The sequence below is a fragment of the Drosophila santomea genome, chromosome X (assembly GCF_016746245.2).
Source record: "Drosophila santomea strain STO CAGO 1482 chromosome X, Prin_Dsan_1.1, whole genome shotgun sequence".
Lineage (NCBI taxonomy): Eukaryota > Metazoa > Arthropoda > Insecta > Diptera > Drosophilidae > Drosophila > Drosophila santomea.
In genome coordinates this window covers 5,285,083-5,429,261 of record NC_053021.2, presented here as the reverse complement: position 1 = coordinate 5,429,261, position 144,179 = coordinate 5,285,083, and the positions used below count along the sequence as shown (strand labels likewise).

The following is a 144,179-nucleotide window of genomic DNA, read 5'->3' as shown; positions in this document are numbered from 1 at the left end:
TGTTGCCAACTTTGCCCTAATGAAGCGTATTAGAGAACAAATTAAGCAATAAAATATTCATGATGGACGAGCTATGCATAATTCAGCCAATGCAAATTCACAACTGCAATTTGGAAACGCAACGAAACTTTCCAATTGTTTTGTTTGCCTTTTTTCGCGTAAACTGTCAAAAGCACAGCGGCACTTAAATAAATGGTATATATTTATGATTTAAAATGCAGAGTCTGTCAGTTTTGGTCAGCGCAGAAATTCTACAGTAGGTGCCGTTCTTCCATAGACTGGAAGCCATAATTAAAAACTACATATATTAAAATTATGAAATTGATTAAAAAGAATCAAGCGTCTTTTGTGAGAACTTTTTGCCACTCACCATTTTATTTTTGGCAAGCCACTTTTGTTTTTATAGCCGATCTAAAACTCGCAGACGCCCCATTAAATTTTGCTGGCCAATACCAGGAAAAACACTTTTCCTTCGTCACCTGCCAGAGCATAAAAGTCAAAGAAAACATAAATCAAAAGCGCTGACCGCGCAAGAAAAAGACATAAGCGAAAATTACAGCGACCGAACGAATAATTCGAATCGGAAAACATTAATTAAGCAACACAATAAAAGCACAAAGGCATCGACGAGATTAATATGCGTAATTTGCCAAACTGAAAATTGCACAAAGACACAAAAATAAACATTTGGAAATAATTCGCGAAATTTTTTCATCATTCATTTCTTTGCGGGCTTTAGTTGACTCTTGTTAACCAAACCAATTTTGTTTACGAAAATATTTATTAGTCATTTCAACGGTCTGTTAATTAAATGTTCAGCAAAAATTATTACTTTCGGTGCCAGGGACAAAAATAAACATTAAAAGGAGCACCACCAGCTCTATAATTGTCGGCAATTTGTGCCAGAATAAAAACGAATAGAGAAATCATTGGGAATTATTGCTCTATTAATATTTTGACGGACGCAAATTGTCTGCTTTTTCGATGTGTGCTCTTGAAAATTCATCAAGATTTTTTATTTTTGAAGCCAGCAAAACTTAATTGAAATATTTGCTTTGACGTTGTCAGGCTGAAAAATACGCGTTAAAGAATGTTTATGACGAGTTCAATGAAATAAACATTTTACAGTCACAGTGTACACCTAATATTGTTGTCACTGGTGATTCTGCATTCCAAGACTATGTAGCTAATTTGAGGAATAATATATTGATACTAGCCATTCTTAAACGAATGCTAATTCTCTTTCGAAACGCAGAATCTTAAAGATTTGTGGATATCCCAGCATAAACCACAACAGACCAAACTTCTGAGTTGACGAGAAGTCGGCGCTTGGGAGACCACAAATGCTTCAAAGCTAGATTTTTGGAAAACAAGTTTGCGATGAATTTGAGCAGATTACAGTGGTCGGCGGATCAGAGGGCAAAGGATAGGATATTTACCCGGGCACCCAACGACCATCTGACCCTCTAACCCACCTGCTTTCATTTCATTTAAGCCATCAAATAGTTTGCCTTTTCGGCCAAAGGCCTTTCAATTTGTTGCCGTTGTTAACTGCTCGAGGCCAATGTTTGTGCCCCACAGAAAAGGAAGGGAAAAGTCGTGGATGATGGCGGGGGAAAATGCTTATACGAGTATATGTACATGCATGTGTATTTTCTATTGCAGACAAACTCTTAAACAAAAAATAAGCAAAAAGAAGCAAAATGTAAACAAAAACGTGTGTTTAAAATCAGACAAATCTTAAGTAAAATAAAAACCTGCTCCATGCCGTTGATGTAGTATATCAAAGGAGCTGCTTAATATATATATAAATATTTACCGACAAAAAAAAATAAAAGAACGAACCAGCAACGATGGAAACTTTATTAATTGCCAGCAAGTTTCCAACTCTTCTCTGGAATTTTTGGTTTGTTTAGGTAATTTAAATTATGACCGTGCGTTCTTTACTTTTGATTAACACAGTTTTATGATGTTTTGTTTTTATTTAAGTTAGTTTTGCTTCGCTAGAGCAATTAAAGCAGTTTTATGTAATCCCCATCCCAATTTAGCATGGCAACTTCGCGGCCGAAGGCCAAATTCATTCCCTATTCTATTTTTATTTCGTCTGTCAGAATCGACTTACATAAGAAGGAACTCGGACCCAAAGCAGGGCATCTGGCCAACAGAAAAGCAAAGCAAAGCTATTGCCATAGCCATAGCATTTGGCCACTCGAGCAGCTGAGCAGCCCAGCATATGTGACTGTGTCCTGGATTGACACAATTGTCGACCAATGTCAATGCCTTCGAGCTTGTTCACAGTGGTTCAAGGTTCGTAAAAAGCCAAGCTTATTTTCCCAACCAACACACGGTGTACACAATCTTACAATTGACTTCGTTGACTTTTTTTTTTTACCTTTTTATCGTTTTATTTCAGCCATGTTTTGTATTTGAGTTGCCTTTATCGGCGTTTACTACAGGACCATTTTACATTAAAAAATATTCTTTATTGGTCATTAAGAATGATTTATTTTGTGGAAAGCTTACAACTTGAAGTCAGTGTGCCTCTTTTGTAATCCTGCCGCTTGGATTGTCCTGCCGGCCCGACCCATTCTCTCTGCCACCGCCCACTGCGCAGGCGTTTCGCCCTCTCTTTCTCTCCGGCGCTTTCTTTGTATTTGTATGTGAGTTCCGCTCAAATGAACTCACTCAACTTTTCTCAGCCCGCTCTGGTCCTTCACCGTTATTTGCATCGTTCGTTGCCCTTGTAACGGCGGACTTCTCATCTCCAGCTGCCTTTGCACTGAGAAAAATAATACTCATATTAAGCAGGCAAGCAAACCTGTATTTTTCTCATCTGTATGACATTCTTCGATTGGCCAACACAAATACATATTTTGGTCCAAGCTCGGAAAATCATGGCTAGCAAATCTCTTACTTAAATTACCCATTGATTTCTATTTTTCAAAAAAGAAACGTGAAAATTAAGAAAAATGATGCAAAAACTAGTAGCAAAATGTGTTGATTCAACTTTGCTGTCCTTCTGTGTCCTTTTCTCGGTGTTCTTTTGTTGTGTTGCTTTGATGTAATTACATACAGAAGAGAGCAATTTTCCGTCCATTTTTGTTTTTTACTTTTGCCATTTTGACCCCATTCGACTGCCGCTTACCTTTTCGTAACTCATACATTCTTGTTGTTGCCCCACCGGCAAACTTGAAGCATCCATAAATTGTAATTAAAGCAAAATAGAGTCCTGGAAAGGGCTGATAAAAATGGGGTTGGCGCCAAAATTCGCTAGGCGTGACGTCATTAAAAAACAAGTTGCAACAAACTTTTAATTAGATTACTCAACGCCAACGTCAGCTGTTGCATGTGTTTATACTTTTTTCCTATACTATTTTCTTGTTTGTTTATTGTTTTTCTTTTTTTTTGTGGGGAGGGTGGTGGCAGCTCCGAAAAGGGGAATGGCTCCATATTCTGTGCATCTCACACACATTCCTTGGAAAACTTTTACTTCGACTTGCACTTGTCTAGCTTGCGAAAGTTTTCGAGCTCTGTTTTCCAAACTTTAAAATTGCTGTCATCACAGCAGGATATTGGGCAGCGTACCGAAATCTGACGGCTGCGACACTCGATAGCGGGAAAATCAAGGAAAATTAAGTATTAAGGCTTTAAAATTGTAATTAAAACTTGCGGATAAACTTTTTATTGAGTTTGCACAATATGTGATAACCAAATCATATAATGCACAGTTTGGCAAAGACTTAAACAATTAAAACTGAAAACAATTGAATTGAAACAACATTAAATTGTTTTGCTGAACGTTGATATGCTACACTAACTAAGTATGGTTTCGAATGCATTCGAAATGAAGATATAAAGTTGAGCGAAATATTGCGTAACCTTTGATGATAAGCCCTAACGATTGAAGTGGATGCGAATTGTGGGTTGCCTGGCGTCAGTGCGAAGGAATTTGGCATAAATTCACTCTATTCGCCCGTCTATTTCGCTATTTTCCCTCTGCTGTCAACCAGCCAGCGCTGCTTTGGGGCAATGGCATTGGGGAAGGTAGAAAAAGTGGTGAAAGTGGTTGGGAAAAGCGGAGTGGAAGCGGGTGAGAAAGCGGACATTGAAAGCTACATCGAAAGCGGATGCCACTTTTATTATTATTTTTTTCTTTTTGCTGGCCCCTTGGGCGGGAATCAACAGTTTGATTGCTACACTCGCATTCTATCACTCACACAGATACTCACACACACACACTCGCATAACCGTCCTCCAAGGAACTCACGAACATACATACATTCCTTTCGCTTAGAGCTACATTTCAGTTCGTTAGCATTGAAGTTTAATGGGCGACACTTCGGCCACAAATTAAATCAATTCATTTTGCCATTCAATAACTGGAGCAACGAATCCATTCACATGGATGCCTGAAGTGCGATTGTTGACTTGCTCAGCAACAAAACAAAAAATATGGTTGAGGTAATAGCAATCAACCAGACTCGGAGTGAATCGATTGTAGTGATTCGTAATGGATCAATTTAATCAGTTAAGTGAGGAATTTCTAATAATATCTAACTAAAATGTCGTTTTTTGCTCTTCCAATTAAATAATGTGTTTTAATGTCTACCTTAGCTGCCAGCTACGGTTGAGAAAATCACAAATATTTATAAGCTCGCTTAAAACGAGGGGAGTACGAAAAAAATTTAAATAAAATTCACTCTCAGCTAACTTGGGCTGAAATAAACCCGCATTTCATTCAATTATCTGTGATCAAGCGAATTTGCCAGCTAAAGGTATATCAAATTTCCTTAGCTGCCTCATATTTCCTTACTTGGGTGGCAAAAAGGTCAACTTTGCTGTAGCTAACATTTTGCGTTGAGTCGCGTATACATATGTAGAATAATAATTCGCATTTCTTCCGAGAAACTCTTTAAAAATTGAACACGAAAATGGGCCAGGACCCTTTTTCGTTTTTCATACATATGTATATGTATATATTTTAGTATTTTTTCTCATGGCAACCCGTACAAGCAGGCTGACAGTCAGACTGGCATATTTATATCTGTTAGTCATGCAAGGCGTTCGCCGCTATGGGCGTGGCAGAGTCAGGGGGCGGAGCCCAGACAACAGCCCATAAAGGCAACAAAAAGAAAATCTGGCGAAATAAAGGAAAGCAATGTAGCAAAGGCGGAATGCTAAAAAGTAAAGTGCAATCGAACATTTTGTTAATATACTTTATGAGTTTTTGGCCCTGACGACGACGTGTTGCTGCCAAACAAGAAAAGTTCGAAAAGGGAATGACTAAAATATGGCAAAACCTTATTTTCTATATAACCAAAGCGCAACTTTAATGCTCTCTACTAACTTATTATGTCTTGCAATTGTATAGAAAATATAACGTACCAATAACATTGACTTTGAACAAATATTTAAAATAATATTTGATTCGTTCGTTTAACTGCTTTAAAACATTTTCTTGTGTGTATGGTCATTATTGCACCGAAAAGAGCATGCACAAGTCACTCTCCCGTTTGGCAAACTCGATTTCTGACTGACAGCCGTCCATACGGACGTGGGCCTGCCACGTAAGCCCCATATCATCCCTTCTATGCTCTTCCATTTTTTATACTTTTTTATTCCATTCACCTGAAGCCACTGGGACGTTTTGCCCCCAAAGAGATTTGCGTTGGTCTGGGAAAATAAAGGAAAAACGGAGGAAGAAGGAACGTCGAGGAAGGCCGAGGAAAAATAGCAACAAGCTTTTTCAAGACATTTTCTCCCATCCACGATCCGTTGATATTATTTTTTATTTATTTATTTCGGCCCACCATGTGCAGAGTCCTTCGATTCCATTTCCCACTTTATGTTAATGGCAAGGCGAACCGCAAAGGGCTTTCCTTTTTTCTTTTTCGGTATGTTTGTGTGCGGAAAAATAGGAAAATTCCGCTTTGTTATTTGGGGAATTGAAAGTAAATAACGGATGACGAGCCGAAAAACCCTTTTCACGTGTCGAATCTTGTTGGGTCTTCGAGAAAAAAAGGACTTCTTTTGCTAATTGATCATACGATATGACCCTTAGGTGAGCGCAGGCCTGGGAGGCGGTCGTGGTGAAAGCATGGGGGCGTGGCATCCATTTCCTTGGAATATGCATAATTTGCTGAAATGCCTTTGGGCCTTTCGGGTTCTGCGACTTGCAATTTCGTGTCAATGGATTTTCCTCCTTTTAACCCATTTTCATGCTGCACAAATCAACGGATATTGTGCACTGACAATTTCCGCCCTTTTCTCTGTGCTGTCGGGGAAAATTTCAAAAACACGCCAGCAAAACTTTTCATACAAAGTGACAGCACTTCCGACTTCTTCTGCTCATTTTCCATCTTGCTACACTGGCGCGAAATTGTCGAAGCTTAAAAATATATTTCTTTGAGCACAATTTTATCCTGGAGTTCTTAGAAACGTTTATTGTGGATAAATTAATAATGATCTTCTTTTTCTAATTAAAAACACTTGTAGAATTTACAATTTGCACATGCCGTAGCATTTCTCGCAGTGTATGCATACAATCCAGAGCACTCACAGGATCAGAATCCACTGGGAATGGGCGTTGAATGTCAAGCGTGAGTTGTGGCCGAGGCCGTGTCATGGGCACGTCTATCTGTTAGCCCCAAGAAAAGTGGGCCACCATCAACTTGCGCATAATGAAGAATGAAGCTGCTAGTTGCCGCCTGGTAAAACATCGCTAATTGCAATGAAAACACTTGTTGGTAGCGGTGAATTCCACACGGCAAATAGTGGTTTCAAGACATAGCCCTCACAATTTTATTCTAACGCTGAAAACAATTGAAATTTCCCACACTTGCTGTTACTTACCATGATATTGTATTTTTCAAGAACATTTGCTGTTGAAAACTTTTCCCAAACAAAATGTAATTAAGTATGGGAGCTTCACAGCAGATGATACCTTTCCTTAAAATAAGATTGACTCGTTTAAAGTTGATAGGTTGGTAAAGATATAATGAAAATAATGTAATTTTTGCATTGTTTATATTTTGTTGCATAGAACAACTTGTTGGACAACAGAAATCCTTGTTCAGTCCGATTATCTCTGCTTAAATGCAGTTCTCTTCCAAATCCGATTTGCATTGTCAGCTAGATGTTACCCCGCACCCTTAATTCACTGTAGCCCTTAATTCCCTGGCTTCTCCGATTTCATTTGCGAAAGCATTTTACTCACTCAAAGCACTGTGACTGTGCATTTCATTGCTGTATCAATAGAATCGATTTACAGCTGCGGACACAGATGTGTTCTAATCTCAATTAAATCAATTGCGTTCACATGTGTATATATGTGTACATTGTTCTAGTCTAGTAATTTTTTTTTTAGAAGCAACTCATTACACGGCAACTGAACTGATGAATCCAAAAGCCGTCATTGGGGTAAAATTTACCCAAAAATCCCCAAAGCTTGCAAAATAAAAAAGTAGAAGGGAATCGAACATGAAAATACACATGGCTACATATGTCTAACGGTTAACCAACATCTCCCATCAGACATATCAATAGACCAGCTGGAGAAAATACACTTTCGCTGTGGTATAGCCTCACTTTTGTGAAGCAAGGCCAACGGCGAAAAGCTCTAAGAGTATTATCAGCTTCGTCGTGGACAGAAGATGGGAAGATGCCCTTTCGTTTGACGACTTAACAGCTCCCCGGTTGGCAATAAACGAAATTTTAATGCCAGCAAAGTAGCCAATGTAGGCAAAGTAACTAAAGTGGCCGACAGTTCCAGTTCTCGTTCCCTTTCCCGTTCCCGTTCGAAATTAGACTTTCAGATACAATATGATAAGCCTTTTCTCGGCGGCAGCAGCAGCAGAGGCAGAAGATTATTTGTTTTGGTCTTGGGACAGGCTCAAAGGGAATTTTCTATCAGTTGGGCTGCCATTGTTCCTGCAATCGATACGTGTATATATCCGCATATATTCGAGGCATTAAAAAAGCCCAATAACAGCCATAAAGTAGCTCTGAATGGAGGCAATGGAGTGGGCGATAAATACAATGGAGAATGGTCAAAGAGTTTTGTTTGAGTCTTGTCTGCAAATATTTAAAGAATGCTTCAAAGAGCCAGCTTGTCGTATACGTATTTAAATGTGTATACGCACAGTTGCCGGGCGAAAAAAGTAGTGGGCCAAATTAAGGGTTATTCCATTGTAAATAATAAGACACGGAATAGTTTGGAGTATATAATGTCAACGAAATATATGAGAATTCGTGGATATTAAAATGAAAATAAATGATTAATCCTAAATATCTGAAACTTTGTCAGCTGGTCTAAAATAAATGTGAAATTTATGATGCGCACACTGTCTGGAATCATCTGCTGCCAAAACACATTTTATGTATATGCTCGTTTCGCTTGAAACGATAAACACTTTTTGAAAAATTTTCCATTAATACTCTTTTTGACGTTTTTCCACACCTCTCCTCATTTTTCCCGGCCATTCCTCAAAAGCATAAAGTACTAAATTTAGTTTCGCCTCTGGATATTTCTTCAAGTTGGTTGTTTGGCTTTTGACATGGCCAGATGGTTCCATCGAGCAGTGGGCCAAGGTCAGTGGAAATTGTTCCAGTGAAATTGTTCAACGCAATTGCAAATAGTCTCTTATCAGAATAAAAAATCAGCATTGTAATGCGCATTTATCTCCATATGGATCTATAGTGCTGCCATCATCATGACTTTAAGCACTGTTCTACAGCTCTTTTTGCAGTAATTACAATACAATTAAACGGGAATTATTTTGGCGCTGTTTAAAAGGTCGGCATTTGATAGAAATCCCAATGTTATTGGGTTTTATATAAAAAGTACTAAATAAAGTACTCTAAAAGCATTTTGCTTCGAATAGTTACGAGTACTATTTACTTTGCCTAGATACAAAATTATTACTTTGATCGTAGTTGTATATCTGTGCTAGTTTCTTTCATTACGTTAATTCGTTTGTAAATATTTTCCTTAACTTTTTGCCGGGCTCTTGTCCTCTTGTTTATTTACCGATTTTCCATGTTTAACCCCCTCCCTCTCCACCCCGCAAAACGGCGAATTTTCCGGGTGAAATTGGAAAGCGTGAGCGGGCGGGGCGGGCATGCCCCAAACAAGCCACTGAACGCTCAATTTCATTTATTTTGTTTGTCATTCATGGCACAGTGGGATACCTTGGCAATGAAATCTGTACGGGGAGGAGGACGTACTGAAGGGTGTACTGTATATATCCATTGAGAAAATGATATAATTGTCTCAGCGGGGAAACAAAAGCATCGCCCACTGTTACCAATCAAAGAACGTAAGTGATTTTGCATCTGACTATGGAGATTTGATCTTTGAACCATTTATATTGTGTTTGGCTGACATAAGCTATTTTTAACAATTCACCTGAAGTTGTATAATTTCTGCACTACTTATGCTTGCTTGTATCATTTATTGCCATTATGATAAATATATATATATATGTATTTATTGTAACTTTCTCCTCGAGTCCCACTGTCTTTTTTTAGTAGTTTCGTTTTTGTTTTCCCTATGCTTTAAACGTATTTACATGCCACATCGAACTCTGACCCTATCAGTCGTCGTATTTCCTGGACATCGGTATTTGCATTGACCCGCTGGCAAATTGCAATTCTTGAATAAACGGCCAAAGTTTTTTTTTTCTTTTTTATTAAGTTTTTATTGAAGCAACGAATCCGTACATGCAGTACTAGTACTATAACATTGCAATTAAACATATAAATAATATGACCATACCTCTCACTTATCGCGGGAGGACTTACAACAAAATGAAAACAAGAGAGAACGCTATAGTCGAGTTCCCCGACTATCTGATACCCGTTACTCAGCTAGTGGAAGGGAGAAGGAGAGTCTTAAACACAGTTTTTGGCGGTTTGTAGGCGTTATAGTGGGCGTGGCAGAAAGTTTTTTGGCAAATCGGTAGAAATTTACAAGACTAATACAAAAATGAAAAAATATCAAAACATTTTTCAAAAGTGTGGGCGTAGCAGCTTTGGGCGGTTTGTGGGCGTTATAGTGGGCGTGGCAGAAAGTTTTTTGGCAAATCGATAGAAATTTAGAAGACTAATACAAAAATGAAAAAATATCAAAACATTTTTCAAAAGTGTGGGCGTGGCAGTTTTGGGCGGTTTGTGGGCGTTAGAGTGGGCGTGGCAAAATTTTTTTTGACAAATCGATAGAAATTTACAACACCAATACAAAAATGAAAAAATATCAAAACATTTTTCAAAAGTGTGGGCGTGGCAGTTTTGGGCGGTTTGTGGGCGTTAGAGTGGGCGTGGCAGCATGATTCGACAAACTTGCGCTGCGTCTATGTCCCTGGAGTCTGTATGCTTAATCTCAACTTTCTAGCTTTTGTAGTTCCTGAGATCTCGACGTTCATACGGACAGACAGACGGACAGACGGACGGACAGACGGACAGACGGACAGACGGACAGACGGACAGACGGACGGACAGACGGACATGGCCAAATCGACTCGGCTATTGATCCTGATCAAGAATATATATACTTTATATGGTCGGAAACGCTTCCTTCTGCCTGTTACATACTTTTCAACGAATCTAGTATACCCTTTTACTCTACGAGTAACGGGTATAAAAAGAATGGCCCACGCCAAGCCCGCAAATAAGGTAGTGTGGCAACCCTGGCCCGTTGTAACCCCCCCTGTTATCTGCACACACACATGTACCCCCTTCATTTCGGGCTTGGGTTTGGGTTTGGGCTTGAGGTTGAGGTTGAGGTTGAGTTTGAGTTTGGGTTCGGGTTCGGCGTCCATAATAATTAGTTATAATCGGATTTAGTTAGACGCAAGCGACCGAAGGTGTCGCCAGTTGAAGTTTTCGTTGTTATCGTTGTAACTGTTGTTGTTGTTGCACCACCACTTGTACTTCTTAACTGAAATAGTATATGTGATTTTATATATAGAGTTAGATATATAGATATACCGCCCACACACCCACTCGTGTAACGGTCGACCACAAGGCAATCGACAAACTTGCGCTGCGTCTATGTCTCTGGAGTCTGTATGCTTAATCCTAACTTTCTAGCTTTTGTAGTTCCTGAGATCACAGCGTTCATACGGACGGACAGACAGACGGACAGACGGACATGGTCATATCGACTCGGCTATTGGTCCTGATCAAGAATATATATACTTTATATGGTCGGAAACCCTTCCTTCTGCCTGTTACATACTTTTCAACGAATCTAGTATACCCTTTTACTCTACGAGTAACGGGTATAAAAAGAAAAAATATTTTTAGCAAAAGTGCAATATTTACGATTGATATTTTTGGTATAAATTGGCTAAAAATGGTCAGAAAGTTAAAAGAATTACATTTTTTTTACTCCTAATACTCCCAATACTAACCATCCAAATCACTTTTTGACCGACTCTGTTAAAATAATTTTTGGACAAATTTTCGCATTTTTTGTAAGGGGTAACATCATCAAAAATTGCAAAAAATGTGAAAAAAAAGAAATTTTTTTTGAAAACACAGTTTCATAGGAAATTTTATTACGAATTCAACGAGGTATAACATTCCATATTTGGACCAATATTTTGAATGTTCTGATCAAAAAACTGATATTTATAGTCGCAAAAACCAGAAAAACGATTATCGGCCAATATTCAAAAATCATCATTAAAAATTATAAAAAATATGAAAAAAAATTTAATTCTTTTTTTAAAAAAAAACACAGTTCGATTGGAAGTTTAATTACGAACTCAAAGAGGTATGGCAAAGTGAAATTAAATTAACTCGCATTAAGTGCAGGCTAGGGCGTTTCCATTATGGGCAGTGGAAGAAGTGGCGAGTGTCTGATTTATGTAAATTGGCCAAGACGCTCGGCAGCAGCAGGTCTTCTGCACATTTTTACCGTAACTTTTCCCTTTGCCAATGACGTCATAGCAGATGAGAGAGCACAAACAATAACGACGACGAATTTATTGCATTTAATTTGCATGTAAATTTGTGCAGGGAACTGCGCTTTTGCCCAGATAAGTATGCAGCGGTTTATTTTTCTCTGTCTCAAAGTCGCGGTGAAGAATTGCCAGAAAAGGAAAATGTTTACTCTCAAGGTATGAAAATAAATACCCTACATGAGGATAACGCCAGACAGACGCAAATTTTCAAATGTGTTATACCAACTACACTAAAGTTTTTAATTAAACTTATAGAAGTTATTATATAAAAATATTTTATAACTGGCATACTTTACAATAGCGAAAGATTCGTAGGGGGATCATTATAAATGACAAACTAACCAGTCGCATTTATTAGGCAATTCCTCAAGGAAGTCTGGACTCTCAGGCTTGCCTTCAGCTTTTCCGACTTGTTTTTCACAGCTTTTCCCGGACTATTCGGTAGTGGGCGTGCAAAGGGGGTAGAAGAGCGGGGGAGCGGCTATTTATTTGCTACTTCATTATAGCGCAAGGTGGCCGAAGGACGACTAACTTCAAGTTGGTAACTGGCAGCTGTAACATTAATTTGAAATGCTGTGGACGGGCAGTGAAGTGTTTTCTTTTGGCAAGCGGGTATTTTGCAATAAGAATTTAAAAGAAAATTTTTAAGCAGATAACGATTGTTGCGGTCCCAGCTGGAAAACCAAATGGAAAATATGGCGAAAGCAGAGGATGAGAGATCTTTAAAATGCAGAAAGCGGCTTTAGACTCGATAAATATTCAAGTGCTGAATAATACAGAAATTGTTAACCAAATAAATATGTAAATTGCAAGCTAAAAAATTCAGTGGCATCTACCGAAAGTACTCATAGCCAACAGGAAAGATCGATTGTCCCTAAATACTTGATTTTTATTGTTTAAATGCTAGCGTTTATAAATTTATAGGTATTTTAAAATATTTGTTCGAAACAATCCTCTTTTTTTCCAAAAAACTGGCCTCGGACAGTAAATTTTCCTATAATTGTTTGTGGGAAAATGATGCGTTTCCTTTTTTAATTAAGGCAGTGAAAGTGTAAAAAGAAGAAATCTAATTAGCAGGTAGGCAGGATAACGTTTTAAACACGAGGCCTTTTGCTTTCGTATACTTAATAAGTTGAGCATACGCCACGTGGGCTGAAAAGGAAAAATATTAATAAATTAATTGTTGGCAGCTGAGCGAGGAAAAGCAGCACACACCCATACACATAATCCTGGGCATCCTTTCGGAATCCTGTTTAACCGGTCTTGTCGCCTTTGTTCCAAGCCCAACACAAACCTGCCCATCACACTAAAAATAACAATTTCCGCTCTAATAAACATTTCCGCTTCGTGAAATTTAACATTTTACAATAAATTAAGTGAGAAGGAATAAACATAATAATATATATGTATATATATATATATATATACCCATGCCCCTCTAACCACATGCACACATATCTGTGTGCCTTTTGGGTAACTTTCTTATCGATAAAATTACGCTTCTTTGCCTTTTGGGGAATTAAAAAATGATTTCGGTTTCCCAGGGTCTTAAAAATAAAGCTCAGCTTATTGTTCGCTAATTCTAAACTAAAAATGTATATTTTCGTAAGAAGAATAAATTATCTTTTACTTTGTAACTTAAAATGTGAGCAATGAAAGAAGCAGATAGTAGTAAGGTGAGATATTAACTTTTTAAACTTGTTAATGCATTAGTTTTAAAAAATTTGCTTATTATTGTTAAGTAAGGCAACCAGATGAGCAATTAATAAATTTAGCTTCGGCATTAAAATGAAAAAGTCGTGGAAACCGAGCTCCCCGTTATTCAATTGGTTGGAAAAATCAATGGAAATTGCCATTCCACCGCCCTTTAAGGCACAGAGAAAATTAACATTCAACGTTAAGCATTTTGTTTCCATTTCATTTGCTCGTGCTTCGTTGCTCCTTTTGCGATTTGAGATTTGAGATTTTCCGCAAATTTGTCACTTAATATGCCCACGTGACTTTCGACTAAGGTGCGAAAGGGAGATCCGGTCGAGACTCCAAACTGTCACGTACTTGCTAAATTAAAAACGATTACCTATTCGAAATCAAAAAGTGGAGAACAAACTCGAGGCCCTGTGCACTTAATTTAAATCGTTATTGTTATTATTTCTATATAAAGTCGCTCCGCGGTTTCGCTCTCAGCCGCGGGCTTTTACAGGGTTTTCAATTAAAAGGATATGCGCCCAGGATTTCTGTCGGGAACACAAGAACGCGGGGACTCACTTGAGTGCCGCTGACAGAAAAATGAAATTCAAAAATAATACAAAGCGACCGGGCCGAGAAAACCCAAGGCAAACTCCTTGTAACACAAATGGACAAAAATGGAAAATAAAATGCAAAACTTAGCAGGGAAAAACAAAGCGATTTCGGCATAATTCGGCGCAAAAGAAAATTAAGCCCCTGCCAAAAAGATGGCAACAAAGTCAAAGACAAAGGGAAATAACCGCAGTTTATAAATTGTGTTGGACCATGAAATTGCTTTTCTTTAATAATAATGTGACATTTAAAGGAATGTAACTGTAAAGCTAACTGAGTGAGCTAATCTTACACGCATTGATCTAAATAAATAGTAAGGCGTATTATGTTGAGTTACAAATTTACCAAAAATGAGGTGTTACAAGCATGCAAGAAAAACTTTCGTTTTCATTTATTACGTTACTATTATTACGCTCTCATTTTTTGCTCGTATTACATTTTATGGGTGGAAAGGGTAGGGTTCAACTGTGACGTCATTGCGAAGTAAATGGAAAGTTCTTTCGGCTGTATTACGTTTTTCCGCTTTTTCTGTAATAACAATTGTGGTTTGTCATGCGATTTGGGTCTCCGCATTAAATTCGCTGGGGAGCAAAGGAAAACCTGAAATAACCTTAACCCTTTTACCCACTTTCTTTACCATTTCCCCTAATAATCAGCTACATTACTGATTACAATCTTAATCAAAGGCGAGATTTTAAGTGAAAGTTTCGGTAGTTTCGAAAACTTTTCACCGACTCTTGGTTTCAAAGCAACTCTTTTAATTGTTAATTTAATTTGAGTGGAACTTTGCTTGGCAAGACTTTTAATTCGAAACAAGATTTCCTTTGCAAAATGTTTTTTGTTTTTGAAATAAATGGGGAAAAATAGATTTTCTTAAGCTATCCATCTTAAGATTTAATTTGGCATTTTCTAAAATATCAAAAATTGTATTTTTAATTCAATTTTCATATGAATGCCATTTGCTGTGCGGCAATGGCGAATTGTTAAAACGATATCACTTTAATCAGCGCATAGTACACGCGTTTTATTTATTTATTATCGGCGTTCATTGAGCGAAATGAGCTTTTGTCGCCCGATTGAATCGAATGTCAATTTTGCGGTCGGAAAACCTGTCATTAATTTTCAATTTCAACTTGTTACGTGGATGCAATTAAATGTTGACATTCGAGTGCATCATTTGTCAAGGCGCGGGGCTTTAACCCCTAATCACCCAGCCACGAATTTACGGTTAATCGGCCGCCGACACGTTCGAATTTCATTTAGTTAATTCCACAAAGGGTTAAAGTCCATCTCTGGGGGTTGTTTTCAGTCGATGCAAAAAAAAGGAAAGGGAAAGGTAAAAACGAAACGTGACTGAAAATGTGGAATGTGGGGCTATTTTCTCGGGGGCTGACTTTTCCAGACTGCCGTCGATTGTGAAGTCATCCCCAGGTAACAACACGCACAATGTCTGAATTCAAACTGAAAATTGTTTTTGAAAAAAAAAACCAAGTGGGCAGTATAAATAATTTAATATCTTTTCGCTCATGTTGACTTTAATGTAGCCATTTTCCACTCAGCGCCCAACTACTTTCGTATTCGTTTAATTTTCTCGATCTTTGGACAATTTAAAGATTTATGCCATTTTATCATCTGCTGAATTGTTGACATCCAGTTCTTCCTGGCCGCTCTTGTACTTTGTTGACTTCTGCGCTGAAGAATGCAAAGTGAAGCTGAATAATAATCCGGGGCAAATGGCATTGCCTGACGGGTAGATGGGAAACTTACGAAAAAGGAATATGAAAAAATTCTCGAATCGCTTTTGACAATTTAAACCCTCGGAGCTGCACCATATTGCGTATACGCAGCGTTTTCCCAAATAATAAATGCACAAAAAAGCAACAGGCCGGTGCTACCAATGTCCAGGCCCGGCAAACCGAAGGCCAAACCACAGGATATGGCCCCCGTTAGGCCCCTCTAAAACTTCAACCTATTCCCTTGGTTTTCAACCCCGTTTTTCACCCGGTTTTCCACCATTTCCTTGCATTTCAACCGGTTGCTCGTGGCTTTGTTTTGACCGCAACCTTCATTCAACTGCCGCTCCATGTATGCCACCGACAGTTAATAGCCCCCCTTATATAACAAGTCGAAAAATTATTATACATGAAATGGGATTGGCGTGCGGAAATTATAAAGCGAAATATAAAGTATCCCTGCCAATTAGCCGCATTAAAATGCGCCATTAGAAATTATTTAAGTGCCCATCATCAAGAGTTGAATTATGCATTTGCTCGTTTTCTGTAACTGATGTTTTTTCTTGTCTTTTCAGGTATGTTGGTCCCATTCAGTGGCGAATTTAAATTAATAATGGTATGATATACATTTTAAAAGTCTATTATCAAGTGGACATAATGTAAAATATTAGTAAAAAAAAACCCATTTTAGCAAGAAAAAATATGAAAGTCTGTAGGAAACAGGAAAACTTGGTAACTTACAATTTTCATATTACTTTTGAAAATTTTCAAAAATGTTTCGTTTAATTTTGAAGACTATCCAGGAGTTTTTCCCAGCAGGCAATCAATTAATGAGTATCCCTCGCGCTCCGCGAAATTAATTAATTTCCGTGGATGCTTCCACCGACTCCACAAACATTCATTTAATTTGCGTTTTTCTCCCTATTCTGTGGGCGAAATAGCAGGGAGGGGAAAAGACAATAAAATGGCCACAGAAAAGTGTAAATCATATAACATAAATTTTCATTAGATCTCTGGCAGGCGAATGGGCAGTTTTCGGGACTTTGGTGGCCATTTAGTTGATTTGACTACACCCAAAGGCATCGTCAATGTGAAAATACACTGAACTGCGGTGAAAACAAAAATATAATAAGTTTTGTAATTTGGTTTCTTTTTATCACGTGGTATAAAAATAAGTATAATTATTTTGCCTTCATTTCGTTATTTTATGCAAATCTGTGGTTTTGCGAAACGGGATACAATAATGTCAAATTCATTTCATATGCTCCTGCGAATATATAATAATTACAAGTCCCCATTTCGGTATTTTCCGCATTTCCGCAGCCATTAATTTTGATCACCCCCTAAACCACGACTCTGGGTTTTTTTCTTGGTTTGTATAAATTTTGTTTTGTCTTGGCTAAAAGGCACAACAAAATTAATTGCATACAAATAGGCGTCAGCAGTTGGGTTCTAGGTAAATAAATTAGTTTTGGGAGCTGTTGCGGAGATGTATAGCTTTTGAGGGGAGCGGGGCGGACTGCGACCGTCAGGTGGGGTGGTGGGTGTTGAGTGGATGGTTTTTCCGGCACATGCCGAAAAGCGACAGGCAAACAAAAAGTTAAAGCTTTAACGGATGCGACCGCATTGGGTGGAAAATGCGGGGCAAACCAGCTGGGAAATGGGTGGTGAATGTAAGTGAGTACGCACTTGGAAAATCTTCTCGGGCAGATGCGCCTCGAAAAATGTCATTAAGTGGTGAAGGGCCCCAGATAAGCTAACTGGCATATTGCCATGAGGTAAAAGCTAAAATAAAAAATGATATTGATAGGATGGACAGTGAAAAATCCGTACATCAGGTATATAGCTTTAAATGGAAAAAATTAGTCTTTTCTTAATTCAATCAAAAATATAACTCATATTTTATGAACATGTTTACATTGTAAGGGCTATTTTAGCCGCTCCATTTTCCTGGCTGGCCAGTTAGCAGGCACTCTACTTGCGCAGGTTTTATGCAATTTAGCTGTTTCAGGCAAGTGCAACAAAGTTTTTCCATCACGCTCTAGAGCATTTCGAGTTCGTTAAACTTTGTTTTGAAGTTTTGCGCCTGACTTTTGTGTCAATGTCGCCAATGCTGAGATTAAAGAGCAGCTGAACTGAAACATGAAAATGATACTGATACTGAAAGCTATGAAAGCTAAGAAAGGAAAGAAACGAAGATGAAAAAGCCGGAATGTCTCTGTCATCGCTCGCCCCACTTTCCTCATTTATTTCATTTCATTCCATTTCAATTTCGCGCTCATTTCATGCATATGATTTTAATTTTAGCTAAACAGATGTATGAGTGCAAGGACATTGGCAGGGTTTTCCGTGGCCCTGCCCAGATTTTCCCGCCCTTCCTTGGATTTTCTCGCACATTTTGCTTGGCTAGTAATTGAATTCGTTCTGTCGAGAAGTGAAAATGGAATTGCCAGCCCGGCAAAATGACTGTATCTGCTCATATATCAGCTAGCTTATACACTGAAAACAAGTATGAACAGGTTTTTAAAGTTACGAAATCAAAGTTTTTTTTTTTAATTATTAATTATTTAGGTATTATTTCCTTATTGTCCATGGAAAGTAAGAGCATTATTTTGTTTTCATTTGTATTAATGACATAGTTGACTAAAATTTATTAATTGGTTGGAAAACCTGGCTGGACTTTCTCGCGGTGCATCTCTATTTAACCGCCTGCGTGTGAGCGGACATATGGACTCCCCGTGACAGCTGTCAAGCGGCAGGTGGACTCGACCCGCTCCTCAACCCAACTCAACCAACGAAGTTGGAAGCCAACAAATCATAAATACCATTACAAGAAGGAACACAGACGGTGTGGTCAGAACGATGGGCGGTGAATTGGAGCGGGGAAGGTGGGGGAATGTAAGAAAAGTGGCGAAAGGAGCAGCAAGGACATCGTGTTGTTGTGGCAGACTGTTGCACAAAATACCATTGCACACTTTTGCGGACAGGTGTCCAGTTCCGGCGGAATGTCGGAATCCGGACAATTCGTAAGTCCACAAAAGCGGGGCAAAAATAATTACCTAAACAAAGTAGGAAAAGAGTTTGCGGATTTTCAAAATATTTTCATTTACAAATGCTATAAATGCGGTTGCTTATAGAAACAATCTGCTGCACACATTTTATATATATATGTATATCTATTTGCAAAAAAACAGTTTTAGCTTTATTTTATTCAGTTTAGTTCGGGGTTTTTACTTTTTCAGGTTTTGTTTTGCCAGTGTCTTTTTGTGATGAGAACAGGAAAACATCTTGAGAGCCGTTCCCCTAGTTAAGCAGCTAGCAGGATAATCAAGCTTAGCCAGGAGCGGGAAGAATTTACGACTGTTGACAATGTGTACGAAAGTTGCGTCACTTTTTACAGCTGCCCAGAAATGAAACGACGTGTGAAAGTTACTGACAGGGTACAGGGGAAGATGGGGATATACTCGTATGTTTACAAAGGGAGTGGGATACTGGGGAATTCAGAGCTCCGGATCCCCACTAAATTTATGCAGACTGCTTGGGAATTTACAACTATTTTTATGAAGCCAAGCGGGTGTCCTTGGACGAAACTTGAACAACTTTACGACAGCAACACGCCCGAATATCCTGAAAGGAAAACTACAGCAGGAGCACCCACGCATACAAATATAAAACTCGAAAAAACGGCGTACCAAGAAACGAGCTGGAACCATTGCTTTCGTCCTAAAAAGGATTAGGAAATTGATTTCGAAATCAATCAATGTGCATAAGCAGGAAATATTTCGCCAGCTGACAATTTTATTAAAGCTTTTATAGGTATGTCAGAGCTACAAATTCCTTTTGGTGCAAAGAAAAACGAACAGTCTAATAGCTTGGCAGTAAGTTCAAATGCAAAAAAATTCCCCAAAAAGTTATACACATAAGAGAGATGATTCTGACCCTTAAAAATAAAAGAGTTCAGGCAGCTTTTCAAATCGTATTCGTCACTTGTTTATTTAATTTGCAGAATTCATTTATTTAATTTGCAAGTGTCTGGACGCAATTTCTCGTCCTCTGTTATATTTCATCATATTATCTCCGATTTTTGCTTTCTACTCGGCATAAAAGCGATTGGATTGCCCATAAAAAAATACACCACATCGGCAAATAAAAACAAGTACCGGAATATGGTTTTCTGGTATAAATGGTGGTTTAAGAAGCTCTGGGCCACTCACATACTGCCCCTTGCCAATCCCCAATCCCCGAAAAAATTTGTACACATTTAGGCACGCATGCAAATGGCAAATTCGCCAGTTCGTCAAATTAAGCCATTTGTATGCCCGGCCAGGCTCTGACTCCGTTTCCATTTTCCCACCATTTCAACAGGCTTTCCAAAACACGAAAACCCTGCACTCGAAAAAACTCTCGATATGGCAAAAACATGTAGATGTTTTTTTTTCATCTGTAGGCTGTCTATCATTATTGTCGAATACAGCACTCCAGCAATATAATATTTTTTTTTTATATTTTTTACGAGTGTAATGATTGCCCCGCACTAGACGCGTTTTTGTTTCCATAACCTGTTCATTTGTGACAGCTTCTGGGAGACAAGATCCAGTGACATTATGATTAGGCCAAGTCAGAGTCGAAACATGTCACAATTTACCTCGTAAGGATGGGCAATCTGTGGGCCAAATCAGTTGGAACATAACTCGTTTTGATTATCTTGAAAAAAATGTTATAAGGTTTTTAATGGTCTAACCAGTTAGGCAGCCAGTGGAACTAAAAATATCATTTGGATGGGAACTGTGAAAATAAATTGCATTCTCAGAATGAAGAACTTTCTGCAGCAACGTTGGGAAATATTTTTTATCGAAGAGTGCACTTCAAGTGCTTCAACTTGAATAACGATGATGCCATCCACTCAAAATGGTAGCAATCCAGCAGTGGTAGTAGTCTCTGTTACTTAGGAAAATCCCTAAAATGCAGCCCAAAGCCGCTATAATTGTGTTTCATGGGCCATGAGGGTTGGGCTAAAGGCCATTAATTTCGACCCAAAAACATGGCCATAGAAACATGGCCAGAAGAGAGCAGTCGCATCAGCTCGATCTATTAATAGAGGGTGAGGCTTGGGCTATTGATTTTCAGTCAGCCACAAACAAATGTGGTTTACCTGGGTAAAAAACAAAAAAAAAACACAAAAAACAAAGGAAAGAGATGGAAATTGTTTGCCTCGTGTGTGGGTTTGAGCACTAAAATAGACCAACGGTCAGGGGAAAATGTGCGGGCGGGCAGGTGTTAATTTTAAATTATTGACCAAAATGCCGGGCTTAGCTTCTCAATTAAGAAATCGTTAAAAGGTAAATCCCTTTAGCAAACGCATGACATTGCATTTAATTGCGCATTAAGCGACATTAAATATTTAATTAAATAATTAAATCTAAATAATGCACGCGGCGCCGACTAAAGATATTCAAACAAGTTAATTATTCATTCAGGGTCGACTTGCCTACACAACGGTGGCCTTGGGGCTCGCTTAATAGATTAATTCAATAATAATTATCAATCATTAGCTGGCGTAGATTTCAATAGGAGAGGTGACCTCTTAGGCGCGATACTACATACTACTACATGCTGGCTATAAGTACAATATTATGCATTAATTAGCTAATTAATTGGTAAATTAATAAATATATGCCACAATTTAAAATAGATAATCCCCCATTTTAAAGATATAATTTTTCTTATTCGTTGCTGGCGAGCAGTCTAATTATACGTACACTTAAACATAGTCAACTACAATTGTTTAACGAAATGACTGGATTTTCAAGTTCCCATTTCGTATCTCCAAATTTAAATCAGAATGTGGTTTGGAAAAATGTCTGAGGAGCTGGGAAAGTGAGGAAATAAAAGGGAGGAGCTGCCAATTTCACCTACAACTGTTGCTATCTTCCACGCATTAATACGTAGTCTTGTCAGCGGAATTGCGTCCATTTAAAATGCTCCAAAAACTATACTACATTTTACTATAGAAGAATACAAAAGAACAAAGGAAACAACCTTGTTTGCGGTGCTTCATGCACCTTGCGGTGTTGTTGTTGTTCAAGGTCCAACTAACCCATGACCCCGTGACCCCGGCCACGCTTACCTGTCAAAGCATTAAGTGCTTGGCATACTGACCCATCGACGTGTAAGGAAAAAGTGCCGAAAAAGCGGGAGTAAAAAGGATTGACGGATTGGCACATAATGCTATTAAAATTAATTTTATTGCTATGAAAGGAGGCCTTTAAACGGGCAATATATAGAAATACACCTGGCTAAATAATTAAATATTCCATTTAAGCCTCCTGCTATCAGTTGTTAAAATATCCCACAAATTTCATAAGTACACCTGACTCATTCCACAAAATCCTTGCTAATTCCCCTTAATTCTCCTTATCCCCGGAATCGAATGCCATTAAATGTGGCAGAGATTAGCCGGGGCTAAATCCACTGATGATGAACAGTTGTAAATGTCGCAATCGCTGTCAAATTGCTGGGGAAACCGAAAGATTGATGATGTTGACTGAGAGAATGACGGTGATAAAGGGGGGAATTGGGGAATAATTAGCCCAGCTGAAAGTTATTCAACCTCTTTTTATCTTCCCCAGAATTCGGGACATGCCGTAGTCCTAATGAATTAAAGCCAAGTCAGTGTGGATAGCCCGGAAAATTGATCCTTATTGTATTGGGAGTCGGCTTATTGGATCTGCATTTGATTGATACATAGGCAAGGAGCTGTGCTAATTGATTGATTGATTGACATCGATTGAAATGCCACGATAATTGGAGTCACCTTACCCAGAATTTCGAAATTTGGCGACAAATAATCGGGGCGAGAATGAAAATCTCAGTGGGTGTCTCTGGCCAAAAGACGTAAGGTTGGTTATAGAGACACAAACACACACTGAGTGGCACAATTAGGACGCAATTCAAACAGCCGGCAGACATGTCAAAAGTTCCTTTATTGGTTTAGCACATTCAGGAAATGGCAAAGGCAATGCCAGCAAAATAACATAATAAAACAGGACTAGAAGAAAAAGAAGGAAATCCTGGCAAAAAATAACTAGCACTGAACTAAGTTAAGGGTGTATTCATAGGTTGGCCAAGTAGATATTTCAGAAATGGCATTTGGGCTTGGAAAAGTGTTAATAAATCTACTTGCAAGAACATACTATAATTTAATTTACAGATGCAGCTTTACATATAAATTACTAAATTTCTCAGAACTGAAAACATTATAAACATTCTATTCCAACCGTTGAAGGGTATTGAAAATTTCCGAAAACCAAAGGAGGTCAGAGGAAATTCTCTACCCATCTCCTATTCTCCACTTCCGTTCCCCCATTTCCCTATTTTACCCCTCCATATCCGACTGTCTGTCTATCTGTCTATTTGTCTGTCTGCGTGTCTTTTGCCTGTCTGTGTTGGCATGTACACAACATGCGGGCTCTGAGTCTGCACCGTGAGAAATTAATCGAGGTTGCAGTGATACTTTTCATCTTTGATTTATAACGTACACTTGACTGTCACCCAATAGACTAGTAACGCGCTTCGATATATCAAGAGAAATAGTTTTTTTCAACCAATATATGTACGGACATCTATTTGAGCGCTTGATTGTTAACTAATTTTCTCCGAGTGCAGAGATGCCGATGTCGTGTCCGCCTGTCTGTTTTCTGTCTTGGCCAGCACGCCGAGCCCTGACCACACCTACGACCTGACCACGCCCACCATAAATGCCCCCCTTTAGGTTGGCAAAAAGCAGAAGGACGAAGCCAGGAAAACCAAAAGAAAAACAACATTCTACCAACTGATTAAATTTATGCGCCCTTTGCATACGAATTCGGAAGGCAAGCCAGAGAAAAAACAAAATTAGCCAAAGCAATTTGGCCAGAAGTACAAGGGAAGTGGAACGAGCAAAACTAATTGTTTCTCGCAGGACCTTTTTTTAGACGACTTTAAGCAGCCTCAAGTGTAACTGAACTTGAGACAACAGTACTTCAGTAGGATTGCCAATAAAAATGGTCTTGAACTTTAGTTAATAAGCGAAATAAGGGCAGAACCATAATCTTTTTGTTTTGATTTTGAACCGCAATGTATATAAGCAATGTTTATAATATTTCAACATCTCCTGGAATTTCGACAAAGAAAGAACTGCTATGTATTCAGTTGACTTTCGCATTATCCGTCCCAGCCGCACACTTGTTGACTTAAGACCCCCCCTTTTCACTTATTTCCCCGCCACTAAGTCACTTATCTCTCGTCAGCTCTCAAATTTAAGCTTCACAGCTGGCAGCCATTGTGAGGACAACAAAAAAAAAAAATTTAATCTGGGGAGCTGAAGAACATAAAATTATCCACCATATCCACGGAGCTTATAGTGTGTTCAAATTCCGCGTAGGCACGCTGGTGGCCTCAAGTATTTGCAAAATAATAAGCAGTAAGCTGAATTTCAAAAGAATTGGGCGCTGATACAATAACAATAATAAGAGAGCAGAAAACCACGACAAAACCATAAAAAGTACAGAAAAACTGACATGAAATAACAAGAAGTAATTGTATGCCCGTCTCTTTCTCCGCCCACATAGCCGTCCCTCTCTCTGGTGGGTGGTTTATGGGCGAACACACATTTATTCGTATTATTCGTGTGCATGTGCGTACGTACGTACGTACAACATACATGAGTCACGTCGAGCATATCAACACCAATGGTCACAAAGCGCATCATATCAATATAGATAAGTACAGTTTGTCCTCGGGAAAATGGACAGGATGTCCGCAAAATGAAGCAACGCAATAAATAACTTTGGTTTAGCTATATTTGAGATAATGCTAGCAAAGTCAAGCCATTACCCTAAGCGCACTAATGTTTCGGACGACTCCAAAAAATGGAAAGTTTTTAATGTATCAAACAAGTTTTGTACACTGCAGTTGCCTTTTTGCAACCACTGTGTCTAGTCCCCATCTCGCTTGCACGCATGTGGGTTCTGCGACCCTTCTAGTTCTGTCTCGTTTTAATGCTCCTTTATTTGTCAGAAGACGAATGTCACTATCACAATTATTCCTCTTCATTCTTCTTTCTTTCACTGCCGCTTTTTGTGCCTCCCTTTTATTTCGATGAAGAACGCGGGGAGGGGGAAGAACAGCAGCAGCAGCAACAATGTCGCCCATACTCAGACACTTTCCATTTCCAAGGATATGTGTACATATGTGTGAGAATTTAAAAAAACTGAAAGACTTCAAAACAATATAGGTGGTGTCTAAAAGTATGCGCCACATAGTATCGCCGTATTGCTTTGCAAAACGATAAACTTCTAAAGTGTAGGGCACAATAAGGAGAGATCGCCATAGTCGAGTTGCTCGCCTATCGGGTACCTGTTACTCGAATGGTGGGAGTAACCACGCCTGGGTCATAACCATTTATATGCGCTCGAATTGCTGATGGGGTTTCGGTGGTCGAGGTCTCCGATTCGGATTGGCAATGGGAATGAGTAGTACTGCAAATGAAAAGGGACTTCCAAGGAAGCAGCTTGATGGCTTTTTCTTTTGCTTGCGCGGTCTTTCAACTTGTTGCTTTTTATTGCAGGCCATGCGGGGGTGGTTGGGTATGGAGTTGATTTCACGGCGTAACTTCACCCTTTTACCCTTGGAGCAGCAACAAAAGCAATCAAGAAAACCGATTCAGTATACTGGAATGGTGGCGTTAAATTAAAGCCTTCCTCCGAATTTCGTTGCTACCAAACACCAAATAAATATAAAGCACTTTTGAACATTTTTCATTCAATTGCTATAGCCGGGAATATATTAAATTGCCGATCCGAAGATCAACAGAAAGAGAGAGTTTTGGAAAAAAAAATTTTGGAAGTCCAGTCCATGCCGGAATGGATTCGAGCGGATTCTCCCCTTATCAGCTTCCAGTCTAACCCCGGTTACGGTTACGCCTGTTACGGTTACGCCTCCTTTTTTCCGCCCTTTTCTTGGAGGCCTTTCTCCTGGCCCTTCTCCTGGCGGCAGCCTTCTTCTTCTTAGAGGACGAGCTGCTGGAGCTGGACGATGAGCTAGAACTGGTGGCCGAATCGCTGCTGCTGCTGCTGGCCTCGGTGGTGTCCGAGGACGAGGACGAGGACGAGGAGGCGGTGGTGGTGCTGGTGCTGGTGCTGGAATCAGTTGTGGTGCTGGTGCTGGTGGTAGTGGTGCCCGAAGTGGTGTACAGGGCACAGATCAGTACGACTGCAAATAGCAGCCAGTGGAGCTTCATATTGAGTCAAAGCGATTCGTAAGACTGGATGATCTATTCCAGCCTACGCTTACCCTATTTATAGCTGCCAATGGAGCTCCTTGCGTCATTGAGGCCTAACAATGTTAACAAAACAACATACGTTAGAATAAAAACGGAGTTTTTGTTTTTTTTTATACCCGTTACTCGTAGAGTAAAAGGGTATACTAGATTCGTTGAAAAGTATGTAACAGGCAGAAGGAAGCGTTTCCGACCATATAAAGTATATATATTCTTGATCAGGATCAATAGCCGAGTCGATCTGGCCATGTCCGTCCGTCTGTCCGTCCGTCTGTCCGTCCGTCTGTCCGTCCGTCTGTCCGTCTGTCTGTTCGTATGAACGTCGAGATCTCAGGAACTACAAAAGCTAGAAAGTTGAGATTAAGCATACAGACTCCAGGGACATAGACGCAGCGCAAGTTTGTCGAATCAGGCTGCCACGCCCACTCTAACGCCCACAAACCGCACAAAACTGCCACGCCCACACTTTTGAAAAATGTTTAAATATTTTTTCATTTTTGTATTGGTCTTGTAAATTTCTATCGATTTGTTGAAAAACTTTTTGCCACGCCCACTCTAACGCCCACAAACCGCCCAAAGCTGCCACGCCCACACTTTTGAAAAATGTTTTGATATTTTTTCATTTTTGTATCAGTCTTGTAAATTTCTATCGACTTGCAAGAAAACTTTTTGCCACGCCCACTCTAACGCCCACAAACCGCCAAAAACTGTCAGTGTTGAAAAGTCTCCTTCGCACTTTCACTAGCTGAGTAACGGGTATCAGATAGTCGGGGAACTCGACTATAGCGTTCTCTCTCGTTTTTTAATTTTTTTATTATCATTTCGGTGACACTTGATCTGCAAAAGTTGTTTGCACACATGCCGACTATTTACGCATCCTAAAGTCGCAATTAAATTAGGCAATCGTGCGCCAACATATTTCGCGGTTTTGTTCACTAAATTTGTTTTACGGGGAATCTTCATTCATCGATTTCCCAGCCATGTTCATTGATCAAATTTCATTATGTGCAGGTGAACATCTGCCAAAGTTGGGCCTGACCAAAAATAAAAACAAAATAAAAGTAAGGAAGAAACAAGGCGTTATGAAAAAAGGCCAATTTACGCGGCATTGAATGTGAACTTTGTTTGGAAGCAAACAAAGTTATATTAGAAGAATGGAAGTGCCACATATGTTTTAAAGTTCTTCTGAATGTGTGCTTTATAAATATTGGTATATAAATATTTTAATCCACAAACATCCCAACCCCAATATAATCCAATAATCGTACTAGAAAAATCAACAGAACGCTAACAACATATTTCAGAAACTTTAAAGGTTACTTGCTCGCAATTCAATTAAGCTGATGAAAAATAAGACTCATTCAACTATAACTGAATAATTCAGCAAGCTCGCCATTTTTTCCCTGACTTACAAATTACTCCGAAGTAAGCAATTAAGTATTTAGCTGCAGCTTCGTTCGCTTTTTGTTTTCTGTGCACATTTATGCGTTTTAACTTCTTGTTTCTTGCAAAAATTGTGGATTCGGAAGTGAAAGCATGGGCAAAATTGGAAAATAGTATTATTTATTCCCTGTACTCAACTTAGCAATGCACTTTAACTTTATCGTGTGGCCAACAACTTTGAACGTCTCAATAACGAGCTCTGTTTGCTGGGGCTGCTGGCTTTCCATCAATTAGAATCAATCAATCAACGTGCATAATTAAACTGCTCATTAGGCCCAAAGTAACGCCGGCAATCCATAGGCGGTCTCAAATTCCACTGACGGCTCGAAAATCAAGTGAAATTGCCACATGGCACTGCCTGGATAAATCAAACTAACTGCCACTGCCACTGCCAAGCCGACACCATATGGGTCCACGTGTCGCATTTTCCTCCTCATGCAAGTTGGTTTTCATTCTCGTACTTGCGTATTTAATTGGCCCAAACAAACGCGCTCGTATTGGAGTACTTTACGAATTTGTTTGTTACTTGGAAAATGGCAAATTACTTTGGCAATCGTTTTTACAATATGAAAACGTAATTCTTAACCATTTATTTCTCATTACAATTTTAGTGAAACATGCCAATTGTAGGGTAATTTAATTTATTGGATTAAAGTCCCCGATTTCGCCTTGGATCCTTGTTCATTTGTGGGCATTGAATCATCCCCATATTGACCTTTATGTCACAGCAAGTCAGTGTTTTCATTGTGATCCATTGTGAGGGACTTGCCAGTAAAATTAATGGCATTCGCTTGTTTGTTGTTTACTTTTTATTGTTTTTTTTTTGGTTTTTGGGCAGAGAAACAGGAACTGGATTTGCTCGAATCAATCAATAACATAACTCGACACGAGTTTGCGGAGTAACTTTGCATGCAGCATAAATACACATAAAAAATCATAGATACATACCCACCATACACTTTTTTTGTATTGTATATTTTAATTATAAACAATATTTATCCCTACCTATATGTATCGTTGAATATATAAATTTGACCAATGAAACATATTCAATTCTTCAAATTACTTAACTACTACTAAATTAGGTCTATTGTAACGAATTTGTCTACCCGGCTCCTGGGTATTAGAAGTCGCCAAGCAAGACCCGAACACGAACACACACACACACACACACACACACACACATACACACATTCACGTACACATATCCGAGAAGGCAAAGGTCGGTGGGGAATTTCGAGGATGTAGCAAAAGGATACGCAGGATGTGGGCCATCGATGCCCCAATGCGTATGGCTGCATCCCCGGAGCAGATCTCGAATTATTTGCCATCAAAACGCTATTGATTTATTATTGCCGGTCATCATTCGACAAGTCGGGAAAGTTTCCCGAGTGGAAATACCCACCCGCATCATACACATTAATTTTTGCAAATGTCTCAATAAAAATCAATAACAAATATACGTACATTCTCTGCTTTATGGCTCAATCGGGCGGACTGTGTAACAAAAAAGCTCGTTTGCCAGCAAAAAATGATTGAGGACTTGTCTTTCGATTTGTTGAAATTGCGGGCTGAGTTTTTCTGATTTAAGATATCTTTTCATGATTGTGTTAATTTTCATATGTAATTTGATATTTTGAAGTTTGTCCATTTTTTTTTTTTTTGAGTTTTGGGGGACTACATTTTCTTAGTATTTTAGAATGGATGCAAAATTGATGTGAGTTTATTCTTGCATATCCAAAAGGCTTATTTTTCAGTTAGTCCGCAAACTATGCTTTAGTATCAAGACAATTATTAATTTCGGAATGGCAACTCTAAAGAGTTTAACTCGAGTGGAGTTTTATCTGCCTGTTTGCTCAGTGGTCTTCGTGCTCCAAATATTTTGGCCACCACCTGACGCCTCTTTCGTTATGAAATTCGTGGCTGTTGTTTTCGGTTTTTTCTCTTAATGTTTTTTCTCGCACATATGTACATATGTGTGTGATTGTGCGGTATCTATGGCAACAGCTTTTCGAATTTCCCCCTTCACTTTTTTGGGCTGAAAAGTTTTTGCTTACGAGTATTTTGCCGCTTGCAAAATGTTCCTTTTGGGGCTTTTGCGGGCTTCCCCGAGTTCGGTTTTTTGCTAATGGATTTCAATGGAAACTCAACTTTTGAGGCCCAGAGAAACCTTGGCGAATAAATGTTTAATGCTCGTCTGCATTTTAATCAACTTATTTAAAAGGACTTCAGATTTTGTACTGACATTTAGATGTTCATGTGGGTCCATTGATCGTAAATAAAATGCTTGGACCTCAAAATAATATCGAAATATTTTCACCAATATTATTAATAAATTGCTAAGTGAAATTGATGTTAAAAATAATAAAAAAGAAGAACTTACACATTGATGCACATCATATAGTTATTTATAAAGTAAAGGCATCTCGAATGTTTGAACAATTGTGCAAAAACAAATAGTTGCTAATTTTTGTTTAGCCAATAATGGCTTCCTTGTTTGCGCTGACACAATTTGACAGAAGAGCAAAAACCCAGGTGCGAAATTTTCCTATAAAAGCTGGCTTGCGATCTTCAAACTACCATCAGTTGCAAGGCATCCAGCATTTGCTCACCATGAAGATCACCCTAGTACTCGTAATCCTCGCCACCTTCCTCGGCTGTGCGATTATCCACCAGTCGGAGGCGGCCTCCTCCCCCACGACCACTTCTGCCACGGCCACCACCACTACTTCCGCCTCGGCCACCACCACTACATCCGCCGCGGCCACCACCACTACTTCCGCTTCGGCCACCACCACAACTGCAGCCTCATCCAGCAGTGAAAAAAAGAAGAAGACTGTCATTCACTCTAGGCGGAGGACCAAAAATTCCAAGAAAAAAAGGAAAGTCATGAGGAGAAGGGGTCGCAAGAGTCGCAGCAGTAGGAACCGCAGATCGGAAGAATAAGCGATCCAGGAACAATCCACGACAATCCCGATGCTGAACCCCATGACCGAAATGTTTTTTTAGTTTATAAGCTTAACAATACTTTTATATGTCATCTGCAAGTCAATTAAAAAATCATAAAAAAAATATTGTCTAGACATTGGGAAAGAAAATACAGGATACGATGGTGTTAGTAATCAAGACGAACCGGTTTTGGTTTATCAACGTTCTTCTAAATGTTTTTGTGACTCTTTTAAGTCTCTCGTTTCCCGTGACAGTGGTCAAAGATCACGAGCCTATTCAAGGGAAAGTTCGATACTTATCGATAAGATATGACTGTATTTGAACATGTTACACAATTTGGTAACATCTAGCGTACCTGAATCTACATAACATGGTGTTTGCAGTAAAAACGTATTTGAGTACATAGTTGCACACTCTAAATATAAATTTAATATTTACATATATAATTATAACCATTATTATTAGATTTTTAAGGATGTCTTGTTTTATATATACCGATCTACTAATAAAATACCTTAATGCATTATGGGTATAACGATTTCAATGAACGCTTAAATGGAATCACATTGAAAAAAAAAAAAATATATATTTTATTTGACTGTCTCCTTGCAACTTGGGTATAATTTCATTTTCGTTACTTATAACTCCATAACTAAACCATAATCAGTGTCATTTTCTTGAAAAAAAGTTAAATCTTTTTATATTATTTTTTATATTTGCTTTATTTATAAACAATACTTCTAATCTTATAAACTATGAAAACAATTGGATCGACGTCATTGGCTTGGATTTGAATTGGCGTGTGTTTCTTGTTGCTCCGGGATCGCTTATTCTTCCGATCTGCGGTTCCTACTGCTGCGACTCTTGCGACCCCTTCTCCTCATGACTTTCGTTATTTTCTTGGAATTTTTGGTCCTCCGCTTAGTGTGAATGACAGTCTTCTTCTTTTTTTCACTGCTGGATGAGGCTGCAGTTGTGGTGGTGGCCGAAGCGGAAGTAGTGGTGGTGGCCGCGGCGGATGTAGTGGTGGTGGCCGAGGCGGAAGTAGTGGTGGTGGCCGTGGCAGAAGTGGTCGTGGGGGAGGAGGCCGCCTCCGACTGGTGGATCATCGCACAGCCGAGGAAGGTGGCAAGGATTACGAGTACTAGGGTGATCTTCATGGTGAGCAAATGCTGGATGCCTTGCAACTGATGGTAGTTTGAAGATCGCAAGCCAGCTTTTATAGTCGACTTCTCCAACGGGCTTATTCTCTTCGGCCAAACTGGGTCAGCCAAAGCAAAGTACATATTATGGACAAACAAAACTTGCTATTTTTCGTATTGGCACAATTGCTTAAACAGATTAATTTGCACACGTAGAAGAGTCATGATAATCTACTTTTATATGAAGCTTGTTTTTTTTTCGAAAAATAAATTCGTCTATATTTTAATTAGTTATGCCACTAACGTCAACGTAATTCCAGGTTTGTCAATGATGATGATATATAATCGATTATATAATAGACGCATTGTAAAAGCTTCAGTAAAATTAAACTTCATATTCTGTCATTTAATTATTTACCCTAAGAAGTATACTATGACTTTCAAAACACGAAACAATCCAGCTTTAATCAAATTCACTTAAGCCAATAATAAAAAAAATGTCAACCAATTAAAATGATTTTGCCATAAATTTTTTTTTTAATAGTAATAATAGTTTTTATTTATTAAGGCATACGGGGAAACTTGGAGCCCCTTTGTGTCCTTCTTTATTTTGCCATAAATTGTTTGCCTTCTTTTGTAGCTCTTTATACGCACGAATTTAATATTTTGAACAAACACTGTATAAGTAGTTTAGTAAATCGTTTTTGTTAACTATATTGAATAATGTTAGGTGTATAAAACCATACTTAAAATTACAATACATAGTATTTATTTTAGGAGCATGCTATGTATGTTTTTTTAAGTCAAATATTAAATGGTTAAATAAGAAGTGGTAATGTACTTGATAATAACGACATAGCGACGCCTTTTCAAACGATTTCATCTCAATTACTTCTTTTTGCTTGTGCTTTGGGTGGTATTGAAAAGCAGAGTGAACTAATATCGATATTATTCAGTTTATTTGCCTTAAGTGTTTTGAACGGAAAAAACAAAAAAAAAATAATAAGTTTTCATAGTGGTCAGAATCAGATCAGTTGGCTTGGTTGCTCTATTTTTTCAATTCTACAGACGCCAGGCACGTCGGGATCTTCTGCGGCTGCTCCGACTGTTGACACTGCTTCGGCTTCTGCGGCTACTGGTGCTGCCACTGCTGCTGCTGCTGCTGCTGCTGCGGCGACGACGACGGTTGCGTGTGCTGGTGCGATCGTCGGAGCTATCTCCGTCGGAATGGTGCCTATGGATAATGCGTTTCTTATTTGCTCTACGTTCGATATGATTATAGCGTCTTATCCTCCTCTTTTTTTTTTTCTTTGTGGAGGAGGACGTGGTGGTTGTGGTCGCAGCTGTGGTAGTGGTTGTGGTGGCCGCGGTGGTAGTGGTGGCCGAGGCGGAAGTGGTGGTGGTAGCAGAAGCAGTGGTAGTGGTGGTGGTGGCGCTAATCTGTGGGATCAACAGACAACAGGCAACGGTGGCCAGAAGCAAAAGGACACAGGAGTACCGCATGATGGATGGCCAGTGACTGGACAACTGATGTCTGCAGACAGAGAGCCGTGGTCTTTTATACTAATTATCACAGCTATACAATTACGTAACAAAATTACTCAAATCTTGTACGTCAAAATATAATTTGGACATTCCATAAAAGTCATATTATATATTTGCACTTCTCAAACTTGGCTGTTTGAACAATTGGGCACAATGAACAATAGAAAATGATTCTTGGTTTTTGTCTTGCCTTAAACGTTCTCTTTGTTTTGGCCAAAACTGCTGACATAATTTGGCAAAAAAGTATTTGTGTATTTTTAGGAATTTTGCAATTGTATTATTTTTTATATAATTATAATTATATAATTTTCCATATAGAAAAATTTATGTATAAAGCATTTTAAACGTGAGGAACTTTGTTCATTTATAAAACGAAAGATCCAATAAACAATCTCCCCGCAAAAGTGTGCTATAAAAAGCTGCTGAAGGGCTCTGTATTATTGCTCCACATTGTTCTCTTGAATAAACCAAAATAAAGATCAACGCAGTACATATCTGGCATAATTTGTTTACCTTAGTTTGTTGTAATATTCGTGTTTGAACTAAGCAAATATCCCAATGCAACAATTTGGCAAGCTGTTGCTGGAGTATAAAGATTTCGTTTTCGAGGTCAACTGCTTTCGTTTACAAATGAATACTCCATTTGGAACATTGCAAATGGGTTTTTTGTCAATTGTTTAAATATTTGATTTTATTTTGCGCGATTTTATTTTAATGCAAAAATGAATGCGAACTTTCTAGTCACTTGTTCAAAGATGCTTTGGCATTATGGCGCAGTATAAATTTAGCTGGTCTGAAAAATTATTTACGTTAATAGACTAGTCAAAAACCACTTTAACCTTTTCCACAAGGCTGTTTAAATATTAATAGACTGATAATAAGATAATGGTTTTTTCTATACAATATATTCGTTAATATTTACCCTTTAAATATGTCATCAATTTGGTTGCTTAGCTTAAGATTTTTCCAGTTAATCGCACAGTTAAACGCAAACCAAACTTAAGCAAAATCATGTTTTTCATCATGACCTTCCAATTTTTTGCCTGATTTGATTATTACAGACTGAATTAATGAAAAATTCGCTGAAGAATTATTTAAAATACACAACGCTTTATTGAAGACTGTTTAACATACAAAAAAATAAACAAAAATGAAACACTAGCATATTTTCAATACTGAAAGTAGTCATGCTTCTGGAAGTCGGTAAAGGAGTCGATGTAGTCCTCCGGATGATAGTCGATGCTTTGGTAAACGACATCAGGCTCCGTAAAGTCCTCGACCTTATAAAAAACCTTGCAGACAAGCAGCCACGGCAGGACTATCAGCAGCAGTTTCCATTCCATTATCTCTCGCCCAAAATAACAGCGGTTTCTCCGATGACCGACGAGGTACTAATTAAGGGGAAACTAAATGGGATAAAGCTTTCATATAGCTATATAGCCATATATAGTAGTATAGTAATATAGCCACATAGCCAGGATGTGGGTCAGTTTGTGCAGCTGGCGTCTGTCCCTGTGCAAGCTCAAATATGTGACTAACCCACTTTCATCCGCATAGCCAGCCAGGTGGAATACTTTCAGGCGGGAGAACAAGTCGAAAATGGGGGAAAGTAAGTGGCCTTTTTGGGGGGGACCGTGTAGCTTATGGCCAAGTCGAAATGCGAATTCATACGCTAATTGACACAGAAGTGCGTCGGGGAATGTCAAACCTAAAGGAATGTTAATCAAAAATGCCATGTGGAAAATATTAGAGAGGTAATTGCAGTTAAACAAGTGGATACATGTACATATTTAGATGTACATTACTAAAGGCTTTGTTAAATATTGTCGCCAAATAAGTAAATACTTTCTGCTGAATATTATATAGGAATATGGTATTTATGCTTTATTGATTTTTTCTAATTCGCTGTTTTCTCATTTGTTTCCTTACAGAACTCGGCTTGATAAAAAATAATGTTTTCGCGATACAGATAGCTCCCAATCGAAGTGGGAATGATGCGATTGGCTCGTTTTACGCAGGGTTTCTCGCTTAACAAGAATGTGGCCAAGGTGGAGGGGAAATAGGATTAACAACAGCCGTTTATATGCTCTATTTTATTTTAAAAGTTTGGTTATCGCTACAAAATATACAAGAGAACACTTGTAAATTAAATCATTAAACAAGTTTCCATTTGATTTAATAATTGTATATTTTGTGACCAAACCACTCTTCAAAATGGTAAAAGCAAAACAAAGGTATTGATATTGGATTCGGTCTTATTGCACTTTTAGCATCGCGGCAGTGGCAGTAGCAACGGCACCGGAAACGGAAGCGGAAGCGGGACCGGAAACGGCCAGGAATTAGGTGGCAGCTGCAGTGCCAACGGCCTGGCAGCCAGTGGCGGCGTTGGAGGGGGCGGTGGGAGTGGCAGCGGCGGCGGTGGGTGTGGCAGCGGGAGTGGCAGTGGGAGTGGCAAGCGGAAATCAAAGGCAAGAACAAAGTGCTTCGGTGGCACAGTGTTTCGGTGTTGCCTCCCTTGTCGCGGGGGCGGCTCCGCAGCCCCCGCCACAAGTCCGCCCCAAACACCAGCCCAGACGCCGGACGAGCTCAAGGTCATTCCGGAGGATAGTAATCTGGATAAGGCCGCGGAGCAAAAGCGCGATTTGCAGGAGCGGAACAACAAGGAGGAGGACGATCTGCTGAACCGCACCGGATCTGGATCTGGATCTCAGCTGGATCTTTACGGCGGCATCGGCGGCGGAACGAAGAAGCATTCGCTGGCTGACACCATTGACACATCGGTGACCACCCCGATCTCCCTAAAGACCCTGATCAACGACGTCGACGAGGAGCTGGACCAGCAGCTGAGTGCGGCGGATATAGCAGCCGCCAGTTTGGCCAGCGGTCTGGTTGCCCGCCGAGCGGAACCAGAAACACTGAGCGACGCCAGTGTCTCACCCACAGCGGTGGTGCAGCAGCAGCTGCAGCAACCACTCTTGCAATCACAACCACATTTTGTGCCCAGTAGCGGCAACATCCTCAGCCAGGTCACTCTGTACAGCGGCAGCAATCCCTCTACGAATCCCTGCCCGAGTGTAGTGCAAAATCAAGGCCAAAACTCCAATCCCAATCCCAATCCCAATCAAAATCCGAACTCAAATCCTAACCAGAATCAGCAGCGTTGCAGTTGCCAACCGCAGACTTCACCGTTGCCGCATATCAAGGAGGAGGAGGAGTCCGATCAGGCCAACTTTAAACACCAGTCGAGCCTGAAGGACAATCAGCCTCTGCCGCCGCCAATCACCATAGCCAGTGGCTACTGTGGCAGCTGCGAAAGCGTCCATCACTCATCGGCCACTTCGTCATCGGCGGGTGCAGTGCCCACTGGGGGTCAGCAAGCTCAGGAATACATTGCAGGTAGGTCGGCGGTCAACAGAGGGTGCTAACTACACAGAAGAGAATTTAGTTGCCATACCACAATAAATGTCATTTATTAATGCCGTGGTTAATGTACATATTTCAATTGCCAATAGGTACCTCCTCGACGCCCTCGCCGCGCATCAAACTAAAGTTCCGCAAGCCGCACAAGTCCTGCTGGTCGCGAATCGTCCTTGCGCCCATTGGATCGGCGGGTGGCTCCTCATCGGCCACCACTGTCATCGGCAGCAACTCGAACGAGACCTTGGCCTCAAGCAGCACCACCGGCGGCACCGCGACCACCACCCAGAACAGCAGCAGCGCCAGCGTTGCCGCACACCACCGGCTGACCTCGTCGTCTGCCTCCGCCCTCGCCACCTCGCACCCCAGCAACTCGCAGCTACTGCCCACCAGCAAGATGCAGGCGGAGCAGGGGTCCATCGGCGACCTGCAGAAGTACCACAGTCGGTACCTCAAGAATCGTCGTCACACTCTGGCCAACGTTCGGTGAGTACTGATATATATTACCCCCAATTGGGCCCGTTTACATGCCTACAACAGGAAAAGAGTGATTTAATGATTAATGATAGTGTTAAAAGGATATTCAATAAATTTTGAAAACATCAGTATCTTCAGTGGAATATGATCTGCTTGTAGTGCTATAAATTTCACGTCTACATTATATATGGTATTATATACATGCTCGTGCTTGTCATTCAAAGCTTACTTCATTTTAAAAGTATTGAAGTAGAATTAAAAACTAGAAAGCCTTTCAACTACCACGCATTTAATACACTCTCAGCCCTTTGAAGCTCTTAATCAACGGAATTAAAATACAATAAAAACTTTTTGAATGGGGGAATAGAAAACAGTCGGCCTTCAAGTGGGTTGTCAGCAAAGTGAATTAGAGCGAAAGCCGCAACAAAAAATACATTTTGGCGAGCCTGGAGAGCGGAGCCCAACTAATTATTTCGCTGTTTCGCAATGTTTGTACAACTGTTTGGCCAAAATAACGTATCAAAACCCCGACGTGACCCATGCGTCATACAATACCGATTAGTGGCAACCAATTTTAAGCGGACCAACTTAAAAGTTAGGCCAATGAAGTCGGCCAATTAGCGACTTACAATGAAATCAATTTGCAGTTAGTCAACTTAATCGAATTAGAAAAGTTAGAGTGACAGAAACTTTGAGTCACCGCAGGAAGTTGGCCAACGGAGAAAAGCTGTTGATTTTCATTTTCCCAGGACCAAAGTGTGCGTGCGTATATGTGTGTTTGTGTGTGTGTGTGTTTGTGTCAGTTAAGCCTGAATAACTTATATAGCCTGGATAATTGAGTAGATTGTGGACGGTTTGAAGGCTCTAGCTTGAAAGCCAGCCATCGATAAGTCATCGACACCTGTTGAGATTTTGACAGGCATTTTCCTTCACACCACACCACGCCACACCACAACACACCACAACACACCACTACACACAACACATTGTTGTAAAAATATTGTTGCCTAGTTTGCGGCACATTCTATGTGCATTGTGTCCATAATATTTTGTGATTTCAAATTGAAGCTCGTCGATGGACACCTTTTGTTCTCGCTTAGAGTGCAACACATATTTGTTTTGGTTTTTATGTCTGCCTTTGTTGAAAAGTGCTTGTGTTGGCAGACGTAATATTTACAGAATATTTCGTTTAGGGCATTGCCTGAATTGTTACACTTTATATGTATCTCTTTAAAATGAAGGCATAGTCATAGTTTTTCCCACGAACTTTTTGTGTTTACCCACACGATTCGTTCAACCAGATTGCATTTGTTAATTTCAACCGAATGGGGTTTCCTAGCCTTTTTTCCCAACCGCTTTTTTAAGCATCTCCCAAAAAAATTCAGTGTTTTTTGTGTGTTTTTCGAATCAGACCAATGCACCAATCAATTATTGAATCATGAAAAAAAAATATTTATTATCCACATATTCCTCACGTTGTTGTTCCTTCAACCATTTTCGCTCTAACCGCGCCTCCTGGCGTTGTTGTTCCTGCGCCTGTTGTTGTTAGATGTTTTCTTTTTGTTGTTGCTGGATGCCCTCCTTTTGCGATTGTTGTTGCTGGCCTTCCTGTTGTTGCTGGCCTTCTTCTTGTTGTTGCTAGCACGTTTCTTGTTGTTGGCCTTCTTTTTATTGGCTTTCTTCTTTACCACTGGAGCTGTAGTAGCGGTGTCGTCATCCGTATCGGATCCGGAATCGGAATCGGAATCATCCGCGGAACCATCGTCCACATCGGAGCTACTGCCAGTATCATCATCCGATGCACTGGAACTCTCCGTGGCACTGGAATCCGCGGTTGAGGTTGCTGTGGATCCGGTTGTATCCTCATCGGAATCAGCGACCGAATCCAAGTCCGTATCGGCACTCACCGCCAGGGTTACGAAAAGCCCCAGGCACACGAAGAGCAGCATTAACTTTGTCAACTTCATTTCGACACTATCTCCTATCTAACTAAATGCCATGTCAATTTATAGTAGAAGCTCTAGACCACGTTTTATTTACCCAAGCGAAGGCCAAAATAAAGTCAAATATAAAATCGCTCGGAACAAAAAACGCTGAAAACAATAGAGCCGGTGATTGGTCTCTCTGCTGACGGCATTTGAATGCTAAAATATGAACTTAAATGCCAATTGGCTTATACTCTGGAAATCCAACTTAAAGTATGAGCAACAATCTTCTCCTATGCTAACCATCGCCACAAGTACCAAAATGTTTACCACAAAACGATTCGGGCAAAATTTGATTTTGCACACACAAATAGCACACGTTATTCGTTATTTTCCAAAAAAAATAAAAAAACAAAACTACGATCAATATGGAAGACTCGAACAGCTGCGGTTAAGCAAACTCAAGTTGGTGCTCATATTAAGTTGGTTTAAGACAACCCGACGGGCCAAAAATGGAAAACAGACCTTTCTATCCTGTAAATATTTGTGGAAGACAAGTTCGAGGCACCCGTACTGCCATACACTCCCCAAAATATTTATAATAATTATTGATTGGATATATTGGATTGAATTTATTTCAATTTGTTCATAAAACAAATGGGCTTTAATTACAATTTGCAAACAATTTTAACGAGTCTTTCCTTAGCTGAAGTATATTTGGACATAATTTTAGTTACCTCATATTAAACCAAAGTAATTGGTAATTTTGTTGAGTGCATCTTAAATTGTTGGATGCGTCGATGGCAAAATGCATTGGGTATATAAAGAGCATCAAGCGGCATTGGATGTCAAAATCAAGATGCGCTTTGTATTGTTGGTTGCGTTATTGGTCGGGTTGGCTGCACTTACCCCGCCATGTTCCACATGTACTTGCCATACCAATCCACCAACTTGCAAGACTGAGCCACCCGCTTGCAGGACTACGCCACCAACTTGCAGGACTGAGCCACCATGCACCACTGTGCCACCAACTTGCAAGACTGAGCCACCAACTTGCAAGACTAAGCCTCCATGCACCACTGTGCCACCAACTTGCAAGACTGAACCACCAACCTGCAAGACTAAGCCTCCATGCACCACTGTGGCACCAACTTGCAAGACTGAGCCACCATGCACCACTGTGGCACCAACTTGCAAGACTGAACCACCAACCTGCAAGACTAAGCCTCCATGCACCACTGTGCCACCAACTTGCAAGACTAAGCCTCCATGCACCACTGTGGCACCAACTTGCAAGACTGAGCCACCATGCACCACTGTGCCACCAACTTGCAAGACTGAGCCACCAACTTGCAAAACTGAGCCACCTCCATGCCCCACCACTGTGCCACCTCAGTGCACCCCCACTGTGCCAACCGCTGCACCATCTACGGTTCCCTGTGAAAAGACCACAAAGCGCACCAGGCAACCCCATGGTGGGAAGACAACCAAGTGTCGTTCGAGTAGGAAAACCAGCAGACGATCACCGTCCCGATGCACCAAAAAGATAGTTCATCGTCATCATCATCATCATCCGGCAACGAAATCGGGATCGGGATGTGGATCGAAAAATGAATCGGGTGGTGAAGGAATCGGGTGTATTTTGAAGGACCTGCTAACACCAAAGTGCCCCAACTCAGAACCGAAGCCTCAAGTGCCGTGCAAGTCTGCACCCAAATGTAACCCCAATCCAAAACCAATAGCCACATCTAAACCAAAGCCAAAGCCAAGCTCAAAGCCGTGTGAATCCTCCAAGAAGCCCGGAAAATCGCAGCCGAAACCATGTGCCACCACCAAGAAATAACGGAAGCCACAGCCACCGAAAAAAGGTTGCTAACAGCAAACCTTTTCCAAATGTTGTTGAATATGAATATAATTAAAAACCTTTTTTTTAATAGTATTAAAAAAACATCGTTTGTATGGGAATCGCGAGAAATGGAACCTGAAACTTTAAGCGAAACGCTAGGCCCTTAGTGGCTGCAATATAGGGTGGAGCCGTATATTGTCTGCTTTATTGTGCGAATCGCTCGCCATTTCTGCTTCGGATTCCAGAGTTTCACCTGAAATTCTTTTGTTCGGCCCACTTAACGGGGTGGTGATGGGGAGGGGGGCATGTAATTTATTTCCAGCCCACTAAACACAAATTACACATGCAATTGTCGCTGTCCAAACTCCCTGAATGCTGACAATCCCACAGATCCCGTGGAACCATGTCCACATCCACATCCCACATCGCGTGCGTTAATGTTGCCCATCAACGAGAGCACATATCTGCGTCTCTTTCTCGCCGGCGCCGGGTCTCTCTCTCTCTCTCTCTCTTGCACCCATTGTTTTTGCATTTTGCACGCCATTTTGTGTGGCCACAGCGGAAATGAACTTGCTGACAATGCAGTCAACGGGACACAAAGAAAATTTTTCAAAGAACTAAAAGATTTTGAAAGAACATCCTCAAAATATAAAAGGTGTTATACCTTTTATCTACAACCTTAAGCCTTAGCTTTTTTTTGAAAATCAATCGTTGTATTTGCAAGGCTCTGATCCTTTTCCTGCAGTGTACTAGGCCATCCATATGCACTTGTAGGCACTTTGTGTGTGTACGAGTGAGTGGAAAATGGTGTATTAATTTATCACAAGAGAACCCTTGAGGTGACTCGTACTCAATCATTCCATTCGAATTCAAAAGAACATATTTTTAATTTTATTAAAATTATGGCATTAAAAACAAACAACTATTAGGTTACCTGAGAGCTACATACCTCTTGGAAAATAAAAAAAAATACTATATATTTCAAAAAAATGTTATACAAAATACATATTTTAAACCAAACTTCCGGTAAAGTCTTTTTAATGTCTTTTTTCCATTTTACGCTAGTGCGTATTATGTCAATTAGGAAGCAATGATTCGAAAACACATAATGACTTGGCATTTTGCCAAGACCCCCAATTGCATACACGTGCATAAATTTTCCCCCATTTTAATTGCTTCCATTTGATGGCAAATTCTTCTACTACAATTTGATTTACATAATCTTCCCCGATGGCAATCAACTGTTGCGCGCACAACCCTATGACCCCAACCTCCAACCCCCAGGCATGCATTATCCAACTCTTTTGTGACATTATGGGTCTTGGGTTTGGGTTTTGAATTGGTAATGGGATTGAGGATTAGGATGGGGATGGGCTCTCTCACAATAATTCACGCCTGAGTGGAGCTGCGCTGTTGCTAGTCATTGAACTTCAGCGAAATGTGGGCAGTTGTGTGTTGGGTGAATATTATTTATAAATATGGGAGAGGCCTCGAGCCTGGCCATCTTAAAATAACTCGCAATTAATCAATACACAAGCAAATCTTGAGTGTTGGTCATTTTTCGGCAATTGAACATTGTATGCTATTAAAAGGGTAAATTTGGGTAAAGGGTAAATTACCAAATAATTAAAAAAATTAAATTTAAAACGTTTCTGTGCTGTTGCCTGTCATTACTTTAAGTGCATTAATAACTGTAAAAAGCGTTAATTACTTTGTATAAAACATATTGTATTTCAAATAAGTTAAGCTCATAAATATACAAATAACGTATACAATCCTGCCCGCAAAACGGAACATCACGTATACGCCATGTTGCATCTTTGAAATGTACAAAAAAAGCTTTAGTATAAAAGCAACGCCACGAACTTTTTAAAAGCTTGATAAAAGTTGCATTGGAATACTCACCATTATGAAAGCAAAACTTTGACTCAAAATAAGCTTTCACCATGACCAGACGCTTGTAGCAAGTAATTCAACCCATAATAAGCTTCTGGGCTTTGAAGCTGTTTTTTCAAATAGCCAACTATATCCTGTGATCCCCTGACGATTCCCGAGAATCGAAAGGAAGTTGCCCTTGACATTTGCCGTATACTTAAGCTCAGCGCAATCCCTGCACTTGACATCTCTGGCTGCAATATGACATATCTAAAGAGCTCGAGGTTCCTTTCTTAGCCGTCGACCACGAAGCCTGTCAGGAAAATAGAATCTTGCCTGGAAATGGTACACAGTTGTGTGCGAATAAATAGGAGTATAGAACTTTGGGAATACCACAAATAAATCTATAATTTTCGTGTCATCTTTAAGCTAAATCTAACAAAATGCTTGCTTGTGAGATGCTAAAAAATAGTTTTGTATTTCCTACAATTTCAGTCAATATGCACCACATCTGCACCACAATATCCACCACATTCTGTTTGTTAAATATAACGAACTTTTGATTCAAGAGTATGTTTTCAAAACATTCAATTTGATCCAAGTCTAATACTTTAGACACTGCTGTTCCCGTACCCAATGCCCACTCGGTCTCGACCAAAGGTTACTCACGGGTGGTTGCTCAAGTGTGGGATATTTTACTCCGTTTGTGCCCACTTTTTGAGTGGACAGTGAGCTCTGCGGTTGTCAGCTGCCAGGTAACTTGGCTAGTACAGGATATTGTGGTCGGTAGCACCACCTACCAACAATTATTTTACAAAATCAAGTTCAAGTCTAACTTAACAGTTGCCTTGCACTTTTAGTAAACGGAGAAAGTGTACTTGCATCAACAGCCGGAAATTGTTGCTGCTCATGTTTTATGTTAATCTGAAGAACAATTATACTTAAATCTTTTTGAAGTTGAAGCGTAGGGGTACGCAGTAAGCGTGCACTCTAAATATATAAGACAAGTTTACTTACAAAACGAATTTTGCGTTGCACTGATGAAAATAAAAATTTTGCAAATAAAATATGGGCGTTTTCAAGATTTGCAAAGTCATGACTTCTATGCAAATTTCTGTGAGTATGCGAATATATCATTCATGACTCAATTATCTACCATTTCTATTTGTTTATCATAACTTTACATACGTGATGAAGTCTGAAGGTGGAGAAAATATATTTTTCGTATTCCATATGAATTTCTTAAGAAATTCTTGAATGTACGTTACCTCGCCAACTGAATTAATAGCAATTATTTTCTTTCTTTTCTTTCAGGTGAGTTTTTCATGTTTTGACAACATTTTAATATCTATAATGCGCTGTATAAATCGTAAGTAAGCGAAATTACAAATAGTTGTCACATCTGCGTAAACAATTTATTGCAATTTTAAGAGCTAGCCCATGTTTTATTCATGTACTTTAAGAAACAACTTGACGTGGTTATGGTTATTATATGGGTTAGCTATTAACTATTCAACAATCAATGTTGTTGTTGTGTCCTTTATCAAGCACAAAGTACTAAGTGAAAATTTGTCATTTACCGTACAAAAAAGGAAAACGAGGGCATTTGCTGTGTTCATCAGGGACTCGATGACTCTGCTTTAAATTTTCCTAGCCCCTTTGCGTTTCTCCCGATTCCCACGTGAACATCGCTGAACTGTCAGTCCGTCAATAATTGAGGGCAGGCAGGGATAATGAATTAGGCGTGGATGGGGTTAAAGGTCCTTTCTCGACATGTTCAATCAATTTAACTGGCATTTTCTATCGCCCTCCTCCGCGTCTACTTATGAGTATGCAGTAGTGCATATAACCCATAAAAGAAAGCAATTATATCAAAAATGGTTCATTTTGCTGCGCCTGCAAAAACTAAATAATGCATGGGACGGTGAAACATTCATTTTTCCTTTGTTTAAAACATAACTAAGCCAATCAACAGAAGTGCAATTGCAATCAATGAAGATGAAGCGAATCAGACAAGTTATGCATATAAAACAGATCCATGCAAGGTTTCACTCAGCAGATACAACGAATTTTTTGGCATATTGGATTCTCAGGTTTTTGTTATTTTTTTATGACAACAAAGAATTTTTTTTTTTGGATGCTGGTAAATAGTTTTCTCAAATATTGGTGTTGCTCGATGTACATATGTATATACAAGTGCAATTTATCCAATTTTAAAACTTTCTTTCGCTGTCTTTCAAAACGAACTAGAATTATGGATTTCACACATTTAAAGAGCGTTGTGTCTATGCTTATGTTAAATATCACAATAGGCTTGCATAATCGCTCAAGCCAGCTTAAGTTCATTACGAAACTTAGCCCAACTGGCCAAGTTAATTGCCATTAAACAAAACGAAACACTTGCACAAACTCAATTGAAATGGAAATAAAAGAAATGTAAGGAACAAAGTAAGCCAACAAAGAAGGCAAACAATTTCGAGTGGTGAAACAAACTGCATAACTTTAACTCCATAATGGAAGGTGGAAAATTGAAGGCGGAAGTCGGCCAGAGGCTGTGACAAACACACTTTCAATTTTTGCGTGGCTTGCAAACTGTATTATTTGATTTTAGATTCCCTGCTGCGGCTGCTAAATGTTTGCTAAGTTCGTTAATCATACGCCGCGTTGCCCATCTTCACAAAGCGAAGCAAAACCAATGTTACGTCCATTGTTGTCTGTCGATGCCCGGGGGGAATCCTTTCCACGGCCAGGAATTAGGAGGCACTTCTCCATCATAACACGAATCCCATTACCATTTGCAGTTTCAACTGCAGTTTCGGCCGCATTTCTGGTCTCTGTTCCCCCATTTTTCCGAGTTTTCCGTGTGATTTGAAAGCCCAGCTGGCGAACATGTTAGCCTAGTTCATTGCCAACCAACCAGCCGACAACATGTTGGCTCGGTCCCGGGCTATTTAAATGGGCACAGTGCGCTAGGGCACAGGAAAATTAAAGAAAAAAATTGGAAAAAGATTGTGTACTCTTAGCGAAACCAGTAAAAATGTACTTTTAAAATATGAAAACAAAGTGATACAAAAAACCGGTAATTATCTAAATGGAAAAATGGGAATCTACATATATGGTTATTTACATGTAGTTTTTAGTTCTTGAAAAAATTAAAAGATTTTTACACTACGTGATTTAGTTTGGAGTTCTCAAAATATAATCGTTAGGTCCCACTACTGTGTTAGACTATCGCATCGCTTTGCTTTGGTTTATTTGTTTGATTGCCCTCACTCACACATTGCCTGCAATGGCCAATTTTTGGCCACCGGATCGGTAATGTTTCCCGCTCTTGTCCGCAACAAGTTTGAATCGAACCACCACCACGTTTGGTGGTGCGGTGGTTCGTGTCGCAGCCGATTGCCCGTCGGAAGCGGCTTATCGCGTCGCCAGTTGCCAGTTGCGAATCAGACGTCTGAGCAGCAACAACAGCACAGCGGCAAGAGCAAAACATCGCAACATCGCAGCAGCAGTGGCAGCAGCAGCAGCAACAGCAACATCACTGTGGCAACCGCAACAGCGCAGCAGCAACATCAGCAGCACGTGTGCCCTGTGCCCCAAAGTGCGTTTCCATTTGCAAAGAGCAAAGTTTTTCTTTTTTTTACAAGTGTTACTTTTTGTTAGTGTGTGCACCCAAAGTGCTCGAGAAAATGTAAGAATCGTAAGAATAAATACAAAATAATTGCGAAAATATTGCCGTACCACACGAAAAATAGTAAAAGCAAATCAAAGTGCACAACTGTTAAGTGAAGTGAAGTGATCGCCGTAGAAACACTTGAGACTTGAGACTCGGACTATAACTAAACCAGACTGCTTGCTGCAGGGCCCCATAAAACCTAAAAAGGTATCTCCGGAAAACAAATAATAAAAGTACGGGGGCGTCGAGTTTGTTAAAGCCAGATCAAGAATAGCCAAATGACAAAATGCCATAAATGGCCATCCTATGGAAATAAGAAATAAAATTAATCGCTTTTCGAGATAGTTATCATCGGTTTTCGTAAACGCGATTCGCTGATTATTCGGCTCCAAGTATTTGTTGTTAAAAACCAAAAGAAGTGTTCGGTGATTAACGATACTTGAAGGTAAAATCTCTAAATGCGGCTTTCCCCGAGGAAGGTTTGAAGATCAAAGGGTGAGGTAGATGGGGAAGGAATAGGAAATGCAGTGGAAGAAAAGCGATTTAGAGAGATTTCACAACACAGAAATACAAATCTGTGATGTACTTCTTAAACATTTCTATACATATCAAGATATTTACCTTGTGAATCATAATTCGCTTACGATAAAGACATTTCTATACACAAAACTGTATAGCTTATCTCTCTATAAAACCGAAATACCTTTTATAATTTAAAAAATTTAGTAACATAAGTTGCAAACTCAGCTCCAAGACTCCTTAGGCGAAATTAGAATATACATTGAATGCTTGCCACTTTCCAGCACTAAAGGAAAGTTCTTTGATCCCTTAAGCTTCGATCAAAAGTTTCGATGACTCAAAAACAAATCACAATTGCTAAAAAGCAAACAAAAGACAAGAAACTAGTCAAAGTTTTGATATCACTTGCTATCGTGCGGAAACAGCAACAACAATTAGCGTAATAAACGCATAAACTCTATAAAAAATGTGTCGAATTTATACCCGGATACCACAGAGGGTGAAATCTGAAGGGGGAAAACACATATTTTAACTGAGAAGTCCACTTCTGGCAGCTTCTGTGTGTCGTTTCTCTTTAATTTGTTTTAGTTGTTTTAGTTGTTTTATTCTTTGTCTTTTTCTCTTTATTATTATATTTCACTTACTTTGCCCTCACTTAGTCAGCCGAACGAAATGCGAAATGCGGTCGTCTGTCTAAGAATTTTTGGCAGCAATCAAAATTATTAGACGTCGTCCATATAGAAAGCCCCCGATGGCAACAACAGTGCCACACAATGGGCTATGAAAATTAACACATTTTGACGAACTTATGTGCGGCTGGCAAAACAATTTAAAAATGTGTCTTTTCTTTTCCTTCCCCGAGATCACGAAAACAAGAAAACTAAATGGGACACACCTGCAATTGAACGAATTTTGAGTGCCCTATCGGCCCTCCTAAAAGGAGCTTTCTCTAACATATTATATTCTCTAAGCTAAAAGACCCAACTAAATAAATATTAAATTGGTCTATAGGAAACAGAGAGATGCTGTCAAATTCCCCAAAAAATCACCCCAGAGAATTATGAAGAAGAAAGTTTTTTGCTAATCCAGTATAAAAGCCAAGATGCCTCAAGCAAAAAGGAAAAACCCAAAAAAAAAAAAAAAATAATAAAATAAATGAAAACAGACAGGGAGCCAGAGGAATTCGTCAAAATTGAAATGCTTGTGGGTTTGCTGTTTAAGTGCTCGTCTCGCATAATTAACGCATTCCCTGGTGCAATAAATGCTGTATGGCAATGAGGTATCTGGTATCTCGTATCTCGAAGATATATTCCTGAGGATGTGGATGTGAATGTGGATGAGGATAAGGATGGGGGTCACATAATCACCATGTTAGCTGGGCTTAAAATTCATTTCGCTGGCAACAAAATAGCGGCGAACACAAGACCGAAAACACAAAACTTATTTATAAAACTGAGCAGTCGAGTGGATGAATATGCCGCTCCTTCTGCCCGCTCCCGTACTTTATTTATTTTTTTTGTTATTTTTTTCGTTGCGTTTGGGCCCTGAAACGAACGAAACGATAAAAATAAACCAAAAACCAAACTGCGGACGAGACAAAACTGTATTTCACCAAAAAAAAAACAAAAAAAGAGAAAAGCAACCATAAACACGAAAAGTCGCAAAGGTGTAAAATATATATTGAAAATGTTGAATGTCCCCTTTGTTTGCATTGCGCGTTAATTTCCACAGCAGCAGAGATAAATACATAAAACGCCGAGAAATTCAAGAGAAAAGGCAGAAAAAAGTTAAGGCTAAAAAGCAATTAAAACAAATTGTGCCGTAAGTCAAGTCGGTGGGCTTACAGCCCAGTCCCCCAAAAAAAACAAAGAAAACTGAAAAAAAAACTCCGAAATACACAAGGAACCACCGCAGGATCCACAGGACACAGTACCACCCACCGATCCCAAAAGGTAATCTGGAATTATTTAGTTAATATTTCATACGAAAAACAATCTTGCCTCATTGCCGCATACTTTTGGTTCCCCGAAAACCCAGATATACAAGCCCATGTATAAATGTATACATATATTCCCCTTGAAGCGTATATTATTTTGCAGTCGATTACATTTGATTCAAATTGCGGTTCAAATGTTGCGCAAAAAATACAACTGTGTTTAAGTTAATAGTCGTACTCCCCGATTCCTGGGCAAAGAAGAAAAATACACATTAGTATACTGTATTAATAAAAGTCATTTCTTACAATTTTAAATGAATTCTCATATACATGTGGCATAGTTAAATCAGATTTGCCGCCACACCTATTGTGTTTCACACAGCTGTGTGAATGCCGGCGGAACATTGTTTTTGGCAGGCTCCGTTGGTTTTTGGCCACAATATTGCCGGGATTGGATGCGTATTTAAATACGGTTTGACTTTTTAGGGTTGCTCGTTTCGAATCACTGCAATTTATTTTATACAAAGCCAAACACAAAGCCAAAACTTGTTGAGCGTGATTTTATTTATTTATTTTCTCAAGAGTGGACTGGACTGGGCATAATAAATGCATTTCAACGGATTAGTTGCAGCTGCGAATTTTCACAGAAACTCGCCAATTAATTCAACATACTAGTCCTTCTCAGTAATTCATAATTAATGGCGGCGATTTTTCTACATTTGTTCGTAATTTCCCCGGTTTACAAGGAGCTGCTGGAAATCAAATGAATTACACCGTTTTTGAAGGGCACAACGAGTATAGGGTTTGTTTTATAAAGGTCATACTTATACCTACATTTGGTTAAACTTTATTAATGTCTGCATAAAATGTGCATCATAATCTGGATAACAATGAATATTCGTTGTAGGTTAAGGGTCAATTGCAAATGAAAACCATTAATACGAAAAAGCATTCAAAACAAATATAGTTTGTTAAGTGTAAATAATAACCAATCAATTAGTCTAAGGCCAGGTGTTTATTTCGCCCCGCTTTAATCAGCCATTATTCATGGTTAGTTTAATTAATATTTATTGTCGAGGTAAAGCAAACGGCTAATAAGCAAACGGCAAAGAGAGCTGTAATTAATATTTGTTAAATTTCCTTAAGGATGCTGAATCCTGAATCCTTAAAATTCCTTTGTCCTACACTATTTAATTAAGCATTTATGCTGCCATATCTGCTGCCGTATCTGCTGCCAGTTCATCAATATTAACGCTCATCTGCCTGTGGGCCACACGCCAGACGCCAGACTTCGTTTTAATTGGCCGAATATATACTGCTCATTCGAACGGATACACTCGTCTGAATGTGCCACTCTACGAGAGGCTCTTGAGGCACACCATACCGCTGCCACGCCCCTTCGCAATGGTAACCGCATCGCCGCCCCCCCGAAGGCCTATCTGAGAAATGCATCTGCTGCAATGTCTGGTATCTGGTATTTGAGGAAAGATTGAATCTTGCAGCACACTTGAAGCCTTCCCAAAAACCTGACATTCCTGAAAGGGTTTCCGCATCTCAAAGGCTTCCTTTTGAATTGGGCTTAGGGTTTTTTATCAAAAGTCAGTTTTTGTTTTATTAATCAAGAATAAAGCACAATAAAAATGAAAAATATAGAATAAGGAAGCGAAGACTTTCAGCGCCGAATGTGTTTCGCATCGCTTATTTGAAATTATTCACTTGCTGATTGGCGTAGCTTATTTTTAATTCTGCCATTGCCTCGCCGCGGCAATTTTATTCAAAATTAATCACGAAACAGAAATGAGAAATGTTTCATAATGGATCGGTGGATAGGTGGTTGGATGGATGGGGGTGGTCGCTGGCCAGTCGATAAGATAAGCCCAAATGCGATAGAGACCCAACGACTTAAGGCTTGAAGTAGGTATTCCGGGGACAAGAGCTCCACAAGCCCCAAAAAAAAAAGAGAATTATACAATTCAAACAGTAGATAGATAACGCAGAGGTTTATTCGAGCGTGTGACATAACCGGGTGTCCACTGTAGTTCGATCAAAAACTGATTGACGTGTGACTGTTCCCTGGCGACGTTGCGACTGCGAAAACCATTGGAATTTACCTACCTTATTCATATGAAAGAACCCATAAAAATCTTGACAATAAGATCGATTAGATTTGATTCTTTAGCTTTAGATATTGATTACTTATTACTATTTCTGCTTTCACTGAAAGGGTTGCTTTCTCTCCGCCTAAACCAGAGAAAAAATAGTTATTAATGTAATGGGAAAATTAAGGATATTTTGTATAAAAAAATCCACGTCTGCGACAAAAAACAACAGGATAATTGCACAGAAAGGAAAATAAATGATATAACCCAGGGGCTACCACATGTGTCTCCAATTTACATTTAAATGGAACAAAGTGGAAATGTTCGATCCGAACTTCTTTATGCGTCTTGGCTTTTATGAATCACATTTGCAAGGCAAATATACCAGCAAGCTATTCATTTATTTGCAGTTGGATGAAAATGCTTTCCAAATGAATTACTCACGGAATGCCAGAATCGGCGAACTCAGGGTTTTTAAAAAGCCCAATGAGTGCTCGGGTACTACTGTTAGCTGATTGTCAAAGCTGTTCAGTTTCTACATATTTTCCTTTAGAATATCTACTGATATTGTCGTCAAGTAATGACCTAAAGTTATTTCCCATTCATTCACTTCGGATTTTTGCTCATTTCGTACTCATATCTCATATTAAACGTATTTTATAATTATGTACACATTCATTAGCCACTGAATCCTTTACCCGTTCTTTGACTATTTTGCTGATGAGACACTCCCCGTTTGATGCTTCATTTATACCCATTCCCATGCGACACGAACTCCAATTGATTGAAATGTAATTGACAGGTCCCCCCTAAGTAGCCCCCCACTTTCACTCCCTTTCCCCCCAGTTAAGCCCCCATTCGCCATCTCCTAACCCATTTTACATCGAAACACACACAGATATCCACGATACAAGTCGCAGCTGTTAATGCAAGGCTAGTCATGTGCTTCGATTTATCGACAGCATTTCTATTTGTACTTTTGCCACAAAATATTTACACAATTGACAGCTGCTTCTGTTCAGTGCCCATTTCCACCGCCCCCCGCCGCCCACTTTCCCTCCCCTTCTCACTTTCCCCCCTGATTTCATCCCATGGATATGTGCTGGTGAGGCAGCTTCATGTGCTTCCCTTGGCAAATGAATTATCTAAGCTTATTGTCACATAATCTCTGTCAACATGACGGGGGGAACTTGAAATACCCTCCGCGGAATGCTAAGCTTTTATTCCTTGGTTTATGGACCGGGGAAACCTGGTTTTGGGTGACATTTTAATAGGGTTTTCAGCAGAAAATTCTCAATTTAAGTTGATGAACGTGTGAACTCCTGCAATGCAAATTAAATACATACAGATTTTCTTTGGTACACTGCTGGCATAAAAATCCCTTTAAAATTGAAAAGAAAAACAGGAAAGACAAAAATTTGTATATACTTGAGGAAAATGAAAAAGAATTGTTTTGTAATGTTGTTTGGATCTAAGAATGTATTGTGTATATGGTGCGTATACGTTATGTTTCAAAACACTCACAGGCTGTTCAACTAACTATAAATACTTACGATAAACTAAAAGGACTTTTTCGTTTGGAAAAGAGTATTCTTGTTTCTTAATTAAATAATTTTTCAATTTCTCTGCCCTCTCAGTGTGTGTGCAATTGTGCGTATACGTAATATTTCAATTTACACTTATTTCAGCGCTCGCCCCAGCTTTATTTTCCCTTTCTCCCCCCGACTTTCCGTTGTTTTTATTTGTGTGCGATTATTAAGCACGCCAGGGGAATTTCATTACAGCTCTGCATTTTTTTTAAGTTGTACTCCTCACACCGAGAAGTTCGCAAAGACCGTTGTCTAACCTCAAATCAGTTGAAAAGTTTTGTAATTAAATAGCAATACAAATGCGTTGATAAGAGCCACTTGGAGAGAAGTTCAATCAATCATTGACATTCATATTCAATGTATAATTGCCGTTTTTTTTCTGTTTTCCGTTGGCCAAAACAACGGACTGTGTACCATACCTCGATGAGCAAATTTGCATCGCAAGTCAAGAACAAATCGAAATTAACAAATTGTCGAACGCCACTTCCGTTTTGGCTCTGGCTAATGGTGTAAATTCTGGCCGAAATTTCTGTCAACTGGTCAGAGGCACTGGAAAATGTTGCGATTAGCATGATGGATGCCATTTACACTTGGGCTGGCAAAAGTCAAGTCCCTTATTAAAGAGTTTTAAAGATTTCATAAATCTTGGTGCGAAATAATCACTTGCCAGAGCTATTCACAATAAAAAAGTTGTGAATTAGCTTTATATTTACAATTACTTTTCTAGATTTTTCACTTCTTCTTTTACACATTCTAGTACTAACATAAACATCTATAAACAATTAAGGCTTTCATCTTTTGCGTATAACCAAACATAAACAGTCATTAACAAAAAAAAAAATTGTGTCGAATAATCAGCATTTTATTTTAAACAATTCTGAGCCTTTTTTATTGGCCACTTAGAAATAGTTTGTGTATTTCACGTTTAAAAAATAGTTATTAAAATATATATGGCTTACAATCGAATCCACATTTTATAAAATTCAGAAAGTCTTAAAAATTTGCATAAAGATTTGCCATCCATCAAATGTTTATCGAGTGTTTTCCGTTTTGATTGCTAGCTGACATTGCGCATACGACCTGTTATCTGCTCGAATTAACGAAATAATTGAATTAGATTGTTTGATTTTCCAGCTGCTATTCAATGGCGATTTTTACACCCAGCCAGAACACAGAATCTTCACCATCGATTTCTCAACGTGAAAATTGTTCGAGTTTCTTTATTTTCTGCCAGCCATGTCCCCCCTCTACCCCCTCACCATCCCCCCGCGCGTACTGGAGAATCGCCCCTCAGCGATTCGCTTTCCACTTGAGCCATCGATTTTCGATTTTCCAGCTGCTGGGCCTCAGTATTCCCTCGTTCCCATTTGGCTAGCCTTCCTCGCTTTTTTTTTTTTTTTGGGTGGCTTAAAACAAACAGAAGAAATAAAAGTGGGGTATGCAGGTCATGTCACTGGTCTCAGTCTCGATTTTATTAATTAACAACCGAAAATGAAGCCAAAATAAAAAAGTTCTTCCAGCATAAAAGTGTGCAAATTCATTTTTCTCGAGTACACAAAGGCTGCAAGTTGTTTGAGAACCAGTTTTAATAAATAACTAAATTAGAAACATTAATATTACGAAAGGTAGCGCTATACTTTATTTAAAATACGTTTATTTCGTTTTCAATTGTTTCCTTTTGATCACCAATTTAAAATCAATTTTGAAGGCGGTCACGTGTGGAAAGACAATGCGACACACGCAGGTTCATCAAATTTACATTAGGATTCGTCGCCCAGATTCGCGTTTTGGATTTTTGTGGCTTTTGGGGCAGTGGTGCCCGCTGGTCGATTCCAAATTAAAGGGTCTTTGATTGGGCACGGTTTCTGGGCTGTTGGATTGGGGCAGCCGCGCCTAATCATATCGTTTGGGGAGAAAACCCGTCCAGAAACATGTGCAGTTGTCAGTCGATATTAATAATCGAACCTGGGAGCATGAAAACGGACCACAGCTGTCGCATGGAGCACACATTGGACCAATTGTGGCCTGATTTTGTGGCCAAAATAATTTGCGTTTATGCAACGCAATTTGCAACGCATCAAGATTCCAATTTAGCCTTAGAGTCTTAGACTTCCCCTTTTGCATGTGGCAGTTGACCTTAGCACACAAAGTCCTAATTGAATTCGAAACAAGCCTAGTTATGCCCGTTTAAAACCTCAATAAATACGATGTTGATGTGTCAATAACTCAGATGTCAATCGACGGGCATTCCAATAGAATTCAATTAATGTTTCATGTCAAGGAGTTCACTATTCGAGAGATCTCGGCCTTCAATTTTTAATTCAAAAATGTATTGGTTTGCCTTGGTTTGCTTTTAAAATTATTGTATTGTAATAACTTACTTTCATGTTGGGGCAAAAGGTGTGTGCAGAAAATCTTTAAAAGTATTTTAATGCCGTCCCTGTTTTGCATAAACTTGGGACCTTTACATTCGCAAATGGCTGAAGGAAAGCGCTCTTTTTCCCTCTGTTTTGCCCACTCTGAATTCCTTTTGTTTTCTGGATGAAATTTGTCCACCCTTTCCATTTAGCCGGCTGGATTTTGATTTGGCTTCCACTCAGCCTATAAATATATATGTATTTCTTCTACCTGTTGGGTATGAATTTTGAATGAGTTTTTGATTAGCTTTCGACATCCGTAAGCCAGAGACTGTAATAGAATGCAAAAGTTTTTGCTTACCACAGACTGTGTGCCAACTTTGCTTTTGGTCAGCTGCGCTGGTGGATATATGCGAAAAGATACACATGTATCATGCATATTGCAGAGTTGGACAAAGTTGTGATAATAATTAATTAGGTTGGAGTTGGTCTGTGAAAACTTTATTCTGCGGAAAAACCAACCACAGCAACAAGAGTAGGGTAAATACAATTTTATAGCGCTTAAAAGAGATTCAACGAATAGCCAACAGAAATGATGTTTTGTTAACACAACCGAGTTTACAGTGGCAAACTGCAAGTAAATACGCATTTATTAAGGCAGATAGGGAACAGAAATGAATATTTCATATAAATAACTAACAGGGCAGTACAGTTGACTTTATTCTGCAAAATATTTAATAATTTGGATTGTGTACAGTAAATATTTGAACAAATATTAAAAGAGCTGTAAACTAAACATGTGAAATGTGTCAGCAATAACACAATTTCAGGGATCTTACTCTTGGCATTATGGCGACAAAATCCGAGTGAAATCCAAAGCCAAACTGGAAATGAATTATAGAAGAGATAATGCCGCACTACAGCTAATCCAGTAAGAGTTATCGCCCTCTCATTTTTGGCCTATATGCGATAGCCAGTTGATGTGCATATTATTATTATTATTATTATTTCCCGCGTCGTTTCAGTTTTTTCTTCGGCTGCTCTCCAAATAAGCTGATAAGCAGATAAGGGCTGTAAAAAAAATAAAACCAAAAACGAAAAAGCAACTGCGAAAGAAGCAACGAGTACAAATAACTTGTTAACATGACTTTGATTGTGATTTATAGGACACAGACCATAAACTTATCGCAGCTTGACTGTGAAAAAAAAGAAGAGCTAAATAAAGTAATTGTAAACTAATCGGAAACGTGTCAGCATTGACAATATGCATAGGCATATTTTTTGAGAGATATAAACAGTTGTTGCTTTCATTTCACAGGTTATAGATTACAAATATGGTTACGTGAAATATAATAATTATTGACAATGTGCTTATACACACCATCGCCTGTTCTCCAACACCTTGAGCTGATTGCATTCTTTTCTTCATCTACGAATCGAGAACCAATTGGAAGCTTTAAAGGATCGGGTATTTCAGTTATTAAGTTTATTCGAGCAAAATAAAAAGTTTCCCTTTTGGAAAACAATTTAATTGCACAGCACCACAAATCGGGCCGAAATCCTTATTTATGCTTTCAATCAATCGATGAGGCGCATCCTTACAGCTGTCTCCGCATTCTGCCACGCCCACGCAGGAGATGGCAAGTGGTAGGCGTAAGTCTCGACTTTGTGATGCAAATAATTGCTAAGTTTTAGCCGCAAACAAGCATTCCGAGTACTGAAAATGCAACAAAGTCGAGTGCAACTTTCCTGCCCTAATTGAATTAAGCGAAAGTTTTGAATTATCGGGAGGGGGGAGAGGGTTGCAGTGTGAAAAGTGCCAAATGGAAAATAGAAAATGAAAAAGTTGCCACTGAGTTGCCGGTGGCAACAACATTACACACCGTCCATGTAATTAAGTCAGCCACTGACCAGATTCAACCAACTTTGCAACCTTTTGGTGGCACCCATAAGTAAATATGCTCTATGAAATATAAACAAATTAAAACGTAAATTGCAATGCTATTTTGGGTACTTGTAAAATCATCCAAAATTGCAAAAAAAAAAAAAAAAAAAATCTGAAAAAATTAGAATTTTTTTTTTGAAAACACAGTTTGATAGGAAAATTAATTACGAGCTCAACGAGGTATGACATTCCATATTTGGACCAATATTTCGAATGCTGTGATCAAATTACTGATAATAATAGTCGCAAAAAACAGAAAAACAATTTTCTCAAAATTTCAATATGTATATGTATGAATAACTTTATGTTTATTTTAATCATTTAATATGTAGGTTTATTAATTAAATATGTTTTGAGAATAAATATGTAGCCTGCATCAAAGCACACGAGAACATTAACATATAATTTAATTAACTACCTTCTAAGTGTGGAACATACCTGGCTAGGTCCATGATGCACTGCATCCAGAGTGACGACGAGTGGGTATCCTCATGGCCTCTGGAACACACACACCGACACACAAACTACTACTTTTACTATCACATCATAACTTCCGGTCAACTGATTTATGAGCTGTCAGAGCGGCTATCCGATGAGGATTGAGTCAGAACTGATTGGGAATTATAAGTATTGGTGGACGAAATTTTGTTTACATTACATTAATTATGTAAATTAAGTAAATTACAATGTATACAAAATAACTTTTGATATGTTTAATGTTTTGCGTTGAATGTTACCTATGTTTCAATGTTGCAAATTCTTTGTTGCACATTCAATGTGGCAAATTCAATGTTGCAAATTCAATATTTCATGTTCAATGTTACTTGTCACATATGTATGTATATACATATTAATATTTGATAAATACTGCTGTTGTTTGTTGCAGTGTTGAATGTAGCAAGTCGCAAATTTGTTGTAAAATGTTGACTTTCCTTTGTTGAATATTTGTTGTTCATAGATAATTATTGAATGTAGCTATTGAATAATCGTGGGGGGTGGACAACAAGCACGCTACTAATTTCGATTGCAGTTCGTATTTTCGTACACCCGTACGGGTGTACACACATTGTTGCGATTACGAGTATAGCACTGAGAGCCTGAGAGCCAAGTGATAAGCATCGGAGGGCGACATCTCTGAGAACATTAATCAGATTTGTACATTCACTTAGCTTTGCCACAATATGTACATTTATTTATATATTCAGCACATCTTTAAAATCAATGTGATCTAGACAAAACCAAGTACTTAATATACGATGTTTTTTTTTCTTGTTGAATGTATGCCTTTCACATGGCTACGTGCTAGGACGAAAGCCAATTATGAGCAGGAGCTTGGGTCTCGAGCAATTTTCCAGCGTTCATTTGCAGACAGCTGGTGGTGCTGTGGGTGGTGCTGAAGGTGGAGCCTCAACCACACGTCCACAATTCCACTCAGCTGTAGTAGCTTTGCTTAGCCCGGCTTTTGGCCCTGTTTACGTGTCAATCGAAAGCAGCGGTCTGGGTTAACGGTGGTCGCAAGAGCCCCATTGTTTCGCTGGCCTTTTGCATGTTACGTTATGATTACTTTGCCACCAACCAACGTGCCACCCACCGCAACCTGCCACGCCTCCCTTTGGCAACTATAATTTCGAGGCGAGAAAAGTTTAAATGGGGAACTCCAATCAAATTCGATAATCGACTTTCACTGGTTCCTTTGAGTGAACTCGATTTCATTTCATTTTCGAGAACGGCGTAATCAGCGGGTCCTTGAATTCCGACGTTATTTTCCTTTTTAAGGGGTAGCATTAAAGGCTCCCTTGGGCTTCTATTAAATTGTTGCACAATTCGGTGGAAAATAAGGATGTTCATTTAAGCTCACTTTTACATTTTACAGAGTCAAAAATAGTTTCAAACAGCTTTCAGTTAGCGTTTAAACAACCAGCGCGGCTACACTTCATGTTTTCCACTAAGCAACAACTCAAATACGTTGCGCAAATGCTGTGGACTCTTCCTCTATGATAAATGAACTGCATTTGCAACTTCTTGAAAACAAAACTTTCACAAGCCGCAAATTACTTTTAGTTTCCCTGATTCTAATGGCAAAGAGCGAGGGGCTGTTAAAAAATGCATTTGCTGGATACTTTTTTCTCTTAACGAAAGCTGAAATAAAAGTTTCCAGCAAGTGTAATTGCATTGGATTCACCTCATCGATCATTACTGGAAAGTGCAGAAAAGGTGGAAATGGAGAAAATGAATGAGTGTCAATTTGATTTAATAATGAATGGCACTTGCAGAAGTTGCGCCAAAGAGGTGAAAACTTTCCTCTGCCTAGATTTTCAATTTCGCATTTTCAATGCCGCTCTGCTCATTGGCTCACCACCGCCTCTCGTTTGTTGATTTGTGAAGCTTTTATGCCTTTTCTGTCGACATATTATTGGGCTTTCTCTCAACAAGAATACGCAACGTGGCCTGCAGGTCTTTCATCATTTTTATTCGGTTTCGTGCGGGGCATACCCCGATTCTCGTTTATTTTATTTTTGGCTGCCCGCAGCGTATTCAAAAATTTATCAATTCTTTCGGGGAGCCAAGCCATAAATTACCTTTAGAGTGAAAAATCTTGTGGTATTTTTTCTTATTTTTTCTTATAAGTAACAATACAAGGCTTACATTGAATGCTGTAATACTCTTTATACGGATTATGAATTTTTGACACTCCATTTTTTTGTATCTACACTTTTAAGTTAAAGAGAGAAGCTTGTTTTTCTTACATGATTAATGGCGTGTGTTCAGCTCCTGGAAAAGTTGAATTTTTCCTACCCTCTGCGGCGACATAATGAGCACTGTCATTAACTTGTTTTATGTCGCCTAATCAAGTTGCTTTTGCCTGACCAGTGGGAGAGTAAAGCCATCACCATGGTTTTTGCGACCTTGGGTTTGCGTTCGGCAAACAAATTAACCGGGCATGAAAGAAAAACTAAGAAAATGCGGTGGAAAATACGGGGAAAGCTGTGCTGAATGGGCACCGTTTGTGGCTCGAGTATCGGCAATTAAAGGCACACGAAATGCCTAGCCAAATTGTACTTAACTAGCTGGGTTTTGCCAGTGACTAAATGGTAGCAAACTAACCATATATTTCTATTCAATAATGTTACTGCATCGATAGAACCAATAGCCTTAAAAAAACGAATAGCAAAATAAATATATTTTTTTCACTTCGCAGCAAACTGTGTTTACACACCTGGCCAACGCGAGTGCAAACAAAGCATAAGAGATTAAGATAGTAAAAACGAGGCAGCAATAAGCATATTTATTGTTTCCGGGGCGCACAGTGCGTATGAGCGATGTCCAAACAACTCGTGCACTCTTATTTATTTCCATCGTACAAAAGTGCTTCTCGTTGCTTTGCCCAGCTAAGTCCTTTCCCGGGGTCTCCTTAAGTGTCCACTTCCTAGCTGGGATCACTAAGCTCCTCGACTCTTATGCGATGTCCTTGCTGACTGTTGCCCGGAGCTTCTGAGCTGCCGGGCTGCCGCCGAGCTTCTCAGTTTCTGAGTTTCTGCTGGAGCCATTAACGTTGATGCGCTTAATGCCAACGCACGCATGGCCACATCCTCGCGCAGATACCAACACGGACTGGCGCACGCGGCAATCCTTTGGCCGTATTATATTTATGTGTGTGCTTATTATCCTTATCGCATATTTCGTAAGAAGCTAGTGAGTGTGAGAGTGAGTGTGTTCGCCGCGTATGGCTGGCAAATGTCAAGCTACTCCAATGAAGCTACACTTACAAAAAATGGCAGACACACACACTCAAAGTAGACCAAAATCAAAATAATAATTGCGCTTGTATGTCGTGGAACATAAAACAATATGTGAAGGCAATAATATATAGCCAGCTCAGCTGCAATATACGAATACTGTTAGTGTACTCTGGTTTTGGCCTTTCGCTTTCAGTCTTCAAATGATAGCGATTGACAGAAAGTCGACAGTTTGGATGGCTGTCACTCGTTGGTCCCTCGTTCGCTGTCCTCCCCTTGGCTGCTTTTTGTTCCGTTCAATTCCAGTTCCTGTTTTGTCCTCCAGTTGGTTGTAGTTTATGCAAAATATTTGCCCTCCGCCCCACAGTCTCCCACTTTGTTGCCATGTTGACAACTTAATATCGGAGCAACAAACAAACAAAAAAAAAAAAAACACAAAAAAAATATATAGAAAAAATACAGAAAAAAAAACAAATAAAAATACTCATTCGACGACCAGAAAATCCTCAACAAAGAAAGGAAAGTGGGCGTGGAAGAAAAATGCCATTGGGTGCACTAGTCGTTTGATGAGATTACATATGTCTTCGGATTCAAAAGGCCGTGAAAATGTTTTCATACTGCAACTTTAGTCTGCCAATCACTGGTTTTCCGAGAACCAAATTAAAACGTGGGCTTAAAAAGAGAAAATTTGTGAGGAATTTTTAATTTAATTTGCGACTTGTTCATAGTTGTCATGCAGTGTTCTGGATGTAACTCATTCCAAATGTCTCCTTCAACCAGCTCACTTTTTCACATTTTATTGTTGATAAAGTCCTCGAAAGAGTCGTCCAACCAGTGCAGCTAGACCAAGTGCTCTAGGCTCAATTGCTGCCTCTGCATTCTGGCAGCTAATCAAGTTTACACGCTTGTTTCGGGGGTCAGGGGTTAAAAGGTGGGCGGTAAATGGAGGGGATTGGCTGGTTTTCCGCGCAAGGGAAAATTGTTGACAGGAATTCTTTGACGGCTGGAGGTTACGGTTAACAGTTACGGCAAGGTGGGCAGATGAGAACTTTAAAAACAAAAAAAATGTTATTGAATGTAAAAAAAATTGCTTGAATCGAGGGTGATGGCTGGAATTTAAGTGGAAAATCAGAAGAAGAATATTCATGCATGTTACTCAAACTATTTTTTATGAAGAGTCAAGTATGCTGGTAAACACTTTCTTCCGCTTAGTTCGTTTTTCTGGTCCTTTCTTACTTAACTTACTTAACATACTTCATTGTAATTTGAGCTCGTGCTGGTAAAAAGTATAAAAATGTAATGTGTTGCCATATTAGCTTTTGAGACATTATTCATAACGACCTATGATTCCGGGCTATACTCGAATATTCTTTTCCCTTTTACATCACCTTAGGGTACTTTCACCCACCAGAATCTCTTTTATGTTTTTTCTAGCCATCATAGTGATTTCGAAAGGAAATTGCTTCAAATAAATTGTGATGGCGGTATTTATATAAAAAATGAACAAGATGCTTCTGCAGTTTTTGTCAACAGGTTGTCTTCTGACAGCCGCCAGCATATTTGGCTTACATAAAACCTTTGTAAGTTGGAATAAAGACGGTGGTAAACACGTCCACAGTAAAAAAAAACATTTGCTTCTCCATTTTATTTGTTCTTTTTTGCTAACTATTTTCTTTAAACAATAATTTATTTTTTACTCCAACGTTCATATGTCCCAGTTCGAAGTTAAAATATTTAATTATGTTATTATTGCAAGTATGTATATGACAAGTTCGACTTGACACCTGTAGTTCATATTTTCTGTGAGCCATTAAGCCGGTAGTAAACTCTTCATATTTCCTTATAATATAACCAAAGGCCGGAAAAATGCTTTATGTTTGCCTTCCTTGCGTTTTCCCGAGCACACAATAACTTTTTAATGAACATCGTTAACAATAACGAGCTCAAATCAGTTTTCATATTGTCGAATCGCCCCTGGGTTTTTTACCTGTTTTCCCTGGGTTCCACTTTCCATTTCCATTTTCCACAAGCCACCCTTACCCATCTAATGGGTCCGTTTGCTGACCCTCGAGCGTGTGTGTGTGTGTGAATTTAATTTGCCTCCTAATTTGTATGAATATTTTGTTTTTTGTTTGTGTGTGTTTTTGGGAGTGCCGCACGAGCTCTTGCCACTTCCCCTAACAATGCTCAAACAGCTTCCGTTTCCGCTTTTTCCTGGTTATTTGTTGTTTTCCTCCTGCGGAGGGAAAGTCTGGTGTATAACTGTTCCCAGCTCGCTGAGCACACGAGCCACAGCAACTACGGAGACATAGAAAGACATTTAGAGCTCTAACCAAAGTAATTGTTCGTTTTTTATGTTTTATAAATGGGGGAATAAAATAGGAAAAACTTTCGCCAACTTTTTAAGCGTTCCAGTTGTATAGGAATTCAAAATTATCCTTTTTTACAAAGAAAAGTGCACTTGTTTCGCTCGCCTGACATTGACACGCCGCTAAACTAGTGGTTCCGACGTGGAGGGCTGGTTAAATGTGGCAAAAAACACTTCATAATTTAATTAGTGCTGGCAGCCTCGTTCCCATTTACCAAGTAGCGCTTGCAGTTGGAGGAGCAGGTGGAAAGATGCGAAAGACACGGGGGCAAAGTCAAAGGAAGGTATCTTTTGGGATTCAGGCTTCAGGCCATATTTCTACGATTCCTGTCAGCCGACTGCGATTCGTTCTTTTTCCTTTTGCACCACGTACTGTCAAGAAAAAATGAACAATTAATAATTCCAATAAAAACAAATCCCGCTCACGTTCAACTGAAGCACGCACAAAACATAAAGAGCAAACAAAGAAAGCCATTCCCCTCAAGGGTTGAAGAGGAGTTCGGTGGAAATGGGGGCGTGACCAAAGAGCAAATGAAAATTCCGCTCACTGACACAGAAACATAAACAGAAGATGGGAAAAGCAACATAAGACCGCACAGCGCAGGAATATGAAATGTTGTCAGAGAGAAGAGTCGAGCAACAAAATGAAAGTTTTAGGCGAGGAAAATGGAAAAGCGGATTAAAGTGAAGCAAAATCTTATAAAAAGTACGAGTTCGAAAAAAAAAAACCAAGGTAAACCATTTCACACACTTCTAATGCGAATAGTGTGGCACAAAATATCACAAAGTAAATAAGAGGAAAATGTTAGATTGCAGTTAAAATAGAAGGCGGTCTTAAAAATAACGAAAATATAAACCTCAAGTGTTCCTATTTTACAGAGCACTGAAAGTAAACAAACCATCTTGTTGCTGTCTTACGAATGAACAAATAAAAGCTTCTTTTTTTACACAAGCTGTCCATGTTTCCTTTATAATTGCTCAATTTTCCGCTTGATGGAACTTCTTAGATGTTTTTTGTTTTTGAAGGGCAGCTGTTGAGCTGTCACTGGTCGTCAAAATAAATAAATAAATACACCTACAAATGGGAGGCTACAATCTCTTATGAATACGCATGTAGATGTAGAAAGTATTTGGGAAATCTGAGCATCTTCAATGAAGAATCTTTAACTGGGACAATTACTTTTAAGCTGAGCTGCCAATGAAACATGAGTGGCCACAAAAAAAAACAAAAAACGAATAAAGAACAAAGAACAGTATCAGTTCCGCAAGTTGTACTTGGATCATAAGCCAAACGCTTCAAGTGAAACAAAAAGTGAACAAATGCGCCGGCACAGGAAAAACAACAGCACAGGAGCAAACTTTGCCTTAGCTTTCAGCTTTCACCTTTGCCCCGTGACAGCGTTCTTCCGTCTCGTTCTTTGTCTTCGCTTTTTCTTTCATCTCGCCCGACCGCTTGTCATTCGCCTTTTTTTTTGGCCATCAGAGCATGCATCTCGAGCTTGCTGTGTGTGTTTGGAGTGGGAAAATGCTGGCGAATGGGAAAACTCCGTCCATCACCTGCGCATTTTCAAGCAGTATTGTTCCATATTTTCGTCAATTTCATATTTATATTTGCTGTACTCCTTGTTATTCATTGAATTACTATATGTAATTGCCTCCTACGGGGAGCAGGACCCCCCGGGGATGCCAACGCACAATATTAAATCGCCTTAAAAAAATGTGAGCGAGATGCAAACAATTTATCGGGTTGGTCATGTGCGAGCTTGAAGTGCCTATAAATATTTTGATAGCAGTAACTGAAAAAATGAGCAAAGCCAACGGCAGACACTCACCTGTCCATTCTCCCAGTCAACCAGCCACCTGATAAGGGCACCACAGGCGGCCCTCGCTAAAAAACATTGCCTATTTATGGGGTGCCATAAATGTTGTCTATGGGAATATTGACAGCTGTCCGGTCGTCAGGATGATGGAAAACAAAAAAAACGCTGGGGTTTTAAGTCTCTTGTGAATGTTTGCAAAACCGAAAATTTGGAAATTCCTTTCCGGCTTTTTTGTGGGGTCTACTGTACCTGTCCTAAGCGAACAATTTGCCACAATAGCTCGGCCCCTTGCTCCTGCTCATTTTAGACCGCTTTCTCCGCTCTTCAAGGCAAATGTTTGACTGCTTCGCTTGCATGTGTGTGCCCAGTGTGTGTGAGAGTGCTGTGTGGAGTGTTTGGAGGCGAGTGTATGTGTGTGTGTGTGTGTGTCATAGATACCAGATGCCCGCCCCCTTAGCCCTCAGACATGCCTCCTTTTGTGGAAAAGATCAACACATGCCCCCAGCGAACTTGAACCACTCGACTCTTTAAAGCTCTCTTGTTCAGGGTAAATTTCCCCAATCGATTTTGCATTTTGCTCGGCACTTTTCAGTCCCACACCCTCACCGGAGAAAAATCGCCTTTTTTTTGGGTCAGCTTTTGTGAACCCAGTGTTATTCTTTTCCCAATTGTTAACCTCCTTGCCGAAAAATGTTGCATGCCATGTTGTGACCCAACTCTCGTTCACCTACTTTTTTAAGGCAAAACTCGAAAGAACTCAATGGGGCGGGGATGAGTGACTGAATGCCTGAATGGCTGAATGATTGATTAGGGGCGTGGTCGGCGAGGGGCGAAAGTTGCGTGTGAAGAAGTTGTTTTGGTTATTCCCCACAATTCCCTAAAATGTTTCTATTATGGAAATTAATGGCGACCATCATGCAAGTGGCAAGTGGGTTAAAGATCGATTGGCAGACAGCAAATAGTTTAAAATAAATTTAAATTATTGCACACTTAAACCAGCATTCAATGGCACTAATTCTAAGCTACATCAATAAAATGATCATTTCGAGTGCCTGAATATTAATTAAAATAACGCCCTATACTTAATGTTTGCTGCAGAGCTCAGCATTTCCCTGATAAATAATCCTTGAACAAACACAAAAGACCACAAGGCAAAAAAAGGGTATCTCGCATCGCTGTTGGGTAAATTCAAATGTGTATAAGCTGGAAAAAGAGCAATAAATAGTGGTCGAAAGGGCAGTTTTTCATGCTGACCAAAAACCAAAACATAACCGCATCCGAGTGGCTTTAATATATTTATGGTCACTCACTAAATGGAAAAAGCACGCTGCCCCTTTTATTTACGGCATTCCGATATTGCAAATTGAACTTTGAACTTTCGCTTTTCACTGAAAGCCGTAGTCGAAAGTATTCTGTACTGAGAACACTCAAACCTCGAACTCTCCGCGACCCCGTAATTTCGCCAATTCCTAACCTATTTACTGCCATCAAGTGATGCCGACCTTAAAGCAACCCCAAGTCAGAATATATACCAATATACCCATACCCATTGTAATCATGAAATTGGTTTTGTGGCTTTGTGGTTTGGCGGCTCAGAGGGTCGCAAACTTCAGCTCATTGTCTTCGACCTTCCAATTTAGCGATTTTAAAGCGACGGCACGCACAAATAAATTAAGCAAATTTATGGCCGGCCGACCGACCTGCGACTCACCCAGTCGAAAAACGCACCTGGCGAAAACCGAAAACCGAAAACCGAATACCTCTCATTAACCCACCACCGCATCTTGGTCCTGTCATTTTGTGTGCTCGAAAAAGCCTTGGGCCTTGTTTGTTGTGCTCACACTAGGATGCTGTGGAAATATTACCCTGAAAGCATGATGCGTATTCTTAGAACACTGAGTAACCCCTTTGGCCAGAAGTTATGAAATTGGATGGGAAATTTTAAGAGGTATGCTCGATTCATAGCATAGAAACCTCGACGAGCTTTACGCAAAACTTTTGTTAATTTCTTGTGCTGCGTGTTGATTTTTATTTGGCTCAAGCTCTTAAAGGAAAACCACCTTGCCTTACTTGCGACTTTTCTGTTTCTCCGCTCGGCTTTTCCGCCTTTAGTTAGTTTCGTTATTGGCTTTGGATTCGGCCTTCTGTTTTGTGTCTTTGATTGTCGTCGTACTGCCCTGGGCCACGCCCCCCGCCTACCGTGGCTGCAGCTTAAATAGGCTTAAGTAATGTAGCCGGAAGTGGGCGGTAAAGGGGGTGGTTGGGTGGGAGGTGGTGGGTAAAATGGAAAATGCTTAAAGCTTCTAACATTTCAGTTTTCTTTCACTCGCATTCCATTATTAATGGAAGTTTGATTGAATTGCCGGCACAAAGTAGCCTCTGCGACCTTTTCCAACTGCCAATTTACATCTTCCCCGATTTTGTATTTTCTTCCCCCGCTTTATTACCCTTCTGCACATTTCACACAAAACAAAAAATGCCCATTTTTTTTTTTGACAAATTCACACAAATTAGCCGTTGAGCGTAGTGCATCCGTTTCGGCATCCATATTTTCCACCTGCGCCTCCCTCGGCAAATTTGATTTTCCGCTAGGCTAGAGATGGCAAACCCGTGCCATCCATCCATCGCTATGTGGAAAATGCATTAAAATTCTCTTACACCAGCCAAATTCACTTAGCCCGGCATGATGAGCACACAATGATGCAATAAGCCCGCGAGGGCGGGGCGGGAAAACCCGGAAAAGTGGGCGGAAAAGGTGAAACACGAATTGTGATCGCACTTAGACTCGACTAACTTGACGACCAAAAGGGGTACCCATTTCAAACTAGTTTTTAAATTAATTATGTTATGTTGTTTATTTATTAGAACTTTAACACAATTTCCAAACCATCCAGTAGCCTAGTTATGATTGTCTATAAGCAATATAACATTTTCACCGTTTTATAATTTTCACATAGTCCATGGGAAAGAACGTTGGGCCATTAAATTAATTCGATTTGATTTGATTCGATCCAATTTGATCATAACAACCAATCCGTATCAATTACGCCAGTGGGAAATTGTTGCAATCATAGTGCATTATTGACGACGCTAATTGAGTTGGTTGGTTGGTTGGTTGGTTGGATAGATGGAGGATTTTCCATTTACCGTTTCCCAATGAGTATGCAATGAATCTAGAAAGGTCAGCGGTGGGTTTTTATCGTTTTTCGTTTGCTACATTATAATGCACTTTTCCGCTTGACGCCGCCGCTATCAAAGTCAATTTGAAGTACATTTCTTTTTAATGCATGTCAGCACCGATGTCCTTGGCCGTGAATTGGTTTTGATTGCAAGTACAAGTGTGTGGTTGTGTGTGGAAATTTATTTGGTAAATATAAGCTGTGCAGCCCCTAGGCCCACTGCCCAGTTTTCCTTCCATCCAACGCCTAAAATGTGAAGGGAAAAGCCAAGCCAGCAGGTTGAAGGTTAATTTATTTCCCTTTCATTCGACAGCTCTTGCATAATCCTTGAAGAGAAAGGATGGCGCAGTGAATTAAATGTTTCAGCCCTTGGAAATTGCAAAACATAAAATGGCTCTTAGGCCTAATTCTTTTTATTAACTTAATCTAAGCGAGGGCTTTGGAAATTATCTTTATGATAAACGAATGGAATGCTGGAAGTCGGGGCATTGTAAAAAGTGTGATTAGTTGGCTTAGATTGTAACAAATCTCTTTAGATATTTGTAAATTTAAATCCAGTTTACGCCGTCTTTCAACTTGCGTTCCAAACTCAAGAAGTCGTAAATTCTGGAAATTTTCAAGTCATGAGCCTGCCTTTTTAGCACGCCGCCCGTTAAGGAAATTCATTGGGCAGGCATTGAAAGTGAAGTTGATATATGGCTAATGATGTTGACATGTGTATGGGTATGGGTATGGGTATGGATATAGGTATCGGGGCCGCGGAGGAAAGGCTTTGTTAACTATGCCACACACACACACTGATACACTCATATACTCAGAGGAGGTGAAGTGTGAAGTGTTTGATGACGGACGCGTCGCGTTAGCGCTCCCGGAAAAACCCCAAAATTTCCGCGTTGAGCCAGCGTGGACGCGCCAATGGGTGACAGCGTGCATTGGCGCCGCGGCCACGGTCACTTACCCGCGGAAGACTGCTCTCCAGAGGTCCATGGACTGCCAGCCGGACCCAATCTCCAGGCCCATGGGACAGGTCAGGGTGAGAAAAATTCGAAGCTTTCTCTTCCGGTTTTTCCCTTTCGTCCGCTTTTCCATGTGTGCAATTAGAGATGCACTGTCACACCAGCTGATCTCACACTCAGCTGCTAAACCAGTGTTGGAAAACGGCTCAGGCTACCGGTCTGGCAGCGCTGCACAGCCGAAGGCGACCCCAACCACAGGTGGCGCTTCTAGCGAAATGCTACTGATCAGAAGCAAATTGCTACATAACTAGCCAAACGATCTCGTCTCTAAACGTAGCATACTTTCCTGGGCTGCCGACGAGAATCCTTGCCAGCAACGCATGGAATCCTTGCGAAAATAGAACCAGCAAGATGGGGCTAGGAAATAAGAGGTGTCTAAGGTCAAGGAGCGGACCAACAGCCAACCCCGCCGCTAACGCGGTACACCGAAAAACGGGGCTCTGGCGACCGAGCAGGAGCGGTATAACTCCCACCGAATAAAACCCTTTCCCCTTCACACCCCTCTCACCAAAAATCCACGGAGCGTCTGACCCAGAGTGGGCGGCTACGTGGTCTGCGTCTGCGCCATAGTGGCCGGCAGTAAATCCAACCCTGGCAGAAGGGATAAATCTGCAACATAAACCTGGCAGTAGGGATAAAATGCATCCAAGTGAGGAATGTCGGTAAATAACATTACTACTCCAGGTGGCAACCACTTAGTTGGAAATCCACCCGTGGTTAATCCCACGGCAGGGGCACGGATTCTGGAGGCCCCAAACCACGTTCTAAACCAACCTGGCGAGGTGGTGGCAAGCTTGGCCGCCTCGACAGTGATCGCAACAAGCAAACACTATAGCGAAATGGACAACGCGGGAGCTTTTCAAAGCAGTAAAAAGATCTTGCGTTCGCCGATCCTACCAAGATCACCTGGGCCACCACAGACTGGTGGGTCAGTCCTGGCCGAGATGGGAGATGGTCAGGACACGCCGAAGCGGGCAAGGACCCCGAGCAGCCCCTCCGGCTCGAGCCGCAGTACACCTCCAAAGAGGACGAAGGCGGATGGGCAAATCCGCTGCGCCGACAAGCTATCGGAAATCGGACGGGTCCTGGATCAGCTGATAAACCTGACCAACGTGAAGCAGGTGAGGCACATAAACGTGCAGATGAAGGCGATGTTCGCCAGGATGAAGGCCCTCCAAGAAGACGCCAGCCGGGGGCTGGACATGGAGGACGAACAGCGCCACGCCCTCCCAGGATGCCCCAAGTGTGGGGATAAACGAATGAAGACCGAGCAAAAGTCGCAGCAGACCACCCCCAGGCGAAAAAGGGACAGTTTCGTGCAAACGGACCAAACGGCAAAGGGAAAGAAGCCGGTGGATAAGAGAGCGAGCCCCCCAAGACAGCAGGCGAAAGCAGCGGAGCAAATCCCGGCGCAGCCAGCGGCAGTCCCAAGCCGTGGGAAGCCGGACACGTGGACGAAGGCGGAGACTAGGAAGAAGGCACGCCTAGCGCGGAGACCCGACGCTGTCATAGTCGAAGCGAAGGGAAAAACCTACAGCGAGGTCTTGGCTTTGGTCACCAGGCGAAGCGACGGACAACTGCAGGAGTTGGGAAGGAACGTGCACAAGGTTCGCTGCACAGCTAGTGGTAACCTCCTGCTCGAGCTAAGCAGGGATGGAGAGAAGAGCGCATCGCTAATGAAGAGCGATCTGGAGGCGGTGCTGGATGGAGTCGCATCTGTGCGAGCTCTGACGCAAGACTCGAGGTTGCAATTCCTCTCGATCTGCGACTTGGACCCATTAGTCGCTAAAGAGGACCTGTCAAAGGCGTTGGTGGACCAGTTCCAAGTTGAGGCAAGCTCGATTAAGCTGAAAAGCCTCCGACCTTCCTTCAGGGACACCCAAACGGCAGTAGTGGGCCTGCCATGCAGCGAGGCACAGGCGGTCCTTGCCAAGGGTAAGCTGAAGGTGGGATGGACAGTCTGTAGAGTCAAGGAGAGCGACTCCAGACCCAGGTGTTTCAAGTGCCTTGAGCTCGGCCACATTGCAGCGCGTTGCAAGAGCACTGCAAATCGCAGCGACTGCTGTCTCAAGTGCGGACAAACCGGGCACAAGATTGCTAGAGAGGAGAGCGAAACGTGGTCATCGCTGGGGACTTCAACGCCTGGGCAGAGGAGTGGGGCTCAGTCCACACGAACGCAAGAGGGCGTACCCTTCAGGAAGCCTTCGCGTCTATGGACGTAGCTCTTCTGAACACGGGAACGGAGCACACCTTCAGCCGAGCTGGAGCAGGATCGGTAGTAGACCTGACCTACTGCAGTGGCTCGCTTTTCCAGCGCGCACAATGGTCCATCAGCGATGCCTACACGGCAAGTGACCACAAGGCGATTATCTGCGACATCACCAGCAGAGGATCTTTCACAGCCCCACCAGCGAAGAGGCACTTCAACCCAAAGACGCTCCAGCGGGACGCGTTCCTGAGGGAATTTGGGAGCCCAGACATCGGTGAGAACGCAGCGGCAAGCGCAATCAGCCTGACTAGAGCAGTCGAGAGGGCATGCACAGCAAGCATGAGGGTGTCAAGGAGCCACCACCGCCACCGGGAACCAGTCTATTGGTGGACCGACGAGATCGCGGAGGCTCGCAGAACCTGCCTTCGGGCAAGACGGCGGCAGCAAAGGGAGCACGGCCACCCCAACAACGAGACTCTGAGGCAAGAATACGCCGACAATCGAAGGGCCTTAAAGAGACTCATCAAGCAGTCGAAGAGGAGATGCTTCTTGGAGCTATGCGACTCAGCCGAGCAGGACCCTTGGGGCTCAGCATATAAAATAGTGGTTAAAAAGCTAAGCCAGGCGAAACCTCTAAAAGCAGGCGACGCGGCCACGATGACAGCGATTGTGGAACACCTGTTTCCAATGGTGCCCTCGGACCCGCAACCTCCTCACGCGGCTCCAGGCGACTTGTCGCAGTTAGCGCTCCGACCGGAGGAAATACGCGAGGTCGCAAAGGAAATGCCTTCGGGGAAGGCGCCAGGGCCGGACGGTATCCCAGATATCGCCGTCAAGCTTGGAATGTACGAGCACCCGGAAGCATTCGCAGCCGTCTTCAACCAGTGTCTCACGGAAGGCTTCTTTCCAGAGCGTTGGAAGAGACAGAAGCTGGTACTGCTCCCCAAGCCCAACAAGCCGCCCGAGGACCCATCCTCATACAGACCGATATGCCTGATCGACCACATCGGCAAGGCTTTCGAACGCTGTATCAGCCTCAGACTGCACGAGGCCATCTCCGCTGCAGGGGACCTCTCAGAAATGCAGTTCGGCTTTAGGAAGGCGAGATCGACAGTGGACGCCATAGCAACGGTCAAGGAGATCGCCTCGAAGGCAATTGAAGGCACAAGATGGCACGGAGGCAGCAAGGAGTACTGCTTGGTGGTAACATTGGATATAAAAAATGCGTTCAACACAGCGAGATGGGGCGTCACCATAAGAGCATTACAGCACCTAGGGGTACCGGACGCTCTGGTGGGCATAGTCAAGGCCTACTTCAGCGACAGAGTGCTACTGTACGACACAGACGGAGGCACACTTGAGCACAGGGTGACCTGCGGGGTCCCCCAAGGTTCGGTTCTCGGGCCGCTGCTGTGGAACGCTATGTACGATGGTGTGCTACGGCTGCCACTACCAGGCAGAACCAAAGTGATTGGCTTCGCTGACGATATTGCCGTGGTAATCGTGGCAAAAACCGTTAATGAAGCCGAGAGCCTCGCGAATGCAGCAATCGGCATCATAGTGGAGTGGCTCCAAGCGGTCGGCCTGGACATTGCTCACCACAAAACGGAGGCAGTGCTTATATCTAGCCGCAAGCAGGTAGAGACAGCCACCATCCGAGTCGGAGACACCACGGTCACGTCGGCGCGAGCGATACGATACCTAGGGGTCTTGTTAGACACTAGGCTAACGTTCAAGGAGCATCTGGCGGAAGCGAACAGGAAGGCGTCGAGCGTCGCTAGGGCTCTAGCGCGAATAATGCTCAACTGCAGGGGCCCAAGACAGGGACGCAGAATTCTTCTACAGTCCGTCTGCAGGGCAACAGCCCTGTACGCAGCCCCAATATGGGCGGAAGCTGCGGAGAAGAGGTCCTACATAAGGGGCCTTGAATCGACGCACAGGCTGTGCGCCCTAAGGGTGTGCTCCGGCTTTCGGACAATCTCAGACGACGCAGCCCAAGTCATAGCGGGAACTCTGCCCATAGACTTGCTGGCCTTGGAGGCGAAGGAGATACACCACGAGGTGAAGAAGATTGTGGGACAGTGCAGCTCGGCCCAGAAGCGAGCCATAAAAGCCAACGCCAGAACCAACAGCTTGGAAAGGTGGCAAAGACGGTGGCAGCAGTCGACGAAAGGAAGATGGACCTTTAGGATCATCCCGGATGTGGTCGCATGGACGCGAAGACGGCATGGCGAGGTGAACTTTTGGCTCACCCAAATGCTTAGCGGGCATGGATGCTTCAGGAGCTACCTGGCTAGGTTTGGCCACGACGACGACAGCCACTGCTCAGAATGCGGCGTCGACGAGACGGCTGAGCACATCATCTTTAATTGCCAGCGATTCGACCGCGACAGGGAAGGCTTCATGGAGGACGTAACGGACCCTTCTACCCTAGGGGAGCGCATGATCTCGGATCAGACGTTCTGGGATCAGATCAGCAACTTCGCTGCAGTGGCGATGAAGAGGCTGCGGGCAGCGGAAAGAGAGAGAGCCGCTCGGAGTCAACAGGATCCTAGCTAGGGAAAAATGAGCGCATCCTGGCCCTGCGAAGCATAGCCTCGCGGTAGTACCGCAGGGACTCCAGGATTTATCGCACCTCACAACACCTTACAACACCCCCCCCCCTTCCCCCCCCTACACACAACACTTGTACATATTAATTTCCACCCACAACAATAAACATGATATAAAAAAAAAAAAAACACTCATATACTCATACATGTGTAGCCACAAAACGAGGGCGGCGAGGGCGTGGCAATCAACACATGAAGCTTATTGCTTTCGCCTTGTTTGCCGTAAATGCAAATTGGTTTTGTTGCCGTTGTTGTTCCCCTTGCCTCGCAATTGCTTGTTGGCGGAAAGGAAAACGAGCGAAGCGGGCAAATCAAATCAAATATGCACTCTATACAGTCAAGGTGTAATAAATAACGCTGCAAATGAACAATCTAGGTAATGTGCAATCGCATCGATTGCAAAAGTATTATTATCATAGGAAATTTCTGGTGCAACTCAACCACGGTTGCAGGCAATTGAGTATTGAGTTGATCGAATCAGGGTAACTAAACTCAGTTTTCTGCTCGAATGGCAATTACTTTGAGTGCAAGGACTCCAAAAAAAAGCCAAGTAGGCAAAGTGTCAACGGAATGCACAAAGAGATAAGTTGGGAAAAGGAATCCTGGCTGGCGAGCCTTCAGTTGGTGGTAAATTCCTATTTTACACTGAGCGAAACCAAGCCGTTCCAAGGATTTCGCATGCAGCACACGTGAATGCAGCACATTTCATCCATTCCAGCCCATTTTCTTCTCTTCTAGCTCCCAATTGCCGTTCTTATTTCCGTTCATATATTTTAGAACCGTAACGTGTTTTCTTCAGGTGTATATTGTCGTCATTGTCGTTTCCTTTCGCCGGCAACAAAGCGAGCAAAAGGTACCCATTTGCATAAAACGGCAGTAACATCCTTTCGGCCACTGTGTGTGTGTGTGTGTATGTGTGTATGTGTGTGTGTGTGTGTGTGTGTGTGAGTTGCAAGCGAATTGGCCATGTGTGCGTGACTGTTGCACAAGATGTTGGTTGTTGTCCCCTACTGTTGCTCTTTTTGTTGCCATGTGACAGTCATTGCAACCTAACGAGTCCTGACCTTCAATTTTCCGACAATTTGGGTGACTTGCCGAAATAGTGAAAGGAGTTACGCAAATCGTTGACCAAATGAAATTTAAGTGGGCTTTAATATTGTTATTGTGAAGATGTAATTTAATTTATTTTAAATAGATGTTTAGTGGAAAAAAAGAACAAGAATTCTAATCGCACTCAAACTTGAAGCACACGGCACGTTTAAAAGTTAAAGTAAAAGTTGTAACTAGAGAATTACTTGCGTTTTTGAATGGATTAATAGATTACATCACATGTTCGATGACCTGTAATAATTTTTCTTTGACCGTAAGCTTCCTTTTAAATGCATTTCCGCTAATGAAATCAAGTTGCATCTGATTGGTTTTCTCCGGTAAATATTGAAAAGCGGCAAGAGAACAGGAAAGGGAAAAGGAAAGCGGAAGAGGAAAAGGAAAAGGAAAAGGACCTCAGACATTCGCGCAGAAATCCCCTGAAAAATTGCGTTTGATGCCTTTTTCCCCATTTCCTGCTTTTCATTTCTGTTTCACTGCCATCCAAATCGCAGAGAGTTGCAAACGGAATGGGGGGAAATGAGCAGATGCCCAAATATGAAGTCGGAAAAACAAAGTCACGGTTGTAATCAATGTCACCTAATAAAGTATGCTCTGCACCAAATGACAAGGTGTGGTAAAATTCAAGCTCGAGCGCATTTCCGTTTGTTTTTGCAAAATTAAAAGCATATTGTTGTTAGTTAGCTAGGGTCACCCAAAATAATTCGCTTTTCCACGTGCACTGGTCGCTTGGAGCGTGAAGCTGGGAGCGTGGAGCTTAACAGGGGATGACCGAGACACAGGGGCGGCGAAATTGGCGGGGGGGGTGGCTCAGAGTCATGGTCACGGTTCACAGGTTAATTATGCAGCTTGTTAAGGCACACCAGCGAAAAAAGCCACGCTCCAAAAAGAACACAAAAAACCGAACGCACGCTCGACAAAAAACCAAAAAAAAAAAATGAGAAAACGAAAATGTTGCTGCAAAAAAAATCTGAAAGAAGGAAGGTGAAAACAAGAAAATTTCGCCGACGGCAAAAGGGGATGGAACATTTTTGGGGGGTGGTGGAAAAGCGAGAAAAAGCGGGAAAAAGCGGGAAAAAGCGGGGGGCACTACATGTTGCGTTCGAGTTCGAAGCCAACTTTGGCCATTCGGGAAATGCTCCACGAACTTTGCTAATGAGGTTTAACGAAATGATTTTATGCAGGAATGTGTGAAAATCGCTGCAAAGTTAAGGCCTTTGACTCTGGACAGCTAATAATGCTTTTATTATATGAGCTTTATGCTGCTTAAAAACTGGTAGAAAAGTCCTTTCCTTGGACTTCAAATACTGCACGGACTTGGCTTTGTGTTTTATAGATAATATAACTATAACGAAACATAAAGCTTTCTAATTGAATATTCTCTACACTTCTGCACTTGCAAATTCGTGCTATATTTTCAAAGGAATTTAGTTGCTTAATTAAACATCACCTCCTTCATGCGGTGCCTTTGGTTGGTGGGTCAGGGGAGAACCCTGAAATAAAACCCTTTTTTGCGACAGACGGAGATTCCGCTTGTGCCATTCAATTAACCCAGCTCCAAACGACCCTTAACCCAAACTATTCACCCGTGACCCCAAAAAGTATGCAATGCATTGAGGCAAGAGTGAGAGCAAGAGTTTGTCACTCGCGCAGGGAAAATTAAAAGCATAAATTCTGTTCCCCAGAAGCGTACGCGAAGAACGTGAAATAAAAGGAAACCATGTCCCAGGAGAGTAATGGTGGCCCAGCAGCATCAGGAGGAGGTGGCGGAGGAGTAGGAGGCGGTGGAACTGGAGCTGGAGCAGCAGCACCACCACAATACATAATAACCACACCCAGCGAGGTGGATCCCGACGAAGTGCGCTCCATGGCCGATTTGGAGCTGGGATCCCCCGAAAAGCAGGTGCAGGTACAGAGCCAAAAGTTCTCCAGCACATCGAGCACCACCAAGGTGGCCACGCACTCCTTTTCGATGAGCAGTAGTGCCGGCACTACTGTGCAACAAAGCAAACAGGATAGCGCCCAGCAAATCCAGCAGATTCAACAGCTTCAGCAACTCCAGCAGCAGCAGCAATCCCAGAGAATCATATCCAGCTCGACGAGGAGTCAGAGCCTGCAGTCCAGCACGATTGTGGGCGAGGCCACCACCATTTCGAGCGGAGCCGCCCAGATGCTCAGTTCCTCGGCGGCGGCTTCGCTGGCCCAGCAGCTGAAGGCCCAGAGCTCCACCTCTATCATCACCAGCAGCGAGCAGAGGACCAGCACGAGCACCAGCAGCAGCAGCAGCACCCGCTACATAGCCAGCGGCTCCAGCAACCTGGCCGGCGGCAACTCCAACTCGGCCAGCTCGGCCAGCAGCAAGACTCGCTTCCAGAGTTTCCTCCAGCAGCCGGAGGGTGCCCACGGATTTCTGACGGCCCACCAGAAGCACGTACGCCAGTTTGTGCGCTCCACATCGGCGCACTCGGAGGCGGCAGCCGGAGTGGCTGGAGCACGGCCTGAGAAGTGCATCCGAAGCGCCTCCACCCAAATCGATGATGCCAGTGTGGTTGGCGGTGTGGAATCGGCCGGCAACTTGACTGACAGCTCCGCCACCGGTGGATCCATGCAGCTGTCGATGAGCAAGCTGGGCCTGCAGCAGTCCTCCTCCATTCTGATCTCCAAGTCGGCGGAAACGATCGAGATGAAGAGCTCGTCGGCGGGCATGCGCACCCAGTTGACCTTGAGCGGTGGCTTCTTGGCGCCGCCGGGCAGTCGCAAAATTACCATCTTGAGTCCCATACACGCGCCGCCCGGTCTGCACGATATGCTCAAGCGGGCGCAAGGACGATCGCCACTCTCGCCCAGGATCAGCTTCCCCGGCAGCGATTCGGACCTCTTTGGGTGAGTTCGATGATTGAATCACATACATTTAATATGCCTCTAAGTTTATGCACAATTTTGACCAATTGAATATAATTGAATTGAATAATGACAGCGACACATTTCGCAGAATATTAATTTGATAGAAAGTCATTTGCCAAAAGGAAAAATACAATAAATTCAATTTCAATGCAAGTCCGCCAGCTCGTCCTCTGAATTCTGCGTAAAGCCTGCTTTAAATTCGGCCATTGTGCTGCCTTGAATTCAGTGCGGCAAAGGACTCGCCCCAGACCCTCGCTTAGTTTCCCCCTTTGCTAATGAACCTGTTTATATATCCTTGCCCGTGTCCTGGACTCTGATGGCACATTGAACCCGCTGCTAATTGTTGACTTGCTGTTGCAAGTTGTCGGGCAGGGGGCATGGCTGTAGGGGGCGGCATGGCCTTTCATCAGAACGGGAATTTCTAAAGAGACGAAAACGTTGTCAAAATGCCAAAATTGTTTGTCATAGTCGTATAATTAAATTTAAATGTTTTTTATTTTTCACATCCCCTCTACATCCATCGCATCTCTGACTGTTTCTGTTTCTCGTTCTGGCAGCGACAGCACGTATACATACATATATATAAATATGTTAATACCAGCAGGCACGGAAAAAAATAATTTGAAAATAAAGAGAATAATTTTAATGAACCCCGAAAGAGACGAGACACGAGACGAAGGCAGTGGCGGGTGGCGGGGTAATTGAAGCTGCCAGGCCATGAAATTTTAAAGCGCAAAGGAAATTGAGAAAGGGAAACTTAAACAATTATTGGAATTACATCCATTAAATGTATTTAAATATAATGGCAGGCGACGAAAACGAAATGCAAATAGGGCCAAGGGAAAAATGAGTTTGTATTCCGAAAATAAATCGGTATTGAAACATTATACGCGCTAATGGTTAAACACAAAGTAACTGAAGCGTAAGGAAAACGAGGGGGGTTGTCATCCGGGGGGATTAACCAGTTGACAGTTGTTGCTCAATACTGGCATATTTGTTCTTGAAACGCAAACAAAAGTCAGTCTTGAAGTAATCTTGTTCCTTCGCACAAAATGCAGAGATGTCCTCATCCCCTCCAAATTTACATTAGACTTATGAACATTTAAACTACAGCTCAAAGTTATTTGGGAGGACAGCATCCCAAGTCCGTAAATAAAATCTAATAAATCGTACGGATAACATGCCATTTTGCGGTGGCCTCCTATCAGTTGGCCAACAAGTCGGCCGCCCACTTTAGTCATAACATTAATTCCCAAATCAAAAATTCCCTTTGGAATTAGCCACAAAGCGAAGTTATATAGTGGAGAAGCCAAGGAATTTTGGCTGTTTTTGTTTTTTTTGTTTTTTTTTTTTTTGAAGGGAAAGGGTGCTTTAAAAATCCACACAGATTCGCCAGCAGGCCGCAACATTTGCATAGCTTTGGCCACAAGGCACGGGGAGTATAGCTCCTGACCCCCGTTTCCCTCTACCCTTCAGAGCCTGGCCCACAAGCCCACAAGCCCACAAGCCCCTGACCCCCGACACCCCTCATAAATCCGGGGCTGAAGCTCAGGGCTCAACTTTCGGCCGGCCTCTCGGTATGCGTGACTTATGTTTACAGTTTATTTATTATTAAAAACACACAGACAAATGGTCCGAGAAGAAATGTTTATTATTGTTGCTGTTTGCCTCAGTCAAACAGGCCGAAAAAATAACAAAAAAGAAAATAACATAGCACAAAAATGTATACAGCTCTCCGGGATTTTCGGAGGTTGGAGTAGGGGCAGGACGAGAAGTCCTGGAGGGTGCTCCTCATTTATATGCCATGTCAAAGTCGGCGGTTTGGCTGGCAATGAATTGACGATGAATTTCAACGCCCCAAGCCGGCGAGCTAATGTCTATATAAATTATACTCCAATCTTTAAGCCATCAGGGGATCGGCTCGGTGACGCAGCCCGCATTTTTAACAACTTTAAAAAGGGGTATTCCCCCAAGGAAATCCGGCAATTTTGGATTGCCGTCTTGTTTGTCGTGGGTTAAAAGGCATTCAGGGATTTTCAGAGCGCCACAAGTTGGAACCAAAAAGATTTAAGTGGACAAAAGTTTCACGACATTTGAAGTGCGATAATTGTCGCGGCTAGAACTTTAAGAAAGATTTTAGAAAGATTTAATGTGTGAAACTTTTTACGCCCACAATATGATAAATTGTCCCTTTTATTTACTTTTTTTGCAATTGCCCCTATTTTTGGAAATTAAACAAAGTCCTTAGGGCGATTCAACGTTGTTAGCCAATATCTAGGTCAATGGGAGGGTGAAATTTCCCGTTAATATACCAAACACTTTACCAAGCTTTTGGGTCTTGTATCCTTAAAGCCAGGACCTAAAATTGTTGTTGTTTTGAATTTCTGTCAATCAATCAGCCCACGAAATTTGTTAATTAAGCCATTGAACTCTCGTCGACTAACCCACTAGATTAACATTTGGGCCATGTCCTTCCCCCAAGTACAAATTCTGAAAATCATCGAGGTATCTTCATACAATATTTTAGATACATAACTTCAAGCTACTACAGCATATTTTTCTCGTGCGTGTACGGGTCATCTAACAGTCGTTTCCCTGTGAAACTTCAAAAGTTTCCCTTTTCCAAAAATGTGAAAGATGCAGGCAGTTGGTTTTCCCACGGGAGAAAGTGTCGACAAAAAGATGTTAAAGGGTTTTTAGAGGGTTAGGATACGAGTATGACTGGTCCGTCTTTAAAAACGTGCCGTTGTTTGCATATTTTATTTTGAAACTCTTCGTCCAACCCACCGGTGAATATTCAGCCGAGTGCTGCCTACCTTAAGGCGCAAATGAAGGTATGTTTACGAAACAAAAGAGGAGTGCCAGAGAGCCGACAGGACCTTCATTACTGTCAGAATATTAGTTAAAGTCCGTAAGCAGCTCATTACTTTAGACAGTTCCGATATTTAATACACAAGTTCGATGCGGCCTTCGATTTTCGAACTCATTTAGTTGAGCTTAAGCATCTTAACTCATCTTACAGCTTACAGCTGTTTAGTTACGTACAAGACACATTAGTCTCATCTGTCGCAATTAAAAACTTTATGACACGTTTTTTCTAAGCTTCTAAAGCGCAATGTAGTTGTGTGATATATTTTTTGTGTCAAATTGTTTTCCCCAGAACTTTACACGCGGGCGTATTATTAAAAAGCCCTAATTAGAAGGCATTAGATAAAGTATTAATTACGCCTCCTTGCTTCACATTCCATGTTAATTTATGACATAGCTTTGGCACATTTCAATGTTACTATTTGGGCATTGCATGAAATAAAATTCGAGCTGAGCCAATAACTAGCAAACATCATGAATTATTGTGCTCATACCATACAGCTATTTAAATTGTTGTGTTGTCTGGCAGGTTTCGCTTTCACTGCTAACATTATATAATAGCATGAATAATATTATGCATACGACACGTGTGACATTTGCAAGGCCATTTTTAAAGGGGGGAAGGATGGCAACGGCATCTCGAATGGCCATTTGAAGTATATCCCTAAGATAAAGGCAATCCGAGATGGGAAAATGCCAGGCATGAGCGAGAAACAAAAGCAGGCAGAAAAGGTGAGCCCTCGGATGCCGAGGAATGGTTATAAACTCAAAACCATTAAAAACAAAGGAACCACGACGAAAGAGTTAAGGAATTTAATATATTTGTACTGCAAGCGGAATGAAAAAGCCAATTGAAAGGCCGTTTAGATTCGGTGCAAGAAATTGACAATGCACAACATCTGTGCCCACCTTTACAATATTATTAAATTTTGCGCACCTTTTACAAGGGTTATTTAATTTGATTTCCTGAGCAGCTTGTTCTTAATTAAACTCTGTTTTCTACATTTTCCCTTAAAATTTCTCTTTTTTTTTTTTCTAAAATACCGTGGATTGCCCAAAGGGGTAAGATTTTGGCTTTGACTGCTTTTTTTTCAGCTTTGCAGTGACTTTGGTAACAGTTCCCCTTTTCATTTTCCTCGTTTCCCTTGAGCTGCTCACCAGCTGAGCTTTTAAATCCCGGCTGCACTTTGACAAAAAGCTTCAGGATGCTAAAGGATTGTTAGTCTGTTTGAAAAATGTAATTAGTTTATTGCATTCTTGTATAAGGCAATTTTCTAGGGGAATTCCCAAAGAAAAGCATGCAAGAGGTTAACAAAATCAAACAAATCTATTTTCTTTGAATTAGGCATTGATCTTAGAAAGAATACAGGCATGAAAAGCTCAATAGCAATGCGGCGAACCCAGAGCTTCGGAAAATTGCTCAGAACTTTTCCCACAGCTTTTCAACACACTTGAATTTTCTGGAAAAGCTGTCCAAAGCTTCGAAAGCTAAATGAAACGTGCTTAATACTATTTTTATTGCTTAAGGTCAGGATTTCAAAATAAATCTGAAAAACTTTATCCTCGAAATACAAACAAATGAAAACACGTTTGCCAAGCTCTACATTTAATACAGGAATAGAATAGTTTGATACCTATTTCATGAAATGTACTCTTCAGTAGCTATAAACCATTAATAAACCATTATAAACCACTAAAGTCGCATTTCAACTCACTAATTAAACATTTTGCTTCTTTCTCGTTACAGGTAAGTCAATTGAATGCATTTGATACGGTTGCTGATTAATTAAGCGACTTGGGTAAGCTCGAAAGCATCTGATTTTTCGGTCATGGAGTATATATTTAAATTTTAAACGCTCGACAAAAAAGCTCTGGTCTTTGTGCGAGCGAGTATTGCGTATACGCAGCGTGCAACTGGTTGGTGGGCGTGTCGGTCCGCCCTCTTTTCAAACGTTCACCCCCTTTCCCCCTCCCGATCCCTTTGCCAACGTCGTTTTAACAATTTGACACCCAGGAGAAAAAACAATCAGCAACACGTTGAACCTTGGCATTTTCACTCGGCGTTTTTATGATTAACTTTTCGGTATGTGCAGTGGCTAGACAAGGAAACCAAGCTGACGCACTGAAAAAAATGTATGCCACAAAAGCAATTGGCAGCATGACAGCCCAATCATTCTCTTTTGGATTATAAAGTTTTGTGACAACAAATCGTTTATATTATGTGGATATAAACATGACATAATTAATTTGTATTTTAAAGTCGTTAAGAATATTTCTCGACAATCAAAATCTTTTTTGTATATGTATGGCTTCGTGAGACGGGGCGGTGCGTTTTGCGTGGGCGTGGCAGACCGCCCACCTGGCGCTGCTGCAAGTGCAACTGTAAATGCATCAGGCAACTGAAATGGGAAATGAGAAATGAGAGACGCATGCAATTTGTTTGTCCGCCGGCCACGCCCACCATCCCATCGCCCATCGCCCAGCGCCCACGGCCCATCAGCCGCCCGCTGGCAGTACCGTTGACTGTGCGTCAATCGGGCGGCGTGGTCGTGGGCGTGTCTGTTGGTTTTGGGTACACACGCTCAGCGGGCGGGGCGAAAAATCTCTAGCGAAAGCGGAGCTCAAAGAGCAGGAAATTGAAAAATATTAAGCACGAACCAAATCGGAGCTGGAAAATAATGAAAAATGTTTTTCGGTTTCCAAGCTAGCTTGCGTACGCTTGTTTGAAGTTCTCGCCAATCGATGGCAAATATGTTCAAGTTCCAAAGCCAAAGCAACCATACGACACCTTGTCTATGGCACGCAGTAATATTCGTGTGTTTGTGCATCAGATGCCGACATTTAGCATTTCCTGCAACGAGCGCAGGTCTTTAATGCCATGCACTAATTGAACCAATAAGAGAAAGTGTACAAAACACAGAACAATTCAGGTAATTTAGCCCTCTCGTGAAGCCTCATGAAATTTCAGTCTCCCGCGACGAGAAACACAAAACCAGCGTTTTTGTCACAAATATTTGACTCACGGCCAACGCCAAAAAATCTCACCAATAAACAACGAACTAAGCGCCCTCCCCGGGTGTTATATGTATATGCGTTTATGTTTATATATATATACGTATGTATATGTATAGGTATATGTATGTATGTATATCTCCCAGATGCCCAGATAGCCAGGACCCCTGCCACGCCCCTGCCGGCTATCTCTAAAGCCAGCCCCCTTGGGTGCCATTGCCCATCCATTAGTTTTCTGCTTTTTTCCCCCGCCCCTGCATTTTTTGTTCCTTTTTTTTATTGTTGCGGCTGTTTGTCAAAGCAAAAGTGGACACAGGCCAGCGGGGAAATAGATTAAGGGGGCTGCTTGACACAGGGGGTATTATTAACGTTTTTGCGAAATAGAGTTGACAGAGAGCGCGGTGCAAATAGATTAAATATCACCTTCGAATATTCTAATTGACAGCACTTCTCGGATTCAGCAGAAGTTAATACCCTGTATGCCTTTGCCTAATCTACTATTTGTCTAAGTAAATGCTTAAATTGTTTATCAATTTAGCTGTAGGTGACCAGCTAAAACTCTGAAATCAACCCTCGTTGGTAAAGTAAGTTCCATTTTGGATGGATCTTCTGTACGCCGTTAATGCAAAGGACCGTAGAGCTGCGATACCATCTGGTTTGGCGGCGGTCATAACCATAACGCCAAAAAGAAGGCGAAAGCTGCGCTCGAGCTCCACCTGTTCTTCCCCCCATCCATCGAGTTCCCGAGCAGAATGGCAGCAAAGTTTTTCATTAGAACGAGTGGCGAGCGGCATTTTTGATGGATAACTCTCGCAGGATAATTGCACTTCGAGCCCGGGGCTCATTTCAGGCCACTTTCACCGTCGCCGGCAGAAATTTGAAACTTTTAGATGGCCCCCGACCCCGGGTTCTTCTTTTTGTTTGTGCGTGCAGCACCTTGTGGCACCTTGAGGCACCTTGAGGCACCTGGGCCAGTTTAAGTGCCTAATGCCGGAATGCTGGAATGGCGAAATGACGAAATGCCGGAATGCCGGCAGTGAGTAGTGCAGCTGGGGGTGTGTTTCCGTTTGCTGACCGGAGAGTTTGGGCTCAGGGGTGGGGTCAAGTCAGGTGGTCATCTAATCTGGAAATCAAAGCCGCCTCGGGTTCTTATCAGCCAAGTGTAAGTAGCTATTTCCACTTTTCACGCAAGCCCCAAAACGCGTAGTCTAGTGTTAGTAAAGACGTCAACCACTTGAGTTCGCCGTCGAACGCTGCAATTGCCCCTCTGCCGGCGTCGCTGTCACTTCACCCCAGATTAGTTATCATTATTATTATTATTATTATTGTCATTAGGTCTGGCCAATATCCAAAATGCAAATTGCACATGCAAATTGCAAAAGAGAAAAGATGCGTGAATGAAGTTTTCAAGTGCAGTGCGCAACAACAGCAAAAAGACAACAGCTAACGGGCAGCGACGTCGACGGCGCGGTTCTGATAAGAATGCACGGCGGCAGAGCAGAGGGCTGATTGGAATCAAGAGCGCGCAGCTTTCTGCGCAAAAGAGAATTTCGAAATTTCCGCTCTCTCCTGCAAACAGTAAATAATAGTTAATAGTCGGAGATAAACAATAATAATTGATGGCCAACCAAGTTTTCCTCTGTCGAAATGAGACGGAGAAATGCAATTCTTTGAAAGACTAATTACTGAGGAAAGTCTTTAAGTTGGTCCATACTTGGGATTCCGATAATAATGCTCTCTCTACTACTATTTTGCGCACTTCATTCAGTAGAAAAGTCGGGCCATAGTCGCACCGCACCTTAAATACTCTGCAATCAGTGAGTGAGCATTAGAGAAAATCAATTGCGCAGACATTTGCGTATGTGCTCTGATCAGCATTTTGCACTATGATAGTACAATATTAATATTGCAGTTGAATACAATTGATAGATTAACCCATCTATCAAACTTGGGGAATGAAACATATTCTATAATTTAATTTAATTTAGCGGCTACTATTTTGATGAACGCGTATTTATATGCAAAACTAGACAAAATAGATTCATTCACTTCTTACGCGCACGCGTTCATTTTGTTCATCTTCTTTTTGCTCTCTTTCGCTCTCGCTCTCGGCGGACCGAAGTCGCCGTCGCTGCCGGCGCAATTCGCCGCCACTCGGTCGCCGTTCGCTGCTCCCACTGCTTCTGCTTTTTCGCTGCCTTTCTCTGCTTTTCCGTTGCTTTTTGCGGCAGTGTAGTGCGGTCGCTGCAGCAGAGAGCATCGCATCGGCATCGCAACGCATATCGCATTTCGTGTGTGTGTGTGCGTGTGGGTGCGTGTGTGTGCGCGCGCGCCGCCTAAAAAATAATAAAATAAAGAAGCACCACATTCCATAATCATACCTAATAATAATAATAATAAACAATAAATACGCGTAGTGGTCGCAAGTGCTAAATATTCGGTTAACCAAACAGCATTGCCCGTGAATTTTTTGTTCTTGTGCTTTACCTTTTTTTAAGTGCTCCTCGCACGTGTGTGCAAAACAACAACAAAAAGCAGGAGAAGGGGAGAGAAAGAGAAGCTGTAAATTACATAAAAGAAGCAGCAGAAGTTAAGATAACAGTGTGGAATGATAAGCGGCAGAAAATAAAGCTACACAATAATAGACCAAAAATATGACCAGTAATTACGGAAAATATATACAAAAGTCGTTTAAAAGTTAGTGCAAAATAAACAAAACAAAAATCAAACAAAGGGCGGCATCAAAAAATGCAAAAAGCGTGCTAACAAAGCACAAGCAAATGAACTCTAAAAACTGTTAGCAAACAAAAAAAACGAAATACTTGAAAACTACCAAAACTCTTCCAACTAAAATCTTTAAGCCAAGAAAATTGCCAAAGTTGCAAAAATAATAATAACTATACCCATAATCAAAACTTCGATATGTGTTGCAATAAAAACCCTCAGTGAAAATACAATAAATCAAAGTACTCCATCAAAATCCAATATAACCAAACTAATAAGTAACGAACAGTAATAACAAAGACAATAGAAGAGTCACAACCGAAAATCTAAGTGTAGACTAACTAATAAACAAAATAATTCACGAAAAACAGAAAATTGTATTAGATAAACTAGACCTTTTTTCAAAAGAAAAATTAAAAACACGATAACAGTAAATGCGAGTGAGTATTCAACAAAAGTTATTAATCAAAGCAAATATATTAGATTCTCAAAAAATAGGTAAAATTCCATATTGGAACTAAATATCAAATGCAATAGTGGTAGCGACCAAAAAAATACTAAAATTCTTACAGAATAACAACAGTTGAAAAACATCGTTGAATCTATAAAGGAAGTTGACCCGATATGAAGTAAATATGTGAAAATTCGAAATACAAAACCAATATAATTAACATAAACCACCGCAAAAACTGATCTTAATATATGTGTATAACGAAACCAATTTAAATTAGTGAAAGATCATGGGCCATTTGTTACAAATGTTATAATACCAAAAACAAAAAAACAGACCGAATAACTTTGATATTCAGTTTAATATTAACGAAACTATTTAACTTTTTTTAATGAAACTTTTAACAACGTTCGTATAGGAGTGTGTAATTGAGCTAGAAAATATATATTTTTAGGAAAAACAAAGAACAATTTAGAAACCTAAGTATGTAAAAATAAAAATCGTTTACCACACGAATTTAATAAGCTAAAACTACCAAGAATTAAACAAAACCAAATTTCGGAAATCCCTAATGTCTTCTTAAATATTTAATTAATTCTTCAACAGTTCTCAAAGTAAAAACGAATATTTTAAAATAAATATTTTACGAAATTCCAAAAAAATATAAGAGCATTCAATTAATAAATTTAAAGTTCATTTATCAAAAGTTCAAATACAAATTCGCCTGATATAACAAAAGTATCAAAAATCGTTGTCTCTATAAAAACCAAACTTTCGTAAAATTCTAGAATGCCGCCGCCGCGACGTCGACGCAGCGCTCTGCCTGCGTGATTGTGTGCGTGCGCCTAGTACCCATGTGTGTGTCCGTGTGAGCTTCTGATTCTGAACTGGCGGCCAAAAGTGACGACGCCGTCGCTGCCTCTGCCTCAGCCGCAGTCGCCGCCTCCGCAGCAGCAGCAGCAACAACAACTACAGGAACAACAACAACAACAACTACAGGAGCAACAACAACAACATCGAGCAGAGCCACAACAACCACACCAGTTGCAACTGCAACAACAGCAACACTAACAGCGCTAACCACAACATATAGATCGCGGAATCTGCTGAAAGCCACCGCCAAAGTGAAGAAGAAGAAAAAGTGGAAGCAAATCTCCTTCGTCGACGATCAGCAACGCTTGAAGCAAGCAGCGACGTCGGCGGAGCGCAAACGTTCCACCAGCAGCGCCCCGCCCGCCCTCGAAAGCAACACACCTGCTGCTGCACCACCGCACCTGGGACGCTTTCTGCGGCAAAAGAGCAGTGAAACCAGCAGCGCTGCAACGTCAGCAGCAACAGCAGCTGGACGTCGCAAATCGTCGGCGGCATCGATCATCGCAGCGGCAGCGGGCGCTGCTGGCTTGCACAACAACAACAGCAGCAGCTGCGCAGCGACCGCCAGCGAGCAGAATTCGAGCGGTACGCTCACAGGCAGCGGCATCGGCGTCAGCGGCAGCAGCGGTAATACTTCGACGTCGACGTGGTGCGGCAGCATCAACTTCCTGGTGTATATGGTGTGCTCGTTTTGCTGCTGTTGCTACAACTTCCGCAATTCTCCGTCTAGGTGAGAAGCCGCGCCTATCGATAAGTTATCGCGATCACCGAAGTTTTTGATCTGGGAAGATACTCGCTTGCATTTCCATTAAAGATGCAATATCGATAACTTATCGAAATTTTAGCGACTAGTTTCAGAGATGGTGTTGTACAATCAATTGAATAAGACAGCAAGCTGTTATCAAATGCATTCACCTTATATAAGTATACTTTTCTGTTGACACTCGACACTGCGACCAATAATTTGCGAATGCTTTTTATGGCAGATTCTGTGCTGACACTACCCCCATGATTCCATACCATTCTCCCTGGGGATCTCTCTCCAGCGATATCTATAATTAAGTTGTTAGAATTCTATTCATAAACTATACATCTACCCGCGAGTTGTGCCATTTGTTTAATAAAGCATGACCCGGTCCCCATTCAAAGCGAAGCTTATCTAACAGCAAAAAAGAAAACAAAAGCGAACAGAAACAGAAACAGAAATCAGCAAAGAGTAACAAACTACGCTCAAATTGCAGGCAATTTTGATAGCTCACGATCTGCTGGCACATGCGATGCAGATCACACGTTTAGATGAATAACCAAAGAGGATCAATTAGAGCATGTGATGTTCATTAGTTGGGCAATGCATGATTTAAATACCATTTTTAGACCATTGAAAAGGCCACTGGAAGGAGTTATCGAACTTCAGTCCGGATCACTATCGACTTTTTGGTTAGAAGTTAAGCGACTATCGAAGGAATGCCGAATGAATATGTGAATTAATGAACTAACTCAATTACGAGTAGATTTGCCATCAAATACTTGACTCAAGGCATTCCAATCAGGCGGATAATAATATCCTGCTGGCCATTATCCTCGATGATTCGACCACTCACATCGCCCACCTCCCATCTCCCGTTTTCGGTTTCCTGCCCGTTTTTTGCAATCGGTAAGCTGCTTGCTGCGAAGCCCACGTGGGACTAATTATTACTCGGCCATCCTGCCATATATCCTTCAGAAATCAAAGGAAAGAGTCGGCAAGAGAGAGTGAGAGAGCGAGCGAGAGAGAGGGAAGATGTGGCCTCTGCTCAGGTGGCGTTGCTGTTGCGCCGGCAGAGCGAGGCGAATAGAGAGGCGTCTTTCTTTCTTTATTTTATTTTCCTTTCTTTGTCTTTTTTTCGGTTTTGGTGTTGCGAGCAATCAAATTTTAGACGCAGATTAGAATGCTGCGAGGTCAAAGTTCAAGGTTGCACACCCCCCATTAAAAAAAACGGTGGGGTTGATTTACCAACACCCACAGTCGCCCTTTCTCTATTTTGCCGTCATCTGTTTGTTTCACATTTGGCAATTAGCATTTAAGGCCTGTTATTTTCCCTTCGTATTAATTGCGTAAAATGTTAATCTGCTCAACTTGTCACCAAAATAAAGTAAAGCCCAACAAAGGCAAACAAAAACCTCAAACGACCAAACCCCAAAATAAGCAAAAGCAGTTGGTTAACCAATTGAAAGCTGAGTGTATCGTTTCCACCTCCTCAAGTTCAACCACTTCAAAGGTCGTCAATGATGCACAGTGGTTCCGCGAAATCCCTTCTCTATAAATCAACATTTATCTATATTATTATTATTATCTACATATATCATCAACAATGACCCCAACACTGTTTAATGGCTCTTGCCATTTTAAAATATATAATAATATAAAGCATTTGCAATTTCTAAACCCTGGTAATTGATTATTTATTTCACTTTTCTCTTTACAGGTAAGTCGATTGCAATTGAAAATCTTTGGTAGGCCTCTTTCTTCGGAAAATCAAAGCAAAGTAAATGGAAGCTAAATATTGCGCATACGCCATGTGAAACGGGAAATTCCACGATAATGGTAATTCAGTAGAAATGAACTACAAAATGCGGCATAAACGTAACCAGCCTTCTTAAAACTAGCTTTAATGTCCACTATTTCGCTCCATATATTTCTTTGTTTCTTTCTTTATATTTGAAGGGGGCCGGTCTGCATTGTTAGTGCTTTTCTTTTTTTTGCCTTAATTTTTTTTTGCTATTTTTATGATAAGAGCTCGGCTGGGACAGTTGTTGTTGTTATTGTTGTTGCGAACTGATAAGGGTCCAAAGAGTCGGCACGCTTTGTAGAATCCACCGAAAGCCCCCAGAAAAGCAAATAAATTCGGGGCTATTGTCGATTTTATTTTTTATCACATGTGATAAATGAATTTGGGAAAGCAGCCAAGCGATTAGCGAACCTACAGAATAAACCGCTTAGAATTTTACTTTTTCTTTTAACTTCTTTTTCATAACTTGACCACTGATCTAAACTAAGGCTATGATGAAAACTAAGGGATATTACTTTTTTTTACATACTTTGTTGGGCAAGTATACGTGTGTGTAATTATTTGCTAACTTCAAAAACAGTGGCTTTTGCCAGTCAATTAATTTGAAAAAATAGCCATTAAATTGATTGCGCATTTGACTTGATTGCAGAAAGCAGAAAATGGCTTAATTTATTAAGCTGGCAAAGTATGACACCGAATTTATGGCTGCATAAATCACACATGTGTACTTACATGTGTATGCAGATTATACATGTGTCTGAATTTGAATTCCCCAAACAACAATTGAAAAGTCCCCTCTTTTTTCTATACATCTACGTATCTACATATATACATACATATTTATATATGTTTTCGCCAGACTTTTTTGCACCACCCCAATTTTTCCGGCACTTTTTTGAGTCTTTGTGCAAGAAGTTAAAAAAAGGAAAAGTAACGAAAAAAGCTACGACGACGCTATGTCTGCTCGATTTGCTTATAATTGGATTTCCGCCGTGTGCTGAAGGGAGAGGGCATTACTAGAGGGAGAGGGTGCTACTACTCTGCGAGTGAGAGGCCACTAGGCGGCGGCAGCTGTTTGATGATGAATCTCAAGTCGCTGTCTCATTACAACTTTCAATTTCAATTGCTTCTTTTGCTTCTATTCGCCCTCTCGTTTTCGCATTATGCTTAGCATCTACGCTCTCACGCATGGCTCTTATTTTAGGCTATACTGCGAATAACGTGTGTTTTAGACGACTTTAAAATATCTTTCTATGCGCCTTTAATTGCCGCCTATAGTCAGCTTATATTAGGATATGTTTGCATAGGAATGGGAATTGGAATATAGAAAGACGGCATACTATGTAGTTCAACAAGTATTTCTCTCAGTGCAATAGCCCCCTCTCGCTCGCACTCTCAGCTGTTGGCGCCTGGCTCGCCTTCGCCTCAATTCGAATTCGTTATTCGCCTCGCTTCGTTCGTTTTTCGCCGCCAACTGCTCTGCCCGCGGCGACTGCGACGCCGGCGCAGGTCTCGTTTTCGCTTTCGCTTCGCATCGTTTTCATCGTCTCCGTCATATAACAACGTTCGCCGTTCGCTCCGCACACACAATTTGCGTTTAAAAAATTCCGCAAAAACGCAATTCGCGAAAATTGTGCATAATTCGTAAAACGCTAAAAAATCGGTCGAATACCGCGGATTAATCTGGAAAATCAACAAAATAAAACGGGCGAAAACAAAGTGTGTGCATAATATTAAGGCGAAGAAGAACAAGAGGAAGAGAGAAAGAGGACGAGGTGCAAAAGGAGGGGAACTGGGATGAAAAGCACAGTTCCAAAAGGCGAAAACAAGTGAAACAGACAAATAAACAAAACAGCAAGGAAGAAGAAGAGAAGACACAGAGGAAGAGGGAGAGAGGCAAGGGAGAAAGAGAGAATTGCAGGAAGAGAGAGAAAGAGACAGAGAGAAAGCGAAAGAGCAAACTAGTGCATTAGAAACAAAAACAACTCTAAATTAGTTGAAATAACAAAAAAATCAAAATTAAACAAATAACATTAAACAAATCCAAATAAATTAGAAATTAAAGAACATTAAATTATTTACATTTTTAAAAGGATAAAACTATGTAGGTAACAAAGTAAACTAAATAGAAAGGAATTAATTAGGAAAATGTAAAAGCCCAAGGTAATGCAAACAGAAAAAACTTAATTAATTGGAAAAAGCAAAATGCCAAAAAAAACGCTGCAAATAGAAACAATAGCGAAAAAAACAAAAAAGGCCACCCAACCTCATACAAATTTTAATGTTTTCAATTAATTGCTGCGGCCCAGTTTAAAAGTTGCGATAAAAAACCAAAAGCACCAAAAACAAACAAAAAAGAAAAACATTTTTTTTCGCCGGCCGCATAAAACGGCTCTGACGTCGGCGTCGCCGTCGACGTCGGCCGAGCAGCGACTGTTGATTTTTATCAGCGCAACAACTGCGAACCGAAAAGAACACAACACGCACACAAGTAAATGCAAGAAAACGTTGTTAGGCGCATACGAACATGTTTTTATGTTTTGCTGTTTTTTTTTTGTTTTTGTTATTTTTTTATTATGGGTATATGTACATATGTGCTCATTATTACTTGTATAACTTGGATAGCATTGCAAGGATTATTGGCTAAGTGTATGTATTCCAAGTCTTAAAAGATGGCTCCATGTGCGTTGCTCCCTCCTCAGAATTTGTGACCTTGAACTCGCCCCGTTGACATGGGGCAAAATGATCAAGTTGTATGGATCGGTTTTTAGTAACTTGCCTAGAATGTAATGTCACGTTAATCGTTTGATTTCCATTGATTATACCATAATACTTATCTTTTGCCCGTCTCGAGTCCTTGATTTTGATTTTATCATCTTATTCTTCTTCTCCACTTCTGTTGTGCATTCAAACGAAAACGAGAACGAAAATCAAATCAAATCAAATTGAATTTTCAGCTCCCGTTTTCCACTGAATGGGATCCTTCAGACGCCATCCGCCCACCGCCCACTTTTCGCTCTTTTCCGCTCAATCCCCATCCCTTTCCCGCCTGCGACGTTGCCACTTTTCAATGCGAAAAGTCTAACTCCATCGGCCATCGCGCGTTGATTTCTTAAATGTAATTTACCACGGGTCCGGCGTTTGGATCCGTTTTTGCCTCCCGTCTCCCGATTTGCCGATTTTAACGATTTTGCCGCTTTCCTGGTTTTCTCGACCTTCAAGGCCCACGCCCCCAACATTTATCCTATTTATTTGCAAGGCAAAATTCTATTTGCTGCTTGGCTTGGTCGAAGCAAATCGAAATCAAAGCGAATATTGTAAACAAACGGGTGGCTGAAAATCCGGAGTAAACATTCTGTTTTGCATAAAGTCCAACCACTCTCGGCTTAAGCAAAAAGTTTCCAGTTGAAACCGAGAGGAATCACAAAATTACAAAATCCCAAATCCTTGGGACCCTTCGTTCCCACACTCGCCGCAGTAGAAGAGAAAATAATCAAGAGTCGCGTTTAAAATTTTTTCAATAATTCAGTTCCATGTTTGAGAGATATAGCTCACAAATCGACTTGCTCTACCATTATAATTAACTTTCATCAACATCAGCCTTAGAATATGGAGCTGGAGCCAGGATGTGCAGGATGTTGGATGTCTTTTAGAAAGCCTTGTTCCTAACTCCCTTTCTGTGGCCTTTCTCTGCTCCACAATAGAACGTTGAATAACATTCTGTCTTGTCACACACGAAATGGGCAGTAATTCCGAGTCGTACTTCTAGTCACGTATCGGCTATTAATAAACCCCCGAGACAACCCACGGAATTCCAAAGCGTCTTTGTGGTGCCCAACACACTCACCACTCACTCACCCTTTATGCAGCCTCGTTGATCGTGCAGTGGTTGTATTTTTATGGCCATGGCTGTGCGCTTATCTGACACTTTTATGCAGTTGCTTTAGCTCATCAAAAATCTTATGAAGCCATTGAAGTCTATAAATAGTTACAGTTTGGGCTGATTGCATTTTTATGTTCTGAATGCACTGCGCAAATAATAAAATATAACTGCTTCGATGTATTTAAATGGGTTGTTTAATGCTCGGGAATATATAGATTTGTGACGATCACTGTGAACTACACTACTCAGTCGCATGGCTGGAAAAACAAAAGGGCAAAGTTCAAGTGATCGGCTTTGGATCAGATGCGATCTGATTTCGATTCCATTTGATTGGATTGGATCGCTTGAATCGCTTTGTTTTGTTTGGCGCCGTCTGAGTCTCTTCAGACTTGCCAGATAATCAGCGGTGTTTCTTGGCTTTTATGGCTCACTGTGCCGGCCAATTGTTGCTGTAGAGCGTGGCTTTCCATTAGCATTTAAATATTGATTTATGGCCGCGAGTGTTATACAGATTTATGGCTAATATGTGTCCCAGCGATTGTTTTGGTAGCTCCAAGTTTTCGGCCTCTCAAGAGGTTAATCTATCGCTATCTCGTTTTAGCCATAAATCATGCTGAAGTGTGCGCTTAGTGGGTTAAGCAAAAAACAGAGAAGAAAAAAATAAACTGCAAAAAACGGTAAAGGAAGGGGTGTGAGCGAGCTACTTTCGTCACTAGAATTGCTCTGACGATAAGCCATTATCTAATTGATAGCAAATTGCTGACTGATGTAAACGATTGAGGGCCGCTCGGTGTCGGACATTTATTTGATTGATTAATTGATTGATGGCTGGATGCACTCAGCTGTGATTGACTAAGCTTGGGGGGTGTTAGTTGTGCACGGAGAGAAATAATCTGGGTAGTTCGATTATGGCAAGCTGTGTAGATTCGTGAACTACGACATAACTAAATTAATAGATTTTAATGGAACTGCATTTTGTTAAATATCAAATTTCAACAGGATTATTTACTTTAAAAGAGCATATTTCATTGCCCAACTAGAAGATTGCTATAGTATTTTCAATGCATTTTCACTTCCCTGCAGGTGGAGCTCTGCGCCAGTGTGTGTGCCGACTTTTTAATGTAGTTTTATGCGATGATTTATTGGCCAATTGCATTATCATGCCGTCCTCTTTTTGCACGAACTGCGTGGCTGCAGATTTATCGATTTTGTTTGGCGGTTTTGCAGTTTGGTTCTAAAAGCCTGACTTCCCCCTCCCCCTCCCCCACCGCAAACGAGTTGCCATCTCTTTCTGCAAAGTGTGCGTGAGTGAATTTAAGCCTCTTTCTTTTTTTTTTTATTTTTTTGCCCCCCTCCACCCCCCTCTTACGAACCATAAATTTTGTATTTATTGATTTTCATTTATGCTCGCCTTCCTGCTAAACAGCTGCTACACTTTACGACCCATCCGCCGCCCAATTCGCATCTTCAATCTATATAACGGTAAGCAATGGGCATCTGTATACCCGTCGCTTTCTAGCGCCCATGTGCCATGTGCCCGTCTCTTTTCCGTCGAGCAATTACGTGTTGTATGAAGTTCACCGCAAGCACTCGCCCCTCTCTTTCTACCCCTCTCGTTGGCTCGTTTCTCATTTTTATGATTCTCATTCCATCGACAAATAGGGGAATCCGATTGGGGGCGACGTGGGGTTAAGAGGTCTGAGGTTTGAGGTTATGTTATGGGCTAGGTGATAAACTTTTCGACGCGCGCTAATTGGATAACTCAAAAGTTTTGATTAATTCGACGCGATAGCTGCTAGCGAAAGGTCGCAGGGGAAACAAAAAAAAAAAAGTTTAAAATTAAAAGTAAAAGCAAAAGGCATCAGAAACAGCAAATGTTTCGAAAGGTCAAAACTATTTTCGGACCAACAGATTAGGAAAAACCGATATACAAATATTAATTATTAAAATTTAGGGCGAAAGTTGGTAAGGCCGCTTAAATTTCTACATATGTATGATCCTATATAATTCAACTAATTAATTGCTGCCCTACCGATTTTGTTCCATATCATTGCGTTGTTCTCTGAACTCTCAAGTTTTGAAGCACTATTTACATTGAAAATTCCTGTGCATGTAGAATTTATCCCAACATTCTTCGAACAGACGCAGCAGGAGCAATAATTGCAAAATGCCAGGGAAAACCGTTAAGGAAAATGCGAAAGAAAATGTGGGGTTCCAACCATGTGTGGTGTGCCTGTGTTTGTGAATTCATAAGCGGGGTAAAATAAGTGGGCGTCTGCCTATTGCCATGCAGCACACATAATTAAGCCTAATCAAATTGAAAATATCTGGGAAAATGTTTAGTCCTTTCTTTTTAAGCAAGTGATTTGGCAAAAATGCTTCCTGTTGCTTCTTAAAAAATTAACGAAAAATAAAGCTCGGGAAAAACTAGGTCGCCTGCTCCAAGCAGCTCCACTTTTTCACATTCCCCACATCCTTGGCGGAATGAGAAATTTATGCTGCTTGCAGCTCAGGTGGAAAAGAAAGTTTGCTTTTTTCCGCTTTTTGCGTGTGTGTGCTTCTGCTGGGGAGCCATAAAAATGTTTGCGAAATGAGAATAAATCGCCCGGGGGCATAAAAAAGAAAGATCATTTGGCAGCGGGGCGGTATTAAAGGAATATTTAAAGAGCAACCCGGAAAGTCTTTAATCGCGTTCAAGGGCCTATTGTTAATTAAACCGGATTTAAACCGGATATAGTCTAGAAGTATTATATCCTTGCAGTGGGAGGTATGCATTTTAATTTCCGCTTCGCGTCACATGTTCCCTGTGGCCTGTTGCCTCGAAAAATCCACATCAACGTCAAAGAATGTGTCTTTGTCTCTGAAAGACATTGATTTCAATAGCAAAATAAATGCGTAAAAGTCTCGTCATATATATCCGATATAAACAAACTGTTGTGGGATCCATTGACCTACACATTTCTTTGCTACCGAATCCATAAAACTAGATTTTGATAAATTTCCTTGTTTGCCATTCCATTACTTAGCCATTTTTTTCCCCGTCTTCATGATCGTTATAAAATTGGTTACCCTCATATCTGGCAATCAATAACGCTGGGCTTTTACAATCTAGAGAATGAAAATGAACTTCGCCAGACAAGCGACGCAATTTACAGAACCCCATTTATGAACCTGGTCTGAGTTTTATGATTGCGGAAAAACCATATCATAAGCCCCCTTATAAATTCTATTTATAAGGTCTGGTTTTCGAGAGAGTTTTTCGATGCCCCAGTCACATTATGAATGTGATTTGCTTCTATATGGTTCTGCGATGTTCTAAAACCTTAATGACATGTTTTTCATATTTTATCTGCCGATATCTACACTCTTATAGCATCAATGTACAAATTGTTTGCTTAGAGCTGATATAATAACTTCTCACCATTTTTCTATTGTTTATGCACCCAAAGCCACCATTTTAGGGGCAAATTTGTTTACTAACTGCCTGCGAGGCACGATTACGATTATTGTTGAACCAATTTTGCGAAGGCCCAATTAGCCGGGCTCATCGGCTGCCGTTTTACGATCCGATCCGACTTAATTGCCCGATCTTTATGGCTTAATGACCGATCATTTCTGCTATATATCTGTTGCCCAATATACAATTATCGATATGGCGTGGCGCGATGCAATTTTGTGCTCGCCCACAAGGTGTCTTGAACCTTTTGAGCGCAACTGTACCATTTCGGGGGAACATCACGGGGGAACTGTCACTCTATTTGCTTGTATTTTTTTGTTTTTTTTTTTTACTGGTGGGAAAGGAAAACACATTTCCATTTGCCATTTCCCTTGTACTCTTGTTTTCTTTGGCCCTCTGTCTCTGTCTCCTCTTTTTTTTTTTGCCGCTGCCAGTGCTTTTGTCTTTGAGCCAAAGTTGTTTGGCAAAACTTTTGCACAGCAGCCAAAGCAAAGTTCCCCATTTTGCCCCTCGCCACTGTTTTTTCTCTTCCTGGGTCAGGAAGTATTTTGAAATTGCATAAAGTCGCTTTCAGAGCAAAGATTTCAATTAAAGTTGTTTCTTTGCCATTTTTTTGTTTCTGTTTTTTTGGTAATAGCAGCAACAGAGCTGGAAATTCGATTGGTACCAAAGTGGCATGATGAAACTGTCATGGTTTGGGATTCTTTTGCGCAATTATTGCGCACGTTAAAACGCTCGTAAATTAATATAAATTGTATTACTACATATTTCTTATCTTTCCCTTAGCAGCGTTTGAACTTATTGAAAAGCCAACATAATTTCCTCTTCGCTGTACATTTTACCACCTTCAAATCCTTACTTTCCCATCATATCTGGTCCAGTGGGACAAAAGCAGCCGATGAAAGAAAGATAAGAGATCTTAGTAAATAAAAACGTGGACTGCATTACATTAAAGTTGATCTAATGACCGGATACGTGATCTGACTTATGAAAAGGTGGAATGGAAAAGAGACGGGGCCGTGACCATTAATAGCCGCAAAGCGAATTAGCTAAATAAAAATACTTCAAATACTGCAAATATATAGAGAAAGCGGAAAATGTTCTTTGAAAAGCGAAATTAAAGTCGTAAATGCAGCGATAAGCCAAATTACATATATTCGAATCGAATTATTACATAAAATCCACGAGCCGAAGAAGCGTAACCCGATTCATCTCCCAAATAAAATTAAAGCACTTACAACATTTTCATTGCATACATTTTGGGGCAGTGCGGGGGTTTTGGGTTCAGGGGGCTTAGGGTTGAGCTCTCTGACGTAAAAGCTCTCACACAGATACGCAGATTGTCGGCAGCATCGCATAAATATTAATAAAGACATAAAGAATTGATTGAATCGAAAGCGAACGCACTCGTGAGCATTACGTGAGGCTTAGAGATGGGCGCGTGACAGTCGCACAAATTAGGGATCGGTATTACTTGGAAATCCATAAATTGGAATGCCACAAGAGTGGTTCACAGTTGTGAATATTTGCACTTATTGCAAACATAAATATTATTTTTAGTACACTTATTTGCATAACTTAAGATGTGAGTTATCGTTTTTAGTTTGCATTTTTAGGCAAAAGTTTAGCTTATTTGTATACATTATTTGTCAAAGAGTGTCTACCTAAGAACTCGGGTAACGCGCTCGCTCTCATCCCGAATTATTTGGCCCCTTTTTAATGTTATAATTTTGAGGGTTTACAAGTTGTCTTCTAATGAGTTTTGTGTGCTCAAATTGAAAATTTCAGCGTGAGCAAATACAGAACACACACACAGCACTTAAGTGGGAGCTTCGACGGGGATGAAAAGCTGTAAATTGTGCGGTCGGCGTTTCGGGATCTCGAGTTCTGGATTAGGCGATGCTTCACTTGATAAACTTGCCCGAAAATCCCCCTTCTGTCAGCCCACACATTTTGTTTTTCGTGTGGAAAATGTTCCCTCTTCTCTTTTTGGGTGTTGAAAACTTTTTGGCACAAATATTTTTATGTAAATTGTTCCTGGCATTTATTCATTTATATGTATGTGTGGGTGGTGGTCTCCGGGCGACACATGTACACATGTACATTGTTCTTGACATTTTCATAATTTAACTTTACTTTCCCGAAAAGGAAGGGGATATAAAAACATATGCATATAGAAGACAACACTTGACTTGCAGTTCATTTGAAAGTTGATTAGTGAGAGAACTTGTCTTTCATTTTTATTTCTTTATTCTCTTCTCTTCTCTTCCCTGATTTTCTTATTTTCTTCTCGAGACATTCTTCGTTTATTCTCAAGAGACTTTTTTGAGATGAGAGAGACTCAAGCACGTTTGTTGCCGTTTTTTCCCCTTCAACTTGATGCTTTTATTTTCTTTGCGCATTTTTGTTAATGAGTTGTTGGAAAATAAAGGCAAAAGGTAGACGAAGTGGATAAAGTTTTGAGTTTTTTTGGGAACAAAACTGCGGAATGCTCTTATTGTTCCAAATAATTATTTTTGCTTAAAATGTTTTTTTTTTTTTTTTGTTAATGGGGTTGGAAGAGAAACATAAAGACCTAATAAAATAATACAATTACGTTTTTGTGCATACAAACGGACACCTATAAACTATAAATGATTTTCACTAATTGTTTTACAGCCTTTAGCTGTCTTCTTTAAAATTAGTTTTTCTTAAACTAATTCCATTTAGTCTTGACAGATTTAAGTTGAGTATACATATGTAGGCCCCAAGTGTCCGCAGGACGTTGACAGCTAACGAAACTTGTGCAAAAATGGCACATAAGAAGCAGATTTTCAGGTAGCCGGGGGTTTCCAAGGGGCTCAAGAAGAATAAAAGGAGGCACGACAAAAAAAGCAACGACAACACTTAATGTTGCATACTTTTTGAGGTCCTTGTGCCAGTAACGTTTCCGTTCATTCTACTTTTACGCTTGCTTTGACTGTGTGCGTCCACATGGACACACATGGACAGCTGGAAAAGCGCGAGCAGAAATCACACACACACACACACAGGCTTACTTGTGCCTTTTGATTTGTATGCCTACCTTGAATTTTCCTTCACTTGTGGCTGCACATGCTCTAAATTTTACTTAGTAATCGCCGTAGATCTTGGAAATAAATTCAGAAGAATAAACTTCAAGGCTTGCTTATTTAGTAAATGCTTATTTTTGTTTTCGAAAGTTTCGAAAGAGGTGTTTCTATGGGGCGAAATAATTTTAACTCTGCTTTTCAAAATGTTGTTTCCAGACTTCCATATTTCGTATTCCATTAGCTCGTCTTGTATCGCGCGCTCTCGTGAATTTCCATCTGCTTTGCATCCGCTCAATTCAATTCATCTCACATTTCACCTTTTTCCGGATCTTTTATGTTTTTTTTTTCCACCCGACTTTCCCTTTGCTTTTTCCTTTAACAACTCGTGACACTTCTTACACTTGACTTTTCTTGTTTCGCATTGTTCTTATCTCACTTGACTCTGGGCTCTATCTGTGCTTTTTGCACTTTTGCACTTTATTACACTTCCGCTTTTGCGATTTCAGCGCGTTTCGTTTGCTTTTCCGCTTTTCTGCATTTCTGGTTTTTTCCACATGCAGTTGGCTGCTGCCTCTGCGGTTGTGTGTATTATGTATTTTATTTTTCATATTGTTGACTGGATTGGATTGCGACTGCCACTTTACTGGCGGGCCTTAGGTTTTCCACTTCTCATCTTTTTTAAAGCCTGCAGCCGCGTTTCATTGTTTTTGTTTTCTGCTTCTTTGTCTGGTTAAATGTCAGACAGAGAAAAACTGAAAGAAAGCTGCGAAATGTTATTAACAAAATGCATGGCAAGATGTTTGAAATTAAAATTTCTCCAGAAGCGATTCTTTGGTTGGTTTGTGGTAGTATAACTTTAATTTCATTCGATGAACTAGTTCGAAATAGATTTTTCAACCATTCACGTAGTCACGTCGTAAAAGGAAATGTGTGTGGGTGGTAAACCCTTTCATGAAAGTGAGTGCGCCGTCAAACAGAAATATATATTAATATACCTCAATGTGACCGCATTTATATACGTCTTACTGTCTTCCTGTCTCCCTCCCACTCGCTGGGCACTTCGTCCGCCTTCACCCATCGCTCACATCGCCTGTCAAGCTGTCTTTTTTGCTCCTTTCACGTATTTGCATTTGTATTAAAAACGCTTAAAGTGGAATTTTATTTCCTGTTTCGCCCTTTTAACAGCCTCTATTGGCCCTCTTTGTTTGGCTTCTCCGTTTATTGCTGCGTCCCTCGCTTTTTGTATTTCTAATGCCATTTTCATACGCATTTCCTTCGCTCTCCTTTTGGCGTCTGAAATATTTTTATGCGATATTTTTTATATGGCCAAACAAAATTGCGATGATGTGAATGTGAATGGGAAAGCGAAATCGATTTGGAGTAAAAAGCGTCTCTGCCAGGAAATAATGAAGATTCAAATATTTTTAAGCATCATTTTTCGTGCTATGTGTACGTACTTTCAGATATTAATATATATTTTAAAATAGATTAATAATCCAGATACAGTGAATGTATTAAGATGTATGTGAATAAATACATCTGCTACTACTACTTTCCTGCGCCCTTTTGGCGCAGACTGTACCGGCTGTGCTGTGCTGTGTGTCTGCCCTGTTTTGTGTTTCTGTGTGTGGTGGCAACTCTTTTATGTTTGCGTCGAAATCCTGCAGGGATTTCACCTACTTATCGGGGAGGAGGCCCAGTCCACTTACTCCACTCCACTCGCACTCATCATATCATTCTGCTCTGCTGCTCGCCGGGCATTTTCAATTTCTTTTCATTTTGCCGTTTTCATTTTCGTTATTTGGTATTATTATTTTTTTTTCATTGCCTTTTCCGTTTTTTGCCCAGCAATCAACGTACTATGAAAGGCCATAAGCAGGATGAAGCAAGTGGATGTTGTGTAATGGTAATGGTGTATTGTGTCTGTTAACGGATTTTGCGAGATTGCCACTGGCCCACTTTTAGACGCCGCTCCCTTGCTGCTTTTAATTTTAATAAATGCTCAGCGGCTTACACAAATCATCGCGCTCTCGCTTTTAAAGCAGACTTTGGGGCTTTGGCCACACTATAGTGTTGATATAACGATCAATTAAGGGCATTAAGACACATCCCCACATCGCCACATCCCACACATGCGTGTGTGCATTAAATATGTAATCGCCTGGCCGGAGATAATTATGCCCAAAGGTAAAAGGCAATTGACTTGGCTTACTTCCTTCACCCGCCTTGAGCCGCCAGCTTTACACACTTTTACCTGGATTTTCCTTGCCCTCCATATTTTTCGCCGCTAAGGTCGTCATCATCATCGCTTTTTAAACATTTAATTTTAATTTAATTTATGCGCACACTGACAAGCAAGCACTACCATCAATTCCACCTTGTGAAAGTGCTCGACGCATTTCAGTTCACCGCACACCAAGCACAGCAAAAACCAGCCATTCACTTGCCCATACGAACCCCGGAAACCACCCATCCACCCACTCAAACCGACTGGCCAGGTGTATTAAATGATTATCAACTCATTAAGTCGCCTGGATCAGCGATCAGTTGCCTGAACGGCAAAGGGCTCAAAACGGTTTCAATTTCGTTGCATTTCCACGTAATGAACAAATTGTAGTTCTTTGGGGGCGAACAAATTAGTAAATAGGGCGAGTTGAAATTCTTTTAAAATGTATAAAGTACTTCATTTTTGCCAAGTGGAGTTGTGTTTTCAACATGAGTTTTTCCGTTTCCGTATGCTCCGTTTCACGAGCATTGTTATTTTCCGCCTTTTCCATGGCTCTAACTACTTGCAGTTTATAACGCCTCACAAGTGCCATTAATGTGCTCACACAGATACCGAAACACGCGCGCACACAAACACAACGAAGTCCACAGATTCGCACGCACACAAAAAAGGCTTTGGCTTTGAGGCTGACTTGAGTGCTTATGCATTTTTGTTGCTCTGGCATTAGTACAAAAACACACTCAGACAACGGACAGACAGCACATCCAAACACGTTCATACAGAGACATTCGCAGAGACAGATACAGATACAGATACAGATACAGCTACAGATACTAAGGCAGATACAGATACAGATACTGACGGGAACACAGATACACACATAGGCAGTCGATTTTAGCTACAAGCATAATCGTTGCTTATTGGCAGCTGCTGCCTGCCATCGTCGAGCGATAAAGATGAAAACGCTGATGGCAACAACTGTGCGAAAGAGACGACGGCGTCGGCAGGGCGGTAGAAAAGGAGAGCAGATATTTTCAACATCTCCACTTTAACGAAAGTCAAAAGGGAAAACTCCACCTGAATACGGAAGTACTTTAAGAGCAGTTAAAGGTTTTCGCAGAAGTTTATTATTATTAAATAAATCTTCCTAGATGAACACTAAATTTAGGCAAAACTTTGCATTGTTGAACACTTTCCCCAGTCTATCTTTATAGAGTGCTGTTTCCAAAGCCGAAAGGTGACACTTTGGACGCTTGATGAAATTAGAGCAAATTTCGCTGATGGAACGCCACTCGCGCTCGCACACACAAACACACACACACACACACACACCTGCCTTTTTGAAGCCTCTCCTTTCATGCTCTTCAGATTCCCTGCCCTTAATATAAAGCATACTTTTAGGCAGCGTTTTCACTGTCACATTTAATTGAGTTTCCCTTGGCTGGCGCTAAAAGCAACGTCGTTTACAGCACCCTCGTCCGTGGATCCGATGAGCATTTTTAAGATTCCTCAGCTGCGCCTCTGCTGTGCCGGTTTTCCCACCATCCTTCCCTTCACTCCATTTCCTTCATTGTTCTCGTTGGCATCATTTAATTGTCATAAGACTTCATTCCTTTTGCCAGGGGATGTGCCAGAAAATGAGGGTGATATATGCTGCGATCCCAGCAATTTTTCTGACTAATGTCAAAACAACAACTCACACAGCTGTCTGTCCAACTTCTCTAAAAGAAGCGACTACAATTGAACGCCGAGCTAGGAATACCTAGTAAATCAAATTCGTTTAGCTTGTTGAAAAAACGCTAGTGTCTTTTAGGTTTAAATAAGAAGCCACCGCAAATTCTTTAGCATTGTCGGAAATAATATTATAATGTGTAGTTCAAATTATTATATTGGCACAGCTTCTTATAAATATAAAGAGGGTAATATGAAGTCAGCTGTCTGGCAATAAACTTCACAGCGAGAGAGGAAAAAACTCAAGAAATGTGCGAGGAGTCCGCTTTGACGTCATCAGTTTGCTATTCAATTTGCAGCTACAAAGGGAAGTACGGCTCATAAAGCGAGATGAAAGGCAATCGATGATGGGTAAAAGTGGTTTGGGTTAGCTTGTAATTCTATTGAGTTTCGTATTTAGCTTTAATGTAATAAATATCTCAGAAACTTTCTTGGCCTCCGGCTAAATCAGCTTAAAAGTAGGCAACACAATTTTGCAGGCCAAACTAAACACACATAGACAGACACACACACATTTGAGCATTGCTAACCCGATTTGCCAACACTTTTAGTCTTAATTATATTTCTACATAATTTAATTGCAATCTCTTCTGCTACTTTTTATTTTCCTATAGTATATGATGAGTTGGTGTGTGTGTGTGTATTTTCCTTAAAGTGCAAAATACATTTTTCGTGAATTATGCAAGGGAATGGGGCGCGTAGGTTACGTGTGGCAAGTGGGGCGTGGCAAGTGGGTTAAGTGTGTTAGCTAAAAATGCAGGGCAAACAGAGAGAGAGAGAGAGAGAGAGAGAGAGAGAGAGATCGAGAGAGTGAGTGAGTGAGCTGCACGGCGAAAAGCAAATCAAAATAAATTTTACTATGGCATTGACTCCTGAGCATGACAGGACATATTTATTATTCAATGTCTCATCTTAATGAGGATTAAACAATAGTGAAGTGCCTTATAACTTATTTATGCGAAATAAATGCATGCGAATCTGTGATTTGGTAATCGCTTATGACTATATATGTATGTACATATATGCGATTTTTTTTTAAGTGCAGAGCGGGGGAGAGCAGGCATTTGACACACATATGCAAATTGCAACGCCATTAACATCGACTATCCGTGTGTGTGTGTTTATTCCTGTGCCACTGTGCGTGTGTGTGTGTGTGTGTCTATGTAGTCAATACGTTTTGACACTAATTTGGTCAGCATTTGCATTGAGACCCATTGAGAATGGCATTCGCCAAAGGCCGTCGTCAACATCATCGGTTCCATCATCAGCATATCGGCATTATCATGATTTGCGTTTCCATTTCCAATCACCTTTCCCCATTATCCCAACCCCCCGCCGCTCGGATTCCATATCCATCCTGTCCAGCACAAAAGCCTCAAATTGCAGCTGGGCCAACAAACTGACACATCTAAGACTCGGCCGGAATGCGAACAGGAAATGATGCAGCCCATGTGGCCCATCCAAGGGTTAAGGCAAGTGGGAGATGCAGGGAAGTGGAGTAAAGTGAAGTGAAGTGAAGTAAAGTGGGAGCCAGGGCCATTCAATCTTGGCCATTCTGAGGCTCGTTGGCTGGCCAAAAAGACTGGGCGTTGAAAGTCTGAGAATAAACGGGGCGCATAAATACTAGGATGCTATGACCATCGAACAAATATTATTATTTCCTGCTAAATTCGATATCAAAGCGTTGTTTTTAGAAATTATCTAAATAAATATTGTTCTGCTGCATTTGTTCTAGTTTTTGCTTCTTCGACAGTCACATTATTGCAACACAAAGCAATTAGGAACCAGATTAATTGGAAACGAAAAATATACAGAAATAATTAAATCTATTACGTGCGTTTTATGTTTCATATTTATTATTTTCTCCTCCAGTTGTATTTCTTTTCCATAACGGAAATCTCTCGATTTCGTTGCACATTCTTCGTTTAATTATATTTTATTGGATCTTTTTTGAAATATTCCGACTGCAAGTGTAGGTGAAATGTGTAAGGAGTCGTGGCTTCTCATTTTTTTTGCTTGAAAAATGCTTTGTATCGCTGGAAAATCATCTCATGTGAAAAGTGCGTAATGAATGCAATTCCTGTAATTTTTCCAAAGGAATCCAGATACGCAGAGAGAGAGAGAGAGAGAGAGAGAGAGAGCGACAAAGAGAGAGAGGGAGAGGGGGAGAGTTATGCTTGTTTGCTGCATGAAATTGTACTATTTCGCAAGCAAATCCGAAACGCAATCATTGAAGTTTGAAGGTTCTTCCATGCACATTAAGCATACGCAGCGTTGCTTTGGAATAGCTCTTAACCCCCGATTTTAAATGCTTGCCAAATATTTTATCCATTACGCCATGCATTTTGGCCTTGTCCCTTGTCCACCGTCCCCCGTCCCTTGTCCCCCTCCCTCGTTCCTCCCGCGCCCAAAAACTATGCGCATATTTTGAAAGATGTTTTGCATTAAGAGGGGTAGCATTATTTATGACGTCGTTGGCAGCGGATATTAGGGCTGATGATAATGATGATGGCCATGGCGATTACGATTATGATTACTATGGCTCTGTGCTGCGCTGCGCTGATGATGTTGTTAATGGAAGGCACTGCACTCCCCATTCCTTTCCAACCCTTCCCTTCCCTTCTCTTCCCTTGCCGTCACTTCAGTTCCACTTCTGCACACACTTTGAAGTGCCAAGTAGTTTGAACTAAATTTCGAGTGATGGATGCTGGTTTATGGGGGGCTTCGAGTGGGGCCTTAAGGGTTTAACGGGGTTCAAGTAGAGTGCAGCTTTTGGGATGAGTAATTTTGAATCAATTTGACTTAGCTATTTTCAACTCAACTAACTTGAGCTGCGAACCAAATCTCTGCGCATTTGACTATGCCTCACCATTTTAATTAAATCTTTATTATTATGGCGCATTCTCCGGTAGTTTTACACTGTTTCCAGTGTTCCGCTTTAGTTCTGAAGTTTTATTTTATTTTTTCCACTGTCTGCGTCGATTTGGTCAACTTTTATGCTCGGTTTCCCCCTATTTTTTTTTGTCTTTGTTTCTATGTGGTGTGTTGGCGCCGTGCAGTCTGAAAGTTTTTCTTGTTGTCTGACGAGATTCGTATTTCGATTTGTCCTTTTTTTGGGGCAGAGGCAGCATTTTTATTAATGAAACACTGTGTCAACACTCTGCGAGAGAGCGAGATGGCGATTGGAGAGCGACGGACAGGCAAGAGGGCTGCGCACACAAGTACAATGTATAAATATTATGTAAACACGCAAACAATGAAGTGATTTGTTGCTACTTAAATTTAGCCCCCGAGAGGGATCCACCAACAACAAGCTGGAGGAGGTGCCTGAAAATAGGGGGAGGGGATGCTGCACACACACACACACACACTCACACAGAAAGGCAACGGCACTCATACACTCATACAGTTGCGGGCAGACCAATAGAATTACCTAAAAGAAAAGAATAACACATCTTGAGTTTAAACAAACACCAAACAAATATTTCGGTGTTGACTCTCTTTAAAAAGTAACTAAAAGTATATTAACGCGTACGTTTAAAGACTTTTTGAAATGTTCAAAATCGATGGCACTTTTAATTTTGAGAATCTGGCATCTGAACTATTGACTGCTGCTGTAGAAGTATGCGCCTAGCAAGAGTGGAATTAGTTGCAAAAGAAAAGCAGAAAAAGCAACAGAGAGCTGGAAAAAAGAATTGAAAGGAAATATTTGTGTGGGTGTCTGTGTTTGTGTGTAAACCACTGCCAGAGTGTGTGTGTGTGTGTGTCTGAACAGGCGCAGTCGCTGTGAAAGTAGCAAACAGGGCCCAAGGCATTCCTTGAAAAAGGGGCTGATGTTCGCTGGAAAGGAGAAAGCGGAGAAAGCGCGGCCCTGTTTCCAGCTTGTTTAGCAACACTTAGAAAAAAGGGGGCCACAAGAGATGAGCAGATGGAAGGAGGTTGAGGAGGGACTGGAGGGCATGTGGTGGCTAGCCCTGGAAGCCAAGGATTCGAAGGATATTGTAGTGCCACCTGTGACGCAGTGCTCTCACGCTAGATGGCGCTGCAATGCCAAATGGAAACCAGCGGAACGAAGTATGTGGCACTTTTAAATGCTGCAGGATCCTAGAACAGTTTGCTTGAACTACGACGTCCTGAGTTTTAAATTTTTAAATTTGCATTAAAAACAGTCTAGTCTCTAATAATTTGCTTATTTATGCAACAAGCTGGCTTTGTATTTTATGTCATTTAAAGTTTTCTTACGTAAAGTTAGGCTCATTTATTAATTAAATGGAAATATTTCCCAAGCTCTCCTTGGACATCTCTCACTGGTATTTAAAAATAGGAATAGGAGACGTGTTCTTGCTGCGCTTAATTCACTTTGGATGCCCATCTTTCCCGCTTTTCCTTTTGCCTTTTGCCCCTTCGTGTCAAGTTTTCCCAGCCGCTATTCCTAGGTTTTACCTCTCGGGTTTTTCTTTTTTAATGCAATTTAAACAAATTAAAAAGTAGTGCGTGCCATAAAGGGGAAACTGCACGGGGGTTTCACCAGCAGCAGCAGCTTCATCAACTTCTGCCTCCATTAAGACTCGTTATGCTTCTTGCGCTCGTAGCCTTATGACAAGTTTAGTTAATCGCAATTAAGTTAGGCTAATATTGGCTGTAAAAATTCCAGCTTTTAAGAATTGACTCTCTTCTTTGCGATGGTGTTTTGAGGGAAAGGTTTAAGGCTGTATATGTGGTAAAATGCGTTTTATTTTTATTGAATATCAAAGAAGTTGGCACGTGAAACCTTCCAGTCCGGAAATCTGAAAACCCATCTAATCCCTCATCCTTAGCTTCCCAGCTGCCCAGCTGCCCAGCTGCCCAGCTCCCCTTCCCCCGTTGCTGCACTGCCGGCTCATTGTTAAATCATTTCAATTATGGTTGAACTAAAAAGTATCTAGTTTAGGTCAACGGAGCAGGGTTGTGTGTGTGTGTGTGTGTGTGCGTGCAGGATGATGGAGAAGATACTGAGATAGCAGTAAGGAGCATCATCAGTTGGGTAAGCCGCTCAGGCAACAGCAGCAGCAACAACAACGACGAATGCGTCCTTTGGGGGTCCTTAATGCCCCCCCTCCCCCCACCATCCTGGCCCCCGTTGTCGTTGTTGTTGGTTATATCCTGTGCTTCTCCATACAACTTGGACAACAATTTTTGTTGTCTTCCTAACAAGGCAAAAAGAAAAACGAGAAGTAGGAACCTTTACAAAGCGAAAACGCTACTCGAGAAGGATGAAAAAAAAGAGAAAAGAAAGGAAAAGTTGCCCTGCACTTAGAGTCCTTTAAGCGCTATATCCTATGTCCCGGTGTCCTGGAGTGTGCATGTGTGTGTGCAATAATTGTGCATTGATTATCATAATATGTTCGCAGCGCCATCAAAATTGCGCATAAAATTCACTCGCAGACAGATAGACAGATAGACGTCCATCCAGCAGTTTATCCACCAGTTTGTCAGTCACACGGAACGAACGAAACTCGCACAAGGATGCGCTATCTGTACTTTACTATATATACATATATATATATACATATATACATATGTATATCAGTATAAAGCAGTGGCAAACAGATAAACAAGAAGCAAATGAAGCGTGGATCAGAAAACGGCAAACACGCAGAAAGTGGAAAATGTATTTGCAGTCGGTTAACGTAACAACAAACAATTTACGATTTTCGAGTGGTTTTGGGTTTTCCCTCTTGAACGAATCATAATATTAAGTCTGTGTTTTTTTGGATAACTTTAAGAAAAATACAATTAAATATGTGCGCGAGAACAGCAAACACAAAATCTATGCGCAGTTTAGTGATATTTTGCATTGTTTTCACATCTAATTTAAAACATCATTATTAGTGCCTGGACACGTGTTTCTCTTCCCTGTTTTTCCGTCATTTTCCTGGGCTGTCAGCGCTGACCGTTGATCCATCATTCGGGCCACGTGTCTGTCAACTGCAGACCCATTTTTCCCCACCACCTCTTTCTGTCTCGTCTCGTCTCGCCTCGCATCTTACTCTTTCTCTTTCTGAAAAATAGAAAAACGAAATCGAACTTAGTTAAAGTAAATCGACATTAGTGATATTAGAAAATTGAAAATCCAACGACGAAATCAGAATGGCCAAAGATGTGCGTGCCAATTTCTAGAGAACGAAATAGCCCCTTGGGAAAGTAGTAGAGATTTTGTGCCAAGATGATAGCCACGTTGTTCATCATCTTTGCATTTATTCGGGCCTTTCCGTGGAGCCGAAAACGAGGTCGACCCGCCTTGGCCTTGACCCTGATGCCGGAGGGCGGCGAGGATCATCGCGGCGATCTGAATCAAAAGGGTGAGAACAACAATCGACCGAGACCATCGATTTCGCTGGGGAACAACGGCGACGGGATGGGCCCGAGGACCCGCCGGAAATCCTCGAAATTCCACGAGGTCACCTTCAGCGGAAGCGTGGGCGGTGGCGACAGCGATGGTGGCGGCGAGGTCACCAATGGTGGTACCTTGGAAGTAAGCCCCAGCAAACGACACTCCTTGAGCACCACCAGCAACTCCAGCTCGGCACCCTATCGCTATCTGAGTGGGAGCAGTAGATCCCGGGGCTCCCGAGGAGATTGCCACGAGTACTACCAACTGCAACAGCAATCGTCGTCCCTATCGAATGGCAATCGTGGAAATCGGGCACTGAGCCAGAGGAGCGACACAATGGCCACTGAGGCGGAGGGCGAGGAGTTCGACGTGGATCCCATGGACGAGGACGATGAGGACGAGACCTACGACCGGGAGACCGAGGAATTTTACAGCAATATCCAGGATGCCACGGGCACCGGTTCATCGAGTCGCAGCAAGAGGTCCTCGCTCTTCTCCAGATCAGATAGTTCCGCCACCACCACCTCGTCGAGCGGCGGAGGCACCTTTACGGGCGGGAAGCGCAGATCGGCTGCCTCGATTCTGTCCTCATCCATGTGTTCCGATCTGATGACCAGCGATCGCCGGAGCTCCACGGCCACGGAGTACAGCGTCAAGTCGGTGACCACCGGGAATACCTCGCAGCGCAGGTCGAGCGGACGGATCCGGAGATATGTCTCCCGGATGACGATCGCCGGGGCCAGGAGACGCACCACGGGCAGGTAACAAATGAGGGGATATACAAGACATATTTTAAAGAATGGGTCACAAGAACACACGTATACCATTGCCCAAGTTATTGGCCATACACGATTAGTTTTGCCAGACAGTTCTGCAAGCATAAAAAAGCATGAACTTAAGTCATTAAACGCGTTTATATGTTTTATTGTAGTTAAAAAAATGTATACTAAATAGATGGTGTTAGGAAATATATATTAAGCCCGAGGAGTAAACAGAAAGATAGTCCAGCCTAGGCGCCGTTTTCCTGCTGCCACTGCTCGTGCTTGGCCAGCAGCTTCTGGCCCAAAGGCCGCACTTGCCGGAAGGCCTTCTCCACATTGGCCTCGATGGCTGCCGGGGATTCCTTATGTATGCCGGCGGCTCGGTCCCCAATCTTGGTGGCACAACGCACCCGATGCATGCTGATCTCCTTGCAAGCCAGTCGTATTTCGTCACCGGTAAACTGATCAGAGATCTCCACTAGCTGCTCGAGAAGTCGATGATTCAGGGATATGCTGCTGCCTAGAAGTCGGGTAATCAGGCAACTTCTCTCCGCCGCATTGGGCAGTTGAACCAGCAGTTTCTTCTCGAAGCGCCGCAAAAAGGCCTCATCAATGTCCCAGGGCAAGTTGGTGCTGGCCAAGACGAAAACGCCGTTCAGAGCGTGCTCCATGCCGTCCAAAAGCTGCAAGAGTTCGTTCTTAAAGCGCTTGGAACTCTCGTGATCCGTGGCCCTGTCCCTTTTCGAGGTCAAGCTCTCGATTTCATCGAAGAAAATCACCGACGGTGCCCTTTTTGCTGCCATGTGGAAGAGCACTCGCAGGATCTTCTCGGATTCTCCCCGCCACTTGCTGACCATTATGCTGGCAGTTATATTGAAGAAGGTCACCTGACCCTGTGTCTCGGAATATAAAGCCTTGGCCAGTAGGGTTTTCCCACTGCCCGGTGGTCCGTGGAGGAGCAAGGATCTCCATGGTTTTAGGCCATGTGCGAATAGTTGGGGGAACTCTATGGGCGTTAGCACAGCTTCCTTGATCAACTCAATTGCTCGATGATTTCCACAGACATCCGACCATTTGATCTTTATATTCTCCTGCAATATAGAAGTCTTGACCAATTCTGCCAGCGATTGCCAGTCCATGGAGGAGAACAGTACATCATCACCGCCCAAATGACCATGTTCGATTTCACAAGCATTCGACTCCTGGCCATTCGATTCCGTTGCCGTTTCCATTTTCTTTATCTGCAACGGCTGTTCGTTGCTCAAAGCAGCCTGTGTGGCTGCTCCGACACCAATGTGCCAATTGGCCAGAGAAGCGTCCGTTGGCGGAGCTTTCTTAGGCAATTCCTTGGCCGCTGGCTTTTCCTGCGCCTTTCCACCCACGTCCACCTTGATTTTGGCTCCCATTCTTTTAAGGATTTTCGGGTATTTACCAAATTTCATGTTGTAAAAGCTGGCATACTCCAGGTACATGGCATCCAGATCTATATTGTCGCACAGTTCGTACTCGTCGGAAAGACGTCCTTCGGTTTTCAAGGACTCGGCACTCGCATAGTATCCGTTCTCTACCAGATATCGGTGCATTAGGTAGAGAATATTGCGGCGTCGTGTGCTAAAATTTCTCACATCCTCGCAAAGAACTTGGGCAGCCGCCGTGGCCGTCACTCCATATTTTCCCTGAGTCTTCATTTGAGGCTTTTCCGCGAAAACTGCGCGTACAACGGGAATGTGCTCTGGGTTGTTTCGAGCCTCGGCAATTTGATCAACTATCTGGCGCAGATATTCTGGCAGTCTGTGTTTCTCAGAAATAGTTAGTGTTTGCATGAAAACGAAACACTGGGTTGTCATAACGAATGTCAGAGGTTGCCATGTTACGCTTTAGAGGCTTACATTTATTTTATTACATTTTCCTAGGCAACCACTGGAAATAACAAAGCTGAAAAACTATGGGGCTTTAGGAATTTATGTATGATTATGCCATGTAACTAATTAAAAATGCAGGGAAACAGGAAAACCATTAAAATCTCATACTTGCAGTGACTTGTGGTTTGTTCATTGTCATGCTACCTTAGTTCAAACAGCTTATACTGTGAAATAAACAGAGGGAGATTTTCAAAATAAAAGGAAAACTAAACTTAACCAATGGTATATTATTTGATTCATAGTACTTATTCGTTTAATGCGCTAAGTCGCGCTTGTAGTGTTTACCAAAGAAATCGTGAACTAATCCAATTCCATGGCACGCAAATTGCCAGATCAGTTGGCCGCAATTGAGTCCTCTCAATTGGTTAGTGCACTTAATTGTTCGTTGTGCATTTTCAACAGCCCTCGTTTCCCCTTGATACACGTTTTTCCCCGCTATTACATTTCATTTCGCATTTCCCTCGCTCTTCCTACGAAAATGGTTGCCAAGAGCTGGCAACATGCTCAATTTGGCGAGAGATGACGGCGCCAGATGGTTAATCAAATGCACAACGCAATGAAATGAAAATCAGCGTATCCTGTCCGCACACAAACACACATACATATACACATACACATATACATACACGTACGTACGAGACACGCCCTGTCAGGTGAAATTATTCAACATGCACATGCAACATCCACCCACCGCCCATCGCCCTCATTTTCCATTTGCAGCCCATCCATCCATTTCACTTCGACTTCAAAAAACATTATCACACGGTGCAAAAACCATCGCCTTTTTGCTTGAGTCAAGACTTGTTTGTAACTGTATTCATATGATTCTGATGTTATATTTTGTAATACGATTTACGAGACTAGTGTCAATAGTATTTATAACATCAAACTGAGTTTGTTTACATTATGCACTTGAGAACTTTTTCTCTGTGGAAAAAGTGCTGCTACATGGGTGGCTGTCCCCATTTTATTTTGCTTCGCAATTTTAATTTGGTTTTTTTGTTTTGCCACCACCCCTTCTGTCCTCCATCATCGTCCAACCTCATGGCAGTCTGTATCAGGCTTTGTTAATGGCCTTGTGACAGTTTTCTTTCCTCTCACGAGCCTCCCATCCGCACCCACAGTTGCATTCGGTGCACTGTCTCGTTCGCCAGCATTTTCCTTTCAGGCTCTGCACTTTGCTTTGGTTTTTGGATTTTTGGTTATTTTATTTTCGAATTCTTTTCGGGTTTCCATTTCCTCTCAAGGTCCTTCGACTGGCGTTATTTTGGTGCATGTGCTGTGGAAGTGAGAGCCCACTTACCACTTGCCTCGGTGGCCGTGTGGCTGTGTGTTGTGTGTGGCGGCTAAGTAGGATGCCTCAAGATTTAAAAAGAGCCAACTATATTCAATATGAACATCACAAAATCTAGTCATTTTGATGGTATGAAAAACTGCATTAATTCTTGTTTGTTAACATAGTTTATTACTGCAAGAACACAAGAAATAAACAATGTTCCTTTATAAATCATCTGCTGTTGTTGAAAATGCTTCTGTTTTCCTTTGTTTTCCCGGACTGGCGCGTCATTTTTCCTGCCAAAGGGCTCTCATAGACACCCTTTAAGTGCATTTGTGTGTGTGTGTGTGAGAGCTGCGAGTTTAACAAACTAATTAAGTTGGCGCTGGGCGTTGAGCTTAACGCTCTTTTTTATTTGAAAGAGCCAACCTTTTGTCTTTGGCAAACATCTATGACACACACACACACATGCATAGAGCTGTGTATAAACACGGACCCTAAACACACAGATGCCTGTTCACTCGCACACACTCGTTCACAGGCACACTAACACTCACACCCACACAATCAGTATGCGTCGTTCATTTATTTGCACATATAATTAGGCACATGAAGAGCTGCCGTCGGGCACACTTCCGTTTCTCCCGACTCCTCCACCCTACCACTTCCTGTTCGTCCTGCTCTCCCTCCTATTCTCCCGGTTTCTCCAGCTTATCCGCGCCATTTCCCCCGCCCGCCCCCGCACTCCCCCGGCACAACAACAATGCCAATCTTCCGCCAGCCAGCTACTTTCGCCTTCATCCGGCTTGAGTGCGACTGTGTGGCTGGAAGCACGTCACGGCTTAAGCGAAGGAAAACCCTACCACTCGACCACCCAAAAAAAAAAGAAAAAGAGAGAAAGAAATTGCCCAACAGCACCAACCACCCACACACCCACCCACCCTCTCGTACGTAATTGTGTTTGGGTGCGCCTGCAAGTATGCAATTATAAATAAAGAAAGTCTGCGAGTTGCTCAAAGGATAAAGATGTATGTGTCCCAGCTCGGCAATGGGCTTCTATCGGTAAATAGTGGATAGCTCAACCCAAATTCCCAAAGCTATTGTGAATGCTACTGAGTTGATTCCCAGGGATATATTCACATATTTTCTGCATGAATGTTAATCGGTCAAAGTAACTCTTAAGATCTCTAGCTAGCCGTAGTAACTAGTTTAAATAGCTTTAATAGTGTACCGAGCTTAAATTTTCTCCGTGTTTCGGATACTCTAAATTACGTTTCTACAAGAGCTGAACAGTTTGGACGATGGTGATTTATTTCAATATTATCTTCTCTTTCACTGGCCAAGCTGGACCTCTCTTTCGCGCGCAGAGTAATTGTCTTGCTCGCCCATCTTTTGTTTTCTATTTGGCCTTTCTTCACGCCTTGCTCGCATTTTTTGTTTGGTTTATCTGCGTTTTTTGTCCGCTGCCTGTGACAGGACGCTTTATGAGCTTGAGTGTTGTTCTTCAGTGTTTGTCTCCATGTTGTGCGAGTTCTTTCCAAGTGCTACGACAGTCCTTGGAACGTCAGGATAAGCAGGCGCCAAGTATTCGGCGACTTCGAAGGGAATGAATGCTGCCTGCATTCATGGTGCGAATGAATGCACGAGTGCATTACAAAGTAACTAAATAAATATTGGGCATGGAGGGGAACAAAAACAGGAAAACACAAGAGGGAATCGCGGGGAAGAGTACAAGAAATTCATTGAGAAACGACTATACTGGCTTAAAATTAAATGAATAGAAATGGTACGCGAGTCCAAATACTTTTAAGATTTTTACTACTCAACTCATTGTCTAAAATCCAACGCGTATTTGGATACTGATATTAATAATCGCAAAAAAAAAGGGAAAACGATTTTTAGCAAAAATTCAATATTTACGATTGATATTTTCGGTATAACTTGGCTAAAAATGGTCAAAAAGTTAAAAGAATTACATTGTTGTACTCCTAATTACCAATACTAACCAACTCCGACTCTGTTAAAATAATTTTTGGCCCAATTTTCGCATTTTTTGTAAGGGGTAACATCATCAAAAATTGCAAAAAATGTGAAAAAAATAGGAATTTTTTTTGAAAACACAGTTTGATAGGAAATTTTATTACGAATTCAACGAGGTATGGCATTCCATATTTGGACCACTATTTCGAATGCTGTGATCAAAATACTGATAATAATTTACGCAAAAAAATAGAAAATCTATTTTCGCAAAAATTGCAAAAAATGTGAAAAAATAGAATTTTTATTAACAAAAAATAACTCGCTATTCCATGCTGCACAGAAAAAAAATAAAATGGTATCTTATGAACATACATTTCTATTTCGTCTTTCGAACAAATAAAAAAAGAAAACCAGTTGAAAACCAAATCAACAAAGGATGAATTTTCCCATTTCGCGTTCGCAACTGTTTTGACTATCCAAAAAAAAACGCAAAATAAAACAGAAACACTCTTCAATGCAGAGCATCAATAAAGATTGCTTATAGCACCATTAAAAATACAAAAACTGACAAAAAGAATGACGGGAAAGTGTATGCCCGAATCTGGAAACTGAAACTAAACTAAAAACAGTTTGTCGCCGCTGCTGCTGTTGCCATAACTTTTGCGGGAAAGCGCCACAAAGTATGCCTGGGAATCTGGCGACGTTGTTGCTCCCTCCCCCACGCCACTCCCCTTTTTCCAACATTTTCCCAGCACTTTCCACCTTCCCGCCCCTCACAAAAAAACAAAAAAGAAAAAAAAAACAAACAGTGGAAGTAGCAACAAGCGGCAACAACTTTGTGCCAAGTTTACTTAATGACCCCGGTATAAATTTTACTTAAAACATCATTTTTCTTTACGACTTTTCCTCAGCCTTGCGAGGAAAATGAAAGGGAGGTGTTTGGAAAGCTCAAAAAGTGGGGTGGGCTTCTCAGCAGTATAAAACAAGAAAGTTGCGAGTAAGTGTCGGAAGCATACGAATTGATATTCTTCAGTTAGCATTTCGGCTAGTTTTCACTCCAGTTGAATATAAGTCTGCTGCCTGTCTTCTTGATAGTGTATCCGGACTGTAGCTAGTCACGTTTATCTATGATAAACTAATGACTTCTAGTATCGTTCTGCTATACAATTGTTTATCGTTCTACGTATGGTTTCATATTATGTCAAATTTAGCTTGTAGATGTCAGATTAAATTGGCATTGATAAAAGACGGCTTAGACGAGCCTGATTATAAGTTTTAAGCGGCCACCTAGCGGCAAATTGAAGTACGCCCTTTTTGGTCAAGATGACCCGGCAGTTTTAAGGGAGTTTCTTTTATTTTATTATTTTTTTTCTTTTTTTAATATCTTCCCCGAAACTCGGGGACTTGCCCCAGAATTGACTAAACTTTTCTTTAACATTTTCTGGCGGACCGTACTGACTTTCGCATCAGTTTTTTTTTGTGCTTTTATTGGGAGGACGACGGACTTGTTACGAGAATTCTGCCAGCCAGAAAAACTTTATGCCGCAGACAAGTGAGCTGAACAAAAAGAAAAGGAGGCGCAAGAAGAGATGGCTAACGAAATGAAACTTTAAATGTGCCTTGTTAGGCGCGCTTCCGTTTCCGGTGGCTTTGCCCTCACATTTCAGGTCCATCTCGCTCTGACAAACGATTTTGTGTCACGGGTATGTGGCAATTCATTAGCCATCTACAAATGTACAATTAATTGACATAGAAAAATGCATGCTAATCTGATTTTCTCAACCCTATCGTTTCAGCTTCGATGTAGAAAATGGCCAGGGCGCTCGATCACCGCTCGAGGGCGGCTCTCCCAGCGCCGGTTTGGTACTACAGAATTTGCCGCAGCGCCGCGAATCGTTTCTATATCGCTCCGATTCGGACTTTGAGATGTCGCCCAAGTCCATGTCCCGAAACTCAAGCATCGCCAGCGAAAGGTAAGTGCCTTACAAAGTTACAAAGTTACATTGAACAGCACTCGATTTCCCCCATTCCCCCCATTTATACATATATAATTCATTATTGCATAAGTTGGATATTTAAGCTGATTTTTCTCCTCTTATTATTTGTTGTGAATGCCAACAGCAAACATTCACTTGTCCAATTGGAGCTCAGATAATGATGATGCTGGCCATTTTCGACACCTTTTTCATGTTTGTGACTGCTCCCTTCCCCGAAACGGCTTTGATTACGGCTTTGATTATCGTTTTTCGTTATGGTTCCTTTGCATTGCTGGGCCATTTTTCGGATACGATTACATTGAGTCCGTTTATTGTTGTTTTTTGTGGTATTTATCTACACTGTTACCACTGTTACCTATACAATTCGTTATTATTATTCGTTTTGAGGGGGGTTCCCTCTTATCTTCTCTTCTCCTCTCTTCTCTATTGGCATTCTTTCTCCGCTGTACTTGGTCTTAAACAACACCATTTAATCGTTTATGCCTGTACTCTCCTTATTTTTTAAGCGTGTCTCTTTTTTCTGTCTATTTAAAAAAGGTTTCCCACTATTCTGTACATGTCTGGTTTCTTTCTCGACTCTACCAGCACTCTAACTATATAGAAAGTATTTCTTTTAATGATGGCTTTGCTTCTCTATTATTCCTACTAAAACTACCTGCTTTAAAAGATATACGGTTTAAGCTTTCCTTTCGGTTTTGTATTTTATTATTTTCACTTCAGCAATTATGAAATACGTTTTTTTAATAAACACTGCTTAAATACGTATTCAGTTCCCAAAACTTTTACGCTGTGTGTTTAATGGATTTTTACCCGTTTCCGCTTAGAGCACACATGAACTTGACGAGAGATATTTGAATACAGAAAGCCCAGCCATATGGAGGGATATGTATAAGGTGCGAAGCTGACTGGGGGCACTGGGAGTAGCTCTCTATGAAGAGTCAGCAAAATTCCAGACGCACACAGGCGAAAATTGCAAAAACTTTGCTGGCATTTTAAGGCCCACCACATCTCCACTTTTACTCTTCGACACTCTTCGTTATTACCTTACGTTACGTTCGTTACGTTACCTTACAACATTAAATTTAATCTCCATGTAGATGCATCTTGCACTGCAACTGCTGCCTGATGCCGGACATATTTTGTGCAGAGCTTTTTACAGCGCCTAAGGCCTGAACTTCAATTAGTTAGTCACGGTGCCACAGTTTCCTCTCCCAAAAAACCAGTCATTACACATGCATGGCCAAAATAGCGTTATGCAACACTGAGGCCGGAAATTCACTTTTTTTTACTTCCGTTTTTGTTCTTGAATGTGTTTCACAGCGAGTGTCAGTTTTTTTTTTTGGCAAGCATTCTGGCTGCTGTATTTTTGAGTGCACCCCCTGCAGTCTCACTGTTTTTTTTTTCGTTTTGGCAGCGGCAATGCAGCCACGCAACCACAGACAAAAGAGAAATTCCCTCACACACACACACTGAAACTTACACGTACCGATGTGATATGCACAAAAACAATAACCCCTAATTACACATGCAGCTGCAATAACAAGAACAACAAAAGTGGGAGGCGGTTAATGATCACCACGAAAAGATGGGAAAAGGCTGAAAAGCGGGGAAAACCGCGAGGAAAGGCTGGCAAAATATTTACATTTTCACAGCGCCAAAAGTGAGCTTGCCCTGGCCACTTTTCAGTTTTCCCCACTTTTTTTTTTTCTTTGAATATTTGGCGCAAATTATGGCTGTAAAATTACAAAAGCAAAAATATTTGGCTCGATAAAACACTTAAACGCAGGGCGGAAAACATCTTGAATCCCCGAGTAGCGAGCACACTTACGATCAAAAGAAATACTCAATCACACAATAATATGGCTAATAAGATGTACCTATCTATAAAAAAACAACACTGCTAATAAAATAGGTTATATTTAGTGCTGAAATTTCAAGTTTTACACTGTAAATTTTAAGGATTACATTTGAAGTTTGTGTAGCCCTTGTAGTATCTGTTGTAAAATGCTTCTAAGTAAAGGCAATTCAATTTTAGTTGAAATAGGCGTTTGGTGCTCCCCGGTCGTTCGACCTTCTTGGCCATCCTCATTGTTGTTGCTGTGGTTGGTTTTCCTCAGGTGTTGTTGTAGTTTTCCCTTTACGGTCAAATGTTTTTGGCAGGCGACAGCAACGCAATTTGCATTTGTTTTCGATGTGGCATGGAAGCCGAAAACTTTTGTCTGCCTTCAAAGTTTTTCGGCCTGCCAAACTGTCCCTCTTTTTCGCCTTTTCCGCCCCTGGGGAAAGAGTAGTGGGAAAACCAGAGAAGGAAACTTGTGGGTGAAAAGAGAAGGGGAGGGGGAAGGGAGTGGCAATCTTCACCTTTCAACGCACGCTGCGTTTGCTTTCAATCAAGTTGGAATATTTCTAGGGGCTGCCACTTTCAAACAATGTTCCTGATGAGCTGTCAATTACACACACGTATTTATGGATGGAATGGGAATCCTGAGCTGAGCGAAAACCATACAACGCCATGCACAAGTACTGAAACCATTGACTGACGACCAAGTTTCATAAAGATTTCAACACTAATAACAAATAATTAGCCTACTGTCCGATATTCTGTCTTGCATGCCACCCACATACAGCCTACAGCCCAGCCGTCCATTTGGCGATTTTGTTATGTTCCGTGTAAATGTCAAGGTCGTCATTTGAACAAAACAGCTCACAATTAGTCATAATATTTTCTTGTCGGCATTTCGGGATGTTCCATCTCACATTTTCGGACAGCCAGTCCGAAAAACGAGAAAATAATCATGGCAACAATAATAATAGATGCAGTTAAGTGGAATTGTTTTCAGCAAATGGCCGAAAACAATTCTTGTAGTGGGGTAGGATTTCCAAGACTTGTTCACTACAAAAACAAAAAGTAGCGTACTAGAAAATCAAAGTAATTTAAATACTTCTAAAGCAAGACAGAGGATTTCTTCTACGCGGAAAAGTCCTCGGGCTCGTGGATATCCTTCCTCCTTCCCCCGCATGTCAAATCTTAAATTCTGGCCCTAATTTATCCCCAAAAACTGACTGACTCAGGTGACTTGGGCCCCCTCGCAAAAGTTTTTGTCCAACCAACCATGCAAATTCCTTTTGAAATTCATCCTGTTGGCTGCAACTTGCGTTGCCATTAACTTTATAATCTGATGGAAAAACTACTGAGAGATGGCAAAATGGAAACCGAATTGGAATAAGAGTTTTAAGGAATTGCAGGAAAAGGATGTGAAATCCTTTTCGTTGCGTTGTCAAAGGAACTTGTATTTCGGCTTCTGTGGTGTTTGTGGGTTAGTTTCGGGTTAACTGCGGTGAACTGAGGTGCTAGAAATCCAAATAAGTTAAACGATTTTATATATTTGCTTCAATTCAGCTTTGAATGCGGTGAATGTAATATTATAAATTTAATAGTATGCAACGTTCAAACGAGCGAATGTCGCACCAAATAAATCCTACGAGCTTTCACAATTGCCAAACAAAACAAAGTTAGATAACGTAATGTCGCCAAAGGTCCGATTATTTGACCTCCTATTATGTAAAGGGCCTTTGCACTGCCCGCCCCTTTATTTGCGCCCAATGACATTTGCACACACACAGTTCTAAATGCAGGAGACAAATGGGCGGCCAAGTCGGCTGCCAAAAGGGGCGGGCCTGGTGGTCGGTGGTTGGCGGTCCTTTTGGCCATGTGCTTAAATGTCAACACTTCAACTTCGACTTTTGTGCAGTCGCAGCGCAGCGCAGCTCCTTCTCGGCTCCCCACATTCTGTTTGTCTGTTAGTTATTTTGTTTGTTGTGACGTGTTGGAATGACGTCATTACGCTGGATTTGCACTGATCTATGCGGCGGGGTCATTGTCTGCGTCAGCGAAAGTCGTCGGGAATTGCCGCCCCACTTTTCCGCCCGCTTTCAACCCCCGGTTTTCGCCGCTCGCTCACTTAGCATTTGGCTGCACGTGACGCATCAATTGGTCTCTCGGGGAAAATACACGCAGAGAAAACGCACAAACGTTTGAGTGTATGCCTAATTGGTATAACACTATAAATATTTCTGGGAGAAAATTAAGACTTCCTACTTGAATTGAAGACATCTAGTTTAAACAAGTGTGATGCATAGTTTCAATAATTAAATGTAACATTAATGTATCCGAAATTAAGTTGTTTTTTCAGTGTATGAATTGTTTGTTTTTCCGTTTTTGTTGTGGGTTCGAAACATAAACCGTTTTGGCTAAAGCTGGATGCAATTCAAATTATTACACGGGTGTGCACAGACTTTTTTACTGACTTCAGGTAACAACAATATTGAACAACGTAAACTTTGTTTCCATTTGTATCCATTTGTAACCCAAAGAGCTCAACAGTTTCACATTCCCTGTAGAATGAAGTACGCTCGAGTTATATGTTTAGTTAAAAGTTTAAAGAGTATTTGTATTTTTTTTTGTATATTTGATTATGATTTGATTTTACCTTCTTCTTATTTTACCACCTACTTATTCCCTGCGTTCATTGTTGGCTACATTTGTCCCTAGTTTCCTCTTATTTCACCCCTGTTTTCCATTGTTTTCCCCTATACTCCCGCTATTTCCTTCACTAAACTTAGTACAATTCTTATGATTGTTGTCTGTATTATCGTTGTTTATTAAGATTGTAACCCTTTTTCCAGGTTTAAAGAACAGGAAGCCTCTATACTCGTTGACCGATCGTACGTATGCCGAGAGAACTGATCTGCCTATATCGCTCTCTCTCTCTCTTTCTCCGTCTCTATCTATCTATCTATCTATCTATCTCTATTGTTATGTCTTGCCCGCCTTTGCATTTGATGTTTGTATGTTTGTTGTCGTTTTCATTCTGCCATTGTCGTCCTGCATTTTGTGATTTGCATGTGGTTTTTGTTTCACTACCTGAATACCCAAATACCCAATAATACCATAATTATATTGAAAAATTCTATTTGCGGACCTATTAAGGGTAATTTGTAGCTATTCTAACATGGATTTCCATTGTTTTCCACGGTCCTGACCATTTTTTCTTTTTTGTTTACTTTGCTTGCTTGCAATTATTGATAGATTAAATCATAGTGTTTTGGGTTCGTTTAATGTATGCTTAAGCAATAATGGTAATGTATAAAATCTAGTTTCTAAAAGAATGTAAAATAAGGGATATATGTACATTTTTTCAATTTGAAATTCCTTGTATTCTATTTTTATTAAGCAGAAATGTCATACTTTGTAGTAGGCTTTGCACATATTTCTTTTTGACTAACAACATGCTCCTAGCCATTCCTTGGTTCAATGAACTTTGAACTTTGCCCGTCTTTGGATCGAATTGTTCGCCGCTTTATAACGCTCACATGTTGGCCATGTCCGTATCGTTGAGTCATTGCGATTTGTCTTCGACAGTCACGAGTTGCAGAGGAATTTCGCACATCGTATGACGCGGACATCTGGCATAATATTGAGTGCAGGCCAGGCTAATTTAAATATGAAAAACATTTCCTATTTCCTGTCCCCAAGTGTCGAAGCACAAAAAAACAAGAGAAATGTATATAGAGAAAATAAATAAAACGGAATAATTGCTGACAGAAGTCAATCAGGGAGAACTCTCTCTCGAAAGTCACCCGCTGTGGTCGCAGTCTAGTTGCCACATGCAGTGCCGTACCACCGGGCGTATACGTATCGCGCTTCCGTTCCTCACATTATTCATACGCAGCGTGACACCGAAGACACTGACGCTGGCACACGAAACAAGACCAAAACCACAGCGCGAACCCCATAAAATATGGCCCAAGATGAGGCAGCATCAGCATCTTCATCTTCAACTAAATAAAATACATTTTTCCCGTGCATTAAATTCGCTCTGCCGCCAGTGCCTCAATTGCCTCAAAAAAAAAGAAAATCAACTGTGAGTGCCTGAATATGATTCGTGAGTGCTCGTGATTGCGGGCGCATAATTTTAGCTTTAATATACATATGTGAGAAGCTATATACGCACACAGTTGTATACAAATATATATATTGAGTATATATGTACGGGAAAAATGCATTGCACATTGCAGATTTGTCATTCACACCCAGCGGCGAAAAAAATAGAAATTCCTTTTTATAGCTGCGTGTGTGTGTGTGTGTGGCATGGAAATGGCAGGCTGGCTGGCTGGGGAAAACGGAAAATGGAAAATGGCTGTGCTGAGCTGAGCCAAAAGTGAAATGCAAATTAAGTGCTTTAATATCGGCAGCTCGGTATGCATTCTTCCATGATATATCCAAAACGAATAAGGGCCAAATATAAAATATTTCCCCGATCGACAGGCACTTTGAACCTCCACCGAGGCATTCATTTATTTATATAGGTGCATTTCTAAGACGTTTTTTAGCTCGTAAAAAAGCTATTTGTTCTATTTCAGAAACACAAATATATCATTTTGCTACAGCCCTGTAAAGTGCAAATTCAAGCACAAAATATTTTGAGTGTATGGCCAGAAGCGCACTCAACACATTTAGAGCAGCAAAGTATTATATAAATTAATGGACATTTGAAACGGTTATAGTTTTAGTTGACTAGTTTTCAAGGCAACTAAATGTGAAATGTGGTCAGAAACTGTTTGATTGCATAAATCTTTGTAAGTCTCTGGCATCAGTCAGATTAAGACAAATGCCCGAAGATATTCCCCCGAGAATGTTTATTCGAATTGCTCAGGCACTCGAGTGGAGTGAGATTTTGTTTATGAGTGCACTTCAGAAAAATAGGATCAAATTCGAATTATATCTTCAGTGCAATATCTTTATTCCTAACGAAATCAAAGCTTTTACGATAATTCATTTTAAGTTGTGGTGTAAATATATAAGCATTTAAATTTGATTTATTCTGTGCATTATGAATCATTTCACAGATTTTCAATGTGTATAGATTAGACGTCGTTGAAGTCTTCTAATGACTGCAATCATTCGCTCAGTCAATGCAATAAATGCAAAGCCATTCAAAAGCCCATTTCGGCGCACGGTGCGCATGAGTAATGTGGTCCTCATTACCCAGTTATCAGCTTAAGTACTGCGCAGGCAAAAAAAAATTTAAAAATCGCTCATTGAAAGTGTATTATTAGAATTCTTGTAACATTATTCTCTACTGCGATTTATTTTATTTCAATTTTCTCAGCGCGGCCTCGTTTTCTTCTTTCTTTAATACATTTTCCCCTATCATGCGAAAGATATTAAAATCATTGCCGTATTTAAAAATGAATGTGGACGCTGTTTCGATTTTTTTTTTTCGTTGCTCCCGCTAATGAGCGTTAATCAAATGCCAACAGCTGCAGAGGCAAAAAAAACAAGAATATTAGTACTATTAATATTAAGCAGCGATTGAAGCCCACAACAGCGAAAATAGAGAGGGGGAATTTATTAAGCATTAGCGTAGGTAAGTGCGATGGGAAAAGCGCTGGTAGCAGAGAAGGGTAGGGAAGGGCACTGCAAATGAAAATTAAATTATTTGAGCGTAGCTATCTTTTCTCATTCCGAATGATCATCATGATTATAGTTGCGTTGCCTATGACGACGCCGCTGATAATAATGATGAAGTGCCAGAGAAGGACGTATTCCCAAAAACAGGGTGTCTCGTTGAAGTCTATACCAAACAGTCAAAACAGTTCTCTATGCATTTTTGCATTCAATTATTATTTGGATATCATTTGCATTACAAACGGATTTAAAAGTATGGCATTTATCAAATTTATATGCACCCTGTATCCCCATAATTGAGCAACTGCTGCTCTGCTCGCCTGATGAAGATGAAAAGCAAGCTGAAATCTTAAGCGAGATGAAAATACGAAAAGAAACACTCTCACGAGCGACAAGTAGAAATATTTTTTTTTTTTTCCTTTTTTATAAGTTGAATATAATTTGTGCGCTCTGCTCTCGCGAGACTCGTCTACGATAATTTTTCTTTTACGTGTGTTTGGCCACTGTGTTTTCTGATTTCTGTATTTTTCTGCCGCGGGACGCGCTTCATTCTCGTTTTGCGGTTGCTCGTGGAAATTTCGAAAAAATCTCAAACTAGCCGCGGAAATCTCAAACACGAAAATCCAAGCGATTGCTTCAATCACAGAAGAACTAAACAATAACATGCGACTTACAAGACTTTAATCAAGCGAGAAAAAAATATCTGTCTAGTGGGCCCATGGGGGCCAAAAGTGATTGTTAATCTCGTTTCATCTAAAAACATCGCGTTTATTTTATTTAATTTTTTTTTGTTTTTTGTTTGGTTTTGATTTGTGCAAAAATCTAGCAAAATGCTAAACAAAAACTCAGCATCGTCGCAGTCTCTGCCGCGAGTGCATAGTTTCTTCAACATGATACCCTCGATAATGCAGGACGATTTGGCTGTGACCATTCTCAACGATCGGGACAACATGTTCTCTATCAAGTCACAGCGCAGGTACATAAATATCAAGGGATATACTGGATATAGACTGGCCCGATCAGGGCCATTTATGGCCAGCTCTCAAAATAGTTTTGCCTTTTCTATAGATATACGTACACGTATTTCTTGAAATACATATTTATTGAAAAATACAGCCAATTTCAATTTTAATGACATCCAACAGGCCGCGTGTCTTCTATATGTGCCTCCATTAATTATGATCTTTGGCTCGCGTTTATTTCTATGCCAATATGTTGGCTGAGCTTTAGATTTTCCATATACTCTTTCTGATATATTAATTTTTCATTTTCATTTTAATTTACATTTTATTGTCACAGACATTGCTTTTCTGCGAACTGCGGGGAATTCCCTTCCTCAATATGACAACAGGCGTTTGGCTAAAGACTTTGTATTTCAATTTGAGTGAATATCATTGCGTTTTAAAGATATATTCTCCCACGAATTCCCAGAAATGATGCGTATTTCTGTATCCCTTTGTCATTAGGCTTTTAGTGGATGTCCATATAAGAAATATGAGTTAAACTGTCCAATTTCCAAGAATCCGTTTGGATTTCCCATTTTGCTTCAAATAGTTGACTTGCGACCAAATATAGTGATTAAAATGTAGTTATTTACATCGTTTTTCTTTTATTATTATTATCTATTATACTTTTGATGAGGCACGCTGTGTTTTTAACTAAAGAGGCGATCTCTGGGGGGCGTGTTGAAAATGCGTCGCAATATAAATACACCGAAATAGCTGGCGAAATGGCACAGAAACAATAAGAAATATTCAGGGGTGGACGCACCCCCAGAATGTCTTTGAACGAAATGACAAATCAGTGTCAACAAAAAAATTAACCATCATGAAAGTTCTTCAAGTACAAAAGCAGACAAACCCATTTGTTTTGAATGCTCGCTCAAATTTCCCGCCGTTTTCCAGAGTTGTTCGGTTGTTCGCTCGGTTCGCTTATCGATGGATAATGTCTGGCACGATTTTTCTGTCCGATTTTCATGCTATAGGCGACGTGCCAAAAGTCAGGGAAACCGAACGCAAGTGTGTTAAGCAAATAGCGTGAGACAGGCGATGAGAGAAGGGAAAAAAGTGGCCACAAATGTGAATTGCAATAGGCCGTTTTTGCTGGCTTTTCGTTGTTGTAATTGTGGCCGCAAAGGAGGTCAACTTTTCCATTTTACCACATTAAAATATCACTCAATGGCACTTTGCGCCTTTTTCGATGAAAAATTTTTCGTTTCTGCTAATTGGAAATTGAGGAAATTATTTGAGGCTTAAAGGCGACTTGTATGCTTTGGTCTGTCTAATGATGATCTTTATTTTAATGAGATGATAGCAAATATTACCCAACCCTGACGTTCTGCTTTCAATAAATTTTCATTTAAATTCTTTGGCGCCGTTTCACTGCGTTTAATTTGTCTACCAATTCGTGACGCCACCGAAGTGAACGCCCCCGCAACTTAATACACAATATATACACATAACTAAACACACATCTGTCCATATGTATTCGCTTTTTATACTTAATTATTTATGCCATTTTTTGTTTGTCAACGTGTTTCGTGTCTCCGTCTCCTTGTTTCTGCCCAATGCGATTTTCGGTATTTCTTCGTACATTGCGGCTTCGGCTTCGGCTTCCTTTTTGTTTTATTTTTGGCACACAGCGCAAAAATCTCAGCCACTTTGCCTAGTGGAAAAGTCCGGTCCATGGGCCACGCCTCGAATGTCCTTCGAGTCCCGTTTTATTTCTACATGTTTTCCGCAATTTGCGTGGAATTTTCAGCATAAAAAAGGCGGCGGATAAAAACCGAAACTTGGCCGTCGCCATGGCGTCCCTTTTCGCTGGTCTTTTTTTATTTGAGGACATTCACTGGCCTTTTTTAGAACAACGTTATCGATTTTCACAACATTTTGCCATTTAAATTCTACTCAAAATGAGTGCCAAGCAAATTACATAGTTTCAACAAAATACAGCAAAAACAAAAAACAAAAATAAGAGAGAGAGAAATTTAAATAAATTAGCAAATTTTTCGTTTAAAATTCTTGGTGTTATTTATGGTCTTGTTTTCGCAGCTTTTGGCAATGCATCAAAGAGCCTTAGAATCTTGTACGATGTAAGAGGATTTGGTTGACCGACTTTTATATGTTTCCAAACACATTTTGCAATTATTATGGCAAATTACAGAGTAATGCGGAAAACATCAATAGGTTTAACACCTATCGCCCTGAAAAATTCTGTTCTCATGCTATTTGCTGAGATATTTAAAGACCAGTTTCTATTATATTGTTTATTTTGCAAAATGCAAAGGAAAGCTATGGTACTTAATATCATTATGTTTCATTATGTGCATATAAGTAGTATTCTTTACTTCAAAGGGAAATATTCAAATTAGTTAATGCATTTTTATGCACGACATTTTGGTCAAGCAATTCTTGTGCAGAACTGGAAACCTTCTCTTATTATAAGCAAGTTTTTAATTTATTTTAAATGATTAGATAATTTATATATATATATATATATATATTATAGATTATTGTAATGGGTAATTTAATTGCATGGCTTAACACGGCTTTTCTTTTATTGGGCTTAGCTTATTTTGAGGAATACGATTATCATTTCAATGCAAACTAATGATATTCCACTATTCTCCACACTTTCTTTCACCTTTTTTTGCAGCCACGGCGAGGATCTCATTGTGACGCCTTTCGCCCAAATTTTAGCCAGCTTACGTTCAGTGCGCAACAATTTATTAAGTCTGACAAATGTTCCAGCATCAAACAAGTAAGTGTATTGTGACCCTGACACGCCCCTTTTACCACCCCCCAAACCCCCCTCAACCCCCGGAAGGCATTCAATTTGTTGTGTATTATGTATATGCAATGTACTTGACCCCGAAAAAATATGAAATCTCACACTATTTTAACCCCCCTTAACCCCTATGTGTGCTGCCGCCTGTTCTCTGCTCGCCTTAACCTACTCACTCTCCCTCTCTGTCTCTCTCTCCCTCCCTCTCTGGTCTTGGTGTGTGTTTTTTGTCGTCTCACACTTTAATTAATCAAAAGCAGCGACCACAATGACAACAAACAAAATAACACTCGCATCCAACAATAACTTTTGATGGTCGGTCTATTAAAAAGGGGGAAAAAACAAAAACACATATAGATTAAATGAAAAAATATAAATAGAACCCTACGAAAGGTTGGAGGTACACACTAACAAACACGGCATTCGATAAAACCCCAAACTTTTCACAGATGACGCGAAATGTTCCAAAAATATCGCCAAGTATATCGCCAAAAACAAGTGGGACAGAAAAACGAATTTTATACGAATATTTTCGTGGAATTTGTATATTCATGGCGCAAAACGTAAATTTAGAGAGCATTTCTGTTGAGAAGCTATGAAAAGTCAATTTTCCAAAGAACAATTAATAATTTGTTTGTTCAACCACAAAAAAAAAAAACATGTCTTGTTGTTTGCTGCTTATAAGTTAGTTGTTTTGATACCATCATACATACATACATATTTGAAGAAATGATATCAACAAATTTATAAACAACATAAACAAATGTTATTTGAATTAAATCAAGTTCTCCTGATAGTAACCCAAAACGTCAATAACACTTAATCATATAAAATATTGTAAATAAATCCGTTTGTTTGAAGAGATGCACGCCTTGCAGCAATGGGTTAAAGCACATAACCCAATATCTAACATTAACCCCCTGCAGCCCCCTGGCCCCTATAAACCCCCCCCCCAAACCCCCAGAGTTGCAGTGATTGCTGTAAATAGAAAGTTGAACCCCCAAAAAATGATGAAAATTCACAAATATAAATATTTTTTCTCTTTCTTCCGCTTTCTCTCGCTCTCTCTCTCTCTCTAACTCTCTTTCTGATTTTGCCATTTCCATATGTGTCTATGTGTGTCACCGATACTTTTGCAAAATCACAAATCTAAATGTCGTGTTCTCCTCCTGCCACACCCACACCGTGCAACGTGACATTCCATAACCATCCATGCTCCATGCTCCATGCTCCCCACTCCCTATCCCCTATTTTGATTTTAAACAACTATTGCTCAATTAAATCCACTAAAATTCCATATTTGCTTACCATGCTCCCTTAAATGATTGTTCGATGGTTTGTTGATTCGTTTGTTTTTTTGTTTGTTTGTTTGATGATTATGTTCGTTTGTTGTATCTGCACCCCGAAACCAACCGCCTACCTCCCGCCCATTTCCCAATCCCCTAACCTCTCTCTGTGTGCGTGTGCGTGCGTGTGTGTGTGTGTGTGTGTGGAAACTGTGTATTAATCCATCAAGATCCAGGCGGCCCAACCAATCCTCGTCGGCCTCGCGATCGGGAAACCCCCAAGGAGCCCCGCTGTCCCAGGGCGAGGAGGCCTACACCCGCCTGGCCACCGACACCATCGAGGAGCTGGACTGGTGCCTCGACCAGCTGGAGACCATCCAGACCCATCGCAGCGTCTCCGACATGGCCTCGCTCAAGGTACGATCTCAACTCACTCCCTTCTTCACATTCAAGTTACAGCGAATAGAGATAGATTCAATTTTTTTTACATTACCAAATGTTTTGCTATCGAGTAAAGTTTTTCATGCCTTTTAAGTTCGTAGTTTAGTCATAAAAAAAGGATTGTTAGTCTTTATCTCAGCCTCATTCATATGCATAAGATAACTTAATCAAAACTTTTACCGTTTCAGTTCAAACGCATGCTCAACAAGGAGCTGTCGCACTTCAGCGAGTCCAGCAGATCGGGAAATCAGATTTCCGAATATATATGTTCCACTTTTTTGGGTGAGTTTCTTCGATAGTTCTTAAATATATGTATTTAAATTAGATTACTGCGCTCCTGCAAACCCATTATTTCTCTCAAGCTTTCATTCAACTGAAGCAACTTCAACTGAAATCCCCCCATCGATCCGTTTCCAGATGGAAACTCATTTCACGGCAAACTTTTTGCAAAACAATCCCAGCGCTCGAATCATTTCCCGTGGATTTCCCATTCTATTTATCCCCCTTAACCCCTTATTTGCGATTCCGCCGCGTCACCGACGCCACAAACTATGACTTAGCCCATCAAAAACCCCGCTGATGCCACGCATTTGGGGCCTCAAAGTTATTCAAGATGTTTTGCGGCTTTAACTTTCGCTAGCTGCAATTTGTTTTTCGGCCTGTCTTCGTCTCGCGCCCTGTAGTTTTTCATACTTTTCCGTAGTTTTTCTAGCTGCTCGGCTCACCAAAGTATGCAATAAAATCGCATTAGCCACCGCGACGCGAGAGAGCAGAAGAATGGAGTTCAAGTGGCTAAAGCCTCAAGCCTTCCATCTGCGCTACAGAGGCAACAAAATAGAGCGAAAAAACTAAAAAAAAAATTATACAACTCCATGGTCTAAACCGTCTGAAACTGGTCGAGGCAATAATACCCTTGAACGAGTATTAAATCTACTATTTATATTTATTAGTGTTTCTAGGTAGCGGACTTTAGATCTAGACAAGCTTAAAAAAAGCATCATAGATCGTTTTGATAGATTTTGAGGACTAGTATTCGTTCATTGATTTTAATTAGGGTAAAAAAAAGAAGAAGTCTCTATCGTTATTTCGAATTGAAAGTGCAAAATGAAATTATGCAGAGCAGCATAAAAACAGATGAAGTGGAAATTTCATTGTTAACCTGCGAGCCAATCCCCCAAAGCGGAGACCCATGCACGCGCACTGCCGTTCCTCATTTTCTCCGAAAAGTTTTCCCCCGTTCTCCACCCACTCTCCGCTTTTCGCCGTTTGTCCTGCGGAAAGCCAATTTGGTGGCACTTTGTGCGGCAACGGGAATACAATCGAGGTTTAAAAAGTGACCGCTCGGCGGCTACACAGATAACAAATTCAATATGAAACTATTTATTGTTGGTTTCTAAAAAATCAAGAACCAAAAGAAGAACATTTTCAACGACAGACAATATTCTAGTTTTCCATTTATCAACCTAAAGTAGTTAGCCCTACATATGTCTTTGTATCTTAATTTATTTTCTTTCCGTGCAAAGTGGGCGGTAGGCGTGGCGTTAGCGTGGACAAACAAAGAGGCCGCACCTAGTCAAAAAGCAACGAAAAAGGAGTTAAAAGCGTAGGAGAAAAAAGTGGGAACACAGGGAGCGAAAGGATATCGGGCATATTTGCACATTTGTCCATATTTCTGCTTCACTGAGCAGCCACTGAAAGAGTGGCCAAGGGAGGAGTGGAGGAGGAGGGAACACCAGCCGGGGGATAAAGTGACCTTCTCGGGATCTAAACCTACCTTTTCACTAGAATTTTCAGGCCTAACCCAACTAACTTGTTGTTGGCGTAGTTTATCAAGCATAAAATCGCATTTGGGGGATACACACAGTAAAAAATACCCCACACACACACGGCTGCCTAATGTCCATTTGTAACACTTCATTTGAAACAGAAGCCTCGACCTCGAAAGTCAAAAAAAATAAAGGAAGAAATAAAGGAGGAAGGTGGGTAGGGAGATGGCCCAAAAAAATTATGGCGGACCAAAACAGATTTCAGCACCTGAAATTCGCCCTAGGAACAGAACAATCTCAAAAAGAAAAAAAATACGAAGAGAAAGTGAGGACAGCAGCATATGCAAAACAAGATCCTGTCACACATATCAGGTGAATAAATTTTCCCTTGAAAGGAAAAAATTTTGGAGCATGCGAAAAAAAACTCGCAAGGATTGAAAAACCAAAAAAAAACCTTGACTTTAATGCCTTTAAATTGTGCTTTAAGTACGGGCTTGCAACAATTGATCAAATGTGAGAAAACATGGGACACATTAAAAGGACACAATCCTGTCGCTTGCGTCGCTCTATGTTGGCAAATAAAGCCCATCCATGAAAACACCGAAGAGGCAGAAAAAGCAACCAATGGGCTTGGTTATTTATGTTTTATGTGTGTAGTTTTAAGTTTTTAGTTTTGTACAGGCAAACGAAAATTCAACGCAATTTGGAATTTGAAATGAATATTAATTTATGCACAGGCAATTTGAATTTGCTCTCTATGCCACAAACAGCGAAAAACACAAAAACAATTGGGCAGCGAGGGGTTAAGGGCTGCGGCCCCCAAAAAGTAGGCAATGGAATTTTGAATGGAAAACTGCAAAAGTTTTGCTTGTTTGCCGTCGAACGCTTGAATATTTATATGGCTATTTAAGCACCGAGTGAGAAGAAAGGCCCTGAGCAATGCGAGTTGAAGGACTTGGGTCGCTGCTCCACATCCTTTTGCTTCCACATCCTTCTGCTTGGCCCACATCTCGCTGCCATTCGGTTATAGAAATATGCAGATGTAGGTATAGATCAGAGAACTGCAAGAGTGGCATTTTTTGTGTCGGTGGTAACATAATTACTGAAAAAGGAAATAGATTATGCCCAAAATCTATAGATAGTCCCTTTTTTCTCTTAATTTTACAAAAATTTAAAGAAGACGAAATAGACATTTCTTTTTTATATATTATATTATTTGCTTCCCATATCTAACTTTATAAATGTATAATTTTTCTTTTTAAAATGATACAAAAAACAAGCAGCCACAGAAGCCGCAGCCAAAAGTCAGAAAGTTAAGCGTCCCTCTCCATTTCCCCCCAGGCACTCACCCCTTTCCTCAAGCTCTTTCCACGTCAGAGCTGACAGCTAATTGTAGCTCCTGGAAAAAAACTAGCTCAGGCACTTCCTACAGTAGGTCGAAATCACATTGTTGATATCCTCTGCTGCCACATAAAATCACTGCACTACTCACTCACAATTAGTATTTTTTAAAAATTCATCGAAAAAGTTGTTTGTTTACGTAGAACTTTTGAGAAGCGCAGAGAAGGGCACATATATTTTGGTATTATTTAGTATTAAGTATTTAGTATTATTTAGTATTTAGTATTTAGTGTTATTTAGTATTATTCATTATTTCCTTTTAATGTAACCTAATACTTTCAGCTACCTTACTGATAAGTTTATAATTTCACTTTAAATGCCAGCTGGAGCAATAGAAATAGAATAGTTTTAATTAAGTATAAATAATAATTATGTATAAATGCTGCAGTTCTCTGGTATAGATCAGCTGCCTGGCACATGTGTGTTTGTGGCAGACGGTTATTTTTGAGTTAGTATGCTCTGTACCACACAGCGGGTGTTATTTAAAAAAAATTAATATCATGGAATATCATGAATGGAATAGAATATAAGACTGTAAGCTTGATTAACCTATTCAACATGGATTTGTGTGTTCAATCGTTTGCAGACAAGCAGCAGGAGTTCGACTTGCCGTCGCTGCGCGTGGAGGATAACCCGGAACTGGTGGCCGCCAACGCAGCCGCTGGTCAGCAGTCCGCCGGACAGTATGCGCGCTCCCGCTCGCCGCGCGGCCCGCCCATGTCGCAGATCAGCGGCGTAAAGAGGCCACTGTCGCACACGAACAGCTTCACCGGCGAACGGCTGCCCACCTTCGGTGTGGAGACACCCAGGGAAAATGAGCTGGGCACCCTGCTCGGCGAACTGGACACCTGGGGCATTCAGATATTCAGCATCGGCGAGTTCAGCGTCAATCGACCGCTCACCTGTGTGGCATACACCATATTTCAGGTGCGAAACGAAACGAAACTAATACCAGTAATGTACTTTTAAAAACTGACTTCTCCTTCTGTTTTTTACTTTTCACCCCACAGAGTAGAGAATTACTGACCAGTCTTATGATACCACCGAAAACTTTTCTTAACTTTATGTCTACTCTGGAGGACCACTACGTCAAAGACAATCCGTTTCACAATTCGCTGCATGCCGCCGACGTGACCCAAAGCACCAACGTGCTACTCAACACACCGGCGCTGGAGGGCGTATTCACACCGCTCGAAGTGGGCGGGGCGCTGTTCGCCGCTTGCATCCACGATGTTGATCATCCCGGCTTAACCAATCAGTTCTTGGTTAACTCAAGTGCGTGTTCCTTTAGTTTGTGAGCCATGCCATGCCAATTGGCACATGTCACACAAAATTAGTCCAATAATTACTAAAATTACTAATTATAAAACATTTTCATTTTGCCACAGGTTCCGAACTAGCATTAATGTACAATGACGAATCTGTTTTGGAAAATCATCATTTAGCTGTTGCCTTTAAATTATTACAAAATCAAGGATGTGATATATTCTGTAATATGCAAAAGTGAGTTTATAATATTCAGATGGAAAACTCAATAAATAATTAATGTCTTTCGTGTGCAGGAAACAACGCCAAACATTGAGGAAAATGGTTATTGATATTGTGCTGTCTACGGACATGTCCAAGCACATGAGTCTGCTGGCCGACCTAAAGACAATGGTGGAAACCAAGAAGGTGGCCGGCTCCGGCGTACTGCTGTTGGACAACTACACCGATCGCATACAGGTGAGTGGTGCCCCCTTGCCCTTGGGGGTCATGTGTTATGCTAACACTATACCCACTAACACATACCACTCTTTCCCAATAGGTGCTTGAGAATCTGGTGCACTGCGCCGATCTGAGCAATCCCACCAAGCCGCTGCCGCTTTACAAGCGCTGGGTAGCCCTGCTCATGGAGGAGTTCTTCCTGCAGGGCGACAAGGAGCGCGAATCGGGCATGGACATCAGTCCCATGTGCGACCGCCACAATGCCACCATCGAGAAGTCGCAGGTGGGCTTCATCGACTACATCGTCCACCCACTTTGGGAGACCTGGGCGGACCTGGTGCACCCGGATGCCCAGGATATACTCGACACGCTTGAAGAGAACAGAGACTACTACCAGAGCATGATACCGCCCTCGCCGCCGCCATCGGGCGTCGATGAGAATCCGCAGGAGGACAGGATACGCTTTCAAGTGAGCATCCTCCCCCTGATAGTACACAACTCAGTTACTGACCCGGTAACATAGGGGGCATAGATTTTCCTTTCAAATCCGTGTCAGTTCTGAGTTCAAGTACCAAATGAAACTCAAACTCTTAATAACTGTGTTGCATTTCGTGTTACAAATAGGTAACCCTTGAGGAGTCCGACCAAGAAAACCTCGCCGAGCTGGAGGAGGGCGACGAGAGTGGTGGCGAGAGCACCACCACTGGCACCACCGGAACCACCGCCGCCTCCGCGCTAAGCGGGGCTGGTGGCGGTGGCGGTGCAGGCGGGGGTGTGGCACCTAGAACGGGTGGCTGCCAAAACCAAGCGCAACACGGTGGAATGTGACGGAGAGTCGTGGGAATTTATCGCAAATTACAGGAAAAGGCTCACAACTTTTTCCTATTACGTTAGTGACTACTATTAACACAAAAAAAAACCAAACAAAAACCTAAAACGAAAAACAAACAAAAAAAAACAAAGAAAAACTCTTGGAAAAAATGCAAAAAAAAAATACAAAAAAAAAAAACAAAAACCCAAGTAAGGAAATATTATACCAATGTTTAAATGCATACAAAAATCCAAACAGCAATAGCAAAACTACCGTTAAACCTTTAAAGTCTAGAGAAAATCGACAAAGGAAATTAGAAGTTTACTTAATGGAACCCGAGATTGATGTTGAAAATACACTTAAAAAAGGAGGAGGAGGCAGAGCTAACTAAGAAAAATCAATAAGTACATATTGTTAAACACATAGACACACTAAATTCAAGACAAAGCAAAGATAATGAGAAAAAAATTGATAAGTAATAATAAGACGATACCAAAACTCCCGCCCCAAACCCTAAGAAACCCTCTCTTACCCCTCCCCTTTATATATACAATTTTTGTTGCATGTGCAGGTAAATGATTTTTGTCAAATTCATCTGAAGTAGTATATATCAATCAGAGGAAGACCCGTAGCAGAGTCTCCTCTTTTAATCCATTGACTAAAGTGAAATATTTAACGCAGAGAATCAGGCAAACGAAAAGGAATAATTAATACGACCTAGCTTAAGAGAAGTTATTAAGTTTTTAATGTTTTGCATGCACCAAACAGATTTATTTTACTTGATTGATAACGCTAGATCTAACTGATAAACTGATAACAGCAGCACATGGAGTTTTTTATAATTTAGACCACAGCGATAGAAGCGAAAGAAAATCAGCCATGTAAAGTGTAAGAACCCAGTGAATTAAACCAAAATTGAAAGCCAACCGAGTTGAAACCAAGTTAATTCTAAATCCACAACCCAAAACCCCAAAAAACAAAAGAGAATGATGAATGGAACATTCTACAGCCAGACTGTAGTTGTATAGTAATATATATGATATAAATATTTTTTTTTAATATTATTTGTAAATAATTTAAATGTTGGACTCGAATTTAAATCAAGCGGCTAGCACATGTTGCAGCTAAACTAAAATGAAAACAAAGCCAAAAACACACATAAATAGGGAACTAAGTGGAAAAGGAGGAAAAGGAAAAACGGAAAGAGAATAACTATTGTACAATTAGCTAAAGAATTTCCATTTCAATTTTCAATTTAAATTGCAATTTAATTTGCTTCCAGAAAAGAATGAGAGATAAACCGAAAATAATTTCAAACGCTGTCTTCGCAAATATTTTTCGCTATATATTACTTATACCATTATTTTACTAGTTACTAAGCTACTTACTGAGCCACACAAATTAAAAACGAAAGAGACAAGACACCAGGACAAGAAAGAGAAGGAGCTTTCATGAATTTAGTGAACAAACATACATAACTGGCAACCGGCCACTGAGGCAGAGGCCACTCACAATTTACAAAGGAAACACCACCAAAAAAAGACTCTTCAAGCACAAAAACTGTTTAGTTAACCAACTGTAAAACCAAAGCAAAGCAAAATAACAACCAACACAAACGATATAATCCCAAAAAGTCTTTGGCTATAATATGATTACTTAACCTAACCTATACAACATAGATATATATCCTATATGCATATATAAAGTCACGATACTGGCGCTGGTGCGCGGATCGATCAATGTGGCAGGCCAAATTCTAAACGCGCATAATTTAACTATTGTTTATATTATGTTTTATTGTTATTAATTTATTACCCAAAAACATTATTTTTTCAGACCTAGTGCTATATATATTTCTTTTTTGTGTTGAAGCGGGCAGGATCCGCGCATAAAATAGTGTTTTTTTTTATTACAAATATATATATATATATATATATATAATATGATATGTGAATGAAATGTAATGAAATGAAGTGGAACCTTGATGGTCTAAAAATATCATTAAAAGCGAGATGGAAAGTTGAAGAACAAGAGATACTTTATAGCAATTTAAGCAGCATTGTAAATGTGCGCTTCAGAACTACTTTTTTTCGAAACTTAATCGACCTTCAGCAAATACAGCAAGATATATTACCTACATACATACACACATATATTATTAATTGAACCATAGTTGCGACAAAAACAAAAATTACGGCAAGTCCATGGCAAACTTAAACAAAAACCAAAAGCTACTTTAACAAATTGAGTGAAATAAATAAAAGAAAGAAAACAAACAAAAAAAAAACAAAACCATATGACTTTTTTCTCCTCCTACAAAATAACAAAATAAAAACTAAAAAACAGAAAAAATAAACTACTAAGTATTGTATTTGTAATACGAATTTTCCTGCGAGTGAAGTCTTTCCGCAGAACAATAAAGCTGGAAAAGAAAACCTACAGAGTTCCGCAGCAACAGCGGCACTGGTACATGTGTAGCTATAGCTATAGCTCTAGCTATACGATTATGTAATTTACCAGAGTATTAACCAAACATTTAAATTTATATGCATATGCAACCAACATATATAGATATATACTAGGAATATATGCAGTAACGGACATTTGATGTATACTCGAGTTGAAACATAACCTAACCAGATGTTGTATGTGTATGTGTAATTCGATGAACTTTAAGTCCAAGCCCATAAACCCATAAGAACAAGCAATTTATAGTGAACAAGTCGAAAAGTATCTAAATGTAATTGTTAGCAAATGTCGAGCAAATCCGAAAGTTACCAGAAAGTTAAAGAGGCATCTATCTTATCCCCCCTCCCCACAACACTCAATTTTTGACTGAAATTGAATCGTCTAGTAGAGGCACTCAATTCGTACTCCGCCATCCCCCATCCCCCCTCCCCTATCCATCCCCTTTCCACGACTACTCTATTTTATCCAATTTTTTTCTATCGACGTGCCGCCAATTATATCAGTGTATATAAACTATATAAAATCACGCATATGTGCACACACAGAGTTTTGTAGCGTCATATGGCATTAAGGATACCCACTTAAATATGCCTACATATATATGGAGGGACATAAGCAAGTAAAGTAAATTTACATATATGTGTGGGTAAAGAGAGAGATCAGCATTTGTAGCACAGGTTGGCCAAATTTATTGGGAATATCGATTAAAGTTGAGTAAAGCCGAAGAAAAACCAAATGAAAACTGTTTAATGTGCTGTTAGCCGTAATTGAGAACTTTTTTTTGAGATAACTTAATACCTATATATATAAATATGTATTACAATATATGTATCTATAAATATATAAAACAGGCGACAAACAAATTAAACCAAATACCGGAACAAAACAACCCAAAAACCAAAAACGAAAAAGAAGAGAGAGAACAAATAATACAAACGATATTGAAATGGCACGTTTTATACTGTAATGAAATGAGGAAACACCAAAGACGAATGCAAAACAAAAATGCAAACACAAAACAAAATATACAAAAAAATATTCTTAAAAATACCATAAATTGTGCGCTGGCGACGACGGTTGTTTGAAAATGAGAAGGAAAAGGACATGCCGCTTGAAATGCCGATCGTAAGCGAGTCCTTTCGCTTAAAATGCAAGTCGGCATTTCAATCGAGTGGAGAATCGGAAGATATTATATACATATAGAACACGTAACGCTGGCGTTACTGGGCAAACAGTTAGGCATTTTTTTTTTGGAAATTTATACAATTACATATACAAAAAGCTCATCCACAACAAGGACTACAACTACAGAAGAACAAAATACACACATACATACAAACATTAACGCGTACACGAACAGCGATTTGCGCCAGATCAAAATTCTGGGGATTTCGAACCGAAAAAGAAAAAGTGAAAATAGAATGAGAAAAATCGGCAAGTTATTTACCACTGAAACTGATCGGGTGTACTATAGTAGCAAATAGGGCTTACCCAGTCTGATTCACCCAAAATGAATATATACATATGTAGTAACGAGCTGGCTTTTGTTGTTTAGTTATGTATTGTTTCGGTTATGTTTTGCCTCTCTCAGAATTACCATATACATATATATGTATATTCTATGTATATATATGTAGTTATGTATGTGAATGCGTAATCATTTATGAAACCAATGAAAATCTATCCTGAAAACAAAGAGAAAAACCAAAGTCAAATAAATAATTGCATGCAAGAGTAAGTAATATTAATGGAATATAAGAACAAAGGTCACTCTCTGGCTTTAAAAAAGGCCGCATGGCAAATGATAAATGGTAAAACACTGAGCAGGTGGCATTATAAACAGATTTGAATGATTATGGAATACAGACTAAAAATAAAAATTAAAAAATAAAAAATACAAATAAATGAAAAGATAATATTTAAAAATATTCCAGTTGTATTTTTTCTGCAAGGGATTTTCTAAAAAAAACGAAATTTCCATTGTTTATCGAAAATATTTCCCGTCCCGATATAATTTTCTCAGTCAGATACCAGGCAAACAGAAATCTCAGCAGGTGGAAGGTAGGTCCCAGCAGATATAATAAAACGAGACAACTAGCTTATACTTCCATGATGGCCATCCCTTTCATGCTTTCAGGCGCCCTCTAAGGAGAAATCCCGTTACTTTTCAACGGAACTCAGATCAGAGATGCTCAGTAACATTGTGCACTCGGTGCTTCACGTGTGTTGCACGAGATTTGCACGACAATCACGACATAAATAAAATATCCATGTGGTTGTTGGAAGCGTGACAAAAAATCTGTTACACGCGGGCATCTCTATTTTAGGCTAAAAAAGGGACCGTTGGCTACCTACTGGGATTTTTATTCGCCTAGTACTTAAAATCGGGAATCTCTTAAATTTCTTGAAAATTTCAGCCGCCCGGATATTATTTTCGCTGCTAAATCGGCCTGTTTTTCGTTTCGCACACCAGGCGAACAGAAATCTCAGCAGGTGAAGGCAGGTCCCAGCAGCTATCATAGAACGAGACAACTAGCTTATACTTCCATGGTGGCCGTCCCTTTCATGCTTTCAGGCGCCCTCTAAGGAGAAATCCCGTTACTTTTCAACGGAACTCAGATCAGAGATGCTCAGTAACATTGTGCACTCGGTGCTTCACGTGTGTTGCACGAGATTTGCACGACAATCACGACATAAATAAAATATCCATGTGGTTGTTGGAAGCGTGACAAAAAATCTGTTACACGCGGGCATCTCTATTTTAGGCTAAAAAAGGGACCGTTGGCTACCTACTGGGATTTTTATTCGCCTAGTACTTAAAATCGGGAATCTCTTAAATTTCTTGAAAATTTCAGCCGCCCGGATATTATTTTCGCTGCTAAATCGGCCTGTTTTTCGTTTCGCACACCAGGCGAACAGAAATCTCAGCAGGTGAAGGCAGGTCCCAGCAGCTATCATAGAACGAGACAACTAGCTTATACTTCCATGGTGGCCGTCCCTTTCATGCTTTCAGGCGCCCTCTAAGGAGAAATCCCGTTACTTTTCAACGGAACTCAGATCAGAGATGCTCAGTAACATTGTGCACTCGGTGCTTCACGTGTGTTGCACGAGATTTGCACGACAATCACGACATAAATAAAATATCCATGTGGTTGTTGGAAGCGTGACAAAAAATCTGTTACACGCGGGCATCTCTATTTTAGGCTAAAAAAGGGACCGTTGGCTACCTACTGGGATTTTTATTCGCCTAGTACTTAAAATCGGGAATCTCTTAAATTTCTTGAAAATTTCAGCCGCCCGGATATTATTTTCGCTGCTAAATCGGCCTGTTTTTCGTTTCGCACACCAGGCGAACAGAAATCTCAGCAGGTGAAGGCAGGTCCCAGCAGCTATCATAGAACGAGACAACTAGCTTATACTTCCATGGTGGCCGTCCCTTTCATGCTTTCAGGCGCCCTCTAAGGAGAAATCCCGTTACTTTTCAACGGAACTCAGATCAGAGATGCTCAGTAACATTGTGCACTCGGTGCTTCACGTGTGTTGCACGAGATTTGCACGACAATCACGACATAAATAAAATATCCATGTGGTTGTTGGAAGCGTGACAAAAAATCTGTTACACGCGGGCATCTCTATTTTAGGCTAAAAAAGGGACCGTTGGCTACCTACTGGGATTTTTATTCGCCTAGTACTTAAAATCGGGAATCTCTTAAATTTCTTGAAAATTTCAGCCGCCCGGATATTATTTTCGCTGCTAAATCGGCCTGTTTTTCGTTTCGCACACCAGGCGAACAGAAATCTCAGCAGGTGAAGGCAGGTCCCAGCAGCTATCATAGAACGAGACAACTAGCTTATACTTCCATGGTGGCCGTCCCTTTCATGCTTTCAGGCGCCCTCTAAGGA

The 144,179-nt window shown here is 40.8% G+C and overlaps 9 protein-coding genes across 24 annotated transcripts; 3 read left to right on the top strand and 6 right to left on the bottom strand.

Annotated features, from left to right (window-relative positions):
- Positions 1-25,937: 25,937 nt before the first annotated feature.
- Positions 25,938-26,276, bottom strand: LOC120455616 (putative uncharacterized protein DDB_G0271974). The gene has a single exon (XM_039641997.1). The coding sequence runs from the start codon at positions 26,274-26,276 to the stop codon at positions 25,938-25,940; it is 339 nt and encodes a 112-aa protein (XP_039497931.1).
- Positions 26,277-30,354: 4,078 nt separating this feature from the next.
- LOC120456115 (protein new-glue 2-like) lies at positions 30,355-30,800 on the top strand. Its single transcript, XM_039642743.1, has one exon. The coding sequence runs from the start codon at positions 30,372-30,374 to the stop codon at positions 30,702-30,704; it is 333 nt and encodes a 110-aa protein (XP_039498677.1). The 5' UTR covers positions 30,355-30,371; the 3' UTR covers positions 30,705-30,800.
- Positions 30,801-31,534: 734 nt separating this feature from the next.
- On the bottom strand, positions 31,535-31,867 carry LOC120456116 (protein new-glue 2). The gene has a single exon (XM_039642744.1). The coding sequence runs from the start codon at positions 31,865-31,867 to the stop codon at positions 31,535-31,537; it is 333 nt and encodes a 110-aa protein (XP_039498678.1).
- A 1,044-nt stretch (positions 31,868-32,911) lies between these two features.
- On the bottom strand, positions 32,912-33,352 carry LOC120455614 (protein new-glue 3). Its single transcript, XM_044006587.1, has one exon. The coding sequence runs from the start codon at positions 33,350-33,352 to the stop codon at positions 32,912-32,914; it is 441 nt and encodes a 146-aa protein (XP_043862522.1).
- Positions 33,353-34,563: 1,211 nt separating this feature from the next.
- On the bottom strand, positions 34,564-43,065 carry LOC120456117 (protein new-glue 4). Its single transcript, XM_039642745.1, has 2 exons — positions 42,965-43,065; positions 34,564-34,800 (listed from the first exon to the last, which is right to left on the bottom strand). Exon 2 carries the CDS (start codon positions 34,735-34,737, stop codon positions 34,564-34,566), a length of 174 nt encoding a protein of 57 aa, XP_039498679.1. The 5' UTR covers positions 34,738-34,800; positions 42,965-43,065.
- Positions 35,371-142,204, top strand: LOC120456109 (cAMP-specific 3',5'-cyclic phosphodiesterase). 16 transcript variants are annotated; one of them, XM_039642723.2, is made up of 14 exons: positions 35,371-35,442; positions 35,665-36,790; positions 36,907-37,297; positions 118,941-119,117; positions 123,828-123,866; positions 130,267-130,371; positions 131,918-132,098; positions 132,311-132,404; positions 135,876-136,216; positions 136,300-136,564; positions 136,678-136,792; positions 136,852-137,014; positions 137,097-137,465; positions 137,621-142,204. In XM_039642723.2, the coding sequence occupies exons 1-14, from the start codon at positions 35,386-35,388 to the stop codon at positions 137,822-137,824; spliced, it is 3,627 nt and encodes a 1,208-aa protein (XP_039498657.1). In that variant the 5' UTR covers positions 35,371-35,385; the 3' UTR covers positions 137,825-142,204. The 16 variants fall into 16 exon arrangements, with proteins under 16 accessions (XP_039498657.1, XP_039498656.1, XP_039498659.1 ...); XM_039642722.2 differs by having other exon boundaries at positions 131,912-132,098; XM_039642727.2 differs by lacking the exons at positions 35,371-35,442; positions 35,665-36,790; positions 36,907-37,297 and adding exons at positions 46,396-46,535; positions 48,861-49,081; positions 76,789-77,986 and having other exon boundaries at positions 131,912-132,098.
- Positions 38,791-39,255, bottom strand: LOC120456113 (pre-intermoult gene 1 protein). Its single transcript, XM_039642740.1, has one exon. It carries the CDS (start codon positions 39,253-39,255, stop codon positions 38,791-38,793), a length of 465 nt encoding a protein of 154 aa, XP_039498674.1.
- LOC120455579 (salivary glue protein Sgs-4) lies at positions 40,073-41,056 on the top strand. Its single transcript, XM_039641951.1, has 2 exons — positions 40,073-40,608; positions 40,678-41,056. The coding sequence occupies exons 1-2, from the start codon at positions 40,073-40,075 to the stop codon at positions 41,054-41,056; spliced, it is 915 nt and encodes a 304-aa protein (XP_039497885.1).
- LOC120456112 (katanin p60 ATPase-containing subunit A-like 2) lies at positions 112,120-113,807 on the bottom strand. The gene has a single exon (XM_039642739.2). The coding sequence runs from the start codon at positions 113,787-113,789 to the stop codon at positions 112,215-112,217; it is 1,575 nt and encodes a 524-aa protein (XP_039498673.1). The 5' UTR covers positions 113,790-113,807; the 3' UTR covers positions 112,120-112,214.
- Positions 142,205-144,179: the final 1,975 nt, after the last annotated feature.

Excerpts from the sequence above, each read along its gene's own strand:
- LOC120455616 (XM_039641997.1), bottom strand. The coding sequence starts at position 26,276 with ATGAAGCTCCACTGGCTGCTATTTGCAGTCGTACTGATCTGTGCCCTG.
- LOC120456115 (XM_039642743.1), top strand. The coding sequence starts at position 30,372 with ATGAAGATCACCCTAGTACTCGTAATCCTCGCCACCTTCCTCGGCTGT.
- LOC120456116 (XM_039642744.1), bottom strand. The coding sequence starts at position 31,867 with ATGAAGATCACCCTAGTACTCGTAATCCTTGCCACCTTCCTCGGCTGT.
- LOC120455614 (XM_044006587.1), bottom strand. The coding sequence starts at position 33,352 with ATGCGGTACTCCTGTGTCCTTTTGCTTCTGGCCACCGTTGCCTGTTGT.
- LOC120456117 (XM_039642745.1), bottom strand. The coding sequence starts at position 34,737 with ATGGAATGGAAACTGCTGCTGATAGTCCTGCCGTGGCTGCTTGTCTGC.
- LOC120456109 (XM_039642722.2), top strand. The coding sequence starts at position 35,386 with ATGATGCGATTGGCTCGTTTTACGCAGGGTTTCTCGCTTAACAAGAAT. Across the intron at positions 35,443-35,664 it reads TTAACAAGAATGTGGCCAAG|CATCGCGGCAGTGGCAGTAG; the intron begins GTGGAGGGGAAA and ends TTGCACTTTTAG. Across the intron at positions 132,405-135,875 it reads TATATGTTCCACTTTTTTGG|ACAAGCAGCAGGAGTTCGAC; the intron begins GTGAGTTTCTTC and ends AATCGTTTGCAG.
- LOC120456113 (XM_039642740.1), bottom strand. The coding sequence starts at position 39,255 with ATGAAGTTGACAAAGTTAATGCTGCTCTTCGTGTGCCTGGGGCTTTTC.
- LOC120455579 (XM_039641951.1), top strand. The coding sequence starts at position 40,073 with ATGCGCTTTGTATTGTTGGTTGCGTTATTGGTCGGGTTGGCTGCACTT. Across the intron at positions 40,609-40,677 it reads CCCACCACTGTGCCACCTCA|GCAACCCCATGGTGGGAAGA; the intron begins GTGCACCCCCAC and ends AAAGCGCACCAG.
- LOC120456112 (XM_039642739.2), bottom strand. The coding sequence starts at position 113,789 with ATGCAAACACTAACTATTTCTGAGAAACACAGACTGCCAGAATATCTG.